This window comes from Xiphias gladius, chromosome 18, assembly GCF_016859285.1.
Source record: "Xiphias gladius isolate SHS-SW01 ecotype Sanya breed wild chromosome 18, ASM1685928v1, whole genome shotgun sequence".
Classification (NCBI taxonomy): domain Eukaryota; kingdom Metazoa; phylum Chordata; class Actinopteri; order Istiophoriformes; family Xiphiidae; genus Xiphias; species Xiphias gladius.
This window is the reverse complement of record NC_053417.1, coordinates 19,628,036-19,754,021: the sequence shown is the minus strand read 5'-3', so window position 1 is coordinate 19,754,021 and position 125,986 is coordinate 19,628,036. Positions and strand designations below refer to the sequence as shown.

Here is a 125,986-nt window from a genome sequence, read left to right as displayed (position 1 = left end):
AACGCTGTATGTGTCCAAACATCTGATATGTTGAGGATATATAGTATAATACCTGGCTCTACTCAAAGGCTTATGCTCAGTTCTGATGTTTATCATGCCGAAAACACCCTCTTCTCGTAAGTGTCAATAGTTGGCTTCTCTGTGTGGGTGTGACAGCTAATGTAGATTTACCAGAAGTTCCTCACACTGCCTCTGCAGGTTTCTTGCCCCCTTTCATAACTTATGGTACTGTATGTATTAAGCACAGACTCACTGTTCACCGGTTGTACTGTTAAGACAACCTATACAAAAACACACATACCATGTCTCATTATTATGCCTGTCTGGCTGCCTGTTTTTGTTTTTTTTCCTTTTTTTTTTTCCTAATTTTGCTGTACTGTATGAGCTCATTTGCCTGTGATGACAAATATCTCCCAAACTGAATTTTCGATCAAGCTTTCCACACATGATAAAGATCCCCCCACATAACTGGGACACTCCCTCACAACTGATAAGCATCAGTGGTTTTGACAGAATGTGGCTAGCATAGGAAGTGATGTTAAGGTGTTGTGGACACCTGGATTTTCCTACCAATGCCCTGTTTAGTTTTCCGATCTAGTTGTTAACAATCACATCTGGTGTACCCAGTTTCCGTAGACACACATAAGAATGCAAAGGGGTTTCAGTGAGTGTTTAATGTTATTATATGTTTGTATTTAGTGGATGACATAACCCGCAAACCAGATAATTTGGCTAAAAGCACAAGTTACCTAATCCAAAGCAATGCAATCTTTTATGCACGGATTTCTTTCTGTATCTTTACCTGAGGAGTTGAGGTGTCCGCTGCTCACCTGGATTGAAGGCTTTGCTAGGTGGTGAAGGACAAGCACATGTAAAACAAAAATGTACTTTGTAACACTAGGATCTGCACAATCTGTCTAATTACATTCGGTCTTCAGTCATAGACCTTCTTCGGGGTTTCGCAATCTATCTATGCTCGAGCTTTTTAGTCACAGACCCTCCTCAGGCAAACACAATGAAAGGACAATTCGATGTCCAGCATATACTGAATTGCCATTCTTCAGTGCCTTTCCTGAAGAGGGTCTATGGCCAAAAGCTTGTCCACGATTAAGCAGTGTGCAGATCCTGGTGTGCAAAGTGATTTTTTTTACATTTACATGTATCTTTATCTGCAATGAAACAGTAACTGAAACCTGTCAGAGGAATGTAATGGAGTAACGAGATATTTGAGTCTACAGCCATGCTATGTGAGGCTTAGGCACTGTGGTGCTATGAGCTAAATGCTAACATCAACATTTGCAAATCGGCACAAAACACCAAGTGCGTCCGAAGCCAGTCGGAATGTAACTTTTGCACTTTTGCAGGTGTTTGGTCAGAAACCAAAGTGCTGGACAAGTGAAAGTCTGGACCTGATGGCAGCATCAGAGTCATTCGAATTCCTTGGCTGGTAACCACGAATGTCTTTCCAAAATTTCGTGGCAATCAAACTCTGTAGTAGTTGAGATCTTCCAGTCTACCATCGACGTGGTGGACTAACTGGCCGACATTGCTATCTCTAGAACCATGCGTGGCTAGAAAGTACGTTCCTCACATTCGCAGTGGTGTCCAAGCTGGACAACCTGTCAACAAAAAAGTACCAGTACTGTTCTCTCCACTTTGAAGTTTTCATGTTTTATTCTTTTACAACAGGAAATCAAAGTAGATTTAATGTGACTTTTTTTGACACTGGTCAACAGAAAAAGACCCCTTTGATGTCAAAATGAAAACAGATCTCTACAAATTTAACTAAATTAATTACACATATAAAATGCTAAATACTTGTTGGCTTCCTGCAAGTCGGTACTTAGTAGATGCACCTTGTAGCAGCAGTTACAGCCTCGAGTCTGATCCAGCTCTGTCAGGTTACATGAGGATAGAGATTTGTTTTTCGTTTTGACATCAAAGGGTCTTTCTCTCTTGCTCAGTGTCAAATAAAAAAAAAAAAAAAAAAAAGGCCCATGAAACCTACTCTGATTCAGTGATGCAAAACAATAAAACATGAAACCTTAAAAGAGGAGTGAATACTTTTTACAGACAGTTATAGTTAGTGCTACTGTAAAGTCTCCAGGAAATGATTACGCGTCTATGTCATTTTCCCCAGAAGTGTGTGTGTGTGTGTGTGTGTGTGTGTGTGTGTGTGTGTGTGTGAAAGACAGACAGTGACGACAGACTGTTTGGTACGAACGGTGGACGAGGAGCTTGTTATCCCGAAAAGAAAAAAAAAACCTGAAAAACAAACATATGTACCGGCAGACGCTGGCTCGGAGCCCGCTGGGCTCACACGCTCCTCCGGGGTATCACTTTCTGTTCGACGGAGCGTCTGCACAAAAGGGGTCTGGTGATGGTTTGGCTCGGAGCTGCCGACCCCCCCCTTCCCCTCCCCTGCTGCCGGAGACTATGAAGCGAGGCGGAGCTGGGGGGGGGGGGCAACAACAACAACAACAAAAACCCAAAACGCCTTCACGTTTTCGAGAATTTGCATTTTGCACGACGTGAGACCTGAAACACAGCCAGGCTGCTTCGGGTGGCTGATCAAACCCCACGGACAGTTTTCAGGAGAGGAGCGACTGTCGGGCCCCCCCCCCCCCCGCGCCAGGTGTATGTTGGCCCGGCGCCCGCGCAACACGGACGAGCGGAAAAAAGAAAAAACCCGGTGGCTTCGTGCGGGCAGAAAATGTCCCTACAGGTGTTTAACGTGCGTCTTGGAACCGCGCTGGCATTTGTTTCTGCCGTGGTGTTTCCGCCGCTGCTGCCATGTACCGCAACATGCCAGGTGAGTGTAAGACGGCTGCACAGTAGTATGAACCGGGGCGAAATCACTGTAAATATTTAAATTAGATTATACAAACGATGCCCAAAAAACGGCAGCAGGCTTTTGCTTCTCCTTAATGAAAAATGTAGTGATCAATGCATGGTGGGTAAATAGGCAAATACATATGCTGCTTTGTGAATGTTTGATATTTCCCTAAACTTATGTCGCCCTTCTCTTGTATTTGCTGTAGATGGGAAATCAAAATGGTAAGTTTTTGCATTTGCAGTGTGATTAGACGTGGAGGCCACATGCCTCAGCTGCTGTACTAATACTCCTCTCTGTCCGTACAGATTATACGGAGGGGCACTGCCCTGTGAAACTGGCCGCAGTCCTGTCCCTGGAGCCTTGGGGGATGTACTCCTACTGTGTCACTCTCCATGTTTGGATGAAGGTTGATGGTACAGAGACTAACCACAGCTCCAAAGTCCATTTTGTTGTCTCATGAACGCGTTTCACCACCCATTCTTATGAGTCCGATTTAATTGTTGAATTGTTGTTCCTCCAGACCACAGTAAGGCCTCAAAGATTGAAATTCTCTCGCCGTTCAAAGAGATAATTAGGGGTTCCATGAGAAAAAGGAAAAACAAAAAGGTTGGACTCGTTCTCTTTGCACCTACCCCAAAACTCTGTATATGTACAAAATGTCAAAATGTCACCTAGTTCATGTTTTTAACTAGGCGGAATACAACGGTATCATCTCTCTTTCTCCGTTTTCTCTTACTTAGTGTAAGAAGGTAAAAAATCCAGGTGGAAAAAGAACCAGGTTTGACCAGGAGTTGCCACGTAGCAATACCAGTCTTGCCTTGGTAAGAATCATTTTCCTGTTCTAGCATCTACTGAAGATGGTTTTATGAAGATACTGATGATGATGGTGGTGTATTTTATTCTTTTCTTTTCCATTCTTTTTTTTTTTTTTTTTTTACAGTGGGAGCGTGTATGTGATTGTGTCGAGGCTGAAGCGAATAGTATTTTTTCTGTGTCCTACAGCACGACATCAACAAGCTGCATTGTCAATTGCACAGTGCCAGGTAAGGTACTTAGCAGTCTCCCTTATTCTGGCTTCATGGAGCAGCCTGTATAAGACAAAGGCTGTGTCTACTGCAGGGATGAAACACAATTCTTCCAAAAGATATTCCCTCATTTGGTATTTTGAAAATGGCTGTGGAGAGTGCTGTCTGACACATCTGTCCAAAATCTCCCAGATGTGTCTTTTCAGGTTGAGATCTTGTGACCGCTAATGCTGTAGCCTAAGATTCATATAATTCAAGCTCATCCAAAAACATTTAGTAGCCCATCGGTTCCTGTGACTGACAGCAGTTCCACCCAGAAATAAACACCTCGCATCAGGATAGAAATGTTTTATCACAGGATAAAGGTGATCAGTCAGTATAACTTTGTATTAATTTCACGCTTTCTGTCTGAGGCACAGGTTTTTCTAGCTGTGTGGCAGGAGAGACGCGTCTGCATTTTGCATGAGAGTGCGTGCCCCTTCTGGGAGTCGTATCATTCTAATTTTCACCACAGGCATGATGTAATATTTTTAGATTCGGTGCGACTTTCCCAGAATATCATCATCTCCGCCGTCCATTGCGAATCCGCGTAGAAATCACAGAATAAAGATGCTCCTCATAACCCCAGAACTTGAACTTGTCCATGTTTTTACATTTTCTTCAGTATCAAAGTAAATCATTGATAGTTGTCTGTACATCCATGGGTTTACAGCAAAAAAGAACTGCTAATAGCTAATTTAGCATATTTTTAATGGCCACAACTTGCCAAAATGTCAACAAATATAATTCAAAAAGATGGTGTTTGACTTGTAGCCAACAGGGGCCTGTTTCAGAAAGCAGGTTCAACAAACTCTGAGCCTAACCCTGAAATCTGAGGTGACGAACCCTGAGAGGATGTTCACTCTTGAGTTAAGTGCGTTCCTGGTAAATGGGAAAAAAAGCCATCATCAGCAGATACTGTGATTCACCATGGCAAAGGTTAATTAAAGAGCAGAGCTGCTATTTTAATCCAGTGGAGCTGGAAAGATTGACGTGTGACGATGGACCCTGAGTTGGAAAAATGAGTCAGTAAGTTAACACTATTACAGTTTATTCAGCGTAGTCCACTAGACTGTTGTTTCCTTAATGGATGCTAGAGTGCTGAAATCCTACTGTTTGTTAGATTACATTCTTGAATGTATTTATTCAGCTGTAACCTGATGGAGACAAAGTGTGTGCTGGCAGCAGAAAAAGAAAATATTGGTCAAACATAAAATATAAGATATAAGTTTATAGACCTATGGTGGTAACCTCATAGTCTGACCCAGCGGTAGCCTAATGAGTTTGGTGATATGCAGTTGAAAAAGCACCTGGGTTCAAACTGAGTGTAGATTTTCAACAAGTTCAGGCTGTATGCAGCCTACATTCAAAAACTCACATTTAAACTACATTTAGTCCAGTTTTAAGAAAAGTCTTTTCAGCCACACTGCGATCATCTTCACTCAGAAATATCACATAATCTCCAATATGATATGATAACTCTGATGGGCATGTCTCTTCAGTGCAGCCAGTCACACCAGGAGAAGGTCTAAAGCTTCACACAGTTTTTCAATGTTTTTTTTTCTTTTTTTCTTTTTTTTTTTTTGCAGTGATTAATGTATGGTCAATGTTTCAGTGCAGGGGGAACTGATTGACAACCTGCCAGTTGTCAGAGTCGGAGTGCCAGACAGACAGTGTTTAGATTCACAAACTCCTGCAAATTAATGCGCTCCGATATGCACCTTGATATCAACTATATGACAGAGGAAATGAAGCGCAGTCAGACAGCTGCTTTAGCCTCGGCAGGAGGGGAGGAGGAAGAGGGAAACTCGGGCGCTTTTGAAGAAAACATCTCAGGGTTAACAAACTCAGAGTTTTCACTGAACCCAGCTAGCTTCCTGTTTACGTCCGCCCGACCCCTCAAAATATGAAAACTGTAGTTCCAAACCTAGGGCACGATTATCCCTCAAATAAAAATAGGGTAATAGGGTAGGAATAATAATAGCAGATTAATATTAACTTTTCCATGTGGTTCTATCAATAAATTTTTTGAAACTAGCAAGGCTCATGATGTCCATCAACATGGTTCTTATATTCCTGGAACACTAATGTCTGGCATCTGCATTTGTCATGTTTATCAGCTCACTTATCCAGGTTTTACTTTCAATTCACCCGTCTGTTTGTATTGACCTATCAACAGTGACGCTCATATCATATAGCCATTTTTGTGTGTGTGTGTGTGTATGTGTGTATGACTTAGAAACTCCCGTTCCAAAGTTTGATCTGTCTGTGAATCGGTCGTCTAAATCCATCACTGTTAATGTGGAGCCTGGAGATAAAGTGCATACCAGATGGTGTTACCAAAAAACCGAAGTGGACTGCATTGGCGGGTCACTTTCCCCCCTAATTACTGTAAGTATAAGTGGCACATTTATCTGCATTAACTCACTTTTGTTTGTACACAATGAAGACAATATGCCAAGTTGTTTTTTTTTTTTTCTTTTTTTTTTTTTTGCAGTGATTAATGTATGGTCAATGTTTCAGTGCAGGGGGAACTGATTGACAACCTGCCAGTTGTCAGAGTCGGAGTGCCAGACAGACAGTGTTTAGATTCACAAACTCCTGCAAATTAATGCGCTCCGATATGCACCTTGATATCAACTATATGACAGAGGAAATGAAGCGCAGTCAGACAGCTGCTTTAGCCTCGGCAGGAGGGGAGGAGGAAGAGGGAAACTCGGGCGTTTTTGAAGAAAATATCTCAGGGTTAACAAACTCAGAGTTTTCACTGAACCCAGCTAGCTTCCTGTTTACGTCCGCCCGAGCCCTCAAAATATGAAAACTGTAGTTCCAAACCTAGGGCATGATTATCCCTCAAATAAAAATAGGGTAATAGGGTAGGAATAATAATAGGAGATTAATATTAACTTTTCCATGTGGTTCTATCAATAAATGTTTTGACACTAGCAAGGCTCATGATGTCCATCAACATGGTTCTTATATTCCTGGAACACTAATGTCTGGCATCTGCATTTGTCATGTTTATCAGCTCACTTATCCAGGTTTTACTTTCAATTCACCCGTCTGTTTGTATTGACCTATCAACAGTGACGCTCATATCATATAGCCATTTTTGTGTGTGTGTGTGTGTGTGTGTGTGTGTGTGTGTGTGTGTGTGTATGTGTGTATGACTTAGAAACTCCCGTACCAAAGTTTGATCTGTCTGTGAATCGGTCGTCTAAATCCATCACTGTTAATGTGGAGCCAGGAGATAAAGTGCATACCAGATGGTGTTACCAAAAAACCGAAGTGGACTGCATTGGCGGGTCACTTTCCCCCCTAATTACTGTAAGTATAAGTGGCACATTTATCTGCATTAACTCACTTTTGTTTGTACACAATGAAGACAATATGCCAAGTTGTTTTTTTTTTTTTCCTGCAACGTATTGGTATGTTCTTTTCAGATTGATCCGTCACAGTCTCGGTCAGCTGTTCTTAACCTCCCTTACCTGCTGCCCTGTGTGTGTGTACAGGTACGTTGAGCTCCATATAATCTTTTGATACAGGAAATATTATTATTTTTTTGAATCAGTCTGTTGTCATTCCTGTACATGTCTTGTCTGCATTCACAGGTATATTATACCCACATAGATTCCCGGCGACATATAATGTGTCCTTTTCAAAAAGAAAGGCTCCTAGGTGAGATTTAACAGGTGATCCATGTCAGACTCAAACTGAAAACAAATACACCATGTAGGGACATATAATTTTAAAGAGATTTTTTTTGTTATTTTACCACTATTTTTTAATTGACAACTAAGATACTGTGTTATGATTCAGATATACAAAACAACGGTGGTTCTCTTTATCTGTTGGGTGAGCTCTTAGTCTTTCACATCACCAGAAAACAAAAGCCCTATCACAGTAGCCACACTACTGGTCACGTAGCTTATTGTACATTAGAAGCTCCTACGAAAGTGCACAATTTTATCTTATATGTTGTCTACTATAAACTAGCACACAACTATAGCCTCTTTTCCCATTGCTACTTTTTCAAAAACACAAAGGAGGAGCCCACAGTCATTGAGTTTTTCAAATGGAATCTTTCAGCACTTTAAGCAGCGAAAATTATAAGAATAGTTCAGCATTTTGGGAAAACGCTCATTCCTGCCAAGAGTTAGATGAGAAAATCAATACCACATCCCATATGTGTCCTGTAAATATAAAGCTACAGCCAGTTAGCTTATCTTAGCTTAGCATAACGACTGGAAGCAGGGGGAAACAGCTAGTCTGGTTTGAATCCCCCCGTAAACTTGTTAAAGTTATTGTTCTTACACTTTGGTTTTCGTACAGATTAATGTGTTAATTAGTGAGATTTAGAAGTGCTGGTAAACGGATTCTGTTACCTTAAAACGGAAGCAGGCTAGCTATTTCCAGTCTTTATGCTAAACTAAACTAACGGTCATCTGGCTGTAGCTTCTCATTAATGAGCAGGTAGTGGAGTGGCATCGATCTTCACATCTAACTCTCGGCAATAAAGTGAAGCGAATTTAGGAAGTATTTCCCAAGTTTGTCACACTGTCTCTTTAATTCCATTCCCCTTGATTGTACTGGGATGGCAGGTAAAGTTTCACAGACTGACTCGGAACTGACTCTTTAAAAGCAAAAGTTTGTGTAATTTCATGCAGCAGTTTGATACTGTTTATACTATGATACAGTATACTATTATTAATGTTAGGCACATTAAAATCTAGTAGGTTTACCCACAACTGCATCCCTGGATAGTCAGGCATGTTGTTGTCATAGTGTCTTAAATATTTGCGTCCACATTGCCTCAACAGACGTCGGCGAAGTTTGGCGCTCCTCTGACGTCAAGCCGTATGAGGACAGTTTGAAGTGGAGCTCAGTGTGTCCTGCCAGCAACCTGAAGATCTCCGCCTCCCTCTGCTGGAAGCAAGATGAACACCTCTGCACACCTGTGCTCAACTCCACACTGGAAGAGAAGGAGGATGGACCAAACCTGGCAAGTTTGGCAGGACTGTTGGTGGTGTTGGTGATGGTTTCCTAATAGAAAAAAAAATAAAGCTTTCTCAAACACTCATTGTGTCTCCCCAACAGATATATAACACATCTACAGTGGACAAACACCCTAAGATGTGTGTGCGGGTGAGAATCAGCTAGACATGCTTGCATTGAAACATGTCCAGTTGTTTACCTTTTTGTTACACATTCACATATTTGTGTTTCATTTTTGCAGTTTTCTCTTCAAGGCCAACATATGGTCTCTTGCCCCTTCCTGGCTGGTGAGTCAAACAGGAATAAAAGCTGCGATACGTCTCCGTTTATCTGTCTTGTTTCCGTCTCTTGATTCCCTCTCTCTCCTTGTCCTTTACAGATATATCCTCGTGGGAGGTGTATACTGGACCGGGCATGCAGAGTGTCTTTGTATATCTCACCTCTGTTGTCCCAGCAATGTTCTCAGCTCAACTTTGTGTTGTTAACGAGATGGGATGTTCACCCATAGGGCCGGTCCACACACTAAGAATGGTAAGCATGCGTGTCCGTTTGTGAGAGAGAGGGACAGAACTAAAGAGAGAGAAAAAATGGTTATTTAATGTTAATGTGAGGAAATACATGACTCGTCTTATGCATTTTACAGGAGGGGAAAACCAAGGAGACAAGGATAAATGTGCCTCATAACTTTCTCCCTTTGAAACCCTGTGTGCAGGTAAAGTACATGCTACAACTTTGTAAAAGACTGAGAAAGGTGTTTCTTGACATGGTGTATTACTTTTTCTCTCTCCTCACTCTTTCAGTCTGTTTTTCTGCAGGTGTGGCAGTCAGATCCTGCTCGTCATGGAAGACGAATTCTGTGCCTAGACTGTAAGTCTGCTCAAGATAAACACACAGACAAGCCAAAATGTACCAACACGTGCATGTTTGTGTCTCACTTCATGCATACACGAATGCATGCGTGTACACACAACTTCTACAAAGTAAATACACCCCTCTGCCTTTTCTGCTCTTCCACAGACACACACAACAGATATGGCATATATGCAGTGGCAGCTTTGATACTTGTTGTTCTTATTGCATTACTGGGAATTTTCATCCGCTGTCGTACTACAACAGGAGCGGCAGGTTAGTTCAGTTGCCTCGTTAAATACAAAGTGAAAGCACTGGCTCCTTTAATTTGAATAATCATTGTTTGTGTCATGCATGTCTCCATCTTGTGATTTGAAACATTGACATTTCAATTTGAGTATCGTATTGCCCACAGTTGATTTGTGGGATTGGTGTTAATTGAAATTCAGCAAACTAATGATACATCCTCCTCTGTCTTTTCCCATATCTCTAGGCCGGCTGTATGTCCAGAAGCCAGTGTTGCTGGTGTGCTCATCAGAGCAGTCAGCCCATGTCTCTGCTGCGTGTGCATTAGCCTCAATACTTCAGGGGGAGCTAAGTGCCACAGTGCACATGGCTCTGTGGGCCCAGAGCTCACAAAGGCAGACCGAGGCCAGGAAGGGAGTGGCAGATCTGGGTCCGCTTCCCTGGCTGTACGGGCAGTGGGAATCCGTGTGTAAGGCACAAGGAAAAGTGCTAATTATCTGGAGTCCTGAGGCCAAGACGACCTATCAGAAATGGAAGGAGGAAAGGACAAACGTGGATAAGAATGAGAGAAAGAAGAAAGATGACGGCAAAGCAGATGTGAGATATGAGAAAATAAGAGTAGATGGGGAAGAGGATTATAAACTAAATGGAAGAAGACTGGCAAAATGCAAAAAAGAGAAAGCTGCAGGAGGAAAAGAATGTGTTAAATTATGTGATGATAAAGACTGGTACCCACAGATGGAATCCTCTTCAGTGATAGCACCAGTGTTTGCAGCTGCTCTGGGCTGCCTGCAGGGGAGGCTGCAGCAGTGCAAAGGTCAAGGGGTTGCCATTGTTTATTTTAAGGGCCTTGGTCACAGCAGGGACATCCCAAAAGCCCTCAGAGGTGTGCCTCGGTACTGCTTACCGCAGGATTTCAGGGGTTTAATACAGCAGCTGGGAGGGATGAAAAGAGGGACACAAACTGGTATATTTAGGTGGCACTGCTGGGCCAGACTCCTGTTTAAAGTGCAGTCAATATGGCTGGCACGACAGCTAGCCCACAGACTACAAACACTGCTGCCTCAGACGCAAGCAAAGAAGATGCAAGGGCTGAGGGTCACGTCATCACTGTAAAAGCTATCAGATAAGACACAGAGTAGGCTCACATTGCCACTGGCTGCCAACATGGCAGGGCCCGAAACTGTACAAGAGCAAGAGCCTCTCCATGGGTCACCATGGAGAGCAGAGGCGCTTTACTCTCAAGTTTCGCGTGTCTTATGGGGACAGACTTTTGTTCTGCTGGGAACATGATATGTATATTGAAATGGGAGCTGGTGTTCCATTGTGAGCACCTCAGAGCCAAAAACTTGGTAACAACAATTCATGTAAAAAATGCCACCATTTTTTTTGCATATTAAGAAGAGATAAATGCTCCATCTGCTTCCTGCATTTCACTTCGGACAGACGCTCTTTATGCTGCTTTCATGACTGAGGCCTTATTGAACACCTGTCCTATCGCTGTAAATACGCTGGCCACCATGAAAATCTGATCGCAAATTGTTCCTCCCCTTCTGCATGAGTGAATTTCATGTTTGAAAGTGTTGTGACAGCACAGGTGACAAACTGTATGACTGCTGTTCACAGGAACTCGCAAGTTTGCATAAGACCTTCTACAGACAGACGTTGAGCCAAAGCTGTCCAAGGATTTCCAGTGTAAGAGTGCAACAGATGATAAATATTTGCACATATACTGCCTCCTGTAATCAAGAACAAAGTATAAAATCACCCTCCCCCTCGTCATACTGCACTTCTTTATTCAGCAAACATCACTGAACATTACATGAAAAAAGTGTCTTACCTCAGCGACTTTGCTGAGAGCTCCAAACAGAGAGAAGAAGTTTCCCAGATCTTTGTTAATTTCAGGAATTCCGTCAAGTTCAACAGTAAAACTTCATGCAAAGCAACTTTAAATGGCAAACTCAGATCTTACCAGGATCTACACACAAATTCGATTTCAACCTTCAAGTATTTTTTCAGCGTCACTGTCTCCTCAATTTTTTTTTTCTTGCTGAATGTTGAGATACTAGTCTAACACTGTTGGATTTGTACATTTTTGTATGGCAAATAGTAAAAACATGCTTTTGATTTAAAAAATATCCATTCATGAAATAACTGATTGTATTAACAAAGAATGTCTGAGGCAATATTTCTTTTACATTACTGAAATCTGGTTTTTCAGCACTCAGAATCTCTGTTTCATAAGCTTCATGTTTCAAACACTGGAACAAACCATTTTGCCCTGAAACATCAAGTTCAACACGTAAAGGTTAGTCTCATGTCGGGAGCGTAACATACTGCGATGTGACACTGAACTCACCCAGACATTTCCCACTTTCACTAAGCTGACATGATGTAAATGAAGGTGTAGTGCATACTAAATGAATAGGGTAGATTAATACAAGAATACAGTCATAACATGGATAAAAAAGATTTTATGCAGCTGATACAGTCAACTGAATTTAAGTGTATATGAAGACAGAATCCCCCAGTAAACCAGGCCAGTGCAGGAATAGTCTCATACCATAAAATAAAGAGCTGACCTGCAGAGTTTGCGAGTATGTTCTTTTGGCACATGGTCCTCATAGAAACACAGCCGCACACATTTCAGATCCACAAAGAATTTACATTTTACTGACCGTATATACTAATGCACCACAAGCACACGGTTAGCACAGGTGTCAGGGTTCCAGATAAGCAAGAATACTAATTTAAATCTGCAGCAGTTGACATAATTGACCCATTTACTTGGAAAGAGGTTAATGATTGAAGTTTAACAGCCCAATTGAAGACATTCAAACAACAGCCTCTATATTAGTAACAAATTGGTGCAAGGTTGGTCTAGAGTTAATGGGGCAGCCCTGTAACTAAATTGTCACCGGTTCAATTCCTGCAACAGCAAATAATGTGACGATTGTCACCCATATGCAGTTGAGCAATACATTGAATAGATTCCCTGCCCACTTGTTCACTCAGTGTAAGAGTTTCAGTTCCGTGTGTCAAAGAAACAGAAGTGAATAATGGCCATAAAAAAGGTTGGCACATTCAACGTTCCCGTGAATCGGCATGAGGCCCCGTCCTTGTCAGTGTTACACCACTGTTTATGAGATGAAAATATTTATCTGATGGGCTTTTCATCAACATCAGTTTGCTTTTTCACCTTACAGGAATCTGAATCACGCATGCTTCATAACAGGCCTGCCTTTGGCTGTTTCTTGTTACGAATTTGAACTGGCCCTGTATTTTTTTTTTTTAACCAAATTCCGTCTAATGATTCACCAAACAAGCTTAACTTGTAGTCCATGTGACAAGTTTCCCCTAAGTTTGAACTGTTCCACCTGAACAGGTAGCAGCTGGGACACGCCCAACTCCCGAGCTGCCAATCATTGGTAAGGACGAGTGGAAAAAAAAAAAAAAAAAAAAAAAATCCCAGGACCGTGAGACACAGCATTCGGCCGGCGTGGGACTGGGACGAGCCATGTTCACTCGTCTCCCGGAGGAGCTACCACTGGCTGGATCTAAGGGCAACGGGACCCGCTCCGTTTCGGGTGAGGGGAGTTGAGCCGTGGGACAGGAGACGTGCGCCGGAGAGCAACTCCCCGTGTCAAGACATGGCTCTCCCTCCCCCCCGGAGGCCAGATGTTCTCTGCACACTCCCGTTGCTGCTGAGCCTCTGGCTCTTTGTGTCGGCAAGCGCGCTGGAGGTGATTGACCAGCACGCCCCCAAATTCGCCTGTAGCGAGGTAACAAGTCACCATGATAATACGCAGGTGTTTTTTTTTTTTTTTTTTTAAATAAATTAAGTAATAACAGGCTACTGCGGAACCAAGTGCCTTATACTTTTATGGCTGTGATATCTCTGTATTGTGTATTTAAAATTTCAGCTATAGGTTGTTTGTTATTTAGTTGATCTGCTTTTTCTTTGTAAATAATAATTGGATTGACTGTGTCACCAACTTTCTCTTTTATTTTTTTATAGTTGTATGTGAAAAAAAAAAAAAAAAAAGTCTGGCAAGTTGATACTTGCTTAATAGCAAAATGTAGTGTGCAGGCTTCAGGTTTGGGGGTGGATTAGGAGAAACAACACAGACACACGCAGAGAGAAAGAGAGAGATCAGAGTTTAATGCCCATGACTTATTTACTATTGGGTCCCAGCATGACACTTTACTCCGCTGCTCCATTTCCAAGGAGGGCTATTGTAGCTCGAGTTTTCTCTGAATTTTGTTTTCAGAGAGGTAGATGTTCCAAGATAACACCATAGTATCAAATACTCTGCCCTGTGAAAAAGCCTGTCTTCATCAAAGTTACTTCAGCTTCTTCCTTTGTTTTTAAGGACAACACGGATTAATGAACATAACTATAATGCAAATGTGTCAGATTTAGTTACAAGGTTAATTTTCGCCTGCAGTCCATGACCTGGTTGATGTTGCTGTATACAATAAAACAAACAGACAAGACATACAAAAAAAAAAAAAGGCAAACAAAACAACATTAAAGCAAATGTACTATACACAGTATGTGTAAAATAGTGAAAGGAACCATTGACAATGAAACTGAAATGGAAATGATTTTGAATATTAGTCCTTACCCTTCATAATGAGCACTTTTAACTGTGGCAGAATTACTTTTACTTTTGTGAAGGATCTGAATATGCCCTTCGCCCTTCAAGCGGTGTATTTCATTGTGGGTGAGTGGTAGGTGATAGGTTCGCTCAGTCCTCACTGACATCTTGTCTTCCTTTTAGGGATTGACGGACTGCCACGTGAGCTCAGGTAACAAACGCGGTCAACACGAGTGCATCCCACACCACGGTAATAACCTTGTATTAGAACAAGCCTGCAGTTCGTCTAAAGCAGAAACAGTTCTCTTTCCATATAGTCTCTCCATACCCTGCTGTCCTGCCTGATCCAAATGATATAGTAGATGTTACACACATGCAGCTTAAAGTGATGCTGTGCTGCTCAGCCACACAAGACTGTCAACCTTGCCTACGAATCATCATCGCAGTCCAAGGTAACTTTGTTATAAATCCTATGGCTTTGGTATTGTCAGCTAGGGGTAACACACCTTGAATTTTTCTTACCATCATGTTTCCCAAACGACATCATGCATTTTTGACGTCCCAACAAATGTTTTTGTCGGTGCTGCTGGTATTGTCAAATTATTTCTTGATTGTGTTCACTGCCGTAGTATTTACTGACTGCGTTTGCATTGTTGCAGAAGTGGATGATACGAAGGAGGTTGCGGAGGAGTCTGGTGAACATGCTGATGAAGAGTTATTTGGCATGAATCAAATGGCAGAGGGAAGTGTTCAGATTGTGCCCCCTGAACCAAGAGGTATAAAGCCATAAGCTAAACCCAAAACACACACAAAGGCACACGCATTCTTTTCTATAGATGAATTTTTCATATTTTAAAAAAATACCAATTATACAGTTTGCTCCTCTTCTACTCTGCTCTGTGTTACAGCTTTGGTGAAAGTGTGTCTCAGCTCCCCAGGCAAAAATGAAATTTGGAAGACACTCCAGTTTAAACTAAGCCACTCCGGTTTAGTCCAAGCTTTTCAACAGACCACAAATACGGTAGCTATTTTTGGACAGGTGTGATGTTGTTGTTTCTGTTGATTAGTCTCTAGTGGTGGAAATAACTAAATAGATTTACTAAGAACTGTACGCGAGTCAAAGACATTTTAATTGCTTGTACTTGTAGTTTCCAAAAGATCTTTTTCTTTTAGTGTGTTTATCATTACTGCATGATTTAGCAGCTGCTGTTGACAGAGGAAGTGACGTTTGGCAGTCCCGTTGTGGTCCACGTCTATGCACATTCAAAGGGAACACACAACATCCAAAGTATCACAGTCCCATCTTTAGAAGAGGGTGAGGTTGAAGTGCTGTAAATTACTCAAAGACACGCTGAACTGCAGAGTAATGTCACTGAGCATCTACTCATCCCTCTATCTTTCAGTTTGCTCTATGAACCTAGAAGGGACGGTAAAGCAATGTGATGGTAAGAGATACTGTGAAATCAAAAATCTTTGTTATCATGTTATAAAAATAATTTGGTGTTCACTGCTTCCACCTGTGGTTTATCTAGTCTAGCATGTATTTTGTACACGCTGATGAGCGCGCACAAGGCAGTGCCAGAAAAAAACAGCTGTACATACTTGTACATTGACACCTGTACAGCTCAGTTATCATTTATGATGACTGATGTGTCACTGTCTCAGCTCCCAGACTCCGAGTTGAGACTGATCACAAGAGAAACGTGGTCCTCCTTCAGCTGGCAAATGCTGACGCCAGACAAGAAGATCTCATGTACCAGATGATTTGGAATGAAATGCCCGGAGAGGTTCTTGCATGGGTCAGTCAGTGCTAAATTATCCAGACTATGCCTTCATATCAGTCTGTCAGTCCACTATCAGTACTGATAGTGTCTGTATATAGGTGTAACCTTTTTTTTTTAACCTTTGTAGCCCAAAGACAAGAGAGCAGTGGTCATTTCATCAAACTCTGTTGCACCATGCCTGTGCTTCCAGGTAGCCGACATGTTAATTGGAATGTGCAATAAATGACAGCTACTGACAGCTTTTTGAAAAATGATCAAATAAATTTAAAATTTTTTTTTCAGGTGTGGTGGAAGGGAAAGGCACTTCGAAGACAGCTCTGCCCCTTCAAAAACCAACAAGGTAAAGGAAGTTCACCGAGGTCAACTTCAGATCAATATGAATCTGCACAGTAAATGATTTTATAGATACACAACAGAGGAGTTTTTTTTTTTTCTTCCCAGATGCACTTGAAAGAATGCAGCACAAAGTGTCTGTGTCCATGGAGGAGTTCCACCTGAGGGAGGGTGGCACAGGGCTGAGCTGGAATGTGACTGCCCCCTGCAGGCTGGAGGCAGAGGTGTGGCTGTGCAAGAAAGACCGGGCAGGAGGCCTATGTGAAGAGGTGACCGGCTCCAGACAGAGACTGCACAACAGTGAAGGCTGGAGCGCAACACACAGTAGACACTGGGTAAAAAAAAACAAAAAAAAAACAGAAGATGTGCAGGGTGCTTTCTTTTCCTGAGCTGAGCCTCTTAGGCAGGACTTCCTCTCTGGCTATATGCACCTGCGTCCTCTGCAATGAGACACATCCAGGGCTGTAGTCGGGATTTTAGAAAAACTGTGGTTCTATTTCTATTCACTATAAATAGTATATACTTAGCATTATTGCTGATCTAACATTATTGCTCATCTAAATGATCCTTCAATTTCAGTGCATTGTTAACCTTTCACTATTATTTCAAACTTGCTTAAGCAGGACAATCGGGGAGCATCTGGCCACCTTTCTTTTTGTCTCAAAGTTATGTTTCAGTCATATGGAGATTTAAGAAAGGCATCACATTTATGAGTTGCGATCTCAGAATATCAAACCCTTAAGACAAACAACAGGCCAACACAGATGTTATGAAAATTATATAAATTTGGTTGTTTCCTGCATTAAAAAAAACCCCCCAAAAAACTTTGAAATCTGAAATGTTGGTAACAGCAGAGGAAAACTTTAAAGCAACGCTCACAGCTGCCTCTTTATGCGACTATAACTGACAAAAAAATACGGCAGAATAAAATGATCTGCGATGAATCGTCTATTTTAAGCAAGTTTTACTCTTCTTCAAGTTGATTTTAATGGCTCACATTCAGCAAAGCATTCAAGCATTCATTTACTTTAACGAATTGTCAACAAATTCAGCTAAAACTATTACATACTCTCAATTTTAATGGTTCAGTGTGAACTCATTTCTGACACATCATGATTAATGATGAATCTTCTCTTTCTTCTTGGTCATTTTTTATGTATTCATTTGATCCTTCATTCACTTTTCAGAAAACAGGAGAGTTCAATGTTTCATCACATCCTCTGCTTTGTGTTCAGGTGATACTTGGCTTAGTAACAAATATGAAATATAATATTATACATATAACTGTAAATATTTTTCGTCACTGCTTCCTACAGTACATACTGTACTAACATTAACTCCTTTACTCATTTTTAGATAGAGATACTTGGGATGGAGTCATACTTAGAGCCCCAGTGTCCATTTGCAAGTAAGACGATTAATTATTGTCCAGACCACATTAAGTGAGTTTAATGTTTGACTCTTACCAGCTGAAACAAGCTACATGTTTTTCATTCTTATGTGGCAAATAAGAAATTAGACATTAGCGCTTTGCACTGTAAACTTGTCAATGTTTAAAACCATAAGCAGCGCCTGTGAAACTTCTTTAACATGCTTTATAAAGACTTTGTGTTTCACAATGTATTTATTTTTCCAGCATCTCGATGGGGATGGAGCAAGCCACTCCTCATCGGATTACTGCTGATGTTCTTTGCCATACTAGGCGCCTACTTTATACAAGGGGTCCTGAAAGGTCAATTATCTATTTGTAGGTCATTAAATATTTATAGCACCTCGGCAAAAGAGCTCAATGTGTGCTCTATTTTTCTTTTAGGCTATGTGTGGAAATGGTTTAAAGAAGATGATGTTAAAGGTAGGTGCAAGACTGACATCCATTTCAAAATGGGAAACCACTATTTTATCCCCTTTATACTGTTAATAATAAACAGTATATGCTTGAATATTAATGTTCTTGTGTTTAAAGTATCACTTGCATGAAATCCTTTCTTTTAGTAGTTTCTTAGTTTCTTCCTACTACTGCCACTGGTTTAAAGGTGTTAATGTTCCTCTGCTTCAGGTGCAGTGGGTGGTGGTCATGTGGTGTTGCTGTACCCACCTGATGACAACCAGACTTTGCCTGGGCTGATGTGCCACCTGGGCTCATCCCTCGAGGCCCTGGGCTTCAGTGTGTCTCTAGACCTGTGGAGCCAGGCTGAGCTCACCCTACTGGGCCCAGTGCCTTGGCTCCATTCAAGACTGGACCGACTGAAAAGGCAGGGGGGCAAAGTGGTGCTGGTCCTGACCCAGGCCACCTGGAAAAGGGCTGAAGAATGGGGAGCGCGGAGCTGGGAGAGAAAGACTCCCAGTGAGAGGAACAGAGACAGGGAGGAAGAGGAGGCAGGAAGAGGCTGCCCTGCTTCTCCTCCCTGTGTAGAGGTTTTTAGTGCTTCGTTGAGCTGCATTCTAGCAGACTATTTACAGGGCCGCGCTGGTGAGCGGTTTATGTTGGTACAGTTTGAATCCATTCCACCCGAGCCTCCAGTTGGTTTCCAGCCACTGCCAGAACTTTTCCGTGGCCTTCATGTCTACAGCCTGCCCTCCCAGAGCCTGGGTTTTCTGACTGAACTGGCTGGGGCTCGGCAAATAGCCACTGCATCAGCCAGACGGAAGAGGGCAGGGGGGCTCAGGGTGGCATCCCGAGCCCTGGCAAGAGGGCTGTCAGGGTTCACAGCAGGGACAACTGTATTACGCCTTGCAGGAGTTTCCCAGAGTTGTGCTGGGATGGGAGTAGAAGACTCTGGGGAAATGGTGCTGTTGCAGCCATGTCTTATTACGCCTCCCTCCAGGCCTGACACAAGCTCCAAGGTCAGTGAAATGGAATGGGTTTGACAGCAGGAGAGGCAGAACCATGACCAAGCTTCAGTTGTAGGGGAGCGGCCAATAATGATTGGAAAGAACCTAAAGTAACTACTTCAAAAAGAAAATTTAAGGAAAAAGATGACCCTACAGCTCTTTTTCAGTCTTAGCCACTGTGTGTGTTTATTTACTAGCATCTGACATTCTGCATGCACATGTATTGAATATAAAACTTTAAACAAACATAAGCCATTTCCTTTCTCTGAGTGTATACATGAGTATATTAATTTGCTCTGTCCAGGCAGTGTGGGTCCGTTTTTATACTATGTTTTGTCCTTACTGTTTAAAATGGGACTGAATTAAGAATTTGTCTTGGTATGCTCTTCTGACTGCAGAACAAGTTTCAGTTCCGACTCAGCACAAATACAGGATGTCATTGGATTTGTGTTTGCATAGCAACACATTAACGTTTGTTGAACATGCTGAAAAGTGTTTCAGATAAAATTATCTGTAAAATCCATAAACAAAATCCTCAAATTACTGCAAAAGTGGATTAGTTGTTGTGGGAGCATTCTTACAAGGGAGCTCATAGGCTGCATCCTGCTTTGGGGCATTTCAGCAAGTCCACATTTTGCTAAATTACCTGGGGTGTGGGGGGGACACAATGACTTATAGCCTGTCTCTAAATATTTACATATCGAGGTGTAAAAAGTCAAAACATGGGGAAAAACACAAAAAAACAGAGAACAAAATATTTCACAAAACACAAACAACATTTTAGAAAACACAACAACAAAGCCAAAAACATAGTACTGGTGACCGATCTTGATTAAACTCGCATTTAACTTGGGTTCTGTTCAATCCCAAACAAAAATTGTTGTCCCTTTTTAATGTTGTGTTTTGTTGTAGTGTTTTAGTTTTTTCTTTTGTGTGTGTGTGTGTTTTTTTTTTGTGAAATCTTATTGTGTTTTCAGTTTTGTTATTGTGTTTTTTAAATGTTGCGTTTCGGGTTTTGTTGTTTTCTCTAAAATGCTGTGGCTTAATTTTTAGTCGTCTGTCCTTTTTCCGTTTTGTTAATGTGTGTCGTGCTTTGCAACTCGTGGCCACTGTAAATTTCACTGTATGGATAATCAAGCGAGGGCTGCGCCGTTGGTCGCCGTTTAAACTGGCTCGTCGGACATAACGCTTCTGTGTTCATTGACATCACTTACATAGGGTCAGTCTGCGTAAAGTGTGGTGCTGACTGATTGGTTGATGAGTTAAACCCCAGCGGGTTTGGGCGGTGCCATATTCTGTGTGGCAGCTGCATGGAAAACAGAGAACCAACTGGAAGCTGTTCATTCATTCATTCATCCCTGCGCTACACGAGCCCGTGTGACCGTCGCTTCGGGTCGCCATCTGAAATGGCACATTTGAAGCTTTGAAACCGGCTGTCCAAAGTATGAGACTCCTCCTTTATTGTATGACCCAGCGGGGAATCAGACAATCATCGGTAGTGCGGCGGACGTGGTGGATTCGCAGTAAGGTAAGACCAGAGATGCCAATGAAAACAGTTCGGCTAGCTAATGTTACAGTAAAGATTACCTAGCAGATATTTAACGTTAAACACTCTTTAATACATCCATGGTTAAATATCTTAGGAGGACACTGGCGCTGAGTTCAACAGACTTTATGAATGTTGTCTGCTAATCTGTGACGATACAACGGTATCTTAAGCTAGCAGCTAACTATCGACCTTAGCCAGCGGCTAGTTGGCTAAATTGGAGTGGTGCTGATGCTGAGCTAGCTAAGCCGTCGGTGAAACCAGAGCATCCCAACCAGGCTAAGCTGCCTGTTTTAAAGCTTCTCTGACGAGACCGAGTGACTGTGACAACATTTGGAGACCCGTCGCGGAGCCACACGAGAAATGCTTGAAGTAATGTGGAGTGCGCTCAGTTTAGATTTTACCCCATTTACGAAGACGACTAATCTCTATGAAAGTTATAACACTACCATTGACGTTGCACGGGGTAGACAAAATAACAGGACCGCAATGTAGCTAATGCAATCCAGTGCGGCTACAACTACGACTCCCACCGTAGTTAAATCATCACCACTCTGACACAGTCTCGAGGAAAAACTGATCATTATAAGCTTGAAGTGAATAAATAAATCAGACAAGTAACGCTAGTGCACATGGCACATCTTCGGGTTGTACTACACCATATTGTACAGATGTTCCTGTGTTTTTGTCCACCCCCCTGAGTAGCATCCAGTTCAAGCGAGTTAGTTATGTCAGAGTTTTTAAAAAAATATACTGTAGGTGAAGCTTTTCTTGGCAACACTTCAATTTAAATCCCTCTATTTAACATTCATAAGTAGTATATAAAAATTGAATAAATATAACACTACATTGTAGTTTTAAGATATATACGTGTTTATTAATGTATCCGTTAACATTTTTAACTCCTCCTGTGGACCTCCATAAGTGGAGGCTGCTGTATAAACAGATAATGAATGACAATATAGTAAAACACAGTTGTAATGATATAAAAATTATTTCTTCTTGGGAAAAGTTCTAATTTTTGACCAATACTGTACATTAATAAACACTTGAAATGTCCCTCCATCTGATTGCAATACATTATAGTGTTATAAATAACATATTTATATAGTACTTATAAATGCTAAATAGGAGGACTTAGAGTAAAGTGTTACCATTTTCTGATAGTATGGGTGTTTTTGATGATACTTGCTGTGTTGATCACTGTAAAGTATTTAACATCAAACTGTTTTTTTTTTTTTTTTTGCCATACATACTGGTGTTTGCGTGTGTATGTGTTCCCTCTGAAGGATCATGTGGTGGGCCTGGCCGTTCCTGCCTGCTCTGGTGCTTCTTTCGGAGCTCTCTGTGGTGAGGGTCCAGACAGCACCATGCCAGACCTGCCAAAAACTCACTGAAAGTTTCATTAAGGTACTTCAGTTAACGTAGTGAACCATCAGTTAATACATGTTTTTTTCAGCCAGTTTTTTTTTTTTTTTTCTTGTTTTTTTATATTTGGAGTCCTGAAATTTCCCTCTTTTTAGGGCTTGGAGAGAACAGCCAACAAGAACTTTGGGGGTGGTAACACTGCCTGGGAAGAAGAGAAGCTGGCTAAGTATGCACGCAGGTAAGAACAAGTTTTATGTGGAGTTACACCTATACTTTATTTATTCCTGAACTGAAGACTTGCGCATTAATTTCCCTAATCTAAAGGGCATTTGTGCAGCCAGTAAGTGCCCTGTATCATATATGCTGAAAAAAATATAACAGATAATGCTAATTGTTTAAGAAAATGTATTCCTATTTTTACATGACAGGAAGACCAAAATTATGGTGCTTGGATCTAGGAAAAAGGGGCTTGAACAGATCCAGTCAAAACTTCTTTTTTTCTGAGGGGGAATGCATTGAACAGGTTTCAATTAGTAAAATATTGGGTATTAATTTAGATAATATTTATCATGGACTCCCCATATCAGCCGCATATGACACCCCAGTGACTGAATTATATAGTACTCTGGGGTGATGAACTATAAAAGACACCACTGACCAAAGCCTTTTAATGTACATTACGTATGTTATAACATACATTTTGAGAAGAAACCAAGAGCTATTGATGACCGACTCCATTTGGTGAGAGATAGACACTTGGTCAATACGGGAACAACTACATGCACAGATTACGTCTTGCCGAGCCAAAATTAGAGCTTGGTTAAAGAACATTCACTTATCAGGCTTGTTAAAGGCGGATTAAACTACCTCACACCACTATTGGAACGGCTGCTTTTAAAAAACATCTTAAGTTAATGTATGTGAGACGACACAGTATGTAGGTAATTATGATATATTTCATTGTATATAAGGTCAGTTGCCTGCTGAATGCAGGATTTCAATTGTTGTACTACGTTGTTTAATGTTTTAATGTTATTTTGTGTGCTGTACTATGTATGGGGCTAAACGTGGGTTTTAAGTGTTCTCCTTGAACAAACTGTGTTTGAGGACTCTCAGAAGAATATCCCATTTGGGCTAAAAGAGATCAATCAAAAATCAAACATAACCAACTTCAACTTTAATCTTTCTTTAATTTGTTTTACTGGAACTATCCTGAAGAATTTGATTCTGCTTTGATGGTCCTTTGTCTCCCCTGTACATATGTATAATATTTTGTGATGTGTGATTATATAAGACAGTCTGTTTTTACTGTTAGTCCTTTGTGGTCCAGAGCAAAGGTTCACCATTTTTTTTTTGTGGGTGGGTGAGGGGCAGCAGCGTCTGTCGTTATTTAACCACTGTATTACATCTCTTAATTGTTGGCTTCTTGTTTTAGTGAGACTCGGCTCCTAGAGATAGTAGAAGCTGCTTGTGAGAAAACAGACTTTGAATGCAACCGGCTGCTGGAGCAGATAGAAGACCAAGTGGAGACATGGTGGTTCCACAGGTAAATGTGGTGTGCATAGTCTGATGATCAGACTGAACTGCCATTTCCTTTCACTTCTTTCATTCTGCCTGACACTTTGTTCATGTTGGCTTATTTCTTCAGTAGCAAATGATGTCTATCCTGCTGATGTCACTTTCAGTCAACGCAGGTTGCTAGGAGCAGTTCATGTTTTTCACTACAATTAAAGACATTTTTAAGTGTTAAAGAGTTGTTATTTCTGTAAGTGGACTTTCAGCAACCTGTAGAGATCCATCAGTCTCATCCATACCTGTCGCCATTTCTGTGGCTGTTTTTCATGGTTGTAGTGAACTTTGTGCAAAGATGATTCCAACATTCTTAATCCTGCCTCCAAATCTTTGATTGGTCGACAGTTTCTCCGGCTGGCAGAAACAGCTGTCAATGTGCACAATACAATACATACATAAATGAATCGCTGAACAAATTGGAGATGTGACTCATAGGTCTGGAACCCAGCTAGTGTGTGTATCAAGTTGTTGAAAAATAACCTTATGTAAATCACAGTTAATTCTGATTTAGCCGCAGTTTTCATGAGCAAACAAAAATTATGAATATTTTGAGGAATATAAATCAAATTATAAAGTTATCAAAGTAACAAGAGTGTCTTAAATTTGGCTAAGAAATTAAATAAGATTAAATAAGGTTTAACTCCACATTACACAGCTGTGTGTGTAATTATGTTTTGTTCAGATGTATTTTGATGCCCGTTTTAACTCCATGACTGACATGATGTATGTGTCCTGTAGGCAGCAGGAAGCACCAGACCTGTTCGAGTGGCTGTGCATAGAGGAGCTGAGACTCTGCTGTCCGTCTGGACACTTTGGACCTGACTGCAAAGGTGTGGAACACATAAAGCATTAAACACAAGCTACTTGGCATCACTACAGAGAACCTTACCTTGCCAGAACGTAGTAATCTACTGTTGTCCCATGTGACGAAGGATTTAGATTTCATTTAGATGTAAAATCAAACCATTATAATTAGAATCATGCTGTTTCAAAGCTCTAGTTTCAAGAATACCACTAATAGCGTGTTCATCCAATGCAGAGTGTCCGTCAGGCCCAGGTGGTGTGTGTGGTGGTCTGGGCCGCTGTGAGGGGGAAGGAACTCGCCTGGGAGATGGAGAGTGTGTCTGTGATCCCGGCTACTCGGGCCATCTGTGCCAAAGCTGTGCGGATGGCTACTACAGAGAGAAAAGCTCCAATGACAGCACAGGAGCCTGTGCAGGTGCCTCAGATTCAAAAAAATTGTTTCAATCCCTCCACATGTATTAAATTCTTTTTGAGGTCGTCTAAAATTGACCTTCTTGCTGTCTTCATGTCTCTCATCCTTTGTAGCTTGCTACCACTCATGTAAGAAGTGCTCAGGGCCGCAGGACTACAAATGCCTTGACTGCAAACCCGGCTGGATCCTTCATGACAACAAGTGCGTGGGTGAGTGTGGCTTTAGAGGTCATGTGGTAACATTTCATTGACTCTGTGCCAGTTTGTTGGATGTGTGTTGTCTGACTGCCCTTATATGTCTCTTAGACATTGACGAGTGTGGTACAGAGCTGGCTCGTTGTCCTTCTAACACGTACTGTCACAACACAGATGGATCATATGAATGCAGAGGTAGGCTCTCTTCCCTCAGGAGTTGTAGATTTTCTGCACCTGGTGTGAATTCTTTTTTTTTAAGGTTTGGTGTAGGGCTGCCATCATATATACTCAATTGTTTTGTCTTTAAAATATTGAAGTGGTCGGAATTAAAATGCCTGTTTATAATTTAAAATTGCTGGTCTTATTTGCAAAACAGTCCGAAACCCAAAGACATTCAGTTTACTGTCATGTGTATGACAAAGAAAAGCAGCAAATCTTCACATATGAGGAAGCAGAATTTGCTTGAAAAAAATGCCTAAAACTATGAATTGATTTTTTTTTTTTAATTTTATTAATCATTGCAGTTCAAGTTGAGTAGTTAGTGATAAACTTCATTAGTTGCAATTTGTTTGTGGAGCAATTAAAAAAAAAAAAAAACATTTTTCATTGAATTAGAAATTCTTGCAGTTGTAAATGCAGCACTTAATTACCCAGTTCAGTATGTGATGTTGACCCCTTGTTGTATCCAGGCTGTGACCAGGCATGCGTGGGATGCATGGGTAGTGGTCCTGCCCGCTGTAAGAAATGTGCACGTGGCTACAGATTGAAAGGAGCCAAGTGTCTGGGTAAGCATACACTACTCAGCCTCAAAATTTGTACACCATTCACCTCTTTACCTTTTTCCTGATGTCCTTAAACTGTTTTTCTTTGCTTCTTCGGACAGATATAGATGAATGTAGTGAACGTGCAATAGCATGCCCAGGACTCAATGAGGCCTGTATCAATGAGGAGGGCTCCTTCCACTGTGACTGTGCTGATGGATTCATCAGAAGAGACAGCATTTGTGTTGAGAACAAGCCTCCTGGTAAGTAGTCATAGCAGTAAATGTGCAAAAACATATATTGTTGACAACCTCTCAGATCTGTTGGCTAAGTTACTTTTCCTGCATCTCCTCAGCTGGCCCAGAGAAGGGACTGTTTGATGACATGACAGATGATGAGGTCCTTGTACTGCAGCAGATGTTCTTTGGCGTTGTAATCTGTGCCCTTGCTACGCTCGCGGCTAAGGGTGACATGGTTTTCACGGCCATTTTCATTGGAGGTGTGGCTGCTATGGCTGGATACTGGTTGACAGAAAAGGGAGACTACATGCTGGATGGATTCCTGAAAGGACGCTAGACTATCAATGGCCACGACTTAGGACCTTGGAATACCAGCCAGTTAAAGTAAATAAGAGTCGACTGGGGCAGGAAACCATCCCTACAATGCTAGCCTATCAGGGATTTCTTGTGGTTTGGAGAGTTACATGAAAGGGCTCGAGTTTATTTGTGTTTATGAATAGGATAATGCAGGAAAAAGTGAGAACTTTGAGGCTATGGAGCCGTAAATCTTGAAGAGGAATTAACAAGGCTACACTGCACTGATATAAAGGAACTTAATCCCCTACCTCAACTTTGTTGGGAACAAGGGTGACATGAAGACCACTACTGAATGTCAAAATCTATTATGCATTTGGATGTTCCATCTGGCCTCGATGTTGCTCGGGAAATGATGTCGTTTTCTTCCACACAATCAAAACCTCCAGTCATCATGTCCATTGTTTTTCACTATGTCAACGCAACGAAGCAGAGCTTTTCCAAAAGTTTGAATGATACATTGGTTTTGGCTGTGCCAGGTTACCGCAAGGCTTAAGCTTTTTGCTATGGGCATGGGTTAGATAAGGAAATTTTCCCAAATCAGCCCAAAGAGAAAGCTCATCAAAACTCTGGGATATTTCCATTATGAACCAGTGCTTATTTATGTTCACAGAATGACTTTTTATATCCTTACTTCCTGAATGATTCTTTTTAGTTGTACTGCATGATAATAGAAATTGAAATGAAAGGTACTACACTGTATCTATTAATTTGTCTTACTTTGGCATGGAAGAATGACTTAACAGCTGCTGGATCACCAACATTACTGCTATTGACCACTTAATTGAGTGTATGAGTGTTTGAAGGAATGTGCTTAGGTAAATACCTGCTCTGATCTTGATGATGCAAGCCATTTTCTGTTGCCTTTAATTTATTTTGAAAGCAATATTTATTGGGAAGATGTTGGTCATATTTTGCTCCTATTTTTGTGTGCATTTTCAATGCAGTTTTTTAATCTGCTCAATTGTAATTTTTAGCAGGTATAGTAGCATCATGTTAGAAAGCCACTTAAGCATCACTTCTTATCCGTCCATCTAATTTATCTTTGGTTTTCCAAGGGTGGAAAGTTTTCCAACAGTTATTGTTCATTATAGGTGTTTGCTTTACAATAAAAATCTGTCACTCCCCATGTTTTGTTTTTTTTAAATGTTTTATTTGATTTTGTGAAGCTTCCTCTGCTCTTTGCATAAACAGAATGACGAAAAGCAACATTTTAGCTTGTGGAAATTTATTTTCTACAGTTGCAAGTTGCATCATAAATTAAAGGAGATGCAGAAACCTTTAAAGGGAAACTTCACTTATTTTAAACATCAAAGCTTGTTTGTAGTTCTTGGGGAGTACTACTGCATATATATATATAAAAAAGTAGTATAAAGTCATTTGTGGCTCCAGAGGGAGCTTCATGAAACCTAATTTTAAGAAATGTCATTTGGGTCTTTGAAGAAAACAAAACAAAACAAAAAACTGGGGGGTGTGGAGTTAAAAAGAAGTAACCTCTGTAGCCTGCTCCCCATATCTTGCTCGTCTCTCATCTCTTAGCTGCTACTAACATAACACACCTGTATCTCGCACAGGACTGTTGGCAGTGACGTTGCATTGTGGGTAGTGTAGGCACCAGATAAGGAAGAATAATGCATTGAATAAAAAAGACAATATCTCTGGGTCTGCTGCATCGATCTTACTTTTTAAAGTTAACCATCATATCTCTGATGTTGCAGAAGTGCAATGCTATATTGGTGGAGTACTCTTAAGTCTTGGATTTACTGTACTGTAAGATAACCTTTATTAAGTAGGATTGGAAATACATCTGCATTCTGACATATTCAGATTATATAACCGTAGAAATATCCCTCTTCAGTTCCGTCAGTGGCTATCACAGCACTAATTACATGTGCTATATACACAGTATGCGTGTCTCATATTCACCTAACACTCATGCATGCCCAAGTGCCACAGCAAGGCCTGAAGTTTTGACTCCGGATGTTGAGGTTCAACCTATTTCAGTGTCCCACTCCAGTTAATTGGGTTGAGGCGCAGCAGCTCTCTCTCCTTCAGGACCTCCTGGGAGTGTGTTAGTGCTCTGTCCCTCCAGCTCTGCTCCATTAGCTGCACACATCATACACATACACACACACACACACACACACACACACCAGAGACAAGAGAAAAACCTCAAACACTCCCTACATATATTGTTGTAACCTGAGAGCATCCAGCATGTTGAAACATGCTGCAAACAAAAGGACACAATTGTAAGCAGCCAGAACCCAAGTGCATTAGCAGTGGATATATAATGCATGTGTGGGACTTTACCCTCTTGTTCTCATCTCTGTATGCTGTCATTGCTTTCCTGTGCTGGATCCTTTGCTCTCTTTCACTGGACAGGGCAAGGCGGTCCACTTCACGTATATACTCTGCTTCCTTCACTTTTATTGCCAGCTGCAACTTCAGTGCTACACATTTCTCCTCTATCTGCCTCTTTAACTGCTCTCGCAGCTCCTTCCTACAGGAAAAAGACTTTTCCTTGTCACCAAGCTTTAGGAAGTACATATGCAGTATGCTGTGATTCGGGAGAGATTTAGAGGGTAAAAAGGCTCATCATTACAGGGATATGAAGTGAAGGCGTTTTATACTTTTACCTGTATTCTTCTCTTTCACTGCTGCTTCCATAAAAGGGTTTTTGCCATACTTGATGATACCTGACATATAATTACAAGTCAGAGACTTCGAACTCAGTTTCCAAAGCAAAGACAGAATTGGCACCAGTCATTCTCTGTGCCCTTTTGTTTTTTTTTAGTACTTCTCAGTAAAAACCAATCACAGTGAGATTGCCAAATGCTTCTACCTGTAATGTTCTCTTCTCTGCATGATGATTGTCCTCTGGTGGTTGTGGTGTTGAACAGCTGGTGTCTCCAGACTGACGGTGCGTTTATGGACCAAAGGTGGATGTAAAGGATTCAGTCTTGGAATACTCTAGGGAGCAGAAGGTTTTTTTTTTTTGACCTCAAAGCAAACACCTTGGCATGAGACAGGAGTACAGTCACAGTGAATGGAGTGTCAATGAATCTATGTGCACCTGATTGCTTGGCCACACCTGGGCAGAATCTGAGATGACGGGGAATGTCATGGGAGTGACCACCAGGCAGCGACTCTGCCGGACAGGAGGTGTGTCATGAGGAATACACACAGGTGTGGAAGCTATAAAGATGGCTGCTGTGGTAAAGAAGAGTGAAATAAACAGAATCACAGCACGTCTAACAGGTTTACTAGTAACATTATAGTAGACAACAAATGGAAAAGGAAAGCTGTTTTCTTACGTAGTTTCATTTTGTAGTTCAAGCTGTTTCTTCTGTTTGCCCACCAGAGAAGTCCAGTATTTGCGTGGAATTAAACTTTTCAAATATTGCACAATTTGATCTTCTTCTTAAAGTTTCAACTCTATTAGTGTTAAATCATAGCACAAATATAGCAAAGTACTGTCCTGGTACTAGTTAGAGATTAAACCGTGACATGCCTGTGCACTCACTGAGTGTTGTGCGGTGGCAACAGTTGCCTTGGGAAACAGGTACCCCCCCCCTCCCGAAAAAAAAAGAAAGCTGCTGCGAGGACTGTAAGTACATGCATCAGTGCACACAACAAGAAGGATGATTAGTCTGCGACAATGGACTAACCAGATACAGTCTGAAGATGTCTCCGGTCGTCAGTTACGTGTAAAGGGATGGCACAAGAAAAGCAGTCAGAGGGCTGAATGAATAAGGCACTCAGGAATCGTTTCAACTTTTAAGCCACTTAAAACATTTTATTACACAGCGAGTAAAACTTTTTGAAGAAAGGCTAACACTGATATCGCCAAAGTATCACTGCATAATTTTCGGGTGATTCAGTTTAGACAGTGCTAGTTCATCTTAAAATGCAGTGTTTACGTGATATCATTGATTTTCCTGTATGTGTCGTCCTTGCAGTTCCTCATACTTTGTGTTTCAGATTCCAAGTGTTTCATGGTTCTCCCACAGCCAGGCGTGGTATTTGTTTAACTTGTGATCTTCAGGTGTCACCTTTGACATGAAAAATACCAATAAAATATCAGAGTTGCCATTGATGAACATTAGTTTAATCAGCTAATAGGAGAATTGTTGGGATTATACTCACCTGTCTCCACTCTCCCACACAGAAGATCCTATAGGAGTCGTTGCCGTACTTCCCAATACCATGCAGCTCGATGGGGTAACGCCACTGTTTAGTTAGATATTCATCTACACAGGAGAAAAGGGATTGTGAGGTTTTTCTGACCACTAATGTTTCTTCATATATTCTGACTAAAACCATAGAAAATCTGCTGTTACAACACAAGAACACTGCATTAATACGGTAATTACTGTGCTCAAACATACTGCATGTAAATGGAAGTGGATACTGTTATCCATCACCTGAGAAGCGGATTAATGTTTTGGCTCTAAGCTCATACAGGCCAAGTGGCTTCATAAGTTCAGACATGGGCTTCCAGTCGGCCTCCCGGGTCACCTCTGCAGATGGGTAACGCTCAAAGAACTGCCACAGTACTGGAATGGCCATCTTGCCTGGAGTATTGGGGGGAAAAAAAGGAAAAAAAAAAGGGAGTGAAATGCCAGGCTTGAGTACTGTTTGGTACACCATCCAGTACGTTTGCATGTGTGTATGTTGGATCTCACCACTGGTCTTGTTCAGAAAAATGGTGGCAACCAGGAGCTTCCAAGAGTCGTGGAAAAGGGTTTCCTGTACAAGGTTGAACGGAGAACGAGGGGGTGTCCACTTCTTGAAGGCCTTCCTCCTGGGAGGGCTAAGTCCTGAGTACGGAGAGTGTACATGTCTCAAACCAAGCGCGTTTTTATATCATAAATGGTGACGTGTATGTCGCACATACAAATAGACAAGCTTTCTCGTATCAAAATGAATCATTCAAATTTTACCGTCTTTAAAGGGTTTCCTGCTGAAATAAGGGCTCGTTTTCCGTTTGTCCTCCAAGCTCTTGGACTCTAGGCAGACAGGAAACATGTATGTGCAGTATATAAAAAAATAGAACACACATCAGCAATGGTAAATACATTTAAAAACCTAACTCCAATAGAACAGTTCCTTAAAGAGTTGCAAAGTAAGAAAGGACATAAAAGTAATCTCCAATCTATATTAAATATTTGTGTCCAACAACACCTTACTAATAAAGAAGAAATAGGAGGCTAAAATCTATTTATTTAAAATCCTACTAGAGGACGCCATCAGGTGTATTACAGTGAGGTGGGTGAAACCTGATCCTACGTCATACAAATTATGGATTCAGAAAGTACAAATCACAAAATCACATATTTACTAACGCTCAGAAAACCTAGGTTTATAAAGAGGTGGAGTCCCGTAATGGTCCTGTTATTGCAATAAGGTTATTCAGTCAATTCCATACTCCCTTAAAACTTATATGTCGTAAATCTGTAATAATTGACACTTCTTCTCTTTTCCTTCTTTATCAGACACCTAAATGCATGCTTTTTCTTTCTGGTTGGTGGTTCTCCTGCCAATCCAAGTTTTTGGTCTTGATTTGATTTTTTTTAATGTATTTATAAATGGCAAATGTGAAAGCTACTGGAACCTGGATAAAGGAAGGCCGACATGTTAAAACTGTAAGATGCTGTAATCAAAATAATAGTTAAAAAAAGAGTAGATCCAGGAAAAACTGAGTTGAGCTGCTGCTTTTACAGGCTGTCAGACAGTGTAGATCATACTTACTATTCAGGGAATCTCTCACCGGTGCACAGCTTCTGCCAGCGATGTCAGGTAACAACACCTCCTCTTCCACATCCCGATGACTGTCAGCACCAGTCAAGAGTTCAGAACTAGGCTTGTTGTCACCCTCGCTGTGAATCCGTATCTCGTCACCACCTCGTGCATCCTCACCCTCATTCTCGCTCTCAGTGGCAGGTTCAACATTCAGAGTCGGGACAGAGGGCTGCGAGTCTGCCTGTTCGTCCTCGTGACGACAGGAAGTGTTTTTCCGTTCGCTAGATGCAGCTAGTCGGAGAAGCTTCTCTCTCAGCCCGGCTCTCTGAGGGCTCTTCTGCAGTTTGCCATCATCCACTGCTGCTGAAGGCGCAGCTTGTACGCAGCACTTCACAGTCTCATCAGTTTTGTCTCTACACACTTCCGACACCTCTAGTAAAATGTCAGTATTAATATGGTTCGTGTCATTTGCACTCTTTACATTTTCTTCTTTTGTACTTCTGCAGGAGGAAGAGGCTCTTTTAGATTTATTTGGAGGTTGAGCCACAATTTCTGTTCCATCTTGTGTTGTCCCCCACTGTCTGTCTGCATGTTTTTTCTTTGTTCTCCTCTGTTTCATCTGGGAGGGGAGTATTTGTGAAGTGGTGATGGCCTCATCCTTGGACGTGGTGAAATCGAAGAGGTGTATGTCCAAGTTCCCTTCTCCGTTTTTTAGGAGGAAAGCGTGCAGGGATGCCCTCGACCGGAATTTCTGCCCTTGGGGACTGAAACAACAGAGAGATCAATTACACACTGAACTCACTGCATGTGCAATGCACTGTTCAGATTTTTATCCGTCACACAGTACCATCAGAGCCTTGATCTCAACATTATCGATTCAATCTGGGATCACACGAAGAGACAGAAGACACTGAGGCAGCCTAAATCCACAGAAGAACTGCAGCCAGTTCTCCAAGATGCCTGGAACGACCCACCTGCCAAGCACCTTGAAAAACTGAGAACTGGTGCTAATTTAAAGGCAGAGGGTGAGCACACCAAATATTGATTTGAATTATTCTTTTTCTGTACAACTACAAGCAGAGATGGCTACGAGAGAACTGTCACCTAGTAATGTAGACGTCCGCTCTGCCGGCTGTCTTGCCTGCTTTCCTCTGCCTCACCTCTCTGACCCAGCCAGGGGGCATCGAGGAAGTGCGGCACGAATCACCCCCGGCCTTACGACTCCGGTTATTTATGTCCCCACTGGTCTCCAGCTGGATGTCACAGCCAGTGGGGTGCATTTTCAGAGGAGTGTTGTTGTTCCTGAACCCGGCCGAGAGAGCGGTGGACTCTGAGGTGGCGGAACCAGATTACCTAGAATTTACGTGAGGGACATAAACATGACATCTCTCCGTTGTTCAGCGTCACATAAAGTAGGCAAGGATCACCACATGACATATCATAGATGTTAGGTGTGCACAGAAATGTTGATATAACAGACGGATTCAAAAGAGTACGTGACATACGTGGATACTGCTCAGCCTCGAACTCCTCCCTTTCTTACAGCCGCGCAGAACAAATGTAGAGACAGAAAAGTGTGCTCTGTCTTCCCGGTTATTTTCTAATGCCAACATCGGAGAGCAAGTCCAGTTTTGGCAAACTCAAAGGCGCTTGCCTTGCACGCAGGAAGTAGAAAGCAGATCCGAGCAGGGTTGCCAGATTGGTCGGTTATCCGCCAATTGGGCCTAATTTGTCTTTCTTTGGGCGGGATGTTGTAATCCGGGCCACCTTTTTTCGCCATTAGGGCGGTTTCCACCTACGAAAGGCTAGACTATAGTCCAGAGGTTTTAAAACTGTAAAGGAGGCGCAGTGAGAGACACGTGGGGCAAAGATACTGTGTGAGGTGAAAAGGACAGGTGCATGCTGGTAAAACAAAGGGGACTTAGTATTTGTAGTTGTATTTTTTTCCGCTCATCTACACGTTCAGCATTTGCAGCAGCAGCAGTGGGATTGAGGCACAGCTCCCTGAAGCAATTAAGGTAGGCTCCTTTAACCCTTAAGCAACCATTGGGGCGCTTTGGGTCAGAAAGAGTTATGTCATAACTCAAATCTGAACACACAGACTCGATACACTTTATATCTTTTCAGATTCAGTAGGATTTACAGTTTCCGAGTATACAGTCGTCCGATGTCCATCTCAAATTAATGCCCTTAAACCCGCTGAGAAATCCTACACGCTCCTTGTAACGGCAGAACTTGCATGACAGTCATCACGTTTTAAGTTTTCTTCAGCATCAAAGTAATCCAGCGATAGCTGTCTTACATCCAATGGTTTATAACAATCAGGAACTGTTAATAGCGAATTCGGCGTAATTAATTTTCCATAATGTAAACAAATATCGGCCGGGCAGGTTACAGGATCTAATTGAGCTACTTGTCAGTCGAAACCTGGCAACACTGGACGCGAGTCTGCGCAGTGCGAACGAATCCTGAAAACAGGGTTTAGTATGAAAAACCGACCGATGAAGTAACAACAACCTGTTGATTAAAAAAAAAAAAAACCATCAGCGCTTTTTTTTGTTTAGAGGTGGAAATGAGAGCCGTTCTAGCATGGAAAGAAACAATTCGTGAACAATGGTAGGAGTCTGGATATTTATGTTTACGCTCTCAGCGTAGGCCCGCTGCTGGGATGAAACGCTAGGTGGTTAGCAACGGCGGTTGCTATGTAAACTAGGTTTAGCCAGCTAGCTAGCATTAGCCCCGCAGCAATTTGATTATCGTTGACAGATTACAGTGTCGCTGAAGCCGGTCTATATTTCTTGTACGTAAGCTTTCATGCAAAACATTTCTCCTATCAATAGTGTAGAACGTCAGCTTTCTATTGACACACAACATAACCTTAGGTCGTAGCTAACACTAACTAGCTAGCTAGCTCTCCTCAACAGTTCTTGGTTGCTGCACATCCCTGTTTGATGTGAATAATTTAGGTTACGTTATCTATACCTCTGTCAACCCAAGATAACAGGTTTTAAAATGAACATTCACACCTTTATTTGCCAATCAAATAATTCAGTGTTTTTACAAATCAGTGACGTTTTAACAGGGCTGCTACTAAAGATGAATGTTGTTTTTCCAATTATCTGATTAAAAGAAAAATCTTATCAACAATTAAGGTCCTCTCACTTGCTAACCAAGTTAGCTAAGTGGACCTTGTGATAGGAATGTTTTGTCACTGCTGTTCATGCTCAAGCTTGATCAATCTATCAGTTATTTTTTCAGTTATTCTACAGTTGTGTGCAAACGTTTGGGCACTCCTGGGCAAGTTATATTTATATTTATATTTATATATATTTTTTTTTTTAAGTGCAGCTTTACTTTTAATTTCATTAACCGAAATAATAGAAAAAGAAATTAAACATTAACTGTGAAATTGCAAAGATTGGGGCACCTTACTAAGTCAATACTTAGTAACCCCCCCTTCCAACTTTTAAGCATAGGGGCTGAAATATTCTGCTTTGGGGTTGTATGGCAGCCAGTAGCACAGGAAACATTACACATATAGAAGGAAGTACAGATTCTTCTTAATCTCAGCAAATTCTGGATGCAGATGTTACACGGCCAGTCAAGAAAGTTTCAGTGAAAGGTGACATTACCTTACAACAGGTCAATGATCCAAAATGCGCTTCACAATCCACCATGAACTACTTCAGGAAACACAAGCTAAAGCTTTTGGAATGGAATTCACAGTCCCCTGATTTGAATATCATTGAAAATCTGTGGGTAGATGCTAAACATGCTGTGCGTGCAGCCAGCCTAAAAATATCTCAGAAGTATAAATATCTTGAAGTGATATTCAAGGAAGAGTGGATAAAAACAGTGCATTATCATTTGAAGAAAGGCTAATTGTTAATGTATGTTTGCTGCAGAAGTGTCATATATTTGTTTTCATTTCAAAAACCAACAAAATTTGTCCAGTGATGCCCTGCCCAAATATATTGAATTTACGGTTATTAAAGAAACTGAAACTGGAACCCATGAATGTGTTTGGCATGCTTCCTCTTAATATGACTTCAGGCAAAATTGTTGTTGATCAACTAATCAAATGCCTGAAAAACGTTTTAGCAAAAATCCATTATTCTCTTTTGCAGTGTTTATGACCTTGCTTTCAAGCCAGATGGCAGCCAACTCATCATTGCTGCAGGTCTTCGTGTCCTTGTAAGGCTTTCCTGTTTTATTTGAGCAACGAAAGCACATATCTACAGTACGTGCATTATACATACATTATTATTGCATTTAATTTTTTGTCTTTTTTTTTTTTTTTTTTTTTTTTTTTTTGCAGGTTTATGACGCAGCAGATGGAGCTATTATCCAGCCTTTAAAAGGACACAAAGACATAGTGTACTGTGTGGCCTATGCCAAAGACGGTACTCCGCCAGCTTTCCATTTATACACAACATTTTTCTTAGTCATTCATCATTGTTATCTTACTAAATACTGCATTCTTCTGCAGGTAAAAGGTTTGCCTCTGGGTCAGCAGACAAAAGCATCATCATCTGGACATCTAAACTGGAGGGTATTTTGAAATATACGTAAGTATCATTTTTTTCTCTTTGCTTTAGTATTAATCCATCCTCTTTGGTGTGTAATCCTCTAACCATCTTTGTATTTTGACATGTCTTTATCTGTAGTCACAATGACTCTATCCAGTGTGTTGCCTACAACCCTGTCACTCACCAACTTGCCTCTTGCTCTTCTGGTGACTTTGGTGAGTGCACCATGAGTGTAATTCTATCCTGTATTTTAAAGTCTTGTACATAATATACTGTACAGCTATTCTACTAACTAACTACCGACATGGAGCACTGATCATCTGAGCACTTTTATATGTGTAGGTCTTTGGTCACCGGAGCAAAAATCTGTTAACAAACATAAAGTGAGCAGCAAAATAACATGTTGTGGGTAAGTGAAGTCTTTAACTGTAACTACGTGCAACATTGGTAAACTTTCATGTGACACATTTATGTTGAAGGGGTTCATTTGATTGCAGGTGGACAAATGATGGCCAGTACCTTGCCCTTGGCATGATGAATGGAGTAGTCAGCATACGGAACAAGAACGGAGAGGAGAAGGTTAAGATCGAGCGTCCAGGAGGCTCTTCCTCTCCTATCTGGTCCATAGCGTGGAACCCTTCTAAGTTAGTAGGAAAAAAAGATTGGTATCTCATCTTCGACAATTTATTAAATCTAATGCCTCACACTGCCACATAAACGTCTGCACCATCCATCCATGTTGCCAAGATTCTAAGTAATGATGTTTTAATAAGAGTAAATTGCATTTTAAGTGAATAGCTTGTGTGGGGCCAGCAGGTGGCAGTGGTCAACCAGGGAGTGGTGGGACTGTTTCCGTGAAGGGCTGCCTCATGATGTTTCGGAGCAGCTGTTTCTTATCTTTGATGCCCTCTGCAGCCAAAGCCAGGAGCAAAGCTATAGCCACAGCAGCGGACTACTGAGCAGGTTATTTAAGAGAAAAGGAGAGACAGGAAGATGAAAAATTGCAAGTGTAGGGTAAAGATGGCAGTGATGAGACACAATGAGAAAATGCACAAGATATAATATTATTGGGTTGTTACAGGAAATATGATTGGTCATCACATGGAGATCAGATCATGAGGTCGGCCAGGGAACAGTGTCTCTTGAGCTGCTAGGGATTCAGTTTCTTGCTCATGGATGCTTTGACAGTGTGAATTATTGTGAGCACAAGGGTTTCGATGCATAGGTATATAGGCTTACTGTATATAACAATAATAATGGTGAATACAATACTGTGTCCTGCCATGCAATTAAACCTGTTAAGGATAAAAACATAGTAAAGCTTTCCATTGCTTTCCATTGTTAGATAGAGGAGAAGGTTTGACGGTTTGACCATATGTTCCCCAGTTGAACAGTGACCTCTGCTGTCTTTAACACTGTCATCATTACCTCAACAACCAAAGCCCCTTCGGTACAGTATGTTGACAAGGAGTCTTTACGCCCAAAGTAAATTTTTTTTTTTTTTTTACAGGGATGAGCACAATGACATTCTAGCTGTGGCAGACTGGGGTCAGAAGCTCTCTTTCTATCAGCTCAGTGGAAAGCAGGTGATTATCACAAGTCTGTTCAATAAAAATCCTGAATCCATATGCCTACATACAAACATCATGGTGGCCTGGCACTATACATGTATAGTGAATCTCATTAGTTCAATATATTCTTATAAAACAAACCTATTTCCTCTGTCACTTCTGACTGTGTAAGGTATGGATTTAGATGACTGACGGTCTCATTACGCTGCATGGGGAATACCAAAAGACAGATAGAATTTTGAAATACAATCAGTCCAATGTATGTGCTATCCCTTGCTATAACAATAAGAAACAAGTATACTTGAGTTTTTTCATCTGTCGAAATATATGGTATTGGAAACACTGTACTGAGTTTAAGACCTGTGTTTCCTGCTGTAATCAGACTGTCAGGGTCTATTGAAACCATAACAGTACATTGGAAGTGATCCTGCTATGCTTTAATGGGCCCCTCACTGACCCCCTTCCTCCCAAATTCCCTTTGGGCAATATCGTAATTATAGACAAATATGCACTGTTCATTACTCTGACATTATGCCCTAGGCTCCTATATTGTCATCAGCCTGTTTATCTATTTAAGTGAACATTCTGTTTTGATTACAACAGCAGGAATTGTTTGCAATGAAAGAAAATAACTATGGATTCACAGGCAACTTTTTTCCAGAGTGAGGATAAACAGATGCATAGAGGGAGGAATTGAGGGAGGGAATTGATGTTGTGCAAATGCACTTTGAACATAAATACAATAGAGGCTATTTAAACCAGAGAAAGACTTTCTCTTTTGTCTATCTTTTCATCAAACACTCAAAGGGATGGTTGAATGCACTTAGGACTTTTATGTGTTTTGGCCCAGACAGTGGGAAGTGTTGTCCCAGGCCCCTCTGCAATAAATATGAGAAATACTGCTTTATTCTTGGTTTAATGTCCACTTCTCTCTCTGTCTCTCTCAGATTGGAAAAGATAGGACTCTCACCTATGACCCGTGTTGCGTCAGCTACTTCTCTAAGGGCGAGTATATAGTCATGGGTGGCTCTGATAAACAGGCCTCCCTCTACACTAAAGATGGTGTGCGGCTAGGCACCATTGGAGAGCAGAATGCCTGGGTGTGGACGTGCCGGGTTAAGCCTGACTCCAACTTTGTGGTGGGTCTACAGCTTGTGAAGCCATATATCTAGAGAAGTTATCCAACCTTTAAATAATAGTGTGTGTCAGTAAGAGAGAAGAGGTAGGAGAATGTAATGCAAAACACTGATAAAGCTCAGACCTGAAATCTGAGTGCCAGTCTGCATTTGATACATTTTCTCCATCTGATAACACAGCCCTTCCTTAGCTACACATATACACGAGTCATTTTATTTTACAGTAACACCTTTAACAGCTTTTCCTTTCACTATATTTAACTGAAAGTGATGAGGCATACAAGAGAGAATTGGCTGCTGGCAGATTCTCTCAGTTCTGCTGTGTAGATGCTTTAACAACAGGAACATTTTCCCAATCTCACAGTCTTTTCTTAGAGGTGTTAATAGGATGTACTGCTACATTGTTATCTCTTATCTAGGTGTTGGGCTGCCAGGATGGGACCATTGCCTGCTACCAACTTATCTTCAGTACAGTTCATGGCCTCTACAAGGATCGCTATGCTTACAGAGACAGCATGACTGATGTCATTGTCCAGCATCTCATCACTGAACAAAAAGGTACAGTTTTGTGTGAGCAACAGGAAATTGAGTTTATGATAGAGGACCTATTTTAATTCCACTCCCAATAATTGGTTGTATATGTCTTGAAGCATCACAGTTACTGTCCGAGGTTACAGAGGGAGTATTTTGTGAACTAAACCTGACAATTATTGTTTTGTAAGAGCATGCAGCCTGGTGTTTTTCAAATAGCAGATATCTCCTTTTTGAGGCAATGTCCAGCCCATTTTTGTCAAGTATTTCATTCAACAGGATGCATTGACTTAGATAAATAAACCTTCCTCGTCCCCCCTTCACATACCCACTTTCATTTCCTTCTTTCCCCAGTGAGGATCAAGTGCCGTGAGCTGGTGAAGAAGATCGCCATCTACAGAAACCGTCTTGCCATCCAGCTGCCTGAGAAGATCCTCATCTATGAGCTCTATTCAGATGACTCCTCAGACATGCACTACCGCATCAAGGAGAAAATTTGCAGGAGGTTTGAATGCAACTTGCTGGTGGTCTGCTCCCAGCATATCATCCTGTGTCAGGTTAGGAAGAAGAGTTCCTTGGCCATATAAAAAAAAAAAAAAAAAAAAAAAAAAAACCACCCAAAACATTAATTTAAATGCACTAACTTGCAGTTTCTTGCTTGGTGCTGCCAGAGCCTGTTTGTGTTTTGGATCTTTCAGGACATAATAAGACAAACAGTTCTTCTTCAATTATGCTTGTCAGGCTGAACTCTGACCCCTTGTTCTTTCTAAATTACACTAATGCACACTTCACAGATTGCGCAAGAGGCTGTAGAAAACATTTGAGCACTATTACCATGACGAAGGCAGACAGAGTCAGTGTTCAGCCATTCACTACTAGCCCAAACAGTGCAGAGAAAATCTAGATTATCATGGAATTGCTGGTTTCCCAGATGTTTCTTTCTAGTTTGCAAAAGGTTCCAGCTGTGCATGTGCATGCTCTGTCTCTTTCCCCTTCTCAACATTCTTCAAAGTGGATGAAGTGAGGCAGTTGAATGAATGGGAAGGAGCAGTCTGTTAAACCAGTGGGTGTCTCTTGGGGTTCTTCTCTGTTTCTTGTCCCTATGTGTTTGACAGAGGCTCGTAGGGAGGAGGAGCAGCCATAACACAGAGGTTATTTCCTTTTAAATCTGTCTGTGTGTGACAGAGGTGCTTCAGATCTCTCTCTAACAGGCATACTCGTGTTTCATGGCTCAGACAGCTTTTAGGCCCTATAAATGGGCTGTGCCCGTATTGGCTGTGTATGTCTCTGTCAAATCAAATCATTGTTTTTCTTTATAGCATTGCTTTCTGGCGTTGTATCATACTTTGTAGTTTTTAACAGAGCAATATCCTAAGATTTGTCAGACATTTAAAAGTGTGTTTAAATAATGTAAACAGTGAGATTAACAAACTGTGAACTAATGAAAACAGAATGATCTGGTCATACCGAACCAGTCAGTGCTTCATGTGTTATATGTAATTGTGGTCTCACCTTTTCCATTCTGCTCTGGTGCAGGAGAAGAGGCTCCAGTGCCTGTCCTTCACCAGTGTCAGGGAAAAAGAATGGGTGATGGAGTCCCTGATTCGCTACATCAAAGTGATCGGTGGTCCGCCAGGCAGAGAGGGCCTACTAGTAGGGTTAAAGAATGGAGCTGTGAGTATTTCAAGAAAATTCATTCCCATATTAAGTAATCTTAGAAATTTATTTCATGCTCAGAAGCCAATGGTCCAGGAATTTGAACACAAAAGAAACATTTTTCTTCATGAAGAAGATGGAATTTATTTGTATGAGGATGGGACTGCAAGTCATAAAATACATCCCTTGTAGAGTTTACATTTATTATAATTATAAAGTATATGGATTTAACTAGCATTAGCACCGATGTTCTATTCTGATCGTGTTCTGCTGGTCACTGTTTTTGTGATGTAGATCCTGAAGATATTTGTTGACAACCCGTTTCCCATCACACTGCTGAAGCTGTCAACGTCAGTGCGCTGCCTGGACATGAGCGCCTCCCGCAATAAACTGGCTGTGGTGGATGAGCACAGCACTCTCCTGGTCTATGACATCAATAGTAAAGAACTACTTTTTCAGGTCAGCTGGCAGTGGAGAGAGTAAAGTGTATGGCTGAGGAAGCTAATATGGCTGATTTTAAAATACATTTCAGAGTTGCAGTGGAGTGGAATAAAATAGAAATATGTGTGTGTGTATAATTATTTGCCTTAAGCACAGGTACATATTTTACTCATGTACTCCTGCCTGGTCTATGTTCCACAATCACCTCTAGACCATTTCCCCCACTGCCCACCTTTACCCGCCTCCTTTTCTTTTGCTCTCGCTGTAGGAACCTAATGCTAACAGCGTGGCCTGGAACACCCAGTGTGAGGACATGCTGTGCTTCTCTGGCAACGGGTACCTTAACATCAAGGCTAGCAACTTCCCTGTACACCAGCAGAAGATGCAAGGCTTTATGGTCGGCTACAATGGCTCTAAGATCTTCTGTCTCCACGTCTATTGCATGTCAGCTGTGGAGGTGCCTCAGGTGTGTAGTATGTTGTCAGCTTGTCCTATCATGAAGGCAATGACAGCGTTCCATGTGGTCATAATGTAGATTTGAGAGCACGTCTATGCCAGTGGCCGGTGTATCTTAAATATCATGGTACTCGCTTGTACTACAAAGAAAATAACTGGTTTGCTATTAGTTACTGAGACACGTATGTGGTGAAGGTATGATTTTGTTGGTGGTCCTCTTCCTACTTATTAATTAGTTTGCTGCTGTTTTTACACTGTTAATTTTGTAATGATTTTTAACGGTGGTATTTTTGCTCGGTCCAGTCAGCACCCATGTACCAGTACCTGGAGAGGAAGATGTTTAAGGAGGCCTATCAGATCGCCTGTCTGGGTGTGACAGACAGTGACTGGAGGGATTTAGCCACAGAAGCCCTGGAGGGACTTGACTTTGACACTGCCAAGAAGGCCAGTCAGACACACACAAATTGTTGTGATCGAGACCAGTGTTATCAACCTTTTCAGTTTTTACTGCTTTTATCTTCACAGGACTTCACAGGAAAAAGAAAACACAAAACCTGAAATTTTAAGAGGCTATCCTCTAAACTATTTCTTTTCTTTTCCCATTTTCAGGCCTTCATTAGAATCAGAGACCTGCGCTACCTGGAACTCATTAATAGCATTGAGGTAATACTTTTCAGAAATGGAAAAAAATCCTTTAATATGGTATATTGTCACACTTTCTGTTTGCTGATTTGTATTCTGGCTAGAGCTGACATTATCAAAGTTGGACAAGGCTGAGGGGAAACAAGGGCCATCAAAGTTATTGTCATCATGCATTTAATTGCTAGGGCTTTTCTCTGAGCTCTACTTCAAAACTTTAAACAAGGGAGGAACTTATATCCTTACTGACCTTCTTCGGTCCGGTCCACACATATGTGCAAGCAAACATTTGCACGCAGTTGAGCTCATGCACATTCCTTCAAAATAGTGCATGCAGAGCAGAGGGCAATCTTTGAACTTGGCTAGTGCCAGGAAAATGTTTCTGCTCTGTTCCATTTTGAAAATGGTGACATACATCATTGAAAGTGTGCTTTCTTTCAGTGACAGGAAATAAATGTCTGCTGCTTTTTATAAAATATATTATTTGTTCTTCAATTTTTATTATGACTGATGGTAAAAGAGTTTAGTGTGGGTTGATCAGTAAAACTCACTGCATCCAGCAAGCCATTCCTTCTGTGTTTTTTTTTTTTTTTTTTTTTTACTCATTGTGTGTGTGTGAATATACACACATGCATGAGAGTGTTTATCTCTGCATCTATGCCACTGTTTGTGTTGACTGATTTGCAGGAGAGGAAGAAGCGGGGTGAGAACGACAATGAGCTGTTCCTGGCAGACGTCTTTGCCTACCAGGGGAAATTCCATGAGGCAGCCAAACTTTACAAACGTACTGGCCATGAATCTAGAGCCCTGAGCATGTACACTGACCTGCGCATGTTTGAGTATGCCAAGGTGATTCAATCATGGATTGACAACAACACACATGCATATGTACAGCATACCTTTGTATCAATATGGACAGAAAGACCTGGAAAGCACTGCGTGTTTTAGGGGTGTAGAACATATGTTTTTCTTCATCATGTTCAGTTATGCCAAGTTGGGGCCCTGCACTGTGTTCAAACGCCCCCCCCTTAACCGTCTGTCTTTCATCTCCTCATATATCACTAGAATCTCCACATATATCATCTGATCAGTACACGCACGCACACACACACACACACACACACACACACACCATACTTTTTCACACGTATCCCTGTGCAGCACAAGGCTAACTCACACATAGTTACGGTTGGAAATAGCGCACAAATGGAGAGAAATAAGGCGAGCGTCTGCTCTTATGTGAGCACTTTGATGAGGAGGTCAGTTGGAGTTGAGACAAATTCATGCTTTATTATGTTTACATGTAGAGGGACACTTTGATCATTAGCATTACCATTGCTTTGCTGGAGCAGATGACACAGCCACGACTCGTTCATGTATATTTGTGTATGCTTATATATCAGATTGTCTGTGTATTTGATGTGGCTGCTGTGTATTCATGTGTCTGTGTGGCCATCTGGTCCTACAGGCTGTTTGTTTTAGATAGGATGGACACCGGAGGGATGTGTCTTCAAACTGCCCGCTTTGTTGGTTGACTCTCTTCCTCCTGTCTCGGCCTTAACCCACATGATTTTCTGTCTGAACCGGACTTCTCTTGCTCTCTGTGCAGATTACTTTTAGGAATCTACTTTTGATATTAACCATGTTGCATACATTTCTCGCTTGTCATCAGTCTTTATGAGGATTTCTCAGTTATCAGTTGGTAGGTTAGTAAGTTTGTAGCTGTGTCTTTCTCTATGCAGGAGTTTGTCGGAGCAACAGACCCTAAGAGCTCTCGGATCCTGATGACCAAGCAGGCCGACTGGGCTAAGAGCAGCAAGGAGCCACGGGCAGCAGCAGAGATGTACCTGTCAGCTGGAGAACATCTCAAAGCAATAGACATTATAGGCGAGCATGGCTGGGCCGACATGTAGGTGTCAATCACTGTATGAAACATTTTAGATCAGTCTTCCACCATAAGATAAACCTGTATTCCTGCTTAACCTTTTCTAAAAGGAGAAAAGGTTAGATTCGTGTGTGAAATTTTGCCCAAATCTATCAAATTTGTAATGTCATCCAAACTGCTTCTTCTAGTTCTAGTTCTCATAGTTCAGAAGACAATATGAAATGAACATGGTTAGAAATGTTCACACTCTACACTCTCAGGCTAAAATGTCTCAGTTTTTCTCAGTGGTGGAACTCTTTCCTTTGGCTTTGTAGGTTTGACACATCCTGTTTATGATCAGAGATATTGACCTAATACTCTAAGATTATTGGAATGACAATAATTTAGTGGAATTACAGTGGCAAAATACAACAAAGTGCCAGATTTAAACCCTGATCTGGGGTTGAATTTGATACAGGTCTACACCTTAGCAAACTGAGGTATCAAGATGCTTTAACCATCGTATACTCCTAATTTGACATGTTGAATTTTAAGTTGCAATCTGTGTCACATACATAGTAGCACAAGGCAACAATAGTAAATATACAGAAAATTTGTCTCTCACAATGAGAATTGGTATTTAAAGTTGTATTTGACATGTTTACCTTTCTATTAACTTTCACTCATACATACGTAAAGGCAATATGAGGTATGTGAAAACCAGGCAAATTGATATGCTAATCTCTGGTGGTCATATCAAAACTATCTCACTCCCTCTGAGCCACTGTCTGCTTGCTGTAAGCCTCCCGTGGTGCTACCCGTGAGTCAGCACAACAAACACTGCAGCTGAACACAGTCAGTACTCTTTAACCATCATATTCAGCTAGTGACCCTGACTGGCTCACATCCTTTTTGGGGTCATGAGCATAGTTTGATACAGCATACCCTCATTTTAAGGTTTATCTGCACAAGGCCTCTCTGTGTGTGCTCACTCCTCTCTCCTCTCATCCAGGCTGATCGACATCGCTCGTAAGTTGGACAAGGCTGAACGCGAGCCGCTGGGAAAATGTGCACTCTACTTCAAGAGGCTGAAGCACCATGGCTATGCCTCAGAGACTTATTCCAAGATGGGAGATTTGCAGGCTCTGGTGCAGTTGCATGTGGAAACCCGGCACTGGGAAGAGGTCTGACACACTTATGCACACAGGAGGCACACCTGCTCAGCTCATCATGACTTATGTATAGTGAACCACATAGGAATGTCCTAAATATACTGCTGTGGTACTAAGAAATTAGTATCATAAACCACAAAATAAACCACTTTATGTTCATGGCTTGTTCAGTTTTTGCAGGGATCTCCAGAAGAGTACACTGTAATTGTTAAAGTAACCACAGCTGAATGCAAACAATAAGCGAGCACATCTGCCTAATTTCCTTATACACTGACAAACTGAAACCGCGCACACACTCCAGAGCTAATCATCCAGCTTTAGATTTCTTTGAATCCATGCCCACATGATGATTAGAGAACGGGAAGCACAAAACCTTCTACTACACTGAAAGAGTATCAGCTTAAAGCTCTATTCTGCTCCCACTCAAATTCCTCCATCAGGGCAGATCACACTGCTCAGACAAGAAAAAAATATTGCATTTCTTTAATCCTTCTGCAGTCTTTAATTGAGTTAAACATGTTATAGAGATGCAGTTTGACGATTTGCATGCTGAAACAGAAGAGGCCAGAACAGAACATCAAATCACGATCGCATGGTTCTGCCGTACTGTCTAAGGAGGTCTTCCTGGATATTTATTTGATCCTCAGAGAAAAAAAAGAGAGCAGAGGGAGGGAGGCAGAGGTTGAGAGAACTGAGGCTTTATGTGCTTCACTGGGGGAGTCGGATGCCAAGACGAGACAGAGCTCAGACTGAGTTACAGCATGGACCATATGGATGCTATTCACAGCACCCACTCTTCTCTAAAACAAAGTATTTCTTTAAATGACTTTGGGCTCACAGGCCTGGGACACACACACACTCCTGCTTTTTTACTGTATAGTATGACTGGTGTGTGTTTCTTGGCTCAGGTTTTGCCACAGGACATTTAGATTAATCAGTTACTATGACAAGCAAATATATGTCCACAGGGCACTACAACAGCTCTTTATACCCTGTCATTCAAACATCATAAGAGCTGCAGCTGTATGTTTAATTGAGTGTGAAATCAATTTAGCTCATACGCTTTTCTTTGTTCTCAACTAATTAATAATGCTGTAGCGATGTTTGGACTGCAAGTAATGTTTGTTCCTTCGAATAATGTGTGGTAACTTGTATGTCCCTAATTGACTGCAGTTCAGCCATAATTACCCAAGGCAGTCTGACATTGTTCTCTATACATTACAATTGGTAACTTTTAAAAATTAACATGTCAACTGGTCACATATACTGCATTACAGCTAATGTCTCTCCTTTGCTTCCACCTGCCCATTTCTCAGGCCTTCTCGCTGGTGGAGAAGCACCCCCAGTTCAAGAATGATGTGTTTGTGCCTTATGCCCAGTGGCTGGCTGAGAATGACCGCTTTGAGGAAGCACAGAAAGGCGAGTTGACATCACTAAAAGGGCTGCCCCTTCACATTTAAACTGTCGGTATGCTTCTTCAGAAATGCTTGGTGGATGATCGAACCCATAGTCAGCCTATATAGGATGCTCTAGTGTAAAAATTCATATTCTTCTTTAAAACGTATGTTTCCAGGACTCTTTCAGTGAAGATGAAAGTCTATAGCTGTAGCCAGTGTTTACATATGGAAGTGATAAAGCCTGGCCTGCACTAGACACGGACATTTTTCACTACTTCCTTAAAATTCTCTTTATCCACTGTAAAACACAATCCTCTTTGCTCGAGCAGAGCAGAACCGAGCTGGGCTGCCTGTTAACTGAATGACATGCATACATGCCTCTAATCACCAGTACTACAAGCAGCTCTGATGATGATTACCAACTGTAACCATAGTTATAATCAGCTCATAGATTTATAATTATGATCTCAGCAAGCATATTTCCTCTTCTACATAATCTTCTGCCTGTCTCGATATAGAATACATGACTGAACAAGCCCGATTGTGTTTGAGCTTGCTTATGGTCATGCATTTTGCTGATTGTGTGTATTTTAGTTAGATGTTGATGCATAATTGTGTTACTAGTGATTGCAGTTGTGTCTATCTGGCCTGTCCCCTGTCTACTGCAATGGTACTTCTCACTGACAGTTTTACAAATGGTTAACAGTAGGCTGAATTGGTGCGGTACATATTTTGGGGGCTTCAAATGAAGTCCCATTTGTTCCCAAAATGGGGTTCTGACCCTCCAAGGATCCCATAAGACTTTCTAGTGGATCGTCAGCATTTTCATCGTCACCTAAAGGCAGTTTGACTAATTTTTTACATTTCCCTTGTTTTTTGTTTGAATGTATCTTTTATTAGTTGTCATATTGCTCAATTTCATAAATTCAAATTCTTGGAAAACTGGATCACTCTCAAGTGTTCTAATTGAGTGATAAAGGTAATTCACCTCTGTAAATCAAAAGCAGGCAGTGATATTTCAGAAAATTCTATCAACACAATACTATAAAATTGATTGACTAGATTTCTGTTAGACACAGAAAAAACATGTTGGTTGCTGAGGTACCAGTTATCCTAAGGATGACCTTGTTATGTTTATTTACCATTATAACACATGGTGAGTTGTTTTTGTAAGGGAGCTATAGCTGGAAAATGTCGAGTCCTGGTGCTGTACTCTATATCTTTGTCAACTTGTTTTTAGTGTTAGGGGAAAGGGGGTGTGTGCTCCTTCCTAACATTAAACAACAACAGCTGAATGTGGTTTTTATCCAGTTAGGTAGACTGATAAATACTTGCCACTAATATGCCCTGACCCCCACTGGGGTTGCAGCGGCAGGGTCACTTGTGGGGTCGACTCCCTAAAGCTGCTTCTATTTACCCTCTGATAGGAAAATGAAGAATAGCGCTCATGTTTATTAAGGCTTTAAAGACAAAGTGCTTTGGTGTTTGACATTCAGGAGCAGCCTCCCTGTTTGGAAAAGACTTATGTTAGTTATTACATGTGAAAAATTATGAACATTTTGTCGTGTGTTCATTATGTACAAATAGGTCTTGGCATGTAGTCATTGTGTATGTGTTTATTTGTAAGGCAACACTGCTGAACAGCCAAAACAAAGAGCACTTCCTTCCCTAAGTGAACCTAACTTTAAAGAAAGAAAACAAGCTGTCATTGTACTTGCCTAGTGTTTGATTGTGAAATAATTTGAGGAAGGTACAGTGTAAAAAGACCTCTACCATGATAACTTTTCATCAAAAAATGTCACAAAAAATTAATAGACCAAGGTGTCTTGGATTGCTACTTTAAATCCAGAACTGCCTCAAGACTAGACATTTTTTCAAGGCTACATAATAACAGACCGTTCATCACCTTTTGCATTCTTTCGTTCTTTAGCATTTCACAAGGCAGGGCGACAGAATGAAGCTGTGAAAGTCCTGGAGCAGCTTACCCACAATGCAGTGGTGGAGAACAGGTTCAACGATGCAGGGTACTATTACTGGATGTTGTCTATGCAGTGTCTGGACATCGCTAGAGGTGAGACGTATCTTCAGTGCACTGATTCACCATCTGCAACCACAATTAGTTTTACTGTAAACCCTGATGCATTTATTGTTCCCTACAATCCTTTTGATAATTCTATTTTTGTTGGAACCAGAAAGTGAAGAACAGAGGGATGAAATGCTGAAGAAGTTTGAGTATTTTCAGCATCTTGCTGAGCTCTACCATGTCTATCGCTCCATTCAGCGTTACACGGTGAGAACATGATACTCTGTCAACCTTAATCTTGCCTAGCCAGAACAGACAAAACTGGGAGGAGGTTTTTAAACCACAAGGCAGTTATTTGAATGGCTGTCAGATTGAATCTACTTAGGCCTGGTAGTAGTACTATGTACTATGCAGTTAGATTTATGTTTGGGTACAAATACATTCATGCTCTCAATGCGTTTTTTTCAATTGAAGTAGTCTGTCAGCCCACAGTGTTTCTGCCCACTTTTTAATCAACTTATTTACTCAAATTTCTCCAAACCACTGTGAGTTTGACATGAAGGAGGTCTGGCTCTGCAACATTATGTCAATATAAAAAAGAGACTCAGGGTAAAGGAAAAATTAAGATTACACAGAGGTTGTTAAAAAATGAAGAAAAGAGTTGAGGGTGTTAAGTTCAGCCGGAGAGCAATGAAAGGGGATTTAATCAACGTGAATTACTTAAGAGTCGCCATTATTAGACTTTTTTTTGAAAACGTTCCACTTAAAAATTGACTGACAGGAAATTTCAGATGGATACACTATACATAAATGCTAGTAGTGATAGATATGCCCTTCATGCCACAGCCAAAATGGTTAGCTTCCTGAAACCTCCCTGACCCCTATCACCTTGGTAACCAGCTGCTTGATTGATTATGTTGACTACCTCATCAGTGGTCTTCTTCGAGCCCCCAGCCCTAACCTACTTACAAACAATTAATTCCTGGTTATGAGCACTATATGGGTGACCTGGCCTGTGTCAGTGTCCTCAGTTTGTTGTTACAGCTTTCTGCTTGGGTGTGATCACACCCCTGCAATACAGAGGCATAGTTGTGATTCAGACCAGAGCAGGAAACCTCTATATCTCACTTTAAGTCTCCCGGGCAGGCACAATAGATTTGAACTTTTGGAATAAAGTGCTGTTAGTGATTGCTTTAGCAAATTCCTCTTTCCCTTTTAGGGCACTGTGAAGTGCGTTAAGGCACTGCAAAGGGTTAGGCTGCTTTTAGACCAGGGTAAAAGATGAAAAAATTAATAAGTAGAGGTGGAGCTTAAAAAAAGAAAAGTAAAACCTGCAAAGTTTTATCAGAGATTTCTGTTATTTTATAATCCCTTCTTCTTCCGTCTCTCAGTTTTAACTGTTTTCATCTTCAGGATGAGCCCTTCAGCTCCCACATGCCAGAGACACTCTTCAACATCTGCAGGTTCCTCCTGAACAACCTCACCAAGGACATACCACCAGGCATTTCTAAAGTGTATCTTTCCATTTGAGAAAGTAGTCTTAATATTGTGTAAAATATCAATCAAATATTCTCAGAATAAAGTACTGTGGGGTGCTTCCTCTCTGGAAAACTCTCAAGAGCAGACATGGCAATCTTAAATCATGACCGGCAGAGACATTGATGATAAAGTGGTGGAACAGAGTAGGGAGAAAACGGAAGAGCACCGTGGCGCCACTGCGGATACTATGCTGCTGCTGAGAGAAAGAAAAAGGGTGATCATGGGTAGGAGGAGATGATGCCAACAAGAGGCACAGTCTCAGTTATCTAAACAAATGTTCTGATTACTAAACTCTGTGAATATGTATACATACATTAACACACTAAACAATATGCTTTAATTTGAAAAAATACACACAAAGCCACCCACTGCCACACAGACGGTATGAGGAAGGAAAGCCAAGCCTTTGAGGAGGAAATCGGGCTGAGCAGCTTGGAACTTCTGTGGCCAAACTGAACTACTTTGAACTTTGATTTATAGACTTAGCTGGGCTGCGCTGGACTTGGTTTGAACAATTAAACACCATGTCACAAAAAGCTGTACTAAACAATATGAGGACATGCATTTATCAACAGTTCCAGCTATCGAGCAGGACTGGGTGTAGGGGAGGAGCTGGAGAGTAGGTGAGTGGTGAGGAGAGGAGTAGTGTTAAGTTTGGTTTTGTTTTTTTGTTTTTTTTAAACATTTTTTCCTTTATTTGCAATCACATAATAAAAGCTGTTTACACAGTCATCTTTAGTTAGATACTTTTATAGAGTGATCCATCTTTTCAGCTTTTTACAGTGTAATTATAGAACACAAAAATAGAACATGGGCCTTTTTTCATGTGCTATGAAAAAAATACATGAACAAATTTAAACAAAAGAAGGGCGTTTAGGGGAAATATACCTTTTCCACTTCTGCCAAATGTCCTCAAATTTAATTTCCTGAAGCCTTATAGAGAAAGTGAGATCTTTCCATTAAAAAGATTTCATAAAAAGTATCATACCAGTCCTCAATAGATAGGGTGTCTGGCTTTAGCCATTTCTTTGTAACTGCTGTTCTAGCAGCTATATTAAGTATTCCAATTAAGTATTTTGTTTTAATATTTGTTGATTATAGAGGCCCAAAAAGGAGTTTGTCCCAATTAAAAGTATCCTTTATTTTCTGACTAAACAGATCAATGTCGTTTGAGTAGTTAATTTGTTCTTTTTTCTTTCTATTTTCATTTTTATATCATGATTCAGTGTGTTTTTTATGTATGTCCTCTAATTTAGTGTTACATTTTAGGTGATGGAGGAGTGCCAGCATAAAACTGTTGCAGCTGCAACTCCTTGACCTGTCATAGCCACTCTCAGAGCTGCTATCCTAACAATTTCTCTCCATATAACGACAAATAAGTAACAATTTCCCCCACTCAAAACACAAAAAGAGACTGTGTAAACACACAAACAAGCACACAAAAACCTAACCAAAGTTTTAATTTTAGGGCATTCAACCAGTGTTGCTAGCTTAAAATGGTTGTTGTTCTACTCATTAAGAGAAAATAGGGAATATACTATTATAACTATTTAAAAATGCACACAACTGTAATTTTTTCCACGTAATACATAACTCATTATGTATGACATATCTAAAAATCAATATCCCTGTGCCAACTCTTCCTCTTACATTAATTTTCCTTGACCTGATTATTAGTAACACCTTATATGCATTAGCTAAGCAGAGTCAAAAACTGGGTGCATACAAGCTTGCCAGGTATTCTTATGAGAAGCTGCAGGAGCTTCACATTCCCTCTCGCTTCCAGGAGTCCATAGAACTGGGCAGCCTCACCATTCGCACCAAACCTTTCCACGACAGTGAGGTGTGTTCAAGAGTTGGATGTACATTCTGGTTTTGTTCATAAATACTCTGTGAATATTAGAGCTGTTATCCCCCTGCCTTTTTGTATAGGTTAAACTCCTTTGTGTTTACTGCAGGATCTGATTGAGGGCATGATGTGCTACCGCTGCTCCACCAACAACCCTTTGCTGAACAACCAGGGGAGTATGTGCATCAATTGCAGGCAGCCTTTCATCTACTCAGCTTCATCTTATGGTCAGTGACACAATCACATCGTTTGTAGTATTTGCTAGAGAGGACTCCATTTGTGTTTCTGATGTATTCCTTTGTTCACAGAGGTGCTGCCCCTGGTGCAGTTCTACCTGGAGGAGGGTATCACTGATGAAGAGGCTGTGTCTCTTATTGACCTGGAAGTTCCTCACATGAATGAGAGGGATCCACAGTGGCAGGATATGGGCAATGGTGGTATCCTTTGATAATTTAAGTAACTGCACATAAATACACACAAAGTAAAAGATGACTTGCGTGCTGTGTCTGAATTATTAACTCCTCACTCTGCTGGTCCTGAGAGTATGTATCCCTGCCCTAAGACACTGCACATCCCTTCGAAATGAAGCACATGATTCTCCTCCGCCTTGTGACATTACTAAGAAGCTGTTTAGTCTGTGTTGGCCTCGATTCTGTGCGGTGGGTAAGCTGTCAGAGCTAAGTCATCTTAGTTCTTGAGCTAATAGGGTTAGCGAGGCTCTCCTGTCTCATCTTAATGACACTAACCCTCCGAGAGCCGTAGCCACAGCCCTAGTGCAGGGATTAACCTGCATTAGCCGGCAGGCACTCAAGGGCACTGAGGTCTGCTCTGTTCTCCCAGAGCCATGACGTGACTGACAGGCTCGACTGATTGGCATTTTGAACACTCTCACTCTTAGAATAGTCTCTGGGGAATAATTTTGTAAGGGTTTTTCCTGTCTTGAAAACATATAACTACAGAAAACATGAATAACAAGTAAAACATATGATTTTGGAACGTGAAATGATTGCATTGTTTGGGCTCTTAATTAACACCATTCAGAGCTGCAGGCTTTGAGGATGGATGATGGTTTGGATAATGCAGAGCAAGACCCATTTACAGCCAAAATGAGCTTTGAGGTAAGAAAGGACAGAATAGATTAGGCGATTAATATTCTACCAACTGGGCAAACCAGCTGGAGAGGGTGAAAGGATGGGCTCCATAATAGAATGTGGATGTGTTCATGTGTGTGTCCAAACAGCAGGGGGGCTCAAACTTTGTCCCCGTCAAGGTGAGTCGCTTGGTGCTGCGCTCTATGAGCAGGAGGGACGTCCTGATCAAACGCTGGCCCAGGCCACTCAAATGGGAATACTTCCGCTCCCTGCTGCCTGATGTGAGCATCACTATGTGCCCCACCTGCTTCAAGGTACAGCATTTAAAAGACACACCTCTAGTATAACCTTGTGTAAACTACAGATGAAGTTTATCTGTCTGTCTTCTTTCTTTCTTTCACTTGTGTCTTTTACTAACACTGATTTAGTTTATTTTTGTTTCTCTATGTTGCACGTCTTCCATAGATAACATTTTTTTCAGATCTTTTTATGGGGGTGTGCTATAATGTTATTATCTTTTCTATTTCCTTGTAGATGTTTCATAGTGAGGATTATGAGCTCCTGGTGCTTCAGCACAACTGCTGTCCTTACTGTCGCAGACCCATTGATGAACCAAACTGATCTGCTTAAAACTATAGCAGCTATTTTAAACATTTCAATTATTGTACCCTCAAGCTAATCTTTTCGTCCTTTGGATTTTTATCCTGCAGTGGATTTTCTGACATTCCATCATTATTCTTGTGCATTGTAATACGGTTATGACTGAAATATATGTAGACATCTATTTATTGTCAAGTTGCTGTGATTGTGTTACATGCTATGCCTTGAGCTCCCTCTCAAGAGAAGCCAAAGGCTGACTGACTGAAGTAATACCTGTAGTGTTTGTGCGTTGAGCATTATAGAGTGTAAGAAAGGTGCAACATCAGCCAATCAACCCAATTGGATTATTAGGATCAGATTACCTAGGGCTGTCACTGATTACATCATCACTTTTAAAGGGAACATGAATGTAAAGTGTAAAAAATTTTGCTAGAAAAACAAATTTATTTAAAAAAACACTATTTTGACCCAATGGAATAAATCTATTTGTTATGTAGAGAATGTTATTATTCACAAAGGCCAGATACATCTGCCAAGAAGTGCATTCCACAGACCTACCTTTAGTCAGCATAAGTATTTGGACAGTGACACAAGTTTTGTAATATGGATTCGGTACACCCTTGAGATATTTTGCCAGGCCTTTACTGCAGCCGCCTTCAATTGCTGCTTGTTTGTGGGACTTTTGGGCATTGAAGAATAATCCATTTCTTTGCCATGAGAAGCTCTCAGGTTGCTTTCCCAGTATGTTTAGGGTCATTATCCATCTATACTGTGAAGCACTGTCCTATCAGTTTTACATCATTTGGCTGAATCTGAACAGAGAGTATAGCCCGATACACTTCAGAATTCACCCTGGTGCTTCTATCAGCAGTCACATTATCAATAAACACCAGTGACCCATTTCCATTGGCAGCCATACATGCTCATGCCATAACACTGCCACCAACATGTTTGACAGATGATGTGGTATGCTTTGGATCATGAGCCGTTCCTTTCCTTCTACATACTCTTCTCTTCCCACCACTGTGGTACAAGTTAATCTTGGTTTCATCTGTCCAAAGAATCTTGTTCCAGAACTGGGCAGGCTTTTTTAGATGTTTTCTGGCAAAATCCAATCTGGCCTTTCTGTTCTTGAGTGTTACCAGTGGTCCGCACCTTGTGGTAAACCCTCTGTGTTTACATTCATGAGGGCGTCTCACCAAGGAAAGAATTCTGCGATCATCCACTTTGGTTGTCTTCCGTGGTCTTCCAGGCATTTTGGTGTTGCTGAGCTTGCCAGTGCATTCCTTCTTTTTCAAGAATGTACCAAATTGTTGATTTGGTCACTCCTAAAGTTTCTACTATCTGTCTGATAGGTTTGTTTTGTTTTTTCAGCCTAATGATGGCGTCCTTCATTTGCGTTGATACCTCTTTGGACTGCATATTGAGTGTTCCCATGAACAGCTACTAAATGCAAATTCAACACCTCAAATCACCTCAGGACCTTTTTATATGCTTAATTTGTCATGAAATAACGAGGGAAAAGACCACACCTGGACATGAAACTGATTGTCAGTCAATTCTCCAATTACTTTTGAGCCTTTGAAAATGAGGGACTATGTATAAAAATGGCTGTAATTGCTAAACGGTTAATGTGATACTTTTTTTGAACCCCTTTAATTAAAGCCTAGTCTACACTTCAATCACATTTTAATGGATTAATTTCAAATCCACTGTGGTGGTGTACAGAGGCAAAATTACAAAAATGGTGTCACTGTCCAAATACTTACGAACAGTTACGGTTATATGCACCTAACTGTATATTCTGGAGCTATACTGTATGTTTTATAACAGGGTACGTCATCTGTTGTTTAGTCATGAGAATGTATTTTTTATATTGTTACAAGGAAAAACAACACTTTTCAATAAAATATTTTGGTATTTCTTATTACAGTGGATTTTGTTAACTAGGACAATTTGAGTTTTTACTCTTTAAGATTGAACTTTAGGATTTGTGTCTGTGAAATAGAGAGCCGGAGTGAGAGTGCAAGCTATGAGCTGTATGCCCCACTGATTTCGATTACATTTAAGGCTATGAGTTTAGCTCTGCATTATGCAGTGGTTAGGGATTAGGATTTCACAGATGCAAATAAGTTGGATTGCTCAAGAAACTTCATTTGTAGTTAGTCCACTCTGAATTGTTTAAATCACAAATAGGCTGGTTCCCTCTTTGGCATCCTCCTACTCTCTCATTTAATTCTGATGATGCATTGATGCACATGACAGTAATGATGGGGTTTGGATAGCCGTGCCTGTAACCTCGTACCTCGAAAATTCTTAACATACTGCATAGCTATTCCTGGAGTTTCGCCTGTAAATCTTTGTGAATATGCATGTGTGAAAGTGGGAGAGAGTGAGACTGAGATTGAGTGTCTTAATTCCATCTCTGCTAACACTTTGCTCCATGCACGTCCCTAATCCGATGGGTCTGTTAAAAGGTGCCGCACCTCCTCGGGGGGCTGCAGAGCACACCTTACTTCCACAAGATCCATTCCTCCATCCGTCTTTTCTCCCCTATTTGCACTTCAGCTGCACCACAAGACTCCCTCACAGTCTTTTATTCTGAGAAGAGGCACAGACTGTTTTATCCGGTGTCAAGGTCTCAGAGGAAGAAAAACCATTACCAACAGCAGCCATGAATGGCACAGAAGGACCCAACTTTTATGTCCCCATGTCTAACAAGACAGGGTTGGTTCGCAGCCCTTTTGAGCACCCTCAGTACTACCTGGCTGAGCCCTGGAAGTTCTCTCTTCTGGCTGCGTACATGCTGTTCCTCATCATAACTGCCTTCCCAATCAACTTCATCACCCTCTATGTCACTGTCAAACACAAAAAGCTGAGGACCCCTCTGAACTACATTCTGCTCAACCTGGCGGTGGCCGACCTCTTCTTGGTTGTTGGGGGCTTCACTGTTACTCTCTACACAGCCCTGCATGGATATTTCATTTTAGGGGTCATCGGTTGCAACATTGAAGGATTCTTTGCCACCTTAGGAGGTAAGAGAGAGAATTTGTTAAAGGTTACATAAATTTACCTGTATATTATATGTTTTCATTCTTATGTTGATGAATGTGAATTTTATCCTTTTGCGTGTCTCTTTCATAATTGAAAATATTTTAAAACTTTAATTTTTGAGAGATTTTGTGTGTGAAAATACTTGATATCTAAAATACGATAATGGCAAGTGTTTAATATCATGAAAAAATGCATGTGCTTTATTTAAATGTAAACCTGCTTTATTTTATGTCTCAGGGGAGATTGCTCTCTGGTCTCTGGTGGTTTTGGCTATTGAGCGCTACATTGTGGTCTGTAAGCCAATGACCAACTTCCGCTTTGGGGAAAAACATGCCATCGCTGGCCTGGCATTCACATGGATCATGGCCCTAACCTGTGCTGTACCTCCTCTGTCTGGATGGTCCCGGTACTTTAAGCTGTAGTGTGGAGACTGTACTTGTCAGGCTTTAAAACCATACAAACATTGAACTAATCATTTACACAATAAATCACCTTAGAGGTTATTTTTATTTACTTGCAGCACACTTACTTAAAGACACATCACTGTATGTAGTAACAAATATTGTGTGTGATAGTGTTGATGGAAATTCTTAGATTATTATTACATGCGTGGATGCAGGTACATTCCAGAGGGAATGCAGTGTTCCTGTGGAATTGACTACTACACTCCCAAGCCTGAGATCAACAACACCTCATTCGTCATCTATATGTTTGTCCTCCATTTCTCTATCCCCCTCTTCATCATTTTCTTCTGCTACAGTCGCCTGGTCTGCACTGTGCGAGTGGTAAGAACACCACTGTCGGATGTAATGTTAATAATAAGGATGTGATACCTTATTTATCCTTGTTGAGGACTTTTTTTTTTACCTTTCTCCCCTCCACAGGGAGGTTGGAGCATCACAGAGCATAGTCTCTGGGGATGCGAGGGATTTAATGGCTCAAGGACACTTCAGGAGGGCAGATTGTTGCCAATGTGGTAGCTTATACCCAGGGCCTCCAGCTGAAGGGCAGTCCGCCTGCTCACCGTGTCATCCTGATGCCATCATTAATAATAGCATAACAACATTGATAATGTATTAGCAGTCATAAATAGTTTAAAAATAAGGCTTCGAATTCTTCTGATAAAGCACCAGCTTTTCTGTTGTTAAAGCCTCAATCTGTAATTTTTTGACAAATAAATTACAGATATAATTTGCATATATAATTTGAGTTCGACGTAATGATGAATATCAAGCTTTTTGTTTTACTGCTGAGTGTGAAATCATTACAGACAACAACCCTCCAACAGCATGACAAAACATGACTCATTTACTGTAGATTTGGCTGTTTTCTAGTGTTAGTCCATTGATTAAAAGACTTGTCTGTCAGTTTGGTAGTCATATCCTTGGTGTTTTTTTTTTTAGTTTTAGTGATAGGTTGACCCTTTTGTTTACATTTGCATCACAGATTATACCTTTCGTATTTTAATAAGCTGTATCTGTCTTTGCTCAGGCTGCGGCCCAGCAGCAAGAGTCTGAAACCACCCAGAGAGCGGAAAAAGAAGTGACACGTATAGTCATTGTCATGGTGATCTCCTTCCTGGTGTGCTGGTTGCCCTATGCCAGCATGGCTTGGTACATCTTCGCCAATCAGGGAGCTGAGTTTGGACCGGTATTCATGACTGTTCCAGCCTTCTTTGCCAAGAGCGCTGCTCTGTACAACCCAGTCATCTACATTCTGCTAAACAGACAGGTACAGTATGTGAAGCATATATCCTGTAAGAGAGAGTGTAACAGAGAGCTATACTGAAGGGCAGTGGTCAAAGGACAAGTACTCTACTTAAGTACAATTTTGGGGTACTTTACATGAGTGTTTCCATCTTGTGTCGCTTCATTCTTCCACTTCACAACATTTTAGAGGCAAACATTGTACTTTTTACTCCACTACTACTACTACTACACTATTTATCTGACAGCTGTTGTTACTTTTCAGATTAACATTTTACATTAAAAATGTATAATATGCTCGTAAAAGAAAATGCCTTGTTAAAGATTAAATCAGTGCCTCTCAGCCTTTTTGGGTTATGACCCGTTGCTAAGAGAAAACAACGTTGGGGCCTCCCTTCACATTTCTGTAGCCGTGAGTTCTTAGGAGGTCCACTGAGAGAGACATTTTCCAAATAAAAATCCCACAGTTTCATTTAAAGATGTCTCCAAAAAATGAGTATAAATTTGTGTAGTGGCATTTTTCATTTTTTTTTTTTTTTTTGTACTACATTCATCATCTCATGACCTCTCATATTTTTTGTGACCCTTGCATCAGTGTTAAACAGTTTAATAATGCAATGCAATAATCAATCATTCACAGGGGGACTACTTGTACTTTTAATATTTCAAGTACATTTTGCTGATAATATTTCCGTACTTATACTTAAGTAGGATTTTGAATACAGGACTTTTACTTGTAATGGAATATTTTAACATTCATGAATTGGTACTTTTACTTAAGTAAAACATCTGAATACTTCTACCACCCCTTAGTGAAGCTGTATCATAAATGTGATTCAGATTTTCTCCTTTTTGGCATCCAGTTCAGGAACTGCATGATCACCACAGTGTGCTGTGGAAAGAACCCGTTTGGAGACGATGAGGCTGCTGCTGCTGCTGCCTCCAAAACCCAGGCTTCATCTGTCTCTTCCAGCCAGGTGGCCCCCGCTTGACCTGCCTACACCCGCCCCGGCTCCTCCTCTTCCATGTCCCATCTGTCCCTGCACACCTAGGGACCCTCCACCGCCAACCAACACTTTGTTCTATTGGCCAATCCTTTTGACTTACCTCTCCATGTGTCTTCGCTGCAGCGGCACAACCGCACCTTTGGTGGGACTGACACACTCAAGGGCCAGCATGTGTATTCTCAACCCATTTAATCACGGAAAGTGTTCAGCTGGCTTCATAGAGTTTAACATCAGCATCGAAGGGCTGTAGTCTGTCTGATGATCCAACTGAACACATTCCAAGCTCCCCACTAACCAAAAAAAACACATTATAGGTGAAAATCTAATTCAACAAACCAGAACGCTTAATTTCATCCACATCAACTCTTGCTTAAGTAATTGTTGCAGCTATATATCCCCAAAAAATGCAAGTTGAACAATCAGTTTTATAATTGAATCACTTTAGTTGAAATTAGTCATGAATTTGTTTAGATATCTCATGAATTTTTAAGGCATTGGACGGGGCTCTCCTTTGATCTTTTTTCCTTTCTTTACGGGGATGAAGCTGAGGTGGTTAGTTTGCTCTTGGCATCGACTGAGACATGAGTGTAAACAGATGGACCTGAAAAGAGCCTCTGCAGGGAGAAGATTCTTCCTGCAAGACACTGGATGAATGTGTGTGGTGCATGTTTATTGATTTGAACGGATGTCAGAATGTCAATGTGTGTATTAAAGAGATATGGGGATATTATTTTGTTCATTGTATAAAGGCTAGGATCTTGTAGAAATTGTTCTGTGTCCTGCAATAAAAACAAAGCTAAATGTCTGCATGACATTTCCCTTACTCGCTTTATAATGAGAACATTTACAAGGCTTTCTGAGACATTCCAGATGCTAGTTTGTGGGTGGCAGGCCAAATCTTAATGCTTTTCAAATGTTAAAATTCACCATGCTGTAATGCATTTAGAAATGAAGCACTTAGTACAATAAACGTTGTCATCATTAGACACTTTAAAATCCTAAATACTGTAATTTATTTCACAAACTTTGACAGGTCATTTGGCATCACAAATACAGTCTCTCTTCAGATTATATTGAGCTCACTTTTTTTTCCATAAATGTAAGTTTCCCTCTTTTAAATTGGTCAGAATCCGACATGATATTCATTTGTTTACAAGCACACTGATCAACACTTCTATACTGATGCAGCTCTTCCCAGTGAACTACATAATATTTGATTTCATTAATTTCAGTCATTTATATTTCTCTCTCCACTCCTCCTCAACCCATCATCAACCTGCAAAGCACATTGGGACGCAGTGTTCAGAGCACCGATGGGAGCGAGTCACCCATCTTCACCAATCACACCTGAGAACATTGCAGGCTTTAGGAGATGGGAGGAGTTTGTCACGGTCCTTCCTACTCATCCTGATGAACAGGCCACTTGAAAGCATTATAACACATCTATAAATATTGCTATGGACATTATAATACAGTACAGTGCATCATTGGCTCGTTCCCTTCAGAAAAGGGTTCAGTGCGTTAAGATTGCCACCAGGGCTTACTGTAGCTCCCAGTAACTGTAAAGACATCCAGAAAAAAACAAAAAACTCATCTCCAAGCTCCTACACATTCCCTTCTAAAGCATAGCTGAGCCAGACTGGAATTCTGTCCGTGTCTTTAGGAAAGATTTGGGAAAATTGCTTGGCGTTCCCAGATGAAAGGAGGAACACCTCGCAAATGTATAACGCTTGAGAGGCAGGTTTAAGTCCTTTGCTCTGCCCCTTTTCAAGCTTGTTAGAATCTGTGGGAGTAATAATGACACTTATGAAGGCTAACTCCTAAGTGGCTGACCTTCCCAAGTAACCATGTAGGTGGGTGAAAGGCAGCTGTCAGCAGGAGAAAGAGATGGCTAGTAGAAGAGACCGGCAGGTTCAGGCTTCGCTGCAGCACTCGTAGATGTTGTCCTCCACGAGGGCAATGACCTGCTCGAACTTGTGGTGCAGCTGAGTGCGCCGTGCAGTGGGGTTAGACTCCAGAGCGTTCACCACCTGACCAGGGGGAGACAGAAAAGAAAACCACAACAAAGATGACTTTCAGTGGATGCCGTGCATTCATGCATCCATCTATCAGGGGGAGGGAGGAAATCAGCCACCTGCCTGGACATAGAAAGTTAAACGAGAGAGAAAGCAAGAGCAGCAGAGGAACAAGTGGAGTGCTTCACCCTCTTCTCCTGCCTTCACGCATGCCTCCACACCACAAAAGCCTTTGCACTTCACATATTTACAAAACCCCCATCTGCTATGTTTTTCATGCCAAATAGTTGTCACCGCGTCAGTGGGATTTATAGGCTCTTAGCAGCAGTGCACTACCAGGCAGAGCGAACTTAGCTGGGGCGAGAGAATAGGCAATCAGGGGCCATTCACAGAGCTCTGTGAATCAGAGACTAAGCCCCTGGCCCACGTCAGCACAGTAGCATGACAGTGGAAAGCAGCTAAACTGTATTATTGTGAGGGTGCTCCATTAAAGCACAGTCACCACTGACTAAGCCTCTCCAGAGAATAGTCACAGCAGTAAGGACACATGGGGGAGGAGGGCAGGGGCTTGAAAAGGGCTAGTTCAAAGCAAAACAGGAGATTTGAAGCAGCAACTTAACACTGTCATTAAGCAGATAGGGGTGGTGGATAAAGAGAAGGTAAACAGCATGTTGTTTGCTTAAAGTGAAAGGTATATGTGGGTTGGAAGGGAGGATTGGAGACATAGAATAGTGGCTGCTGCTCGGGAGAGAGTCCATATCTGATTGTTTTTCTTCTGAAAACATTAAACAAAAGAAAATAGCTAATTGGTGTAGATACTGGAAGGATATTTGGCCAGGTGACTTGAGTGACAAGTTTTAAGGCTTTTTACAGTCTGATACATCTCTCAACATGCACAGGATCTTCCACGGTGATATGCCTCACTCTGATACCCATCTGTGAAACTTAATACAGCAAAAGGGGCTGCCTGAGGTGTTCTGGCGGCTGAAGAAGGCCAGTTTAAACACGAGTAACATATCTAATCTGAATCTGAGATCAGAAAGACAGAGAAGTAACCTAAGAATCTCTTCTCTTACCTGGTTTCTGTATCTTTTGGCATATTTGTAGATTTCTGTCAAGGCCAGGTTGGTGTTGAATTCGTTTCTATATTTCTACAGGAGGGACAGCACAGTCTTATATTAGATCATTCCCACAATAAAACTTGCATGTAATTGCAGGCCAGATGACTAACACACAGGTACTTTCTGAACCCTTAACTCACCCGTGACTCCTCAGCCAGGTGAGCATTCATCTCCTGCTCACTAAGAGGTGCCATTTCCTGTATCTGCTGGTAGTAGCACTGCACTCTCTTCTTATACTCAGGGATCTCCTTGGCATACAGCAGCTTGTTGGTAGGGGAGTCCTGAAAAAAAAAAAAAACACACACACACACACTGAGGTCAGATTTTTAGTTAATATTAATTTGGCTCCGCTCGTGTGATGCTCTGGAACAAATCTGAGCAAGCTTCATACAGACTGTCCCTGAGCTCAGACAGCCCTTGGCAGAACCTGAGATACAAACATGAACACATTAAAAGAAACATTCAAAATTTGCAAACAACTAAACGCTAACACAGGAGGAGGCTGGAGTTGAATTTCCTAGAGCATCAGCAGTGTAGCGGCTACGATGGGGTCCCAGTGCTGTTGCGTGCAGACCGGATGGTCGTATGGACCGCCTTTTGGGAGCGATAGGTCATGGACATCACTTATTGGAGAATGTATGGAAAATTTGACTGTAAAGAACTTCCGCTTTTAGGGTTAATTAATAATTTATCACCGGACATCAGTCTTAGATGAAAAGCTATGTTCATTATTGTGCTGTCTGCAAACAGGCCCTAATCAGTGGTGGAAAGTAACTAAGTAGGCTTACTAATGTAGCGTGGTTAAGTACATTTTTGAGGTACTTGTACTTTAACTTTAGATTTATGCTGCTTTGTACTTCCACAACACTACATTTCAGAGGCAAATATTGTACTTTTAATCAGCCTATAAACTATGATGGATTGTTATTATATAATAATTATTATAATGTGAAGGAGTTAAACTAAGCTTCATCTCAACCAGCTAAAACATTAAAATGCTACTTCTATGTTAATGCATCAGTAATAATATTCAAATAACATGGTACATACAATATACATATACAATTATATAACACTCTGAAAGGGGCCATTCTACTTGACAAGTACCTTTACTTTTGATACTTTAGGGACCTTTAACCTGATAGTACTTTTTTAAAAATTTTTGTATGCTTGAAAGAGTATTGAGTGGTACTGACAGTTTTACTAAAGTAAGCAGTATTTCTTACAGCACTGGTGCTAATTTCCTAACAAGGAGCTGTTCAGTTACAATGGATGTTATTTGTTGAGGATCTTATCTAAACCAGCCTAAAATGAGACAATGGAGGGAGGGAACGGTTTCCTTTCCACACAACAGGAGACTCAAAAAGCCAGAACTGGAGAAGGAACATTCCAGTCTAAACAATACTCCCTCATACCTCTGCCCCTCTCTCCACAGTCACTTCAGGCTCTCACACTGATGCTTAGCCAAGCAGGGAGAAAAGTAGCACGGCTAAGAGGTTGTGGGCAGACTCGGGTTTAAGTGGTGACTACTGTTGTGACTGTGTGTAGGTCTTTGTGTACTGTGTGTCTGCAAGCGAGAAAGGGACAGGGAGAAAGTAGGGCAGGCAAAAAGAGTGGGTAAAAGAGACGGGCAGCCTCAGCTTTCAGCCTCTGTGAATTTGCTTACAGCGCGCCTTAATATTTCTGTGTCATAAGTTATTCGTGTCATCTAATGTGTGTTTGTTTGTGTGTGAGCATGTTTGTGTGTTTTAAAGGTGCTGTGGGACTGAAAGGCTGCGGCCACAGCCGCTCCCTCTGATAGGGAACCCTCTCTCTTCCTGTCCACAAGGTCAGTTCCTGCTGTTCGCCCATCTGCCTGGTAACCCCCCTGTGACCCAATGGCCCTCCATGTCTGCATCTCGCCAGATAAGAGGGTTTCTGTGGAAACAGCGAGCGTTGCTTAGTTTCCTACCCCTCTCTCTCACCCCTGCTGCGCTCCTGCTAATCCAGACCCCATACCCTTCACTGTCCTGTCCTGAGGCCATCACACGCTCTCGTACACTCATACGCATGCACAAATGAGCGACTGTAAACACTTGAGGAAAACATAGAGGTGTGTCATGTCAGTGTCCTTGACCTGCAGGAGAAAACGTGGCCATATCCTTAAACCTGCTGACTCCACAACACTGTGCGTGCACAGATGCGACATGTGAACGAGGAAGCTGCCGACGCACTGTGCAAAAATGTCTCAAAGCTGTTGGTTTTATGTCTGTGTATCCAAAGGTATGTATCTGCCTGCATGGACATGTTAATTAAATAGAGTGCGCTGGCTTTGGCACTGAAGTAAAGTATATAAATCAGAGTGTTTCTCAGTGAAAGAGGAGCATTATTTGATGATCCTCGACTTCCTCCAGGGAGGAAGCCAGTCAGAGAGAGACAGGAAGCAGAGCGTGCTCAGGGTCACGGTGTCGGAGGGATGAGGCGGATTTGTGAGCAGTGAGGACATTGACATGCAAGCGCGCACACACAGACACAGACAGACAGACATATGCATGCCTGAACACACGCACATGCACTCACAATAAGAGATCCCTGGTGCTCATGACCTTGGATCAGCCGACTGGGCTGAAATAACATGAGCAGAGGTAGATGGAGCTGACAGTCTGAAGGCTTTGGGATGAGGGTTCACGGGGGACTCGGAGGTGTGTGTGTGTGTGCGTGCGTGCGTGTGTGTGTGCATGTGTGTGTTAGATATATATATATATATATAGACAAGCTGAAAGAGAGACTGATGGATAGACATATATAACCTTTATTTGATCGCATTTTTAATCTGTAATCAGGTACATGATAGACAGTTACAGTTCGACAGATCAGGTTTTCAAGTTGTGAGACGCGCCTCCCCAGGGGGGCGAGGGAGACAGATGTTTAGCTAGATACATAGTGCCAGTTTGCCAAAAATGTAAAAAAAATATAGGCAACTCAAGGCAACGTTATACTTACCCTTTTACACCAAAAGACCCCAAATTATGGGAAGAAAAAGAATTATAAGTGTCTCAATTTTTTCTGAGGGGGTAGTCCACAGTGCCAGGATTTGCCCTGAAATGTAGATAGACTGATAGACAGACTCACCTTGCCTAGCTGCAGGTCAGAAATGGAGCAGGCGTCTATGAAAGCTTGGGCGATGACAGACAGACAGGCATCCATGTGATCCGTCTTATCAATGTCAAACACAAACTGAGGATTCTTCAGGATGTTCACCCAGAAACGAAGAGGTAAACTGCACAGACGGGGAAAGATAAGCTTTTTAAAGCCTTGCACTTGCACAGCAAGGTGACCAAAGGGGACTTTAATCATAAAGTTTAGTTCTCTACCTGTTGGTTTTCCAGATGTGCAGGGTGTCTGGGTCTGTGATGCCCCGTTTGTCAGCCTGCTCCTCCAGAAAGTCAAAGAAATATTTGACAGCCAGAGGGGGGCGGTCCGGAGGGATGCTAAGGATGGCCTGAAAGAGGTCGTCCAAGAACTTCTGAAGAGTTCCCTGTGGAGGAAAAGAAAAAAGGCGGCTCATACATACACAGTGACATGTTTTCATGAGATGAGAATTTGAGAATTTCTAGACAGCCCCGGAAGCTAAATATGGGCGATAAAAACATGAAATAGAAAGCTGACATAGATATCTAGCTCTAACTAAAGTCTGTTGGTGTTGCTGACAACGTAGGCCGTCTCTTGTTTCTGCTCACCTTGGTAGACAGCAGGCGTGTCAGGTAGATTTCAGGCAGGACTTTCTTGCGGTGGCTCTGTCTGTGCGACTTCTTGGTCTCCATTAGCTCATCATGAGGTAGGACCTGGAACACAAAAGAGGCCAAAGGTCAACATACTGCAAAAAGGTTGAAGAGGTAAACTCCCTCATGAGTAGCCAAATGAATACTCCACTGTCTTTACCATCTCAGTTGTCAGAGGGGAATTTTCTGTTTCATGCATTAGAAACATGATCCAGAAACCACATCAGGGTATTTTGAAGTACTGAATAATATACAGAATTGAGGAAGTGATGGTAGTTGGAAAATTTTCATGTTTTTTTGCTGTGTATAGAATCATGTATCTAACTTGTTCATACTAGTCTAAATAGGGGCAGAAGTAAGAAAAAGAAAAAGCAGCCAAATTCCACCTACTTGTGTCAAAAAAAAACGACTACAGAGCTGTCCTGTAAAACTAACTATCCACCCGGCAAATTGTGTTCCAAGGAACTCATTATTCTAAAGTCAAAGGGCCCATATCTGGGCTGACGTCTATAAAAGAGCTTAAGCGGAATTAGTGCTGTCATGTCCTCTCAGCAGCTTTCCTTTTCACCTCCATTCACCCCCATTCCCTCTGTCGTCAGGCCTTCTCTGGGCTGACTAACACTCGCACACACAGGGAAACTCTGGCAAAAAAATGAAAGAAACATTCTGATCACCTATGAGGAGATACTCACCAAATGTACATACTTCTCTGTATCCAGATCTTTGACTAAGGAGAAAGAGACAAAAAAAAAAGCACACAGCATGAAACAATGTGCAATCAGCAAGTAGGAGACCTGAGAGAATGAGAGGAGACAGGAGGAGGGAGCACAGAGGAGTGTGACAGATAGAAGAGAGAAAAAAAACCCAAGAGATTGACAGGAGAGCAAGGGAGATAGAGTACATGCGAAAGGAGAAAGTGATTAAGGTGGACTGTGGGCCGGTAGGGGAGGGGAGCTGTCTGAGAGAATGAAAAAGAAAGATTACGAGTGAAAGGAGAGAGAAAAGAGAGAGATTAGGGGAGACAGACACAGAGTCTGTGATTGGTTCTGGAGCCAGTGTAATGAGATGGTAATGCTTGGCCAACGCTTGGAAAGAGCATTAAACCTTGCTGGTCTATATATAGGTCTAAATACAAACACACTCATACACATGCATAAGCAGGTATGAGGATGCATGTAGACGCATGTCCAAACACAAGCACAAATGCAGACACAAACACAAGCAAATACAATAAATTACTGCACACATACAGACCAGCACAAACAAAGAAAGGCACTTGTCCAAATACACACACAAACACACACGTGGTGAATGTGTTCTCATTACAGGCTGCTCCGCCAGAGATGCTCCTGCCCAGCGGGCCTCAGTCCAGACCCTCAACACTGATCACAGGCAGGCAGGACAGTGTTTTATATTAGCCAGGGAGCACTAGAGGCTCATAACACCCCCTTGACGCTTTGAAGCTGGAGCCAGGTTTGGTCCACATAAGCCTATTTTTGGCCCAGTATGAATGAGAGGAGAGGCTTTGATGGACAGAGCCTTAGCAGAACTGAGCTCTGGTCTGGTACTGATTATGTAAGTTAGACCCTAGACAACGAATGGACAAGCCCATTACAGGCTGTATGTAAACTCATCTGTCAACAGGAAGAGCAGTCATTATATTCCAGCTTGAGGCTGGACAATGGGCCAACTTTTGTTGCATTTTTTCCCACAAGCTGACACTTGCTAATGGAATACATTTATAACAGGAAAAAAGAGCTATGAATGAATCAGTAGCTTAACTCCCCTGCAAAGTAGGAGGGTATGTGTTGTGATTTATTAGGTGCAAGTGTGTTTAGATGGCTGCTATGTCTTTTGGGACGAGAGGGTGTGTGTTTTCATGCGTGTTTACATGAGCGTATCATGTTCTCGTGATCAACTAAGCATGTGCTGTTTCCTGTGATCGAGCGAGTGCGTGTATTTATCCAAGTGCGAGTGAGTGTGGGTGACAAAGCGACAGGGAGAGGGTGTGTTTGAAGCTGACGTACCTCTCCCCAGGGTGTTCTCTTTCTTGTCTTTCATGCTCATGGCCAGCGATGCCCCCTCTGGGATCTGTGAAGGGAGAGAAGGAGCGGGAGGGAAGGAGGGGGGAAAGATGAGAGAGGACAGAGGGCACGGGGTCAGGGGTGAGCTGGGGTGCAGCAGAACAGCATCATTAAGCATGCCCTCGAGGGGGTTGTGTTGTTGAGAGGTGCACATGTTTGTGTGTACGCGCGTGTGTTGGTCTTGCGTGCATCTAGACTGGTGGCAAGTCTGTGGGAGCCTGGCTGGGCTCATTAAAGTCGGCCTGTGGTGAAACGGATTGAACAGTCTTGCCAGTGAACCCAGACTGTTAGTACACGCTGCAGCTCGCTGCTTTCACAGCTCTGTCCCCATGGCTCAGCAAAAACTAAACACAGCACTTAACAAGTACAGGTAACAGGTCATAGGTTGAGGGCCGCTGGATGTCTGTTTACTCATGAACAAATGAATACATATAAATTTCATTTATATTTAAGTATAATATTTAAGTATTTGAAACTAATTTTAACACTTAGTTCTCATATAGTGTCGGTTATTATTATCAATAATGTATTAACTACAGGACAAATACTGTTAGATAAATTATAAATCATTAGTTAATCATTACAAGTACTCTGCCAAGTATTTAGGTGTCTTGGATAATAAATTTAAACTTCCATTATTAATGACTCAGTCTTAACAATTAATACAACGTATAAGTCATTCATTTCCCCCTTGACACAAAGGAGTGTTTTGCTTATGTGAATGTGTTCTCACATGCATCTGCTGAAAGTGGGAAAGTGTCTCTGTGTTCACATTAAGTCTGAATTCAGGACATGTTAGTGCAAGCACAATTTTGTGAAATCACAACTTGCTGGAAGCTAATCATGATCCAAAATCCAACTTACACAAGTGTGATGTGGAAACTTGAAACTTTCACGCCACATTAACTGTAAATGGACTTTTCCATGAAGTACGGAAGACCTATATCCAGTAGTTAAACTTTTGGAAAGAAAAATATTAGCATATTCATATATTCTAGACTTATAAATAAATCAGAAAGAGTAGATATAATTTTTAATCATTTGTAACTAGATAATTAAACTTTTCTGTGGAAAAAAATAAATTTCATGTGATTATGCAAATAAAAGTAAGTGAAAGTAATATTACATACACATGCAGTACTGTGCATACGTTTTGGGCACTTTAGATGTTTAGATTTTTGTCCATCATGGGGGCATCTGATTGGTTCTAAATTCATTCTGCAGCATGACAACAACCCCCAAATACACAAAAAGAGTAAAAAAAAAAAACTATCTTCAGAGACTAGAAGAACAAGGAGACAGGCTGCAGATGGTCTGGCCCCCAGTGAGTGGAAAATCTGGGATCACATGAAGAGACAGAAGACACTGTGACAGCCTAAATCCACAGAAGAACTGTGGCAAGTTTTCCAAGCTCCTTGGAACAATCCACCTGCCAAGGACCTTGAAAAAATGTGTGCAAGTGTACCTAGGAGAACTGGTGCTGTTTAAAGGCAATGGGCGATGACACCAACTATTGATTTGTATGACGTTAACTGATAAATAAAAACCATTCATGACATTATTTTTGAAAGCATCCCGTCGTTACTTTTAGTGCCTTAAACTTGCAAAGTATTGTACATACAGTAGGCACATACATAATTTCATATGTACTAAAATAATATACAGGCGGTAAATAAAATTAAATTAAACAAGCTACATGACTAGTTTGAAACATGACCAACAGTACTGCGTTAGACACACTGTAATCAAATGTCCATAACTACCTAGTCTACAAATACAATATAGAACAACAAACTTCCCCACTATTCTCTGGTCAAAAACTCTATAAAGCCCTGTAACAGTCCGAACAGCTTTAAACCTATGTATGATTAGGAATCTCTTCAACGGTTTTTAAAAGGTAAGCCTACACAGGTTCTTTAAGTTAAGTATTACGGTGCTTGTATATTTCATCAGAAGTATTTGTCTGATGGTCAAACAGCTTCGGAAAGCCCCTCCCCCCAGAGCTTTCCAACACTGGAATTGTGTCTGACAATATCAGTAGGTTTTTGAAGCCAACGCGCTGACATTTGCGTACACTTTATGTGGTGATTTGTCAAGTTTGTGGCGGTCATCCCCATATTTAACGATAAGCACATCTCACCCTCTCTACGACGGCTGGCTTTTCATCCCGCCTTCAAATGGCGATGTTCGGAACAGCTATAAACACTTCTGACGTGACTGGACGACGTGGCGTATGAACTTTTCTTTTCTGGCCTAACCCAGCCCTCAAAAAGTTCTGATCAGTGATCACATATAACATATATAGATAATATACTGTTAAATCAACAGGTACCTGACTTGAAAATTAAAATAATTTTGTATTCAGCTGTTAAAAAGGTAATGATTAAATGTAACCTACTTATTAAAAAAATTACACAAACACACTGCATATCATTCTATGTGTCTAGATTCAGAATATCCATAATAACAGTTTGTTTGCAGCAGCTCTGCTACAGCTCTGCTGCTATGAATGACCTGTACAATGCAATCATAGAGAGAAACGTGGCGCAGCAGTAAACACCAGCACAAACGGAAGCACCTACAACTAACTGTGCAGCAAAAGAGACTGTCCCCCCACCCACGGACAGCCAGTGACACCATTTACAGAGAGTTCTAACCTTCAGCACCCCGCTGTCGCTGTTACAATATCAGGGATATACAGGCACACCCACCACAGTGGTCTCACACAAATGCACATACATGCACACACACCTGGTAATGGAAGACTGTGTTGAGCTTCTTTCGGCCATCCTCCATCACTGAGGAGTTATCCAGGTCCTGCAGAAGTTTACTGTTGCTACCAGAGTCAAACCACTCTGAAGGAAAGAAAAGCCAGAGAGAGGAGACGTGAGAAGGGAGGAAAGTGATGTTACGCAATTTCATCCTAAATTTGGAAAATAATGTATGTGAGACAGGGGGCAGCCGTGCTCTAACTTTCCGTGTCACGACCTGTGGAAATATTCTCGGGCCATTAATCAAATCAGCTCTGCAGGCTCCACAGCTTTTGAAAGCAATAACTCTTTGTGATTATGACTGTACACTCTCCTCGATGTATTCTGTCATTTATTATATTGCAGCCTCAGGTTAGTTGAGCTTCATGAGAGGAATTGACCTTTGCAAAGGAGATTACTATATCTCGGAGGGTTGGGGAGGGGAGAGGATGAAAATAATCAGAGAAAATATGCTCTTACCCAGGTCTACATCCTCTGCTCGGGGCCACTGGGAGAAGGGCAGGTTTTTATAAAAGGCCTCTATGATTTTTTCCTTCACCTGGCAGATTGTGTCTGTATTCATGACCCTGACAGACAGCGAGTCCATGCCACAGCCCTGGAAGGACACGTTGATGTTCTGCAAAAGCAAACAAAGAACAATACATTTCATACCTCGCAAAAATGTGTGGGCTTTGAATTTCAGCGTGATTGAAACTTTCTAGCAGTCTACTTAATTGAACGCGTAAGTTTGACATTGACCTCTGAGCTCTGCTAAGCCAAACGGAGGATGTGAAACTGAGGATGAACTAAGGGTATGTGAGGTGTCAGACCTGTGGCTTGGCCTCGATATTCTCGCGGAGCAGCCACTCTTCATTGAGGGTGTAGCGGGCCTTCCCTGTGATGGCATCTATGGATCCCTTGTTGATCTGCTGCTTGATTGCACACAGCAGCAGGAAGAAAGGCTCACCCACTGTTTCCTGAAGAAGGTGAGCGGTGGAGTGAAAAATCAGAGCTGTGGCAATTCTTATCATTCAAATCTGTCTCATGGCTTTGATGAGCCTCCCTCTCTTCCACCCTCACCTTGAGGTAGCTGTACATGCAGATGGACATCCAGTTGGTCAGCATTTTCTCCACAACAGACTCAGTGCGGCGCAGCATCAGTTTGGGGTTCTTTGAAGCCGAAGCATCAATCAGGTCCACTAGCAGATCTTTCATTATACTGGTGTAGTACTCCAGTTTACCGTGGAGGGCGATGGTGAGCAGAGACGCCAGGCTGCATCTGAAGGATGAGAAAACAGATTAGCGGAGGAGACAGATGAGCAAAAACATACTCTTGCAAACATGCCCTGTCAGTGGAGAAACAAAATAACCACATTACAGAAACAACAACAAGTCTCACTCCTCCCAACAGAACCTGTGCCTGCAGAGCCAAATAAAGCCCTGATCTAATGCAGGGAGTGTCTGAGTGACTAAGTCCAGAGGTGCAGGGGATTTCCCCAACAAAGCCCCTTTAATCCAGGAGAAAGAGGCTACATCAGTCAGTAAGTGCTGACGCTGAGCTGGCACAGGGATGTGGTCTTGCCTCTGATATTTCTCTCCGATTCTCCACAACGACTGGTTAGTTTTAGGACCCTAAATCCAGGGAAGCTACAGTGAGAGATGACCAGGTATATACGAAGACAGTGTTACTGATGCTCTTTTGCTGTATACAGCAGCTATAGATTCGGCCTGAGAGCCTTGCATGAGTAGTTAAGAATTTCCTGTGGTAATCATTGGACAATGTAATTCCATTCCATTCCAGTACAACAACTTTACAATAAATAAATTCTCTTTGCTTTTTTGTTTTGAGCTTTTTCGAAGAAAAAAAGCAGTCAGCTGCGGCTGGAAAGCAGGTTGATAAAAGCGGTCAGAGTTAACCAAAACGTTAAAGTTGTGGGTTGGAAAACCAAAACACTGAGCTGAAAGATGGTCAAATAGCATGTGGAGATGAAGCGAACTGCAGATTTGGGTGATAATTCTCTGGGTTCATCTGTAAAAGCAACACCCTTCTCATTACATGTAATCACTTGATCCATTGTTTATATAAAAATATACATCATAGAAGCTTTAAAACCACCTCACAATATAATCCAATCCAATGCAGCGATACCAGCACTAACTACAGGCTCAAAAACGACCACAGAATTGAATTAACATCTCTCTCACAATGTTCACTCAGCACTTAGTGCAATTAAATAAATTCTACTTAATTCTACATAATGGCCGAAAGTAAATCTGGATAGATGCCTTTTCAGTTTCTTGTTTAACTGTCAAACATACATTAGTTGAAGCTGTTACCTGTCTCGTACAGCAAAGTCCTTCTGCTGCTCCAAGGCGTGGACAAATGTGATCAGGAAGTGCTTGTTATTGAGGAGAGTGGAGAACAGGGTGATGCCCTCCTCAATGTTAGGCCTTGTTGTGTTGGTGGCCTGATGACAGAAGGGGGGGGGGTTGATACAGTTATTCCTCTGCCTGATTTCACACAAACTGAATTACACACCTGTTGCACCCTCCCGCGTCTATTTCACCAGCTCTCGTCTCGAGTGACCCATCTAGTGACCACTTCATCTTTCTATCACAGCTCTTCCTTGTGCTTCTTTGGGCACAGCCCTCCTCTCTGATTCTCTCTCTGTATCTCGTGCTCCGGTCCCTGACTGTGTGTGATTGTCTCTAAATGTCCCAGGTAGACATAATGAGTATGGCCTATCTATGGGTGCGACTGAGCAGCAGTGTGATGAAGTCTTCCCTCTGGACTGCAGCCATATGGTGTGGTTTGCAGCCTGACAGAAGGAGAACAGGAGTGTCCATTAAGATAAATGCCCGCCTGTGAGATTTATTTGCTGTGACCTGGAAAACACTTCCTGGGAAGACGATGTGGATCCAAGGCACTTCATCACCGTTAGACAGGCCCCCCCCCCGGCTGCCGACCCAGAACTAGCACTGCAATCGTTACTCTCTCTCTCTTTCTAATGTACACACACACACACACACACACACACACGCAAGTGCTTTAACTTTCAGAACACATTCGCACTGAGGTGTGTGAAAGTGCATGCTCCCTCTCCCACTCTCCCTTTATAACTCTCACTCCCGTCTGCCCCTCAATTACACACACACACACACACACACACACACACACACACACACACACACACACACACACACACACACACACACACAACAACTAGAGATGGATTCCAATGAAAAGCACACTGTTTGGTTGTCCAAGAGCCAGTGGGAAGCGTGTCAACAACCTGCCATCAATTTCGTGAGCAGTTTGTCATTTGACAAGTTGAAAATCAGTCACTAGAAACCACTGAATGACATGCATTGGTATTCACATATGCACACACAAGAGCATGAAAGCGCACACATACGGTATACTGACATGCTCCACACTCATTATAACAAGTACACAAAGGCAAAAATGCACAATATGCCTTTCTTTACTCCTCATCAACAACAAGCACACCGTGAAGCATTAATAAGCTTCAGTGTGACCCAGTTGAGAAGCAAAGGAGTGAAAAAGGACCCAAATCAAGGCACTCTGGCAGAAGAAAGCAGAACGTAACCCAACATCCTAATGGCTTAACCCCTCACCTGCCAGTCCTGCAGCAGCGGGTGGGTCTCTGGCAGTGCTCGAGGGCCAAGAGCATTATTCTCATAAACGGGCTGAACCAAACTCTTCTCATAATCTGAACACATCTGAAACACAGATAAACATACACAGAAAACTGTAATACAAAGTCAGCTGTAGTCATAAACACAGGAAGGAAGATAGACAGGGAAGACAAAAAGAGCTGGCCTTGAGACTTCAGTGGTAAATTTGCAGACTGAAAGCAAAGGGTAGAATTTTCATGAACAGGCCTTAAAAAGGCCCAGACTGACCATGAAAAGGAAACATGACACTGTGACAGAAACATTATGAGCCTTAATGGCTTGAGAGACAAAGTGACCCAGAGGCAGCCTTTCAACACAGTCTGTCATTTCAGGACAGCTACATTTGGCTTGCATTTTAACTGTGTCTAAGTCTGCGTCTAACACTGCTTTGTGTTTGTGTGTGTGTGTGTGTGTGTGTGTGTGTGTGTGTGTGTGTGTGTGTGTGTGTGTAATCTAAGACAACCAGACGCTCTTTTGAAAAAACAAGATCATGAAGGGTTGCAAGTAGGGTGTTTGCTGTTCTCGTGGAAAATTATGGAGAGACGATACCGAGGCAGCAACGCTTTATTTATGTTTCCCTCTATGCAACATTTCAACACTCTCCCCACTCACTTCCTTCACAACCAAAAACAGTGTCCTGTGTCCACTGCAACTAACCAGCGAGGCTACCATTGTGCAATAGTGCGTATACTTGCTAAACAGTGTGGGTGTGTGAGCTGAGTGAGGAGTATGTTTTGAGAAATCAAGGGGAAAGTTTCCTTGTCGCAGTGCCCACCATTATTCTGTCTCCTTGAAAGTCCATGCCTGTGGTTGGAAGACAAAGCCTGCTGAGTGGTGCCTGTGTGTACTGGTGGAAAAACAGCCGCCCACAGATAGACCCACAGTCTAACTTCAGGGTGGATGGCACATCAGAAAAATGCTTACCTACAGAGAACACATTAACTCTCCAGCAGGGTGCCAAACTGAGACACACTTTTCTAGATGTGTACTGTATGTTTAAAAGCTACAAGGTGAATTTTTATCCTGCATATTACAAGCGGTGGGAAATGTGAAATGGGACATGTAGGGGGAAAAAATTAAAACCCCATTGAGAAAAATGGTATTGTCAGGGTTTCTCACCTTGGGGAAGAACGTGCGTGTGACAAACTGTTTGTACTCCAAAAAGGGGATGCCCTGGCTGCGATTCAACTCCTTGGTTAGGTCTGTCATGTCGGTCTGCAGCTCTGCAAAGCCTGAAAGGACAAAGAAACCCCCCAGAAAGACCCAATAGCTCATAAATCCTGTTTTTAAACCAGAGCGGTTTATTGTATCTGGCTCATCAGGCTTCATTTGTTGCTAAGCAAAATGAGTCAGAAATCTGTTCTCAGGCTAATGCAATAACCATCAAATTCTCCCAAGCTGCTGTGGGATCTGAAAGAAACTGGCTGATTTCACTGGAAGATATTTTAGATGAGACACAGAATTGTATCATTTAATTTCTTTGACCTGGTGTCATGTTGTGGTTCAGAACTATATATACAAAATACTAATCCTCTGATCTTTTGCCTTTCTCTCTCTCTCTTTGCCAGATTGTGCAGCTCAGCATGGCACACAGGCAAATATTTACCAAACGACAATCAGAGCAGCCAAATCCAGTCTGAGGCCCTCATCCAAAACATGTGTGCAGGCTGAGGTTTACATGCAGAAACAGTATCAGCATGTCCAGACACCGAATCTAATCTGCATGCTAATAATGTAGCCAGTTTATTGGATAGCATGTTCTACCAGAGGATAATGTTCTCCCCTAATGAGATGCCGGAGATCCCTTTATGGAAAAGTGCTTCCTGTTGCAGGATGAGAGATGTATTTAGGTTACAATGCTAGTTTCTCTGTTTGTGTAGAAAGAAGGGAATACTAGACCTCATTACTCCTCCGGGTTATTTATCCTCCTGCTCACTAAAGTGTCCTCTAAAACCACGAGTCAGTTCACACCTTCAACTCCTGATTAGATGCAGCAGGCCTGAATACCAAAGCTCCCAACTACCTCACTACTCAGACAAATACCAAAACCCTCCCATTCCTAAAACCTGGAATTTGTCAATTTCCCATCGTTTTTCACTCCCCCTTCTTCTGCTTTTATCACATCTTTCCTCTCAGCAGAACTATCTCTTGCTTTGTGCACACTCGCCCTGAACTCGGCCACAAATCTATCCTCGTCCTCCGACTAAATAACCACTCCCCTTCTCTTCTCCCTCCCACGCTTCTGATTCTCCTCGGACTCGCGGCCCTGACTCCCGCTCCTATCGCTTCCTCCCTCCATTTCTCTTTCTCTATCCGTCTCCCCCATCTCTATGCCATAAATCTGAGTGCTCAGACGTGCAGTGGCCTTCGCATGGCTTTACTCGAATGCCCTAGACACACACACACACACACACACACACACACACACACACACACACACACACACACACACACACACACACACACACTCGCAGACAGACACACTAAACACACACACAGGTCTTGTCCCTATAGGCTAGACCCAGCAGAGGCGATGTGGCCACTGAGTGTCTTTGCGTGTGACTGATCATTTGTCAGACTCTGTATTTTATGAGTCATGCTTACTAGGCACAAATCTGTCAACTGTTGTATCTCCCCTCCTCCTTCAGACTAGAAAAAAATCTCAAGCAAACACACATTTTGCATGCACACAAACGTGGACGTGCACAAACAGACAAATAAACAAATATTTCTGTCTTCTTGTCTTTTTGTCATGTCAGTGGACACTAACACATAATTTGTGGTCTATATCACTTTGATAGCAGAGCTCATACAAGAATAGAGGGTGTGTGTACGTGTCTGTGCACGTGTGCGGTCTTATGTAAACACACCTTTACGGATTTCCTCTCTGATCTGGGACTCCATCTCCTCCATTTGGAGCAGGGTTTTCTGCCAGTAGCGTTCCGCCCTTCGACTCTTTGTGCAGTACACTACAAGAGCTGAGAAAACAAAGACTGTTATCACACTGATAGCTTCTAGTAAATCAGGACATAATACAGGATCACGAAATGGGTCGTGAGTTCAATGAATTATGTTCAGAAAGGGTTGTATATAAGCTTTTGTGAGCCTTTGAAAAATATGTACGTGAATGTTTTGATTGTTAGAACATGCAAATGAAAATTATTTTCTCAGAAATTCAAGTTTGTGAATGTGATAATAAAATTTTGGCCCAAATTATTTCAACAGTGAGCTTACACTCAAAGTCTGAGAGAAAAAAAAGGGCTCTGTGAATATCTGAGAACAGATTCAAAGCTGGGAAATGCACCAATTAGCACCAATTTCCACCCATACACCTGCTCTGCACACAAACTTGCACAAAGATTACACACACAGACACACGTGAGCACAAAGACAGAGTAGACAGTAGTAACAGTGAGGTCTTTGTGCAATGGGTGCTGTAGAGGGAAGCAAGTGTGGGAAACTATGACGCCCGAATTCCTTTTATCTGTTCCACATCTGGAGTGTCCATTGCTACAGCAGGCAAACATCCATCTTCTGCTAGCGAGCATGTACACACAACTTACCCACAGTGCACAGCAGCAGCAGCACGCAGCACACCACAATGGATACCACGATGGCCAGCTCGCTCCCACCAAGCTGCACTTTGGCAATGGTATGACGGAAGTTCCCCACTTGAACCTAGAAAGAGAAACAAATTGAACTGAAAAGCGCTCTTCAAAATCTGCCTCCTCTTTTTCTTCTTTTATTGCTTTTCGTCTGCGGTTGTCACCATTACCTAAATGCTAAAGCATATCTCTTCATGTCATATATATTCTTTTATTTAATTTTCATCACCTATTTGTTTTGCTTTTATTGTAGTAGTACTTGTCTATTTGTGCGCACCCTATATGGACTTAAGACACCAAATATACAGCTGCAGTGTTGAGATTTGTCAAAAAAAAAAAAAAAACTCTTAAATAAAACAGTACATCGCAAACAAAGAGCTTCTCCTCCTTAGCACTACTGACTTTTGGTTAAGTTCTTGATGTAACGCTCTATACTCTAATTGCTTTGTACGAGACAATAATTTCGATTTGTACCATATGTCAACAGAGTATTGTTCCAACACATAAGGAACCGTTTGTGTTTCAAGAATAGTACTGTACACTACAACCTGTTTAAAAAAAAATAAATTATATGTAAATATACAATACAAAATAAAGAAATGAAGATTTAATCTCATTAGTCAAGACCACCCATGCAAAATACCCCAATTATAAGATCTTTATAGGTGATCCGCTGTTTACACAGTGTCACAAGTCGCACTGTGCAAGAATGGGAGTGATGTGATCTGTTTTCCTTGAGTTTGTTAATAGCCAAGTGGCAGCATTTTGGATAACCTGCAGGCAAGCAAATTACTTATTCTAGTAGTACGGACAACTATAGTTGTCCAAGTGAGAGGAAATAAGGGCATAGACTTCTTTCTTAAAGTCTGTAACTGTCAAAAATTATGTAATTTTAGCTACTGTCCTCAGATGAATGATTGTACCACCATTGATCCTTGGTTGTTAAATGATAGAGTCAAATGTAACCCTTTGTTGTCTTTCTTCTTAGAAATTCTAAGTTAGATTATTATACAGTACATACATGTTATGTATGTACAATGTATGTTACTTACGATCACGCCAATAAAGCAAATTAGATTTTTTGCGAGAGAGAGACAAAGACAGAGACAGAGTCAGAGGGAGAGGCAAACAGAGCAGTAATCAGGACAGACAGTAGGCGCATGAAGTATTTTCTTTGTAATACAGAGTAATAATTCATGCAGTGGAACATGTTCTTAATGGGAACACAAGTGTTTGCACACATGCAGACGACATCTTTTTTTTTTTCATGGACACAGGTGCAGACACCCCCAAAAAAAATTGACAGTAGATTTTGAAAAATGGTCTCTCGCTGCCACGAGCTAGAAGAGTCACCCAGTTCAGAGTAACCCAGATATGAAGAGAAAAGGACTTTCACTTCTGCCTTGTGATTAGTCAGCAGGGTTTCTGTGGTCCCTCCTCACATCCTTCCCTTTCCTACCCCAATCCGAACATACTTCATAAAAAGGACCTCAGATAAAAAGCCTCCAATCCTCAGAGCAAATCCCTCTTACGCTGGTCTTACTCTGATGGGGAAACTAGCTCACTGGGCTCCTTCCTTCATTTCTCATTCCCCCTCTCTCTCTCTGGTCCAGACATTTATTTACCCAGACCAGCGAGAGAAGGCCCTCTTCCAGAGACTGCAATCGCCAGACCTGATCTAATGGAGGGGAAAATGCCATTGTTCCATGTTCCTGTTTCGCTCGGGGTACAAAAATGCTGCCTCCCCACATCCTTCTGCAGCTCGGCTACACTTCAGAGCCAAGCACAACACAGGCATGTAAAAATAGATCTGCCACCTTAAGTAAGTGAAGAATCACAAATGGCCGTAAGCTATGCTACAGCCCGACATGTATGCATTCATTCAAATGTGCTGACACACAGGAAAATATACCTTCCCTGTGTATTTATGCCCCTGTCAAATGTGCACACAAATCATCCTCACCTCTCACGTGCAAGCAGCCCACCCATTTGTGTTATGACATCTCATTTGAACCTTGCCCTGCCTTTATGTCTTTGCTAATTTCTTGTGTTTATATTCAGACATCCTGAGAGAAAGACTGGGGCTGGGTGAGCCACAGGTACACAAGGAGAGAGAGAGAGAGCGAGAGAGAGGGGGGGGGGGGATAAAAGAGCATTCTTTCTATTACTGAGTGAGATTTGGGAAACTGCTCTTATAGTACAACTCAGCTGACAGACAGAGTGACTAACATATGTTTCCGAGCTATTTCAGCAAACCACTCACAGTCTGGCTTACATTTGAATATAGATGAATGCTTTCCCCCCTTAATAAAGCCCTATCAAAACAAACCAGAATGAACAACAACAGATGGGAAACGTGGGTAGAGGAAAGAGAGTGTCTGGTTTTATCAGGACTGCCCAGGGCTCCACCATGTCTTGATTAAGACCTTTAATTGTTAAAGAGAGAACACGGAGACAAAATAAAAACACAAGAGAGGAGTGAAATAATCACTGACTCAGAGGACTTGGGTCTCAGTGTCAGCAGATCCTCTGCGCGATAGGTGATGGTGTCCTTGATGATAGACAGACCGATAAGGAGGATTAAAGCGATAAAGGATAAGTGGTAAACATTTCACTCTTCTTTTGTGGCATTGTAGCACAGAGTGACTGCTCACCGCCCCAACTAACTGCTGATTCATGGTGGCATGCTCAGAGACTAGAAACCATTCATAATGCATAGAGAGGGACACACCAAAATCACTGACTGTGCACAGATCTGTGCAGATCAAATCTGTTTCAATGAACATCGCAAATAGTCTGGATTCTGACTAAATGTTTGGCTTGAGTTCTGTGTGACAGATGGGTGATATCCTTAAATTATCGGGGCCATACAAGTAATATTTTCAACATGAGATTGGGAGTGATTTTGTATTTTATTTTGGTGTTTTATATGGTTGAGTACTTACAGTGACAGGTAGCTCCCTCTCACTGGAGCTCAGCAGTCCGTTGATAGTGCAGTGAAACAGCTGGTCATTATGGAAGCTGATGTTACAGGGATAGGAACCAATCATCACCGAGTATTCCTCCGGCACCAGTTCCAGATCGCTCGGGCCTTTCTGTGCCAGAAACGAACAAAAACAGCCGTCAGCCGGTCAGTGGTAAGAAACCAGAGGGGCCTGCTTTGAACGGGCACAGATAACATTCATAAAGGACGCAGCAGCTTTAAGCCATACATACAGTGCGTGCAGAAACATTCTCGTATACACACACATACACATATAGAAACCGAGCCCTGGCATGCCTGTCACACAGTTGTGACACAGAGGAAGCTAGCAGAGGACTCATCTAGTTTAGGCTAGAGTTCAGCTTAAAGCAGCAAACATTCCCGCCGTCACATGGCCAGGGAACTTTCTACAAACAAACTTGCTGGCAGTCATCCCTGCTGCTGCCCAAAATAACATTCTCAGGGCCTTTACAGGAGCCTGTTGGAACAAGCTGCACGGACCTATTCTATCAATCCAACACTGGTCCTGTTTCGGTCCGAGCCCTGCTTTTCACCGCTAAGAGCTAGTTTAATTGTAGGCTTCTGTAACGTACTGTATCCCTACTGAGCCTGTTAAAACCTTTGCAAAGCGTCTTCTGTTGCTCTAGAGGGAGCCACTGTGACTGATGATGTCACAGTGATATCATCAGGGTTATCAAAGCTTGGGCTCGGACGCCACGAACTTAAAATAGGAAGCCTGCGTTACAAATCAGGGGCATGGAGTTTGAAAGACGGAGGTATTTAATGAAACTAGCATGAAGCTATATTATGGTAGATGTAGGAGCCAGAGTTTTTGGAAATTGACTCATACTAGAGACCAAAAGTCAGTATCTCTCAGCCTGTGCTGTTTCGATTTTTTTCAGCTGCTGCTTAACTAGCTGGAAGTGCAACACTAAATTGCTGGAATACCCCTTTAATGTGAATAGCATCAAGTCTGTACAGATTTCTGCCTAACAAGTCTCCATATTTAATTTACAGTTAATTCACTTGGTGTGTATAATGTTATTTTTACCAATAGAAATGATGGTCAAAAGTTTAAAAATAATACTCAGTTTGTATGAAACTTTAATTTCCCTTTAATGCAAGAATGACAAATGAGGAGCTGTTTGCGTGTGTGTATGTGTGCGTGTTTATCCCTAGTGTGCTTCCTTGCTTTGATTACACCCTCGGGGCCTGTCCCCTTCTGCAGGATGCCACCCCCTGGGTCTCTGTCAACAAATGCTTCCTCACATAGACATAACACACGCACACATGCATACACATACATATGTAATACTCACATACAGACACAAAGTTACGTCAAACTATCATAAAAAAAATTGCTTGAGCATATTGTAAAATACACTGTATAACCTCCACATCTAACACAGCACTTTCACACTTGAACTCATCAGACCAAAACAATGAAATCTAAAGGCCAAAACAGGATGAAAGCAAACAAAACCCACCCACATTCCAGCTCAGGTCCTTAATATAGGATCTGTCTCACTAACAAGCTCCCTATTTAACAAACAGACTCATTCTCTCTCAAGCCTCTCTCCCCTCTTCAGGTCCACAAGTGGAATCCACCTTCCTAAAGAAAATAGGAAACAACAGACGGGTTTGCCCATGTAGATGAGGCTGAGGCGATTCCTGCAGGGGCCTCATCCTGACACACAACAAACACATAAAGAGGAAGCTGCATTATGTTCAAACTTCCCCGTCTGTGCTGCTAGCATGTGCATGTTGTACGGTGTCACAGCCGGTAGCCCTTTAGGGTGATGCATCCAGGCAGACAGGTGCTCAGATCAGCCAGAACACAGGAACAGGGGACCTCCCACTGAGCTGCCATCACGCCCTTCCCCCCCTCAGACCCCCAACAGAAATCAACACCTTTGATGTGTTTTATGTGCCTGTGGTTTATGTGAATATGAATAAAGAAACATTCAGCTCTGTCTGCTGTTCACAGTGGGGGAAGTCAGTTCACAGCAGTGCTGCCTTCGGAGCCAAGAAATATGCAAATTTAGTAAATCCCATCACTTGTTCAATGTAGAATTTGAATACATGTTTGTGGAAGCAGAGATTGTCAATAGCCAGTGTTTTCTGATGATAGTATCTTTAAATTTGACCGATTTATGACCAAATAACTGCAAAACTGATGACAGTCCCATTATCCTCAGCTGTACTTTGTGTTTAATGCGGATTATAAATGTGAATGCTAGCACAGTAACACGCAAAGCTAAAATGGTGAACATACCATACAACATTACCTGCTATAAGTCAGCATGTTAGCATTATCATCGCGAGCAACCCAGGATGCTGACATTTACCATAAAGCACAGCTGTGTCTGAGTACAGCCTCACAGAGCTGCTAGTGTGACTGCAGACTCTTGGTCTTACTGAATCATTTATCTCTCCTCTAAAAAATACTGATGTATTCATTTAGCTAAATAGTAAATACTATAGGTACTGTAATCCACCTGACTTAATTTTAGTTTGTATTTTTTTACTTTATTTTTAAAATATTAGGTTATATGTAACGTCTGTGACTTATAACTGGCTAAAGCTTACCTGAGTAGTCTCTATAAGTAATTCAAGTAGATTTGATATTTGCGATGCAGATAAAATTCTTCATTCATATATGATATGACCCTAGCACTATTGCAAACTATTGCTGCACATATGTGTTGAATCTGATCAAAATGTTGTGTAAAATACAGTTAATATGTAATCAATAAAGCAAAGGTATACCCATCCAACTGGAGGTGAACCACACTGACTGGAAAACATCAATTTTCTAGTAGAAGGAATAGGAATATTTGCTTGATTTATCTGCAAAACCAACATATCAGTGAAGCAGTTATCCGCACTTCCTGTCTCAGCAGTGTCACTCACAGTGATGATGAGTGTCAGTGGCTCTCCAGGGTGGTGTTTAATCAGCTTCTCCTTGTTGGCAGTGTAGAACTGAGGGTCCTCCACGTACTCCAAAAGGAAGTGACCTTTATGAGGCTCCCCTTCCTCTTCCTCTGGCTCGCCGTCAGAGGTGAAGGGGCTGTCCCCGGTGTAGAGGACTCCGTTCAGGAAGAACTGCACCGAGGTCTGCTGGGACTGGCTGGACGCCGGGGACAGGCAAGTGATCATGGAGGAGGAGAACACTGTGCATGGCTGCAGAGGGAGACATTAAAGCAGCTTAAAAATTTTCTTTCTACACCTTTTTCATTCAACAGTTGGTTAATGACATGATCTACTTGCAACATAATTCACTCTCTTAAAAGAGTAGTTTCGACATTTTGGGAAATATGCTTTTTTGCTTTCGTGCCGAGAGTTAAGATGAGAGGATTGAGGCCCCATCTCATATCTGTTCATTAAATGATGCATAATTACCTGCTGGCAGCCTGTTAGCTTAGCAGAAAGACTGGAAGCAGGGGGAAACAGCTAGTCTGGCTCTGTCTGAGGGTAACAAAACCTGCCATGAAAGCTAGAACCCTCTAAACCTCACTAGAAAGTTGTGGTTTAATGGGGGTTTAGTTGCGAGGCTATTTCTTGGCTGGGAGGATAAACAATTTTCCCAAAATGTTTAACTCTTCCTCTAAGGTCTTTAGGCAGCTAGAAGTGTTAAAAACATATGTTTCATTTTGTTTTTCTTAATTATGAATTCACATGTCTGATTATATGGCTGAAATATTTTTATCAAGTAAAAAGAGAAACAAATTAGCTGATTACTCACTGTTTGTCCAATTCCCAGCACCTGCATGGTGACACTCTGCACCAGATCAAAACCCTGGCCTGTCACTGTGATGGTCCTGCCACCACTGTGACACACAAACGCACACGCACACACAAACGCACACAGATACAAACACAAACACAAACACACACACACACACACACAAACAGAGAGTCACATCTCAGCCATGAAAAAAAAAACGGTCAAATTGATGCTGGTATGCAAATACTTTGGGACACTGCACCAAAATGATAGAGAAACAGAGGCTAATATAATAATCCAAAGCAGTTCGACAGTGGAGAAAATCTTCACATGTCATCAAAGACATGCCGTTTCTCTGTCACACACATGCTGTGCTATTTAGAGCACAATAGGGAGAAGATGCTGCACATCAGGACAACATTACAGTAATGACTTATGTCAGTGACTCTGGGAGGGGATCCACAGAGTCAACCAGCTTGAGATGTTTGAGACATTTCGGTTTTAATGCTTGTACCTCGTGTGGCAGTCTACCTACCTGCGGTAGCTCTTTTTGGGGTGGATGAAGCTGATGATGGGGTTCTTCTCGTAAGTGTATGTGGTACTAAGCTCTGCACTATGACAGGGAAGGTTTTCAAACTCCACGCACACTGTCACTGAGTCAGTGTGTACCTGCAAGGCTGGAGGCATGGTGCACTCAATGGTTTCATCTGTTTTCCTAAAAAAAAAAAACGAGGTAAACATTGTAACTGCATATTTTGTGATGTCTGCAAATCCTAAATCAAAAAAAAAAAAAAAAACATTTCCTCTTAGAATCTAAGTTATGTTTATTGCAGCCTGGAAGAATTTCATACAAGCACTACTTTGCAATACACTTTATTATAGCTAAAAGTAGAACTGCTGACTTTAAGCTTGATACTTGGACTTGAGTTGGATTTAAGTCACAAAAACGAGGATTTAAGACTTGGGCTTAACTAAAGTGAGATGAGATTGAAAGACCCAGTAAGAAAAAGAAGCAGGTCTTGCGTAACAGCACAGCTTGAATATCTTAATTACTAGGTCTTATGATTTACAGCACTTGGTGTCAGCCATGTAAAAAATGCTTAACACGAGGAAAGCCAAGAAACTGTTTAAATTGTGTGTAATTTAATGGCCAGCACAAAGATAAAACACAAAGTGTAACATCTTGACTTCTGATTTGCTCATGAAGACTTTGACAGCGTGTGACTAGACCTTGACTTGCCTCAAAGACATAAAAGTGACTCTGGCTACAAGCAATTCATAAAAAAAAACCAAAAACATACTCACTCTGTGATGATGCATTCCAGTGTGTTGTTGACCTTGACCCTGACCTGAGAACCAACGTCCAGGTGTTCTCCCCTAATGGTCACTCTGGTTCCTCCAGCACGAGAGCCCTTCCTCGGCTCCATGGACAGCAGCTTTGGGAACTGAATACAGAGGAGAGATACACCGCGTGACTAACAAGACATCACATTTACCACTAGACATCTGACAGCTTCTGTCACTCGGAAGGACACAGGCTTATCCAAACTGCGTTTTGTGCTCTATGTTGCTTTCCTTGACGCCAAATAAAATCTTTCCTCATCCTTTGAGGTTCAGATATCTTGTCTTTACAGATTGGCTGAGACAGCTGCTGACTACAACAGTAAATTAGTGAAGAAAACTGTGAAGACAGCCCACGCTGCGGTATGTTAAAGTGCTGCTGAAGCCAACAGGCCTTTGGGCCCAAGCTTGCAGGGCAGCTACACTGTGGGTAACAAGCAATAATGTTCATGCATACACATTAAAAACTGCACGTACACACCGTCATATGTGCACATGCAAACACATATACATTACACACATGCACCAAGGCTCATCAGGCCAATATGAATAGCCCTGTCCAGCTCTGCAGCTAACAGCATGAGCATTCCCGCTCTTTCCGAACTTTCTATCCCCGACATGAACCTCGCCTCAAGGGAAACCTCTTATCCTCACTGACAGGATCCACTTCCTCAGTTTGCAAGGATGGAGGAGACCTATTGTGTGTTTGTGTGTCAGAGTGGGTGTAAGGAGGCAGATGTTTCCGTCTAAAGGTTTGAGGAAGGAGCTGCAGTGTAGGCACATATCCTGTCTCTGAAACTGTTTCCCCTTTCTCCCACAATTTCTTCTCCTCAAAGCCCTGCAGTAAAGACGTCTCTCACACTGAGCATCTCAGAGTTGGACACGGAAGCCCAAGGGGAGTTCCAACAACAGCCCGACATAATGTTTGTTGTTCTGGATTTTCCTCATCCTCATGTATCAAGAAGGGCTTCAAGATGTCGGTGATTTCTCTGTGGGATAACTCACCGGCAGAGCCGCTGTTAAAAGCCACTCATATGATAGACTTTTCCTGCACCAAATTATGAAATACTCTTTGTCTATAAACACAAAGAAACAAAATGCTCACATGGGTATTTCAACTGGCTGAATATTCTTAGTCCAATGGGGAACTGTGTGGGTCGAGGTCAATTAACACAATGCTGGCTAGTTCACCACGACCAGTTATGAATTCAGAGCAAGGGGACATTCCAACAATCGCCATATTTGTTTTTGCTGGCAGCGAGTGCAAAATGACAATGGTGCTTAGCCGCAGCTCAGATGAACGTTTGAAGATTCCCACACATTCACATTCCTCTGAATCATAAAACGCATCTGTTAACACTCAACTGACACACTTGGGAAGGCTTTCCCAGCGGGGAACAAGGAACCAGAGAGCGTAGAAGAAGAAGAATGTGGAGGGAGAGACAGAAAGAACAGAAAGCAAAGATCAGCAGGAGGGTAGAGGTCTGGAGAATACTCACTAAGTATGAGAAGCTCTCCTTTGACGTCCCCATCCCACTCTGATCCACATCCACTTGGACAATATCTGTCCTGTCATGTGCAGACCTCCCAGTGACACACACCAACCTAGGGAATTAAAAAAGAGTGTGACCTCCTTGTTTGGTTGTCAAAACACCATAATCAGAGATTACTTATTTAAAAAAAAAATTAAAAAATGACAGTGGATAAAAGCACTCAAAAATGCAGCTTATAGCTTTAATTTAATAAACTAGTTTTACAAAAAGGAGTTTGCTTAACTCAAATTGCAGATGAGATGAACTAATATAAAGAGGAAGAAAGAGATCTCGATCATGACTGCTAAACAAAGACACGTAATTAATCTTGAAGAATGGTGGTTATGAACTAATTCATCAAACCATATTGCATTTACAAATGGAATCCAATAAAGCCTTGAGATATCAGATATTAGGAGATGTAAAGTTCAAAGCTCCTAAGACCAGATGTGTCTAACCACAGAGGAGATTAAGGTGCTGCTGAGGCTTGTTCTCTTGCCTCCTGGCTGTGATTAGGCCTTGTGTCATCAGTGCACGCTCTACAGGGACGTCTCATATTAACGACACGGTGCTGTACCGAGGCACAGGGTTCTGCTCTTCTGGGGCCCCACTGGGATAAATGTACTGAGGGGGAACACAACCTTTATCAACTCCCGTGCTCCCCTTCCAGCTAAACAACCTGTCGGTTTATTTAGTCAGGTGCCTGGTGCTACAATGGTTATGAATTCTCAGCTAGTGATTGAATGATTGACAGAGGAATTGTGGGGAACATAAGTGAAGGAGCTGATTTTTATGTAGGAGGACCTGGCAGGACATATAGTGAGAAGAAGCTGGCCTGGACAGATTTGGGCTGGGTCGGGGTCAGGCTGAGACCAGGGAGAAAGCTGTATCTAAATATGCTCTTAAATGTCAGGCCTTATCCTACACAGACCAACATGTAGTTCGTTTTAAGCAAGCCCAAGCCACAACCACTGCAGAATGTGATGAGCACAATTAAATCACAGATTTTCCTTTAAAATCTGTTGATAGCGAGGTCTACGTTCCTGTTCATTAATTAAAGGAGCATCGGGTAACGAATGTCATTACACACAAATTACAATCCTGTCAGTTACGTGTCGTGAGGGCAGGTGCACACCTGTTTTAAGCAAATGCCTCATTACACATGCTCTGGTTTAGGGAAGAAAGACAAAAAAAAAGGCCAAACAAAATGAAACATGATTATTCACAGATATAAGTCTGAGAGAAATAAAAGAAAGACGGAGCCTAAACCTTCAGGGTTGCTTTAGGCCAAACTGCATTCAGGCTGAGAATCAAACAGTTATCAAAACAATACCTCATATTATATGATATCTGCTATTGAACCATACTGTTGAGGTTTATACTGTGGAAAAGAGACATACCAACCAATATTTCTTGACGAGTACAGACAGAGTCTTATCAGCAGATAAAAGCTATGGTGAAGTCTGGAGCTCTAAACAGCACAGATATGCTTTGTGTATCAGGGTTTCTACAGTGTTCATCAAATTAAATTTAAGACTTTTAAGACCTTTTTGATACCAGATAGAATGCAATTTAATAAAATTTATAATCATACCAATCATGCCAAAGCGATGGAAAGCCAGAAAGGACATTTTGGCCTAAAATTATATATTATTATATCACATTTTTTCAGTACTCCCCAGCAGTGTATACCAATAATTCCTGATGATATAATTAATTAAATTAACCCCACCTGTACCTGCACAAGTGGCAGGAAATGGATGGATGAATTAACCAATTGGAAATCATTAACTGTATTTGAATTTTTGCTAAAACTGACTTGACAGCTGTGAGACAATGACTGTTACTGGAGTTAACAGTAGTGATACAGTTTTTGTATCAGGTCTGTTGGTGCTGACTGAAATTACACAAAAAAGGATTGTGTAGCCTCCTGCGCACACAATCCACTGTCACAACAATCCCACTTTTGATTTATAGGTGTGTGATGTCTCCCAACAACCTTCAATCATATACAAAAAAATACAAAAAGACCATTGTGAATGAAATTAAAGATATTTTAATAATACCTTCTGAGGCCTTTTTTGAGGACAAATGCAATTCAGTGTTTTTTAAGACTCTTCAAGGCATACACACCTCGCAGTGTGTATGTGTGAGCTGAGTGTGATGTTGATGATGTGTGATCCCAGTCAAAGGACAGGCAGACTCCCAGTAGGAACATACAGAGCTTGGACTGACCCCTGCTCCACATTCCAGCATGGCCCCACACAACATTTTGGCTATAACTGAGATGTCTGTGATCATTTCCCTCGAATGGGCGATGAGGATCATCAGCAATCAAGCCTGTGTGTTTGGATGTGAGTGTTGTCTCGGTTCTGCTAAATGGAGAGGGCGAAGGCCACTCCAGGCTCATATTAAAATGATAGTGAGGGCAGCATGGAGGATCTGAGCCAAATATCCAGAGAAATACTCCAGTAAATGAGGTGTGCCTAGACTGACTGCCATTAATTAAAATGTTGAGACCGAGCAAGTGGAGCACCATCTCTCCAGTGCTGCACATTTTCCTTTTGGCAGCAGATGTGAACTTTCACCTCTCAGCACACGAGCAGACACCTGTCTCAACAGCCCTAATAAATGAGGTCACATGTGCATGTGTGTGTGTGTGTGTGTGTGTGTGTGTGCGCGCGTTGTTATGTGTGTCTTGCATTTCAGCGAGAGCCAGTTTGAATTTAGATCTCCTGAATGAGGGAACAGGGTTAGTTCATCCAGTCCTCGTGTCTTCAAGTGGCTTCTAGGGATGCGGTTTAAATGATTTTAGATTTTGTTCTCTAAATTAGGTTTAGACTAAAGTGAGATTAAATGTTAAGGATGCGATAGGATCAAATCTAATCAAATCAATCAAGGATTGAAGTAGAAAGACGTACTTGTGTTCGTGGATGTGTGTGTGTGTCTGCAAGTCAAATGTGCTGACACTGTCACATGCATCGAGGTATTATGATTTGTCAGTGCCACTTCCAGGAACGAGGATATGCTTCGATGTCATAACAACCAGCCTCGGCAGCCAATGAGGAATGACGACACAAGATGAGATCACCCCTGCAGTGAAATGTGATTCGCTGTTTTCAACATGTGCTGTTTGGAGGAATGTGTCAGGCAGTTAAAGTGACAGGTAAGACCCACAGGTCACCCTCGAACTGGTCTTAATACAATGATTGGCTTCAGTGGAGCAAAACCAGATAAACAGTAGCACGGAAGGAACATTGCAGATACTGAATGGAAGTTTGGATGTAATTGTAGAGTTACTGACTTCCAACAAGCTCTGTTATGCCAGTGTCAAAGCAGGGTCCTGCTGTCTCCATGGTGATAGTGTGATGGTCCCTGAGCTACGAAGGGGTGGCAATGGAGTCATTTAGAATGAGAAGTGTGCTGCATAATAATATTTGAGAAAATTAGCCTCATGAATACATGAAAGCTAAACCATGCAAAACCATTCAAGACACTCTACTTTCATGACTATAAGAGGTGGATTCATCTAATGATCTATGATGGTGATTTGTGAGAGGAATTGTAGTAATTATTATACTGTAAATGTGGCATAACTGGGGTTTTCTTTAAATAAAAGCTTTTCAATTACAAACTGAAAAGTATCATTAGCTCACATGAGTGGTTTTAATGGCTTATTTTACTGAGAGTTAAGTTTGCTATTCTGTTACTCTGCTATTCTGATGTTTTATTTATCAGATTATCAGGATTTCCGCAGCTTCTTCTGGAGCCACAAAAGGCTTTATACAACTTTTAGGTTGTACAACAAATATGCAGCAGTAAACATAAAGTTGGTCGAGCTTCCCTTTGAATACACCATGACACCTGTATTACAGGTATTTAAAATTTTGCCGTAGATCCCAAACTTTTCTAAGCCATTAAGTTTTTTCATGCTTTTCCCAGCCGGTAAATCATTCTAGTGTGGAACAGCTACTGTAACTCCCCCTACGCCTTGAGCGTAAGAAGTCACATAGCTCTCACTGAGCTGTCTGATCTGAGTTTTAGTTTCACTGGTTGAGGTCTGGTTTCACACTGTGTTCACGACTGAGATATACTGTGCATGTCAGGATTTCTTTAAGGTTTATTAACCTTTACAAATCTTTCATTCACTTGCTCTGACAGTCTCAATCTCTGCCCGCTGAATCCCGGACATTGAGATGGACACTGAATCCTGCTTGAATGCATGTCGGGCTACCATGACAACAGGTCATTGTTAGCTGTCATCTCACCGGTCCTAGTGGCAGCGGAACTGCATATTTTAACAGGGTTTTAAATATAAATGATTTTGACATATAGAACAAGCTGTTATTTCTTCCATCTTGTCATTTTGAAAATGTAGATAATGTAAAACGTAATTAAATAAGTACAAGGTACTGGAAATCAGGAGAAGAAAAAAGGTGCCTGCACTTCTCCTATGCTTTAGCAAACACTTTGGAAACAGCTAACATAGACTTGTGAATCAAAATTCAGCCACATGTTGTAATACTTACTCTACAGAGACAGTGTAGAGCTCAGGCAGGAGAGTACATGGCACGTCTCCAATAAAGACCTTCACTGCTCCAGCCCTCCGGCCCAGATTCCTGCCCTCTATTGTCAGCAGGGTGCCTCCTTCCACTGGACCCCTCAAGGGGAAGATCTGAAAAAAGACAGAGTGAAGTAATGAGCAGGGAGAAAGAAAAGCCTGTGAAAGATTACCTTTCACTGGGAATCTTAGATGTTTAGATAGTTGAAGATTACCTCCCTTAAAACATCCCACTAACGACGGGTGATAATGAACATGACAGAGAATTAAGAGAATGGAGATGCTGTCTCTGATGTTGACATGGAGTGTGGCACACAGAGATAAGGACAAGTGGCCCCTGTAAGTGTTCTTCTGCTGAAGACTGAGATCTAATTGAATAGGCACACGATTTAGGTATATATGCACACACAAAGCAGACTCTTAACTGTGCCAGTCTGAGACTCTTCAGCCTCTAATCCTCTATAGCACATGCAAATAAAGAGCAGCCTAAGAGCCCCCTTCACATCCCACGAGAGACAGACAGACTGAGAGACTGAGGGCTGGAGAGGCGAGGTGGAGAGCACAGCAGAAAGGTGGATGAGTGGGGAGGCAATTTAGGGAACTGAGTGTCGAGAGGAGAGTGAATACTGATGGTGGTGGTGAGAGAGCAAAGGCCTAAACAGGGGAATTAGTGCACAGTGCTATTCCCTTTCATGTTTTCTTGTGTGTGCTCTGTCAAATTCCTTAGTCCCATTTCTGTTGTTGTTAAAGAGGCATACTCTCACGCATCATTTCAGACCTCGCCTTTGGTCTCTTAACTTTACATTCAGGAGCCGCAGAAAGAAAGGAGAGGACCGTCACCTCTCCAATCACCACGGAAACACAGCTTCAGCGATAGCATCTCCGACACCCAGACAGAAGCAATCTACCATCATCTTGCCACTGTTGCATAGCTAGCCCAGCAGCGTGCATGCCTTCCTGAACGACCCCCCCTGGCTGAGCTGAGGTCACTGTGACCCCTCTGTGTTATTAGCCTGGCTCCAGCTCTATCAGAAACTGAGCTTAAGAATGAAAACAGCACTTCTGTTTCGTCTAGGTGAGAGGGCGAGGTTTGGCTCTGCATCCAGATAATTTGAAGCCCACAAGAGTGACAGCGCGGATAAATAAACTATATATTTCCCAGCTAAAAGGGGAGGTGGTTAAGTAAAGAAAGACTGTATGTAATTTTAATATTGTGTGAAAACAAACTGTTGGAAACCAACCCATTACTTGCAGTATTTCTGTGGAATCTACACCACAGGAAATGATGTAAATGTTTTTGTGGTTTTATTAAGCTTTTGGATATTAAGTGTGACCACCCTGTGCCTACTTACACCACTTAGACATGTATATATTTCCTCTGACAGAAACCAGCACATAAATGCACGAGTGAGCACGTATGCACACACAGACTGGCAGGCAAACACACAAAGCACCCACCCTCTCTACAGAGCTCAGCAGTAAGCAGAGTTATTTATTATCACTATGCGTCTTACAGCACCTAGTGTGTCTCCGTGGTGCCATTGAGCATTGACATCAACATCAGCTGGCATGCTGTTCATTTACACCTCTTACAAGTCTGAGAGGCTTGATTTACAGCACAAACTCTGCCAGGCCTGGAGGGAGATCAGAGAGTGTGAAAGTGTCTCTGCAAAAACCTCCACAAGGAATGTTGGAGCTATTAGACGCATTTTAGGACTACATTTTTCTATATTCCTGTACTAAAATCAAAAATACTCAGATATTTAACCTGCACCAGATAAACTACCTACCGGATAAAATCCATATGTTTTCTTTTGGTTTTGTTTTTTTGGTATGTTTTTTTTTTTTTTTTTATTGTTCTGAACAGATTGCTGTGAGGTCAGAGCTTTCATCTTCCTCTCGTCATTCCAGTGCCTCTGCATCACACTAATCAAGGTGGACGTGAGGGCAAAAACAGGAAAAAGCCTCTCTCCTGTACTGTACTTCTCCACCCTTTCCCTGTCCAACTAGCTCTCCATCCTCTCCCCCAAACCATTTATGTCTCACCCAGATCCTTCAGTTCTCTTTTTGTTTTCATGTCATGGATAAACTATGCTTGGCAGTTCCTGTTTTGGATGCTGAAGTACCTCTAATCAATGTTTTTTTAAACAGTGGACCAGCCAACACGTCACGTGAGAATAAAGGGCCTGCAGGGATAATAAATGTCTCCATTGTCTTTCGTCAATGCATAGAATAGAGAGCATTTTTCACAATTAGGGGGTATGTGGCAAAGTTTAGAGAATAATGAAATGCCTCTCCATATTATTGATATTCTGGTGCTAGTACCTTGTGATAAGGACTGTATGTGACAAAGCAGTGCAACAAAAACGTGTTTCATTATCTAAGCTGTACACACAGTCACCCGGAGTATATAACAAAGAGCTGCTGTGGTATGTGTGTGCGTGTGAATGTTTAAGGAGAGCAGATCTTTTCCCCCGTAAGCCGGAGTACTCAGGCTCTAACCCCTGTGGATTCTCTGGGAAAACATGGCTGCCAAAGCATTGCATCACACACCCCACAGAACCACAGCCCCTGCAACTGCTTCTCCTGAGAGAACCGGTGGGTTTGTGAGTATGTGTGTGTGTGTGTGTGTGTGTGTGTGTGTGTGTGTGTGTGTGTGTGTGTGTGTGTGTTGAAGAGAGAGAGAGAGAGAGAGTTGCAACAATAGTCTACCCACGCATACGGCATCTCAGCCCAGCTAACTTCAGTCACGTAAGAAGTCCACATAAGTTAGACTCTCACAAAGCATCCTGTTAGTCACAGCATGCTGACAGCTACAAAGAATGAGGGATAATCGTGAATGCTTCAATATGGCCTATTTGTGTGACAGATTGTGCGCCTGTGTGTGTGTGTGTGTGTGTGTGTGTGTGTGTGTCCGCTTGCTTTGTTCTGCTTTCTTATTCTCTTGGGCTGACCAGGTTTTATCTACAGGAAGTTGAGGCTGACTGGGTCTCATGTGAGCTGTGCTTCCCATGACCGCCTACCGTGGCTCCGCTGGTATTAAGTTTGGTAGAGGCAGAAAAGGCTCCGAGGACAGCTCTTAACACACTCCCATTACAGTTGGACAAACAGATGAATATGATCATGCAAATTAGCTCCATAAACAGTTTAAAGAATGGCCCTGCGAAATTCGCAATGACCATTTTGACGTGACCGCAGTCAGATCCTTCGTAAGATAAACACTCCTTAATTCCTTTTACCAGCGTGGTTTTGCCCTTATTGTGGTCATATATCTAAAATCCCTCATGGTTCTTATTTGCTTTCTTTTACTTTCTGTGGTTTTCTACACAAAGAGCCCTGCACATATAGCTTTCATACCCCAATCCAAACAGCTTACACACATACTGTAGTAACACAGGGCAGAAGGTGTTTCCCATGCCATCCTGAGTGATTGCAGCTCAACTCGGCTGTGTCCCCAGAGGCCTATGGCTAAGTGAGTGTTGGTTTTATTACTGAGTGAACTGCTTTAATGAGACTCTATTCAAACATTCCCTCAGCAGCTGACACTGGACAGACAGGACATGGGGGCACCAAGACATGTGAGTCACCCCATGATTCACCATTTTATGGCATGAAAATAGAGCGTGAAGTCTACAAAAAGGAGTTGTGTGTGGGGGCTTTAGGAGGATGATTGCAAGCATTTGTAGTCCACAATCATGCATGTTTAAAACTGTGATCTTACCTTGTGGATCTCAGGAGCCGGACATTGATCCCTGATTCCCTGGCAGTCATCCCGCGGCCTACAGCTGTTTTCACACCAGCCACAAAGGTGGCCCTGATCCTCCCGGCCCCAGCACTGGGAACAGTCTGAACTACCCACTCCACAGTTGTACACCTCCACTAGAGGGAGATGAGAGGTAGGGGAGAGAGAGATAGACAGTTATTATTGTAATGCAGCCTTATTGAACTGTGTTTGCCTTGTCTGGTTAACTTAAAGTGCTCTTAGACTCCTAAGAGTATTTTATACCTTATATGAACCACATGGTCTGCATGCTCTAAATAAACAGCAGAAGCATTTGCAAGATGATATATTCATGGTTATAAAAATAAACCTGGAAAAAAAGACAGCTAGTGGAGTGGAGGAGAACAAAGTGAGCGAGAAGCAGATGATTATGTTCACGTTCCGATGTGCCTCCCAGTGAAAAGTCCCATTTGTATCCCTACATGTGCATCTGTGCATGCATTTGTGTGCACGATACAGTGTCTACGTCCCTGCATGTGTGTTATAAAGAGTGTGTTGTTTTAAAATTTGATGACTCTGCATGTTATGAAGCGGCCGTCATGTCCGTTAACAGCGCAGAGAGTCTGGCGGCGGCCCAGGGCTGTTGTTCATATGGTAGACACATGTACTGAGAACAGCACATCTGGGGCTGGGATAGGCAAGGACTGGCTTGTAGCTGCACTATGTACAACATGCCAATTTCAACAACATGCACGCCACTTTTCATCATCTCACTGTTGTCATGGAGCTCAAATTGTATTTGCAACAAAACATATGGATATGTCTTGTAATAGGAAATGATGACCCCTTAAATTGCAGCTTCGTAAGTTCTATATCTAATCATTATGTGTAATTAGACGGCAGCAGAATATGATATTATGGCAAATTACTAGTTGTTGGCAAATTATGTGTTGTAATACACAAACTACTATTATTGCAAGTGAAAGGCAGTCTAACACTGTTTGCCCCTGTAAGCGATACTTTATCTTTCTCGAGGTTTAATCAAATCCACCAGTCTCATCAGAAAACATCTGAGTACTAGTGAAATGCATTCTGAGAGCAACGTTGGCAGCTATGTCAGATTTTGTCTTGTTTTTGTGGCTGTCTAATTACACTGCAAATACAGGAGAGCTGAGCAAACAGCTGAAGCATAGCAGATGGCAATTGTATTTTTCATCCATTTTCTTTTACACGTCTACAAAACCATAAATGTAATGTCTTACCTTTCATGGGCTGAGGGCTGTCAACAAAAATATCCTCCCCGAGTCCAATAAAGTAACCTCTCCTCCTCAGGTTGAGGTGGTAAACCTGACTCCGCTGATTAGTGGACAGCTACATGGACAGAAAGGTAGGTGGTACAAGTAAAACAGGTTGTACTCGGCATCTCCTCAGTGTCAATGTGTGTGTATTGCGTCTAATTTTGCCTCCACATACTCCCTCTTGGTTCTCTAGATGATAATGGGTTCACATTCAGTTATAAACAAGGGTTAAAAATTATTGCGATAAAAGCAACTAATAAACAAGTCTTAAACCTAACTATAATGAACACACTGAACCGATAAATGCACAGTACCTGAGTTGGAAATTAACTGATCTTTATTCAGACTCTGCAAATTGACTCGGTAGTTATTTCTGATGGGCCATTGTCCATACTTACTGTCACTCCACTGCACTTGACAGTCGAGCTGTTCAGCCATGTGGCTTCATATCGCTGCTCTGTCCCAAAGTCACACTCCAGCTCCTCCCCCTGTCAAACAAAGTAATTATTTTTTTTTTAAATTCAGTATTTCAACAATAATAAGCAAGCAAACTGTGATATTATGCTGTTCTCAAAATGATAAAATCATTGCTCTAGTGCTCAAAATGAGAGAATTAGAGACAGCTTCTGCAAAGCAGTGCTTTTTCAAACATGTCTGGTAACAAGTGACAACTCTGAAAAAGTACCAGGAAACTGGAATAACCCACAATAATTTTCCCTGCCAGGAAAAAGATGCAATCCATTCAAAATTCATATTCATCAACATCTGGACTCCCACACCTCGGCAAGTCTTCTGGGAGCCAGAGTAATGAATATTAATTTATTTTTCATAAAATGAGTGTCCTAAGTTTGACTGAGAAAAGATATGTGAAGTTAAGACCATAAAGAAGCTAAGATAGGTTAGAGCAGCAAATTCTAAGTACTTAAAGTGAAGGAAATCATTTGTCTGTGAATCCAGCCAGCTTAAATTGGTTTACTAGGATCACCCTCTCCAGGACTTTGCTATTTCTCTGTGCTTTTTGACACCAGAGAGTCTTGATTTTTCTTGCAACTGGCAGGTTCTTTTTCCAAGACCAACTCCAACATAACACACTTTGAAATGTTCTCTGTTCTTATGTACACGCTGAGGACTAAAAGACACCGCAAGACGAACTTGCAAGCATCTGGTTTTTTTTTTAATGTTTTCATAGGACTGTTTATCACGGTTAAGTCTAAATAATTTATATTAAATTTGTCCTTTAGTAAAAGTGTGGGAACCAAACCTAAATTCACCACAAATTCCACAAGGGTTGAACAACATCAATTTGTATAAACATTCCATGATAAAGACTAGTATGAATGACCAATCACATCCAGTGTGTGTGCATGTGTGAGTTTGCGTGTGACTCAGAGTCTGTCACTATAGCAACACACCAGGAGAGGGCTCGAAAGGCCAGCCAGCGTTAGGCATGTGTGACTGACCACACATGGAAACTAGTCAGCACTACGATTTTTAGAGGATCCCGATTGTGTCCTTATCAGTGATGCAGGATCAGCGTCTGACTAGCTCAGTGTGGATTAAGGATGAGAATAGGAGTTTAAAAAAACTGATCTGGAAGGACTGGCTGAATTTGAAATGAACACGGGCGAATAAAGCTCCTGCCATGTGTGCTTCCTCAGACCGACTGCACATTGTACACCGTGCTGACGAAGACACAACTCAGCTAGTCACAGTTAGGTACCAGAGGCATGGTGGGCTCAGACAGCTAAGCAGTGAGCAACATAAGCATAAAGATACTCGCTCAGTCTTCCTTTTCAACTCTGTCTCAGAACATGGAGATCAACCAAAATCACGTTTTGCTCATTCATTGATCCAAACCATAGCACACAAATATTCATCTGTGTTTAACACAGCTTGAAGCAAACACACCATATGTTTCTGTTTTATTCCAATCACTTTCACAACATGCATTTTGGACAAAGTCCAAGTCCAGCGCCATAGCTGGAGGTTGTCTGGCGTACCTCCTGGATGTTGCTCAGGGATAAGATGAAGTCCTGGGCCATTTCTGATGGTGATGGAGGAACCTCTGAGGCAACCAGGCTGGGACAGGAAGCTGCATTCTGTGTTGGGGGGTGGGGGTGTAGGGGCAGGAAGTGACATATAGCAGTTAAGGAAAACAATGGCTACCCTGCACACATCCGCAACCCAAAATACCTGTCCTGTTTATCTGGAGGAGGAGGAAATGAGAGGGTGAAGTCTAACTCTGAGGGAAACAACAATAGCTTCAAATAGAGAGACGATGAGGGATTAGAAAAACAGACTCACTGGACACTGTGATGGGCTTAGCAGGACAGGAAAATACCCCTCTCTTCTCCTTATGACCTACACTATAAAGACCTAATAAAGTTTTTCATGTTTAAAAAGAACTTAAAGTTTAAATAACTTAAAGTGAATAAAAAGAACAAGCCTCCTGTGCTTTAATATGTTTGTTTTTCTGCATTTTAGGATCTGAAACAGCCTGCCTGACTAAGATTTATCCCATTTGATGAAAAAAAAAAATGCAATGATGGCTTTATTACAGATGTTTCACAAAAAGCTCTCTCTTGCTTTTCAGCGGGTCTTGTGATATAAAACTTAGCATTATACGCTCACATCAATAAAACACTTAACACTGACCAGAGGACTGTGAGGCACTTCATCTCCCCTCTAACTGGGACCAGTAGTGTGACTGGACCACATACCACCTAATTGTGACTGGACCCTCGCCCTCAGGGCCAAAGTCTGCTGAGAGGGTGAATAAAACTCCAGCGGGAACAGGAATAACTTGATGGCTGACTTAGGCTTGCTGTTGTCTGGAACACGCAAAATGGACGGTGGTATCTGGGGAGCTTTAATTGGTTTCAATGAGGCTACACTAGTTTTGGATAAATTTTTCACTTTCAGAGCCCTTTCATGTGCTCGTGCCAAGCCTTTTACACTATTTGGTTTGTTTGTTTTTCAGAGTACTTTACACCCTCGTGGGGCTTTACATAGCCAAACATACATACATAATCCATTCGTACAGTCACATAGCCTACTTAGAATGAAGTGATATATAAAACCATGGCTGAAAATGTAGGTGTAGATTTATCTCTTCACTGGCAACAAGCAGTCTTGACATTTAGTAATAATTCTCTACAAAAATAGGGGCATAGTGAATCTACTCTCCCACATGCTGGGATATTAAAACTACACTGCCAAACAGTGAAACTTTGGAGGAGGTTTGAGGAACTTTAAAGTGGTACATTACCCTGTTATGAGTCTGTAAAACCAGAACCTCCTGAGATTTTATAGCTTGTTTCAACATTTCTACATACTGCAGTTGAGACACTTGTAACCTGAATTACCACATTGTTGTTCTTGCCTAAGCTGTCTGGAGTCAGATCATTATGGCACACTTGGAGATGTTGGCCAGCAGAGTCTGGATTATGTCAGTGGCTGTGACTAGTGGGATCTTAATATTATGAGATCTTCCAGGCGACTGCTTGGTTGATGGATTAGGAAAAGGAAGAATTACTCACCTCTAGCAGGTTGTGCTTTGACTCATCTTTACTGGAGACACAAAGATGGTTCTCTTGGTCCCAGTAACACTTCCACCTTGTGCTCAGGCAGCTCACACATCTGACACAGGTGGAGACACACACACATACATGGAAAGAGTTGAGAAACAAGGATCAAATATTGCCAAATCTTGCATGCTTCCTCCCCTGTATCTTCCTCTGATCTGTTCCCATGCAGTAAATATGTCTTTTCAGAAGCCAAATATGTGGCTGACTCTGATTCATTTGGAGTCTAACACAAACTGAAAGGCTGAACTGATTACAGGCATCAAAGTTGAGCTCTAATAAAAGGAAATAATGATTAGTCACAGCAGCAGACACATTCATTCCAGTTACAACACAGTCAGCCAGGATGTCAAACAGGACCCAACAAGTACTGCCTATGTAATCAAAGCCTGGCATAGTTTATCTATCTATGTCTTTTTTTGTCCAAAAACTATTAAACACATCATTGAGCCACACTATTGCACTGGGTGACATGTCTCTCCATGTTTCTTCAGCTGTGTTAGGAAATTACTTAGCCTTTTTTAAATTAAACTATATATTTGTAACCAGTTTTTGAAGATTTATTTAAGCAGGAACAAAGGGGCACGGCACTGATAGCCACAGACAGTGTAGGGAAGACGCAACGTATTGAGAGGCAGACTGACACACTGTTTTTTTGCTCACTTCATGTTGTCACATCAGGTGGTAGGAGCACAGGCAGGGAGGACCCAAGCGCAGACACAGAGGCAGGCTGATGCAGTAAAGTTACTTTGATGAAAAAATGATGAGGACCAGACTTACAGTTAGAAAGATGGGCAGGCAGGCAGGCAGGCAGGAGAAAGACAACAGGTAGCAAAACAGTGGTAGCAGGCAAATGAGTAAAATGAGAAACAGGTGTGTAGGTAGGTGGGGAAGTTGCAGAACGTGGGAGTCAGAAACAAGTGAGCAGGTGGATCTGGGAACAGGAGAAAAGTCCAAAGACACCTGGTGGGCAGGTGGAGTGTGCTAGGAGACAGAAGCAAAATGTCCAGCAGGGTTGAGACAAGAATCATGACACGAGATTTATTGACAATAACAAAAATATAGAATATCAGCAGCCGACGTTCACGCAACGTTCTTTGGCGTTTACCATTATCCCATAAATGACACAGTGGCACACTGGCAGCTATTCAGCTAATTTCTATCATCTCACTTTAAGCAAGTTTAAGTTAGAGGGTTGGTTCACCCACATCATTAACTCCTAGTACTAATTAGCCAAACAGTTGTTGAGATATTAATCTCTGAGAAAATTTTAAAAATTTGCTTTGTTGTGATTTGTGTGATCTACCCTTTAAGATAGAGCAGTTGTTTAGGTTAAATGTGTAGTTGAGATGATAAAGGGCAGTGTTTGGGGATAGGGATTGTATTTGTCTTTACTGTGGATGCAGTACAAATATGTGTGTGTGTGTGTGTGTGTCTTCCAGATAAGCTACCAAAAGTAGAACACCTCCAATGTACAGTGTGCATGTGTGTGACTGGAGTGTGTTTCACTGTATTGCCTCTGGGAAGAGACAGATGTCCCACACTAGGAATGATAGCGCCTCCAGTGATAGCAGCACTCTGGGGGGGTCTTTAGATTAGGGGGAGTGAAGTGGGTGTAAGAGGATGCAGAAACATGATTGAAACTTCTGTTTTTGTGTGTGTGTGTGCGTGTGCGTGTGCATGTGCGTGTGCATGTGTGTGTGTGTGTGTTCTGATTAGAAGCAGACGGCCCCCTGAAGGCTCTTATCAGCTACAGCTTCTCTGTTTTCCCTGACTCCCTTTCTGTCCTACTAAAACACCTATACACCATCACCCATGCACATGTTCACACACACACACACACACACACACACACAGACACACACACACACACACACACACACACACACACACACACACACACACACACCAACAGTGGACTGTCTGACTATGCTGACCAGTAAACTGAAGCTTGAACCACTATTTCTAGTCAAAAAAAAAAAAAAAAAAATTTTTTTTTATTTTTTTTTTTTTTTTTTAATATAATAACTTAACTGCTTTAGTAATCTTCTTTTAAAAATTTGCAGGGGAGCAGGGGACTTGCAGCCCTGGCTGATGTCTAACTATCAAACTAAGAGGGGGATAGCCCATAGTGGAAGAACTGTCTGCTCTGAAGAAGAGAGGGGACATTTATTAATACAAAGACTTACTTAATGTCTTTCAATAATGGAACATTTTACTTATACGGTGCAGAAAGATTTTAATGGTCCAGGTACCAAATAAAGGCAGGATTTAAACCAGACGCTTCACCACTGGGGCCTTATGGTTGTAAACTAACCCACCATCCTATCAGTTGCAGTGGGGGCTTCACACACACACACACACACACACACACACACACACACACTGGACACTGACTGACTGACTGACTGTGACTGTAAACTGACTGAAATTTGTTTTGAAAAAAAAAAAAAAAAAAAAAAAAATTTTTTTTTAATTTTTTTTTTTTTTTTTATTTAATATAATTACTTTTTTAATAGTAATCTTCTTTTCTTTTTTTGGGGGCAGGGGCTTGCAGGCCTGGCTGATGTCTGGCTATCCTAACTATCAAAGAGAGTGGAACTGTCTCTGCTGTCTGACTGACTGGAGAGAGACAGACTATACATACATTACACTTACTTAATACTTTTTCAAAATGGGACTTTTTTACTTTTTAATTACTTTAATTTTTTAATGGTCCAGGTAAAAAAAAAAGCAGGATTTAAACCAAGGATTTAAACACTGGGGGCTTACCACTGTAAAAAACCCCACCATCCTATCAGTTGCAGTGGGGGCTTCTCTCTGGACGCTTTTCCGTTTTCACTTCGTGTGTTGGACTTCAACATTCACCCATAAGTATCAAACCAGCATCCTCAGACCTTCCAAGCAGTCCTCCAACACACTGAGTTATTTGGTCAGAGAGACTTGAGCTCCATTTCTTAGAGTGCTCAAGTCTTATATCTGTGTGTTGGACTTCAAAATTCATCAAGGATTCAACTCACAACCTCAAAACTTCAGACCAGACTTCTAACAACCTGAGGGGTTTATTAAGACACTTCTGAGCTATGTTTCTCAGAGCATTTGAGGCTTTGGGTGTTGGACTTCAAAATTCAGTGGGCCAAATAAGAATCAAAGCCACGTCCTCAGATCTTCCTTGTCTGTCACAAACAGTGAAGGGGACTTGTTGCTGTAAAGGGGTTTGTTCGTGACCATAACGTGCCAGTGGTGCAGCGTCTGGTTGGAATCATGCCTATTTCACATACCCCGAGCAAAACCAATCCCGCTGCAGAGGTTTAGGGATTAGGCTCCTGTATGCGCAGGGTGACGGCTCTTCTGCTGACCCTTTTGTTTCTAATTGTTTTTTTTCTCATTAGATTTTACAATATTTTTATTTTTTACAAATAGGTTACATAAAATATTGTTTAAGGAGACTGGTAACTTGAGCATTTAGTCTGTTGCCCTGTAGTCCAAAAGCCATTTACACTATTGGCGAGTGTGAAAAAAAAGACGTGTGAGTAGGTCATTACAATCCCTTCTCCAGCCTGCAGAGGCAGTGCTGAGTTGAACTCTTCCAATCAGAACACCCATGGGTCCCGTCTGGGCAAAAGTTAAAAATAAATTCATTAGAAGGTTTTAGACATGATTATAGCATGATTTAAGGCATGACAGACACTGGACCTCCAAAGTGTCCCCATTTGGCTCACCCAGTCCAATGTTGGTGAATGTGTAACAAAGGAGAAGTCCACTGTTGGATAGGTATGCAAGCACGCACAAACACACATACACTCACACACAGATTGTTTGCACACTCTCTCTCTCTCTGCTTGACCTAACACTGACAGTAAAAATTACACTGCCCACCTCAAGTCATAATGACCATACACTCACACACACAAACACACACACACACACACACACACACACTAAATACACAGGCAGACTCGCACTCTCAGGGCCTCTCAGTGGACACAGCGGTTAAACACACATCTTCAATCACGTCTCTGTCAAAGAGAAATATGTTAAGAAGAAAAGACCAGTTTTTGTGTGTGTGTGTGTGTGTGTGTGTGTGTGTATGTGTGGAAGGAAGGAAAAAATGAGTTGAGCAAATGGACAGAGACAGACAAGGAAAGAGGAAAAAAAAAGAAAGACACAAGGAGAGATATAAAAAGCAAATAAAACCCAGAGAGAGTGTGCGTTTGAGAGAGTGTTAGGTGGTTTGTCCCACTGGGCTGTTGGTGAGACTGGAACGCTATCGTCTGGTTGTCATTAACACTTTGCCTAGTGACCACTCTGAAAGGGTCATGGGAGCACTGTCTAAACACATTCATACACACAAACACAGCCATGCAGATTATTTGAAAAACACACAAACTAATTCAGCACACGAATGTCATATCCTCTTAAGAGGACCTCTTAAAGCGGAAAATTTCCTCTAGATTGATCAGGGACTTCTCAATCTTCAAAAATTTCCTAACATTGCCAAGATCCTACTCCTCAATAATGAGAATTCGCTGCTTTTCTTTGTCATATGTGATAAGAAATTGTATATCTTTGGGTTTTGGATTGTTGGTTGGACAAAACAAGCAATTGGAAGACATAACCTTGGGCTTTTGGACATTTGTCATGTTTCTTGACAATTATTTGAAAATTTGAGAAAATAATTGTCAAATTAAGTATGAATGAATATAATCCCAGCCCTAAATTTTGGTTTATTGTCGAGCCCTTTGGCAGGGCATCCAGAGTCATGCTGCTGACATCATCTCACCTTGTTGTGTGTACTGTAATCAGCTATGTAGCTGAATGAAAATGTCCTCCTCTGACATCTATAGAAAATATTTGTTTTTGTTCAAGTAATTAAATCACACACTTAAATCGAATGGGATGACAGATTATTTTGCCATTAATGTCTAATAACATTCACCAATGCAGATAATGAAAAAAAAAAAACAACAAGATTTCAGCTTTATCATTTGAAAAAAAACCCAAAGTGATGGCTTTTTTCCATAAAGCACAAAACAAAAAGACTCCACTATCTAGTTTCATTGAGGAGATGTGGCTCATAAGACTCTCTTTAGGGATTATTTTTTTTAAAAACAGCTTGAAGTGATTAAAATCAGATAGAGTATAGCAACTCCGCAGTTTGCAGCCCATTGCTCATCCTGTGAGAATGGCACTTTGCTCATTATCACCTTCAACAAACCATGGTCTAATTTCACACTCCTGGACCTCGCCGAGCACCGAGGCCATGTGCACATATTGGGTGCAGTCTTGCACACGTGTACCTTGCATCTACTGTTTTCACACCTCCGGACCGCTTTCAAAAAGTGAACAAAAGGGACACACCCAAACGGTTTCAATCTCAGAGAATCGGTAAAACACAGACACACACAGACACAGACACAGACACACACACACACACACACACACACACACACACACACACACACACACACACACACACACACACACACACACACACACTGATGCCCCTCTAAGCCTAAAATCTGCCCATCAGATAAAGTGGATCCTCTGACATGGTCCAAAATGCAAGAGGAAGCCAGCTGGTTTGCCTCCAGACATGAGAAAACCCTCTTTGTGACCAGGCCATACAAGTCGCACTCCTTCAGCAAAAGAAATATCAACATGACCAGCCAGATTTTCACATCCAATTTCCTTGGGTTTAATGTTTACTGCATATTAATCCCACATTTGAGCCTGCACTGAGAAACCCTAAGCAAGCCAAATACACAATAAGCCCTCCAAGAGGATGTGTCGGCAATATTTACCAACTGAGGCCTAAATAGGAAGCAGGGGAAAACATGAGAGAAAGACGTTAGGGACAAAGCGGAAAGGCCTTTGAGACAAACAGAGTAGAGAAGCTTTGCTGTTTATCACCTTCCAGCTGTATGTGCACATCAACAATGCCACAGAGATGTTAGCTGACATTTGGCCGATATTTTAGTGATACCATAGCTTGCCAAAGCCCTATGTTTAGGAACAGCTATAATCATAGTTTATTGGTATTTAGGTCTCGTTCAGGAAGATTTGTTATTATGGATCTCCGGCAAATTAAATAGCCAGTGAATGAAGGCCCGAGCAGTGTTAGAAGAAGCACTCAGATCCAGTATAGTACTTAGTAAGTAAACTATCAATACCATAGTGTAAAATACTCCATTAAAAGTAAAGGTCCTGTATTTGAAATCCTACCTAATTCAATTAAAGACGTATTATCAGCAACATGTATTTTAAGTGTCAGAAGTAAAAGTTCTCATTCTGCAGAAAAATGGTGCAGTGACTAAAATATTGCATTAATGGATATTTCATTATTAGATTTTTAATACTGATGCATCAATGTGTGAGTATTATTTTACTGTTGTATCTGGTCAAGGTGGAGCGAGTTTTAACTACTGATAGTTCAGTCCAGTGGTTCCCAAACTAGGGCTCAGGCTCCTCCAAGGGTGACAAGATAAATCTAAGGGGTCATGAGATGATTAATATCGTACTTAAAAGGAAAGAAAATGTTACTACACAAATTTGTATTCCTTTTTTGTACTTTACTCAAATCCATGTGTTTTTTTGAATATGGCAGAGATTTTCCTCTTATTGTCACCAACAGCTATCTAAATTAAACCATGTCAGAATATTAGAGGGGAAATGTCTCTTTGTTGCTAACAAGTCATACAGATCTGAAACATGACAAGAAGGACACTGCATTATTGTCAGGGGTCTGGGAATGAATTTGGAAGTAGCGGATCACAATGACGCTGACGAAGTTGACCACGCATCACAAACTCCGAATAAATTATGAATTTGAGATAACCAACGGTGACAAGGGATGTGTGACTCACGACATCTTGGGGTGTATTGCTCCTGTCCTCTTGCAGTCATAGATGATGAAGCTCCCTGATACCACAGATGTGCCATTCACTTTTATTGCCACAGAAACAGTCAGATGATCTGAAACAAAGGCATGTAAACAAAGCCGCATGTATCAAGCATTCGAGATTGTATCAGTGTCATAACACAAACTAGACAGCGAGACATCCTCGAGCTGGACCTTTGAAAGACGAAAAGGGAAATTACATTTGTTGTAATACGGCTCAACATCTTGTCAATAAAAAAGAAAAGTATCACATTCTGTAACTGTACCTATATTGTGTTGAAAAATATGTCTGGCAGCATTGATTCAAAGCCAAATGAATTCCTGTTGTCGGTCTCACCTGTGCCAGGGAGGATTGGTTGGTAGCTTTCTCGGGAGAGCAGGGGACAGGTCTGGATCTGAGCGGGACCGTAGTCCAGGTGCACTGTGGCAGTTGTAAAAACACCGGGCCCATATTCACACTCCACCCGGGAGCCGACCAGATCAGGAACACTGCCATTTATCAGGATGCCGACATCCTACGATAGGAGCAGATATAGGAGCATAAATATAAATAGCTGCTGACCTTGATCTTAACAGAAATGAATTAAAAATTCAGTTCCACATGCCCACACATGTATTCAAATCCAGTAAGTGTACAGTTAGTCTTTGGTAGAGGGCAAATGGCGCTGGCATTACCTCAAGTTTGTAAAGACAAAGAGTTCAGGCAAAGAAATACAAAAACTAAAGAAGAAACTGAAGTACTGAAGAAACAGATGGCACAGTGCTAAAGTCGCATCTAAATATGGCTCTGTGATGAAGTATGACAGATGTATAATGAGAAACATAACACATCAATATCATGACTGAATATCAGCTAAATGATTTCAGTGTGAGAAAAAGATAAGGGGGGAGGGGAGAGAGGAAATGCAAGATGAGATATTCTGTGGCTCAGCAGACACGAGCTGAAGTGGCCGGTAACGTGCTAACATGTCTTAAAATCTGCCCTATTGTTCAGTGGATCTGATCATTTCCCGGCTTAAGCCCTGACTTCCTGCCTGCTGCTTCCTGTTTGGGTAGACATCCTTGAGCTGAGCTTCCTGTGACTCTGAAGGATGCCTGTGGATCGGGCAGCTGGTGGAGCGATTACAGACCAGCCGAGATGACCTACATAACAAGCAAATATCCACAATTAATGAACCAATTAATGACCTGTCATCTCTCAGCCTCGTCTAATTATGAGCTGTAATTAAAGGTCAAATATATTCCAAGTGTCAGAATTCAGTGAGCTAATTATCACATTGTTACTGTGCTTGTGTTACATGATATACTGACTGGGGGAAATGATTGAAAACAACATAGCCCATGTATAATACAGACACTCTTTTTGCCAAGATACTGTGATCCTGCCAGGTTTGATTAAAACCAGACTGGTGTTCTTATGTAGCACTCAATATTTGACAGTTTCTCTGTGTCCCAAATCCATACTCTAAAAGATGTAGGTGAAGTGTATAAAATGAAAGACTGTGACAGGTGTTGCTCATCACTGTAACTTCCATTTTTCATTTCTATCCGAGAAACTCATGTTAAGGTGATTTGAATCATGCAGTTCATGGTCTTGATAATATTACTTTGTTACTAAGTTGAAAACCACTGCAATATACTGTAAGTTAATACTCTAATAATACTGTAAGTACTGTATACTAACCTTTGTAGTGCAGTGTTTTTGCAGTTGAAATACAGGAAATTACTTTACTCTAACATTTTATACTAACAGGAAATTATAATGGACATGCACCAACAGACTAGAGCCAAACTACAACTTTGGAAAGTCACTGCAAATTGCAATTGCAAAGAGCAAAATGTTTTTCCTGAGATTTCTTTTTTTTTTCATTTCCATAGACATCTCACCATTGTCAAGAATCTAGTTAAAGATAGCTGAAGTTTTCCCTTAATAGTTTGGATCAAAAGCCAATAATTTGCATGTCAAACACAAATACTGACAGTCTAACAGAAGCCTGCTAATACTTTTTATTTCCTTAGGCAACAACATTAACAACAGTACTTCCATTCAACCGTAAATGAAGCATTTTTGAGTCATTTTTTTTATTCAATAGCTGCTTTAGCTCTCACTTACTAATGGGAAAATGACATCTACATTCAGATACAACCCTAAAACAAACCCAAATAAAATCAAATACTCAAAAATACTAAGAAAATAATAGTATAGTATAGTATAGTCCTGCAACTCCACCGCACCTGTAAAACTATGTTTGCCCCCAATAAACAATGCTGAACAACCTGCCATACAACATACTCATAATACTGTGCATTGAGATCAAGATAGCTGCTTCCATTTCAATCTCTCTAACCAAAGACCAACTGTAGATGAAGAGCTAGTATACAGTGTCTCAGTTCTTATAAACCTAAAATACATTTAAAAAACTTGCAATAAAAAAAATGATTTGAGAAAATAAATAAATATAATGTAATAATATATGTATATATATATATATATATATATATATATATATATATACACACACACACACACACACACACACACACACACACACACACACACACACACACACACATATATATATACACAATATATATAAAGCTGGCACATAGTGTAAAGGAGAAGGTTGGAGTAGTGGAGGCAGCTGCGGCACCAAATTGTGTTGGCATGACATTATCAGCATTGTAATAATAATAGTGTGTCTAATAATAGGGAAAGGTGTCAGGTTATACAGGTGGTGATGAGATATCGCGTTTCATCAGCTTTAAATACACTGCTATAATAGGAGTCATGTGTATTGGACTTATGAAAATGGTGTGATGACAACAATAATTTGTAGGGAGTTTATGATACCTTGATGTCTGCAGAGATGCTGATCTCTGGGGGTGTCAAGGTCATGGATGGACACTGCTGGGGGCCTTCGCCCATGCTGATCCAAGAGCGTGCCAACGGCCCCTGAGTGCACTCCTTCTGGATGGTACATCTGGACAGAAAGTAACAGAGTGACAGTTTACAAAACATATCTAGGTATATCATATTTAACAGATACATATCTATGATACTTTGGTTGAGATTAGATTTCAGCACAAAGAGACTTATTATCATTTTTGGATGATATGTTTGGTTTTCTGCACTATATATGTCATGCTAGGTTTGTGCTGAAAAAGTAAAAAACCAACATCCAGAAGTTAATGACCATCCACACATTTCCTTGTTAGTCTGCAGAGAAAACGTTTTGAGGGTTAAATTTTCCATCAGCATGTCTGTGCCATATCAGAATATGATCATCACCTATATAGTAATAGGTTGCCAACGCTACAGGTGGTAATCGAGACCCAATCAGCCACTGCATTACCACACTGGTGTTTAATGCAGGGTTTTAAAGTCAACAGTTTATCCTTTGTGCGATGAGCACAAACTTTTGTGTTTTCATTTCATTTCAGGACTTGACAAATTCTCACCGTTGGGTTTCATGGTCTGCTTCCCACAGATTTATGAGGTGCTCTGGTCTCCTAATGTCACATTCAGAGCTCGGCTGTCAGCTTGTCTGGCTAAACACAAGAGACTACTTGACTCTAGGTCACATACATTGCTATGGCAACCCATCCTGCAGGCACTAAGATCAGGGGCCAGTTACCAATGGTTGAATGAAAAAACTACTGATTCTTTTATCTATGTGGACCATGAATGTGTGTTTGTTTGTGTGGACGCGCATAGAGCATACAGTCTGTGTGTGTGCGCCTGTCTGTGAGTATAATGAATCTGTGGGACAGATGAATTGTAAGAGGGCATTCAACAAGCAAGATGGCCACATACTCTGACTTCTGCTTCGCTAATGAACTTCACTGGCCGTTGGCACAGAGCTCAGTTCATCTGCAGTGCAGACTGGAAGGACAAAGTGACCTCAGAGTAAGGAGAAACCAAAGAGGCCCCATTTAGCAATGTCCTTACACATCACATAGTGAGTTTGGCAAATCCCACTTCCCTCTCACACTATTTTGTATTTGTATCTGAGGAAAGTAAATGTCCATATTCTCAGTCCCATTGGCACTGAAGGACTGAGAAAGGCCATGAGTTCAGCTGCTGAACTAAAAATAGAACTGAGTGGCTCTGTGAGCCACACAAAAATCCCCTTTACACAAACAAACACATCAACAAATTCAGTAGTTACACTACGGTGGATTTATGGATAAACAGTTTAAGACGCTGAAATTGTACTACTTGTTTAGCGATTGATTTATTTTTCATTTTGAAAGCTGTTCTTTGAGTGTAGCAGGGTGCTGCGGGAAATTGTTTTGGTACTACTTGGCACAAAAGGTTGCATAAACATTCATGGTCCCGAGAGACCTCAACTCTCATTGAACGCCATCATCAAGGTAAAAAATTTAATTGGCCCACCTCTTTGGTTTTCAACCATAATACATGTAATACTAATGACATTTTGTGATAATTAGCAAATGTTAGCATTCTAATTTTAAGATGGCGTACATGGCAAGCGTTAGTTACTTGCCAAACATCAGCAAGTAAGCATTGTCGCTGTGAGAATGTGAGCATGCTGATGTTAGCATGTAGCTGTGCCTAAGTCATGGCTGTAGACCTTAACAGATGTCGGTTCATTTAACAAGCCATGCTGAACTTCTCAAACAAGAACTTTGTGGAAGTAAGATAGTGTGAGATTGACAAAATCATGACCTAGTGTGAATTGGCACATATCGAACCAAATTATATGTAAGCAAAACCTAACAAAGCTTTTGATGCTAACTCTCTGTACACATGGTGGACATTGCTCAAAAAGTATTGAGGTTCAATTCCGCCCTTTCTTTGAGATTGTCTCGCGATACACCATTCAGTCACAACTTATATAGACATACGGTATTTACAGTATGTATACAGTATATACTGTGTATATTTGCATTTCATTTGAGATCATGGAGTAAAAGACAACTTCCTCTTGGGTTCCAATGGGTCAAAAGTGCCTTCCTTCCTTCCTATCCAGTAAACTCCAGATTTTATCTTTAAGTACTGAATACCTCATAAATGCCACTTGGTATAAACTGAAGCAGGCATCCAGGAAACTTCATCTTACCATCGCACAAGAAAAAGACATGCAGTCCTAGATGAACATCAACAAACAGCATGTGAGTTGTAACAACTGGCCTGCAAATCCACTAAGTCACTCACATAATGACGTTTCTTCCTTTCTCTATTTCTTCTTTTTTTTTCCTTAAAATGCATTCATGATTTGCCTACTAACTCAAACAACAATTTGATAAACCACAGCAGTGAGGACTAATAAATTCAAAACACTTTTATTTTTTCACTGAAGACACGCACATGGACACGCAGATACTCCTCACCTGCCTCACAGCAACATGCTGACTTTAAAAGCTTTTCAAACAGCTCCTTAAAATAAACAGAGTCAATATATGCCGCTAAGATATGACCCGAGGAAACTCATCACCTCCTAAGTGTCTGTACGTCAGATAAGGTGGGAAACCAGTGAGAATGTTAAACTGCAGGAGAACATATGAGCTTCAAACCACACACAGACACATAAACACACACACAGACACACGAAAAGTCATTCTGAGACAAGCACATGCCGACAGGCATGATACTAAATGAATGGCTAAGACTGCACATGATGTATAATTTGATTCAAATAAAGATATTAAAGTGGTTTCCTGTGACATGTGGCAGATTAAATGAGCTCCAGCATGAAAAGAGTGATCAAGGACTACGCTTTATCTCTGGCAAAGGGACTCTCTTTCTCAGAAAACAATGCAGACTCCAAGAAACGAACAGACATGTTTTCGTGCTCACTCTACATGCAGACGTGCTGAGAGACATCAGAGCCACGCATAAAATCAAACAGACACCCACAGAGACAGTGGTGGCTTCACAGATTGTAGATAATTCTCTAGTGGTCCTTTTTTTCTTTCATCAGTGTCTGTAGTTGTATCAGACAGAGGGGTGATGGAGGATACCATCCACCCCCACACATCAACCTCCTGATCCCCTGGGCTCTGAGGCCACTGCACCAGCCCAGCGGCCAGCATGACTAGCCAAACAGTGCATCAAACACACAAATACACACTCATGACATCAGCTCCCTGGACTTCGAGAGCCAGACAGCGACACACACTCACGCTGACACTTGCACACAGGCTTACACACTTTGACATTTCCTTGTCAAAAGAACCAGTGTGCGCTCTTCCTCCCACCACCATCATCACAATCAACGCTCCTTTGTAGAGGGATAGAGAGGAGGACAAGGGTAGTGGGGGAAGAGGAGACGAGGACTAGGGAGACAGAGAGGGAGGTTGAGGGAGGGATAACTAAATTCACAAAGCTACTGGAAAATACGAGGGCAAGAAAGAGAAAAAAAAGGAAGTCAAAGACAGAGAGAGAATCACAAGGGGAAAAAAAAATGCAGTGAAGCGGGAAAGGGACTGGGATAAAGAGACGACAGATAGATAAATAAGTAGAAGAGACAGGGAGATGACAGTGAGACAGTCTGACCACACATACACACACAGACACACAAACACACAACTCATCAGTTCCACTCTTCCAGCTCTGAATGGCCCCTGGCAATGCCAGAGCCTCCAGAGCTGCAGCACAACTCATCACAAAATTCACTATCGCATCTGATCTGCTTTAATCACCAAGCAACCAACCATCTCACACACACTAACACGCAGACAAACAACACACAAACAAACACAGCTCAACGCCACACATAGTCTCCCTGAAAGCAAGTGAACACAGAGCCAGAGAGCCATTCCTGACAGAGCCACATTAATCAGAGTGGGCTCTTGCTCGCTCACGGTATCACTTCAGCCAAGTCACTCGCTGGGCGCTGCCAGCCTGTCGCTCCCTCCCTGAACTACCAAAGAACCAAGAGACCGCCCCAAACAATGATGTTACTCCCCAGTCTGAGGCCTACTGAAAAGCACATCAATTCTGCTCTATCCAACAAAAGCCTTAAAACCCAAAAAACACACTCTGTTACTGCCCAGATTCATTCAGCCGGGCGACATTTTGAAACTGAGAATGAGGATGATGAAAGCCGGCAAAAGAGCCTGAGCGGTTTCATTGATCCAAACGCTAGAAGTATCAAAATGACAAGCTCAAATTGTTTTATTATGCCATCAATCTGATCTTTTATTGCTTCAAAATGAGCAACAACTTTGGTCAGTCACGCATATAAACAGATCCAGCTGTTTAAGTACAGACACTAAAGACAAAACTCATGTTCACGTTTTCTCAGCAGATTAAGTCAGAAAGTATGTGGCATGTGTGTGATATGACAGTTTGACTTAATTATTCCTTATTGGCAGCAGAAGAGAGGCTGAGAGGGACAGAGGGGTGTGTGTGTGTGTGTGTGTGTGTCTCTCTTTTTTTTTTTTACCTGTTCTCCAGAGTACACCAACCGCAGTGGGCGTCACCTGCTCGCAAACAGTCACTGCAGCTCCTCCACTGGTCACATTCTGCCACTTTCACCCTCAGCATCTGCACACCACAGCACAAAGATAAAATACACACACATACACAAAATTGAAAACACTATTTAGTATAGCAGACGAAGCCAACAGATTCCTCAAGATCATCTCAGACCATAAGCACAGAACTAGTGTTAAAACAATCAACAGAAAATTAGTCAGCAATTTTTATGAGCAATTTATCGTTTAAGTTATTCATCAAGCAAAACTGTCAAACATTCACTGGTTCCAGCTTTCAAATGTGCAGACTTACTGCTTTAATCTCTTTTATGTCATTGTAAATTGAATATTTTGGGGGTTTGGACTGTTTGTCATACAAAACAAGCAATTTAAAGATGTAATCTTGGGCTCTGAAAACATGATGGGCATTTTCACCATCTTTACTGACATTTTATTGACCAAACCGATCAATCGGTTAAACCAAAAAAAAAAAAAAAAAAAAAAAAAGCCAAGACATTAGTTGCAGTCTTACAGATACAGATATCAAAAAAAACTTTTTTACCTTAACTCCCATAACACATTTATAAACAACACAACAACAAGTCAACCAATCTCAGTTATAAATAATAAGTTAAGTATTATAAGAACGAAGAGTCCTGGTTGATTTGGTTGGTGACACACTTGGTTATTGATAGAATCTGCAAGTGTGGTTTAAGACTACATGTCCCAAAAATCTGGAGGCAGGAAACACTCTTTGAGCAGATATTTTGTCAGAAATATAGCAGAAGAGCAACTGGTGTATCTGTTTACAGTGCAGCCAGACAAACTCACATTGTAGGTAACTGCGGGTGGGCGGTTTACAGCATGTAAATACATTTAAAGGCAATTGCTGAAAAAGGCCAACCATGAATAGTATCAAAAATGTGTTTTGATTTAATGAAAATTTTTACAGATCATTACTTTGAAGTAATTTGCTACTAATAACAGTATATGTTGCATCCCAACATGCTATGGATCATCATGTGTCTTCTCAGTGTCTGAAAAGAGCTTTTTCTTAACCCTGTGCATATCAAACCATCAGTTCTTGGCTCCCGAGGCAGGAGGCATAGTAATTTAATCTCACGACAGTCAACTAACAATCAGGTGCATTTGCACTGTACAACAGATCTGCTGGAGGTGCAGCCACATTCTGTCATAAGCACGACTGTCATGAAACATACCGGTTTGAAAATGCAACACTGAAAACCTACTGAAGGTCTATACATGAGGCTGTCTTTGCCCCATATATGCAAGTGTTCAGCTAAATTGAGGTGAGGAGGATTCATTACATGTGAAATGAGGTTTGATTGTGGCTATTATGATCCTTCTTCATGCTGACATGAATAAATCAGTGACAAAGGTGGAGAGAATCAACAAACATCATTAGACTGTAGCCTCGTCTTCAGCCACATTCTTACATGGTGAGAGGTCATCAGATAAAGGAAGTTCCTGTCGTTAGGGTCAAAGGTCATGATGTGGTGGACTGCTTCACTGGCAGGTAGCTTCAGTGTCCACTGATTAGCCAAGGTCATGTTCGCCAGGAGGGTCAGCTGTGAAAAAAAGACATCAGAGCATTGGAACAGATGCAGGATAAATATGTTCTCAAGGTTAATTCAAAAAGGAAAAGTCAACTGAGCAATTGAGAATTCCTCAATATAACCGCAGTCGTTTTCTGTTCACCGAGCGGCTCAGTAAGAGTAAATTCAGGGCTAGGTGTCTTGCTCAGCAACACCTCAGAAGATATGGCTTCTTAATTCACTTACTCCACCTGCATTTGGAAGAAAATTCCCACCAGCAACTTTCACATCATCATCACTCGTCTAACTTTGAGGTTACTGCTTCTAACAGTGAGCACTGCCAGATTTTGTAAAGTGTATGTATTTTCTATTTCAAAGTATTTTTTACATGCTCAACCACCTCACAAATATTTTAGGACGTCCTTTGTTCAAGTTGTGCGCCTAATCTTGTCCCCCCAAGGAGTTATTTATCTACACACTGGCCTTCCTACAACTCAAGATAATAAAACGGGTGATCTGTTCTCACGTATGCACAAACAGACACACACACACATACACACAGACACACAGAGCTGCGTAGAAAAACAAACTGTACTGAGTGAGACTTCCTGTCACACAGACAGTGAAAGCTCTTATTTCTGCTATTTGTCGGGTCCCCCTTCAATGGAGACATCCTGCCATCCTGAGGAACTGGCAAACTGACCAGCATCTGGAGACAAGCACAGGCTGTGTCACTTCTCCATCTGCTGAACACACAAACACACTGTCACATGAGCAGACACGCGCGCACACACACACACACACGCACACACACACTCACACAAAAGACAAAACCATCACCACCCACTGAGATGTGCTAGTTACTGTTAAACCAGAGCAGACAGAAGCTTAGTAAACCATTGGCTTGTGATGAGAGGCATTATCTCAGCCTCCAAATATCACTGTTGTTTTTGTAACACCACCCACCCATGCAAACACAAACACACACACACACACACGCACGCAAGTGCACACGAACTCGCACTCTTCTGCCTTGGAGACAGTAAGCAGCTGTGCTATGTCTTTACCCCACACCCCAGCGACCACAAACACACACACAGAGTGACACAGTGAGGAGCACATAATCAGCAGCCCACACACCTGGACAAGGAGCAGAGAAGAGGAGTATTGACGAGAGGAGTGGTACAATGCGCCACCAGGTCAACCAACGAAACACCTGCTGTACTGGCAGGTCGCTCTGACTCTATTCTCTGTCTATCTGCCTGCAGATGAAAGACCCCATTCAACCAAGGAGTGCTCAGCTGCTGTGCGCTCATTCTCTATGTGTGTGTTTGGTTGTGTGGATGTGTACCTGGGTGCAAAGGAGAGAAAATAAAGACAGATGGAGGTGGGTCAGGAGAGAGAGAACAAGAGAGAGAAAGAGATGAAGTGTGTTTGTTTGCAAAATGAATCAAAGGGGCCTTTTATATTTGAGGCTGCGTAAAAGAGAGGGGACAATGAAGCGATGAACTGAGGAGTGGAGGAGAGGACTGACTGAGGGAGTAAAACTGGACGAGAGTGAGTGAGATAAAGGCGCGAGGCAGTAAATGGAAGTCAGCTGTAATGGGGAGGGAGAGACTTCATTAAAAAATGCATGTAATTACAAATTACTTCACTGAGGGCTCTCTCAAAGACAGTAAAAGAGGCCTAACTTAATCTCAACCACCGTTCCCCTGTGTTTAGTCTGAGCCAAACTCACAGTCAGAATCACATTACACATACTAACAGCACCATTAACCTCTGTAACAGCTCTATCCTCAGGGCACACACACACACACACACACACACACACACACACACACACACACACACACACACACACACACACACACACACACACACCCAAATAAAGACACATAAAGCTAAAAAGCACAGAGCATGTTGTTGCCCAAGGTCACAGAAATACTACACCCCCTCTATAACAAGGTTGACACACGAGCTGAGAGAACATACATATAGCACATAATCACAGGGCATGCATGCATCTGAGTAAACACATGAAATCACTAAACCCCTCGCACTGGCCTACAGACAAAGTCAAACACCTAAAAACACAGTCAAACCTGTAATCAAGCAAAAAGGCTTACACAAACATATTCATACACGCAGTTGCTTACACCATCCCAACCTGTGTTGTGCATCCGGTATAAACCAAAAACCAATTACTGCATGCTCAGCTTGGGCTAAAGTAGTACCTTCATCTGGGGAGGAAATCAAGGAACTTTTTTAGAGGCCCCACAACAAAACACCCCGTAGGCGAATGGTTTTAATGTTGTAAAAGGTACCAGGCTAATGCAAAACAACAGGGTCAGAAAGCTTTCAGAGTCACTTTATATTGTTTCCGCAGAAGAAGCTTGTGGCGCTTGCAAGCAGGCCGCTGCTTAGCAAGCCCAGTCAGGGGTGACTAGGAATGTTGCTGAGACAGAATTGAGGAATGCTGTTAATTAGACGGGAAAGGTTTTCACAAGCCTGACCCACTGCAGATGTTTGAAGGCAACACACGGCAGGACTGGGTCAAGCGTCGTCAACCGATTTTGTTAAACAGCTTTCTGGTGATCTCTCCAACAATAACCAAGTCTGAGGAACATTACCCATCCATGACCCATCCTGGCCGCTGACTTGGCCAGGATGGGTCATGGATGGATGGAAGGAACGAGGGGGTTGGGTGGTGACAGTGCTGAGAACCTACCGGATGAAAGCAGACATTCCCGCTTGTTCTGCCGCGGCTATGAGTGTTTCATCACACACACCTAAATTTGGTTTATTGAAGGACTCAGCAGCCACATCAGAGCAGCACTACATAACTGTTGGTGTTGTAGTTTTTCCAAGCTTGAGGGCTCGATCGCATTAAAAATATTTACTCCATTCTGTGGTGACCATTATGTGTGGCAACTGCATGAATGACCTGAGGTTAGTTTAGAAAAGTTTAATTCTTTGTTCAATCACTGTTTAGGCACTGATAGTGTGTGTGTGTGTGTGTTAACATTTGTGTTCATTGTGTCCATTCTTACGTGTCTCACCTTACGAAGTCGTCCATTACTGGTTCCTAGAAAAACCACAGTGTGGTTGTGTACATTGTCCACAGAGACTGAACTAAGGCCTGGGTATTCAAACAGAGGAATGGCCCTCAGGGGTCTCCGCAGGGCCAGAGGGTGCTGCAGGTGGGCTGCACCACAGTCCAGCTGCTCGGGCTGCAACTAGAACACAGAGAAAATGAGAGGGAGATCAGTTCTCATCAGCTTTCTTATAGATGAATGCCATAAAGATTAGAACACAGGAAAGAACAAAGCAAAAAAAAAAAAAAAAAACTGCGATGAAAGTGCAGTGGAAAACAAGAACTGATAGTAGCTATCACAACGGTGCTCATTCTTCTAAATCACTTTTCAGACATCTCAGTGAATACTTGAAAAGGGCTTACAAGGGTCTTCAACACTCATAAGACTCTGCTTTTGTCAAATCCTCAGCAGGCAATGATAAAACATTAGTGCCACGCTTGGATGAGTACCAGGATCTATTGGGAATTCTCTGAATATTTTAGAGCATGCAGAGGCAAAAGAAAAAAAAAAGAAAAGAAAAAAAAAGAAAAAGAATTAAGCACAGTGGATATTTGTAGAGTCGTTTCCCACGGGCCCTTCTGCTCACAGCCTTGTCTCTCTTATCATAAATTGTGTCTAGCTTTCCCTCAGTGCTGGCCTTCAGATTGTTGACTACAAGAAAGATCACATTTCCACGGTCATGGCAACAAAATGCTAAACTTAAGATAGATCAACTTTATTCTGTGAGGAGTAAGTAAGTTGTATTACGGCAAGAGAAAAAAATCCACTCTAAAACATTCTGAAGTGAGCAGTTGTCTATCTCGGGAAGGCCTGTAGACCAACTGAGACTGTATTCAGAAAGATGGTCACTGGAGGAGTGGCCCCGGGGCCACAGCCAACAAGACAGTGCCAGCGAGGAGGGCAACTTTCTGACCTGACACCACAGTGGTCGTGGGACAGCCTCCTTTGACCTCAGCCCTGTCAGTCAAAACCACCACAATGAAAAGCTGGAATTTAAGTGCATTCCTATGAAACTGTGCAAAGCTTTCTCTGCCTTTATTATGAGACACCATCCACGGAGAGGGAAAACAGAGGGGACGAATATAGTGTATAATGCGAAAGTTCCCTTAAGGGCAAATGATTTGTTTGGTGTGCGAGTGGAAAGCATGTAGTTAAAAACACAATATCTGACAATGTATTTATGACGTTTTAAGCTGCTATTTATCCACTAGCATGGTGCTAAATTTCTGTCTTAGTTATAGTTAGCAGTATACACTCAATAAAAAAAAAAACATATCTGAGGTTTAACTGAAAAAAACTGTAAACTACTGGCTGTTTCCTCTCTTCATATTTGATAAGACAGGGAGCTGATGGATGTGAGAGGTGTCTCACCCTGTCGGTAACCCCTCAGTGTGGCTCTGGAGCATCTTTCCAAATATCACGACCTCTACCCGTGACATGGCTAAGGACGATAACTCCATTGAGAGCAGAAATGGAAACTGTCAGATACGGACACGGCGGTAATGAGTGAGGTTTTCCTATTTCGTGCAGCCTGAACAGCTGTGGAGGGCTACAGGTTTCATAAATCAGACGCAGAAGCAGGTTTATTTGCCACATATGTTTGGGCATACAAGGAATTTGACTCTGGTTTTTGCAGTAGTAGAGGTCACGAAAAAGGTGATACATAAACACAACCTCTAATTTTCTTCATCTCCAGGCTTTGTACAATGGGGAAGTGTCCATTTTGATTCAATGAATGTTTACAAAATAACGCATAGATAAGAAATCAAAATATAGATTAAATAATAAAACATTTCACTTTTTTCAGAGGGGGTGGAAAATCTGTTGGTGAGGTTAATAATTATCTGTTGTTCCGCTCTTGTGAATGTCATTCTGCCCCATCAAGATACTGACTCTTGTTTATAGAAATCCCGAGTCAAGTGGAACTATCTCAGTTAATGAATTTCTTCCCATTTGTCTTGTTAAATTGGACTTTTAGGCAAATTTCACTTGATAAAAAGAAATAATGGAATCAAACTAGGCCTAAACTAAAATAAATTAACTCCATATTTAATATTTTTCTGTTGACCCATAAGAGAGATCCCTAGCCCTTACCACCAGGTTTCCTTTCTGAATGCAGGCTGCCCCGGAGCCCTGGATAACGCTGTCCAGCACTTGAACGTCGCTGCTGGGAGAGTTGGAGCAGTTCCTGCGGCCTTGTCGGATCTCCTCCTCGATATCTCCAAACTTGAAAGCGCACAGAGCAGACTTTCTGTCCGTCTGTCTCTCCTTGGAAAAGACTCCAAACAGGTACAGCTCGGAGCCCTTGCCGTCGTCTGTGTGGATCTCCGCGGGGTACACGGACAGCAGCCGGTTGTAAATGTTCCCGTTAAATCCACACTGGAGAGGCATCTGGATGTAGGATTCAGTGAGCTTCCTGCTCTCCGGCCCGGAGGATTTTCGGGGGTTCTCGGTATCCAGACATATCCTGGCGAGGATGCTGTTGGGCTGGCTCTCCTTGTGGCCCGTTTTCGCATCGTTATTGAAGGCGATGTAGGAATAAGTCTTCTGGATGAAAGCGTGGACGAAGTTCAGCTTGTTTTTGGTTTTAACCTCTTGTTTGATCTTGAACACGTTATCCTCCGAAGGGTTAATGTCATAGGTGAAAAGTCGGGATAGATCCCTGACGTTCAAGGAGCGGATGGCGATCTCCGGGGTGTTTTCAAAGCGCAGGTCCTCCTTGCTGTGATTCTTGGGGAAAAACTGGGTGCCAGCCCCTGTGTACGTCGCCCCGACAAGCAGCCGGGTGTTTCCCCCATGGCTCTTGAAGATGAGCCCGACGGTGGATGCGTTAGGGTGGTTGGCAGCAATGTTGAGCATGCTGGGGAAAACAGTCTTCTCGCCCTGTGGTGGGAACTCCACCGCTATCTCCGAAATATTCTCCATTTTTCTGAGCTCACAGAAGCCTTGATACACCGATCCGCACACCACCACGACCCCTTGCTCGCGGTCAAGCTCCAGGAGCTTGTTGTAGTTGTCAGTGAGGGACTTGGGGTGCTCGCACGGAGCCTGGGGCAGCTGTGGCGCATGGCACAACAGGTTGTCCTCCACCGGCCCGGTCCTCTTCTCCACCTCGACGCTCAGGGTGCCGTTCAGCTGGTAGACTGTGTTAACGGTGGCCAGGTAGACCTTTCTGGACACCGGGTCCACCACGAAGTTATTGGTCTGATTTGGAGACGCGAATGCCTGTTGGATGTGCAGCGCGCTGGCACTCCGGCGCGTCTCCAAAGCCAGGACGCCAAGGAGCAGGACAGCTATCTCTATCGAAGGAGTCATTTTTCCTTCTGGCCGGCTTCCGCGTGTTCTGTGCCGAGGGGTGCATTGAGCAAAGACAAAATTGAGTGTCTGTTCCTACTGCGACAATCCGAGAGGAAAGGCTGTTTCCTGCTCAACGCCTAAATCCAGAATGACGCGATAAGCGAGTCGTGCTTCCTTTTTCAGGCTGCCTCCTCTGTCCCTCTGCCCACTGTGCAGCTCAGCAGCCTCTCTGCCGAGGTACGGTGAGCCACAGTGCATCGTTGAGATTTTTATGACCTTTAAACAATAGACTACCACAGACAAATAGTTAGTTATTTGCTGATGCGCAACTTCTGGACAATGTCTTTTTTTTAAAGCCTAAGTCATGTTTTAGTCCGTTTTATTCAAGAATTGATTCATAAACGAAGCATTAATAAGTTCATAGAGTATTTAAGGACAATTTGGACTTTGCAGGGAACAGGGGTGCCAACTCATCAGGAGTGGCACTGCCACCTCCCATCGAAGCGACCTGTCAGGCCACTCTGCTGTGATCGATCATTGTAGCCTACAATTATTAGATTTAGTTCACTGAATTATTAGACGTAGTTTTCCGGAATGTCTTTTTTTCCCCCTTTGTCCACCTGCATTTTGGGACTAATTTGTTCTTATCCAACTATAAGATCAAATACGAACCAGGTCTAGTATTACATTCATTTTTATTTGAGCTATAACGTGAACTCATCGTGCCATATGAAGTTGCAGTGACCATCTACTTTTCCTTTCAAGATGGGCTACTTGATGACTCTCCGCCCCTGCGCGGTTCCGCTCATCTCGGGGTTAATGACGGGTCATCATCCCACCTCCTGTGCTCCCCAGTCCCTCGGCTCTCAGATTAGTTCTGCAGATCCGGAGGGTTCCGTTCTGGTCACATACGGCACGGCAAGAGCCGTGAAAGTGCTACCAGATGGGCACATCAGCACACCTTTCCGGTTTTAGACATTCACATCTATCCGGCTTTCTTGCCCGCTTTACCTCATAAATATTCAAACACAACACATGCGCCCCCACTCAAAAATGCACGAATATGGTTAGCATTCTTGTCTGTGGATGGAGTCTGCATATGCTCACATCTCAGAA

At 41.9% G+C, this 125,986-nt stretch overlaps 8 protein-coding genes across 13 annotated transcripts; 5 read left to right on the top strand and 3 right to left on the bottom strand.

Moving 5' to 3' along the window:
- The first annotated feature begins 2,480 nt into the window (after positions 1 to 2,480).
- Positions 2,481 to 12,544, top strand: LOC120804548. Its single transcript, XM_040154057.1, has 17 exons — positions 2,481 to 2,812; positions 3,042 to 3,057; positions 3,142 to 3,249; positions 3,357 to 3,442; positions 3,577 to 3,657; positions 3,777 to 3,879; positions 7,076 to 7,227; positions 7,344 to 7,412; positions 7,512 to 7,578; positions 8,721 to 8,902; positions 8,998 to 9,045; positions 9,137 to 9,182; positions 9,275 to 9,426; positions 9,539 to 9,607; positions 9,711 to 9,762; positions 9,913 to 10,020; positions 10,238 to 12,544. Exons 1-17 carry the CDS (start codon positions 2,714 to 2,716, stop codon positions 11,104 to 11,106), a joined length of 2,307 nt encoding a protein of 768 aa, XP_040009991.1. The 5' UTR covers positions 2,481 to 2,713; the 3' UTR covers positions 11,107 to 12,544.
- Positions 12,545 to 13,472: 928 nt separating this feature from the next.
- wu:fl23c11 (interleukin-17 receptor C) lies at positions 13,473 to 20,269 on the top strand. 5 transcript variants are annotated; one of them, XM_040151890.1, is made up of 16 exons: positions 13,473 to 13,772; positions 14,775 to 14,802; positions 14,909 to 15,043; positions 15,251 to 15,367; positions 15,500 to 15,612; positions 15,795 to 15,906; positions 15,995 to 16,036; positions 16,257 to 16,390; positions 16,503 to 16,565; positions 16,658 to 16,715; positions 16,817 to 17,043; positions 17,896 to 17,943; positions 18,065 to 18,116; positions 18,345 to 18,440; positions 18,522 to 18,560; positions 18,765 to 20,269. In XM_040151890.1, exons 1-16 carry the CDS (start codon positions 13,641 to 13,643, stop codon positions 19,574 to 19,576), a joined length of 2,208 nt encoding a protein of 735 aa, XP_040007824.1. In that variant the 5' UTR covers positions 13,473 to 13,640; the 3' UTR covers positions 19,577 to 20,269. The 5 variants fall into 5 exon arrangements, with proteins under 5 accessions (XP_040007824.1, XP_040007823.1, XP_040007821.1 ...); XM_040151889.1 differs by having other exon boundaries at positions 13,473 to 13,799; XM_040151887.1 differs by having other exon boundaries at positions 13,473 to 13,799; positions 15,500 to 15,630.
- Positions 20,270 to 20,849: 580 nt separating this feature from the next.
- On the top strand, positions 20,850 to 27,926 carry LOC120804506 (protein disulfide isomerase Creld1). The gene is made up of 11 exons (XM_040153995.1): positions 20,850 to 21,068; positions 22,376 to 22,496; positions 22,610 to 22,692; positions 23,890 to 24,000; positions 24,765 to 24,856; positions 25,066 to 25,245; positions 25,356 to 25,451; positions 25,548 to 25,631; positions 26,126 to 26,221; positions 26,320 to 26,460; positions 26,553 to 27,926. Exons 2-11 carry the CDS (start codon positions 22,380 to 22,382, stop codon positions 26,771 to 26,773), a joined length of 1,221 nt encoding a protein of 406 aa, XP_040009929.1. The 5' UTR covers positions 20,850 to 21,068; positions 22,376 to 22,379; the 3' UTR covers positions 26,774 to 27,926.
- Positions 27,927 to 28,549: 623 nt separating this feature from the next.
- Positions 28,550 to 30,117, bottom strand: LOC120803311. The gene is made up of 6 exons (XM_040151658.1): positions 30,108 to 30,117; positions 29,867 to 30,003; positions 29,636 to 29,763; positions 29,430 to 29,489; positions 29,104 to 29,293; positions 28,550 to 28,896 (listed from the first exon to the last, which is right to left on the bottom strand). The coding sequence occupies exons 1-6, from the start codon at positions 30,115 to 30,117 to the stop codon at positions 28,786 to 28,788; spliced, it is 636 nt and encodes a 211-aa protein (XP_040007592.1). The 3' UTR covers positions 28,550 to 28,785.
- A 450-nt stretch (positions 30,118 to 30,567) lies between these two features.
- On the bottom strand, positions 30,568 to 34,218 carry mbd4 (methyl-CpG binding domain protein 4). The gene is made up of 8 exons (XM_040152891.1): positions 34,041 to 34,218; positions 33,640 to 33,888; positions 32,545 to 33,299; positions 31,737 to 31,802; positions 31,479 to 31,613; positions 31,218 to 31,367; positions 30,940 to 31,043; positions 30,568 to 30,845 (listed from the first exon to the last, which is right to left on the bottom strand). Exons 2-8 carry the CDS (start codon positions 33,813 to 33,815, stop codon positions 30,771 to 30,773), a joined length of 1,461 nt encoding a protein of 486 aa, XP_040008825.1. The 5' UTR covers positions 33,816 to 33,888; positions 34,041 to 34,218; the 3' UTR covers positions 30,568 to 30,770.
- A 1-nt stretch (position 34,219) lies between these two features.
- ift122 (intraflagellar transport 122 homolog (Chlamydomonas)) lies at positions 34,220 to 55,855 on the top strand. Of its 2 annotated transcripts, none has more exons than XM_040152889.1 (29): positions 34,220 to 34,553; positions 36,663 to 36,729; positions 36,854 to 36,938; positions 37,025 to 37,103; positions 37,203 to 37,279; positions 37,407 to 37,473; positions 37,562 to 37,708; positions 38,575 to 38,650; positions 39,583 to 39,774; positions 40,191 to 40,329; positions 40,657 to 40,859; positions 41,839 to 41,976; positions 42,253 to 42,417; positions 42,668 to 42,865; positions 43,159 to 43,299; positions 43,465 to 43,518; positions 44,182 to 44,343; positions 45,237 to 45,403; positions 46,371 to 46,542; positions 47,847 to 47,949; positions 49,858 to 49,998; positions 50,120 to 50,217; positions 51,364 to 51,464; positions 53,167 to 53,332; positions 53,448 to 53,565; positions 53,647 to 53,775; positions 54,380 to 54,456; positions 54,579 to 54,743; positions 54,964 to 55,855. In XM_040152889.1, the coding sequence occupies exons 1-29, from the start codon at positions 34,435 to 34,437 to the stop codon at positions 55,048 to 55,050; spliced, it is 3,633 nt and encodes a 1,210-aa protein (XP_040008823.1). In that variant the 5' UTR covers positions 34,220 to 34,434; the 3' UTR covers positions 55,051 to 55,855. The 2 variants fall into 2 exon arrangements, with proteins under 2 accessions (XP_040008823.1, XP_040008824.1); XM_040152890.1 differs by lacking the exon at positions 34,220 to 34,553 and adding an exon at positions 35,029 to 35,151.
- Positions 55,856 to 57,703: 1,848 nt separating this feature from the next.
- LOC120804485 (rhodopsin-like) lies at positions 57,704 to 60,796 on the top strand. The gene is made up of 5 exons (XM_040153966.1): positions 57,704 to 58,064; positions 58,321 to 58,489; positions 58,703 to 58,868; positions 59,575 to 59,814; positions 60,653 to 60,796. Exons 1-5 carry the CDS (start codon positions 57,704 to 57,706, stop codon positions 60,779 to 60,781), a joined length of 1,065 nt encoding a protein of 354 aa, XP_040009900.1. The 3' UTR covers positions 60,782 to 60,796.
- A 920-nt stretch (positions 60,797 to 61,716) lies between these two features.
- Positions 61,717 to 125,022, bottom strand: plxnd1 (plexin D1). Its single transcript, XM_040153965.1, has 36 exons — positions 123,668 to 125,022; positions 121,538 to 121,714; positions 118,380 to 118,511; positions 116,892 to 116,992; positions 112,331 to 112,460; positions 109,817 to 109,994; positions 109,445 to 109,553; positions 102,534 to 102,633; positions 100,995 to 101,093; positions 99,393 to 99,482; positions 98,959 to 99,067; positions 97,697 to 97,854; positions 93,944 to 94,089; positions 89,382 to 89,487; positions 87,847 to 87,986; positions 87,077 to 87,256; positions 86,560 to 86,644; positions 85,728 to 85,997; positions 82,777 to 82,926; positions 79,790 to 79,904; positions 79,097 to 79,204; positions 77,346 to 77,458; positions 76,167 to 76,271; positions 74,865 to 74,995; positions 73,608 to 73,806; positions 73,358 to 73,504; positions 73,008 to 73,164; positions 72,529 to 72,632; positions 69,721 to 69,784; positions 68,386 to 68,420; positions 67,652 to 67,756; positions 67,286 to 67,449; positions 67,044 to 67,191; positions 64,073 to 64,213; positions 63,888 to 63,962; positions 61,717 to 62,826 (listed from the first exon to the last, which is right to left on the bottom strand). Exons 1-36 carry the CDS (start codon positions 124,886 to 124,888, stop codon positions 62,710 to 62,712), a joined length of 5,709 nt encoding a protein of 1,902 aa, XP_040009899.1. The 5' UTR covers positions 124,889 to 125,022; the 3' UTR covers positions 61,717 to 62,709.
- Positions 125,023 to 125,986: the final 964 nt, after the last annotated feature.

Bases quoted from the DNA above. Each gene is read 5' to 3' on its own strand.
- LOC120804548 (XM_040154057.1), top strand. From the start codon at position 2,714: ATGTCCCTACAGGTGTTTAACGTGCGTCTTGGAACCGCGCTGGCATTT. The intron at 3,443-3,576 runs GTTGGACTCGTT...TCTCTTACTTAG, and splicing joins GAAAAAGGAAAAACAAAAAG to TGTAAGAAGGTAAAAAATCC. The intron at 9,763-9,912 runs GTAAGTCTGCTC...GCTCTTCCACAG, and splicing joins ACGAATTCTGTGCCTAGACT to ACACACACAACAGATATGGC.
- wu:fl23c11 (XM_040151886.1), top strand. From the start codon at position 13,641: ATGGCTCTCCCTCCCCCCCGGAGGCCAGATGTTCTCTGCACACTCCCG. The intron at 13,800-14,774 runs GTGTTTTTTTTT...TCTTCCTTTTAG, and splicing joins GTCACCATGATAATACGCAG to GGATTGACGGACTGCCACGT. The intron at 15,907-15,994 runs GTGAGGTTGAAG...TCTATCTTTCAG, and splicing joins AGTCCCATCTTTAGAAGAGG to TTTGCTCTATGAACCTAGAA.
- LOC120804506 (XM_040153995.1), top strand. From the start codon at position 22,380: ATGTGGTGGGCCTGGCCGTTCCTGCCTGCTCTGGTGCTTCTTTCGGAG. The intron at 24,857-25,065 runs GTGTGGAACACA...CATCCAATGCAG, and splicing joins CTTTGGACCTGACTGCAAAG to AGTGTCCGTCAGGCCCAGGT. The intron at 25,452-25,547 runs GTGAGTGTGGCT...TATGTCTCTTAG, and splicing joins TCATGACAACAAGTGCGTGG to ACATTGACGAGTGTGGTACA.
- LOC120803311 (XM_040151658.1), bottom strand. The intron at 29,490-29,635 runs GTAGAAGCATTT...ATTATATGTCAG, and splicing joins CAGAGAAGAGAACATTACAG to GTATCATCAAGTATGGCAAA. The intron at 28,897-29,103 runs GTAAAGTCCCAC...TGATGTGTGCAG, and splicing joins ACAGAGATGAGAACAAGAGG to CTAATGGAGCAGAGCTGGAG.
- mbd4 (XM_040152891.1), bottom strand. From the start codon at position 33,815: ATGCACCCCACTGGCTGTGACATCCAGCTGGAGACCAGTGGGGACATA. The intron at 33,300-33,639 runs GTGACAGTTCTC...CTGTTGTTTCAG, and splicing joins GCGGACGTCTACATTACTAG to TCCCCAAGGGCAGAAATTCC. The intron at 31,044-31,217 runs GTGATGGATAAC...TCTCCTGTGTAG, and splicing joins AACATTAATCCGCTTCTCAG to ATGAATATCTAACTAAACAG.
- ift122 (XM_040152889.1), top strand. From the start codon at position 34,435: ATGCTGGTAAAACAAAGGGGACTTAGTATTTGTAGTTGTATTTTTTTC. The intron at 41,977-42,252 runs GTGAGTATTTCA...TTTGTGATGTAG, and splicing joins TAGGGTTAAAGAATGGAGCT to ATCCTGAAGATATTTGTTGA. The intron at 46,543-47,846 runs GTCTGACACACT...CCCATTTCTCAG, and splicing joins AAACCCGGCACTGGGAAGAG to GCCTTCTCGCTGGTGGAGAA.
- LOC120804485 (XM_040153966.1), top strand. From the start codon at position 57,704: ATGAATGGCACAGAAGGACCCAACTTTTATGTCCCCATGTCTAACAAG. The intron at 58,065-58,320 runs GTAAGAGAGAGA...TTTATGTCTCAG, and splicing joins ATTCTTTGCCACCTTAGGAG to GGGAGATTGCTCTCTGGTCT. The intron at 59,815-60,652 runs GTACAGTATGTG...TTTGGCATCCAG, and splicing joins ACATTCTGCTAAACAGACAG to TTCAGGAACTGCATGATCAC.
- plxnd1 (XM_040153965.1), bottom strand. From the start codon at position 124,888: ATGACTCCTTCGATAGAGATAGCTGTCCTGCTCCTTGGCGTCCTGGCT. The intron at 89,488-93,943 runs GTAAGTATTACA...TTAATTCCCTAG, and splicing joins CTCTACACTGTCTCTGTAGA to GTTGGTGTGTGTCACTGGGA. The intron at 67,757-68,385 runs GTGAGTATCTCC...TTTGTGTTCCAG, and splicing joins CAGAGAAGTATGTACATTTG to GTCCTACCTCATGATGAGCT.